The sequence below is a fragment of the Rhinatrema bivittatum genome, chromosome 2 (genome assembly GCF_901001135.1).
Source record: "Rhinatrema bivittatum chromosome 2, aRhiBiv1.1, whole genome shotgun sequence".
Taxonomy (NCBI): Eukaryota; Metazoa; Chordata; class Amphibia; order Gymnophiona; family Rhinatrematidae; genus Rhinatrema; species Rhinatrema bivittatum.
The window spans coordinates 58,423,846-58,568,024 of NC_042616.1; the positions used below are offsets into that span (position 1 = coordinate 58,423,846).

Consider the following 144,179-nt stretch of genomic DNA (forward strand, 5'->3'; position numbering starts at 1 on the left):
TCGGAGCATAAGGCTGAGCGATTTACAAAGATTTGTACCTAATCGCATAAAAACACATATTGCAAACAGAGACTAAACTATCAGAACAAATAACGCCTGCCCGATTAAGAGTCTTTCTATAAAGAATAAACAGCATAATTACAAAAATGCTGATCTGTACAAGTAAGTTTTTTTAAACTCAGCCCTGAATTTCTTTGTGTCAGTCTCTAGCTGTAGATGGATGGGGAGAGAATTCCAAAAATTCAGGGACAACAATGAAAAAGATCTCTCCCGTGTCGCCTGCAGTTTGTGGGATGGAATTTCTAGCAGGCCCCGGGTGGGAGAACGCAAATTTCTAGTAGGAGTCCTTGCAAATTCCAACAGCCCAGGGTGGGAGGAGGATAGGCTTCCAGGGCCCAAGGTACAGTGGTTGATTCTTGGTGTAAGTGCCAAAGAAACAGACAGGACACTTTGGCTAGGTTTTCCAACTTAAAGTTTACTGCAGATTGTCCAAAAGTAATTAATTGGCACCATACATACTTAATTCTAGTCACATCCGTGTCCCAAAGCTATTCTCAATTTTCTCTGTGACTCTGTCTGTGAATGTGTCGCTCAGAAATGGGGTTCTGATTTGATCTCACTCTCCAGAGTACGGAGCAGTAACACTTTCAGGTGGGCCAGGGGGTCTCGTATTACTTCGGGGTCCCTGTGTCCCACAATACCTGAGGTCCAGGTGTACTTCAGATTCTCTAAACACCAGTTCTTCAGTCTTTTTCCAGGGATGAAGACCCCTGGTGGGGGCTTTATAGGAGACCAACAACTCTTACTCACAGTTCACCTCTTCAGACAGTAAACAGGTTCTTTCAGAGTGAAAGGTTCAGGCAGCAGGGAAAAAAAAAAATAACTTTTCTCTTTTTTTCCCCACTCTTAGGCAGGAAGGGTTTCAGCAAACCTCCTTCCGAAACAAAAACAAACAAACAAAAAAAAAATCTCCACAAAAATACTCAATGAGGTGTGAGAGGGAGTGGCAAATCTCCTTCCATCCTCGTCCTTCTCAAAGGCGGAGGGCATTTTCCCTCCTCAAGACGAGACAAGACCAGGGGATCCAAGGGAAAAAAAAATTACCTGAAAGTAAAATCCAGAATTTCTCTATCAAGCTGCAAAGACACTGAGGCTACTGCTCCAGCCAGGTTGTGTATGGAGAAGGTATACTGCCGCCTCCATATCCTGGGAACACTAGGTCATGAGGCCTGGCCTAGCAGAGATAAGGGACCAAAGAAAATGACAATGTTTCTCCTAATAAAAAAATGCCACATCGAATTCCCACTGTGCCTGTCTTTGAGCAGACAGAATGTTCTGTCTCCACGGAGTGTGTGTGTAGTATATGTTTCTTTATTACACTGTCATCCTGTGTCATCCTGTGAAATTGCATAGCTCAGATTTTCTGCAGGGTTTTTATGCCCTTGCCTGATTGGTTATTGTTAGTCGCTGTTCGAATGTTTTAAACTTCCTAACTGGACCCTGTCCTCTTCCTTTGCCCTTTCTCTCCCTGTTATGTTCTTCTTCCTTCCTATTGGTCCCTTGACCCACAGCAGACTGGGACTGAGTTTTTCCTGGAGGTTTTTTTTATGCCAGCTGGGGAAAAGGATCATCCTGAATCCTCCTACAAGCATCGCTTTTTACCACTAGTATCCACAGCTTCTAGGACAGTTGCGGTCGCCTCCCTCTGGCTACTGGGGAATCTAGAGATTCTGAACAGCTGTATCAGGCTCTGCTATCTATACGGCTATTCTTGTATTCTTGGTGCCTTGCCTTTCTCAGTGAGCGTTGAACTGTTCATCAATCTAAGAAATGTTGTTTGGCATTCAAGAACTTAGTTTTCTCTGGTATCTAAAGCTGGAGAAAAGGTTTAATTGACTGCCTAGGAACACAAGCTAAGAAATCATATTCTGAAGCCAGTACACGGGAGCTCACTACTCCTGCAGACCTCCTGCAGACTCCTGCAGGCATACTGATTTTTTTCCCAAGATCAGCAAAGCCATCAAGTGGATGTCACCAGAGTTCTGCAGAGACTATGGGATAACCGTCTCTACGCTAAGCTTGAAAAATGTGCCTTCCATCAAGAGTCTGTTCCTTTTTTGGGTTATGTGGTGTCCAGCAGAGGGTTCCAGATGGAGCCACAAAAAACCAAAAGCATACAGGACTGGCCTCAACCCACTGGCCTAAAAGCACTCTGTCGCTTCCTCAGCTTCACCAACTATTATCGCACATTCATCCCGCACTACTCCACCTTAACGGCACCACTCACTGTCATGACTAAGAAAGGAGCCAACCCTTCACAGTGGTCACCTGAAGCAGTTGCTGCCTTTCAGACCCTCAAAGAAGCTTTCCTCAAAAAACCTTGCCTTCGCCACCCGGACCCTCGACGGCTAAAGAAATATAAAAAATACTTGAGCAGGAAGTCAAACCGGTTAAAAAACAAGGACCATTGAGCTTGTCGATGATTCAGTCGAGGTTGATGCCTCCGATGTCAGAGTAGGAGCCGTGCTCAGCCAGAACAGTGATACTCAGACACTGCACCCTTGTTCTTTTTTTTCCCGGCGTTTTACTCCAGCCGAGAGGAATTATGGTATAGGAGATAAAGAGTTGTTGTCTATTAAGCTAGCATTTGATGAGTGGCGTCTGTGGCTTGAGGGGGCACAACATCAGATAACTGTATACATGGACCACAAAAATTTGGAATATCTGTGTCATGCGCAGCAACTGAATCATCGACAAGCTCGATGGTCCTTGTTTTTTAACCGGTTTGACTTCCTGCTCAAGTACCATCCTGCTGACAAGAATGCCAGCGCAGATGCCCTCTCGCGCTCTTTCACTCCAGAGGATGTTCCTGACGAACCTCGCCGTATCATCAGCCCTGAGAAGGTGATGCTGGCTGCTACTCATTCTGTTCCAGCTGGGAAGACAGTGGTGCCCCAAAGCCTGAGAAAGAAACTTCGGAAATGGGCTCATGATTCCTGCTTAGCCGATCACCCTGGGCAATTCCGTATGCTATCCACATTACAGCGGTATTATTGGTGGCCTTCAATGAAGGAGGATGTATGCATGTACATGGAATCTTGTGCCACTTGCGCAAGACAGAAGCCTCCGGCTGGTCGCCCTTGGGGTCTCCTCCAGTCTTTACCAGTGCCAGAAGAACCTTGGACACACATTGCGACGGATTTTGTCGTTGACCTGCCCATCTCAAGTGGAAACAACACCATATGGGTCACAGTTGATCGTTTCTTGAAAATGGCGCACTTCGTGGCCTTACCGGGGTTGCCATCTGCCCCAGAATTAGCCAAGCTGTTTATATAACATATATTCTGCCTGCACGGCATGTCAAAGCATATCCTATCGGTTCATGGCTAAATTCTAGAGGGCCCTGTGTAAGAAATTTGATATTTCTTTAGACCTAACGTCAGCATACCATCCTCAGTCAAATGGTCAAACCGAAAGAACAAATCGCACACTTAAGCAGTTCCTTCGCTCCTACGTCAACTCCTGACAAAGCGACTGGGCAGAATTACTTCCCTGGGCAGAGTTCACTTTGAATTTGCATCCCTCAGCTGCTACTGGATCTACACCTTGCCAAATTGTGTATGGTCGGCAGCCATTACCTCCTTTACCAATACCTCTGTCGGTTTCATCACCTGCAGCCCAGGCTTTGGCTGAAGAACTCCATCAACTCTGGAACCAGACCAAGGGCCTCCTTCAAAAAACGGGTTAACGGGTCAAGAAATGTTATGATTCTCATCACAGAGCAGCACCTCAATTTCAACCAGGAGACAAAGTATGGCTCAGCACCAAGTATCTCCGTCTCAAGCTGCCATCTATTCAATTCGCTCCATGCTATATTGGGCCTGTCTCCATATTACATCGTCTGGGACCAGTAACTTACAGCCTGCAGTTATTCACTTCCATGAAAATACATAATGCCTTCCACATATCTCTCTTGAAGACGCTCATCCTCTCTGAGTTTTCTACCATGACTCCGGATCCTCAACCTCTTGATGCCGAAGAAGACATCACATACCAAGTGGCAGGGCCACCATCAGGGCAGTATTCTTGGGCCTGCAGTATGGGGCCCCAGGATCTACTGCCACATATGGGGGCCCGCAGCCGACAGGCGGCAGGTGCGCTTGGGGGATGTATTAGTTCATGGCAAAGAGGCCCACTGAGGCTCTCTCCGACAGTCTGTCGCCCAGGGGCCTACTGAAACCTGGAGCCGGCCCTGGGTGCGGGCCCCAGAGAAGGGAGAGAATCAATGCTATGCGTGTCTTTTAGACACACATAGCATTGATTTACAGAGCACCGCAGACAGAGACTCGTCCGCGCGCTCTGTCCTGCCAGCGTTCACTGTCTGACGCGGCTGTGACGTCACCGCCGCGTCAGACAGTATGCGCCGGCAAAGCGCGCGGGCCGTCGCTGTCTGCTTGCTAGCTGGAGGCCGAGGAGCCGCGGAGTCCCCGGAGCGCAAAGGGTAAGTAACAAGTTTGTTTTGCCGGTGCATTATCTATTTATTACTGGGGGGACGTCTGGTGCATTATCTATTTATTACTGGGGGGAGCTGGTGCATTATCTATTTATTACTGGGGGGACGTCTGGTGTATTATCTATTTATTACTGGGGGGCTGGTGCATTATCTATTTATTAGTGTGAACTAGGCCTAACAAGTCAACCGCTGAATGAATGGCCACATGAGGGAGGGTTTACATTGAATTTTCGGCTTCCGTAATCAAGCACATAATGTGTATGATCGGGAAGGCCCAAAGCATAGTAAGACAGTTTTTTATGTGCGAGAAGCACTTTTTTTCTCTTTTCTTGATTAAATGCATTTTTTTATTATAAGCAGCAGCTACTAAAATGATTTTGCAACAGACTTTCTTTGTTATATAGAACACAGTTGGAACACGGCCTTATACATAGTAAGCAGTTTATCATAGACCTTGATTACTAGCAAATGTTCATTATTTGTCTCTAGTAAATTCTGATAACCCCAAAGAATGTACCATCACAAATCTGGCTCTTAAAAACGGAAGCAGAAAAGAGAGCGTAAAGAAGAAGAGGAAAAGTTGAAGAAAAAAAAACTCATACAACAGTACTTTCAAAAGCCACAAAGTGACAGGGGAGATGAAGTTCAGGAAATGCAAACAGAAGCTTCTCATGAAACAGTTGAGCCGACTACTTCATCCTGTCAGGTAGCTGCACCTGTGAGCATTTCTTCAGTGATAGAAGAAGAGGCTGAAACATTGTGTAGTATGCCACCATGTGCAGTATCAGAAGACGATGCAGACACACGGTCCTGCACCTCGTCACCGAAAAGACCTGTCATTATAGATGAAGATTCGTCTTCAGACCAAATTGTGACATCCCGTGTTTGTACAGAGGTGGAAGAAGAAACACCTTCCTGCACAAATGCAAGTTCCTACCCTGAGAATGACGATGTTGCCCTAAACACAACTTCAATAGAACAGTCACACGAGGAAGAAATTGACTGGAAAGACCCAGCACTATGGCCAGATGTCCTCAAAGACAAAGAAAGAGAGAAGATTGTCCTTTCTGGACTTTTCAATGTCGAGCAATTAAAGAATATGGCACAATCACTACCTAAAGATGCTGACACTCGTTCTTTCAGTGATTTTCTTCTATATGCCAAGTCATCAAATGGACGTGAGAAGATTTTAAGAGATTGGCTGAGATGGAGTCCAAGCAATAAAGTACTGTATTGTGTAACTTGCATGGCATTTACTAATGACTCTATATGTAAAACAGGAAGCATGCTTAGTAGGAAGGATGGTTTTGATCCATCGAAGCACAAGTGGCATCGGTTGTACATAAAGTTGCCAGAGCATGAACACTCTTCACAGCACAGAAGGAACTACTGGAGGTGGAGAACACTTCAAAATTCTATAGGTGGTCATGGTGTTGACTATGAGATTCAAAGAAATTTGTCGAAGGAAGCCGATAAGTTTATAGCTCTTTTAGAAAGACTTCTGGATGTCACATTGCATCTGGCTTCAAGAAACATGGCGTTCAGAGGAAGTTCTCAAAGAATTGGAGAAATCCATAATGGCAATTTTTTGGGAACTTTGGAAATCTTGGCAAGATATGATAATTTACTGAGAGAGCATTTGGAAAAAGTCAAAGCTAGTCAGGAAAAGGGAAAGAAACTTTCAGCTCATTATCTGTCTTGGGCCACACAAAACGAATTCATTAATATTTGTGGAAAACATGTCCTGAATTCTATATTGTCAGAAAGGAAAGAAGCAATATACTTTTCAATAATATGTGATTCTACACCTGATTCTTCACATACGGAACAGAATGCAATCGTTTTACGATACGTTTACAGAAAGCCCCAAGACGGAAAATGGAACATTCGGGAAAGATTCATTGAATTTTTTGATTTTTTTCAGAAGACTGGAAAAGAAATTGCAGACATGATCATGTTTAGGTTGAATGAACATGCCATTGACCTTAAAGACTGCAGAGGACAGGGATATGACAATGGTGCCAACATGTCTGGCAGAATTAAAGGTGTAAGAGCCAAAATCCAGGAGACATACCCAACAGCTATTTTTTGTCCCTGTGCTGCACATTCTTTAAACTTTGTGGGAGTGCATGCAGCCGCAAGCTGCCCTGAAATGAAGACCTTTTTTGGAAGTGTTAACAGGTTATATGTTCTGTTCAGTAGCAGCCCTGCAAGATGGAACACATTGATTGAAGAAGTTGGAAGGTCCCTGCATGGTTTAAGTGACACTCGGTGGAGTTCAAGAATAGAGGCTGTACGTCCAATTGCGCAGAATCTGCCAAGCATTTTAAAGGCTCTGGAAAAAGTTCTTGCATCCAGAAAACTCACAAATGATGCGCATTCAGATGCCCAAGGTCTATATGACTATTTTTTATCCTTTCGGGCAGTGGTTTTAGCAACATTCTGGGTAAAAGTGCTTACCAGCTTCGAGGAGGGAAACAAAATACTTCAATCAAGGTCTATTTCTATGGAAATTGGTGTCGCTAACATTAAAGCTCTCTCTGAAGAGATGAAACTGCTTCGAGAAAAGTGGCCTGTTTTACTTTCTGAAGCTAAAGCTGTGGCAGATTGCATGGAGATTCCCAAGGAACTACTGAACCCTCAACAATTGCGGCAAATAAATTCAAGGCATCATGATGCAATAGATCCTGAAGATCATTTTAAAGCTAATGTCTTCCTTGTGGCAATGGACACAATAATTTCTGACCTTCATCAACGCTTCCAGTCTATGGAGGAAGTCTGCAAGCTATTTTCTCCAATCTTAAAAGTGAGAACAATGAGTGAAGAAGATCTGATGGCATCGACTGAGGAATTGATCTCAGCATACCCTGAAGATTTTACATCATCTTTACTCAGTGAGCTGCAACATCTTCGGAAAGTGTACGAAGCGACATTTCCAGAAGACATGGGTCCCTTAGATTTGCTTAACTCAATCTACAAACTAGAGCTTCAAGGAATATTCGGAGAGGTGTGTATTGTTCTTCGGATTTTCACCACCCTCCCACTTTCAGTGGCGGAAGGAGAGAGGGCATTTAGCAAACTTTCATCAATCAAGAACTATCTGCGTTCTACAATGAGTGAACAACGTCTAAACGGCCTGGCAATTCTCTCTATTGAGCATGAGCTTGCCAGACAACTCAGTTACAAAGACTTAATTAAAGATTTTGCAAATCAGAAAGTAAGAAGACTGATTGCTTCATAAACCTGAATTTGCTGTTATTTCCACTATGAGTCAAGATGGACACAATTCAGTACTCACACTGAACTGCTTTATTGGATAGAACCCACTGGATTTCTCAGATACTGTGCATTTATCTAAGTGATTTGAGTTTGTTGACTTGTTTTTATTTTTTTACACCTATGGTGGAGTTTACACATAGGTATAAACATTGTTGCATATACTTTATCCACTGAATGCTTGTGGCCCAGACATTTTGGCTGTATGGGGCCTCAAAATTCCTGATGGCGGCCCTGCCAAGTGGAGGACATTCTCGATATTCACAAACGTGGGAAGCATTGGGAGTACCTCATATCCTGAGAAGGATATGGGCCAGAGGAAAATACCTGGGGGTCTGCTAAAAATATCTTTGACAAGGATTTGATTCATCAATTTCATCTAACTCATCCAAGGAAGCTGAAACCCCCTGGGAAGGGCCCTAAGAAGGGGGGTACTGTTTCGCCCATTGGTCGCAAATGGCTGCGACCTCTGTTGTTCACCTCCTTTTTTCCTGCAACAGTAATTCTCAGACAATTGGCGACCTCTGCCTCTGCATGCCGCTCTCCCCAACATTCCTGGGACAGCGTGGGCAATCCCGTCCGCCATCTTGAATCGGGGATTACCTAGGGCACGCGCTTGTGCCAGGCCACATCTTATAAACGTCATGGAGGGAACCTCGAGGGCGTCCCCTCAGCATGACGTCATCTGCCTGTGTGTATTTGAGCCAGCCAGTCTGAGCTACCTACGAGTTAGCAAGTGTTATAAATCAGCTCTCGAGGAGGGAGGAGTTATCAATCTTGTTGTGGAACTCCAGGAGGAGTTAGTATTCTGTTATACTCCATAGGCGGAGTTAGCAATCTTGTTGTAGCTCTGTAGAGAATCTGCTAGGGAGTTAGCAATCTGTTAGGAACTGAGGTAGGAGGAGTTAACAATCTGTGAGGATCCTCCGTGAGGAGTAGCAATCTGTATGAATGGCTCCTGTAGAGGGAGGAGTTAACAAACTGTTAAGGTATAGACTGCGGAGTAGCAATCTGTTATGAATCTGTAGCTGAAGACTTCTGATGAGGAGTAGCAATCTGTTACCAACGGAGTGCTTGGAGAGAGCACCGTGCTGCAGAGGAATGTAGATAGGTGGATCCTTGGGCCAATGGCAGATGACTGCGCCCCCAGGAAGATATCCTGAGAGGGACCACCGGCTAGGCTGGGTATGGAGACAGACACAGATAGTTCTTTTATTAGACAGGTTAGTAGAACCACCAGAGGTGGCAGTAGTGAGCTGATATGCCTGGCAGGGCTGAAGTCCCTCAGGTACTGGAACAGCGATCCCAGGGTTGCTGAACTGTAGAAAGACTGTAAATAGTGAGTAGACAGGGTATGCTGTGTTCATAGCCAGAACTAGATGACAAAACTCACATAGGTCTTAAAGATGCTCAGTAGCTGGAAAGGGTTAGGCCCTCGAGGAGCGAGTACCCGGTTCCAGGGAAAGCTCTGAGAGAGCAAAGGTAACTCACAAATGTCTGTATCTGTGATAGCTTTCAGGCAGTAGAGAATCTTCAGAGTATCCAGGAACATGGGCCCTCAAGGAGTGAGTACCGGTTCCTATCTGCAATCTAAAATAAAGAAAAGAGAGTGGGGCCCCCGAGGAGCGGGTACCCCTGGTAAGTCCGAGGAGGCAGAGTAGCTTGGACGAATCCGTAACGAGTCCGTATTCTTGTCCGTGTCCGAGTCCGTGTCCTTGCCAACTCAATCTGTTAGCGTTTACTGAGACCTTTTATATTGGAAGCGGATGACGTCAATTCAGGGGGACACCCCCGAGATTCGTGCCCTAGCTGGTACATCAATCGGACACGTGCGCGCCCTATATCATCAGGCAACATGATGGATCCACAGCGTCGTGCTGGTCCGGGGATGTCGGAGGGAGATGGCAGGAAGACGCCGCGGCTGCTAACCATCCATCAGACCCGGAGGGAGTCACCACAGAGGTAAAGAGGGCGAAGTGAGGGCGTTGAGCAGCGATGGTCGCAACAGTACCCCCCTTCAAAGGGCGATCTCCTCTTCGGGTACCAGACTTAGGTTTCAAAGGATGCGCGAGGTGAAACTGATGAAGCATCTCTTTATCCAAGATATTGGTCTGAGGCTCCCAAGATCAAATCGGGGCTGAAGCCTTCCCAAATCAGAAGGTATTCAAAAGTCTTGCCTCTGTTACGAACATCCAGAATCTCTTTGATCTTGATTTCTAATTCGTCTTCTGCAATAGTGACAGATTGATCTTGAGATTCAGAAGAATCTTTCAGAGTGTTATTGATGATATCAGCAGCAATGGGTAGAGCTGCTGTGGATGTCACTGAGGAATTCAGTGGAAGTGGTGATGTAGAAGAATGTCCAAAATCCACTTCTAAAGATGACTCTCCAGTAGATGATGCTGGATGAGAAATGGTAGTATTTAGCAGCAATAGCTAACTGCTATAGATGCCACTGAGACTTGAACGTAAGTGGCGATGTTGGGGTACGTCCAATTCCATTTCTAAAGGTAACTCTTCCTTGAGAAACTGGATGAGATGAATTCAGCAGCAATAGCTCAGCTGCTAAGACATCACTGAACTTTCAGTGGAAGTGGCGATGTTGGGGTACATCCAACCCCACTTCTAAGGGTAACTTCTTCAGTAATGTAACTGGAGGAGGTGTTGAATTCAGCAGCAAGGCTCATCTGCTAAGATGTCACTGAACCTTCAGTGGAAGTGGCGATGTTGGGGTGCGTCCAACCCCACTTCTAAGGGTACTTCTTCAGTAATGAAACTGAATGAGTTGTTGAATTCAGCAGCAATGGCTTAGCTGCTGTGGACGTCACAGAATCTTCAGTGGAAGTGGCGATGTTGGTGTGCATCCAACCCCACTTCTAAGGGTACTTCTTCAGAAATGAAACTGGAGGAGATGTTGAATTCAGCAGCAATGGCTTAGCTGCTACGGACAACACAGAACCTTCAACAGATGTGGCAATGTTGGGGTACATCTGAAACCCACTTCTGCATAACTCTTCCACAGATGAAGCTGGAAGAGAGATGGTGGCAGCACCAACAATCAAACAGGCTGGTAGCTAGAGATATCTTCTTCGGAACTAATAGGGCTGTAGTCCTTCAGGCACGACTTCTGAGTTAACCAATCGTAGCAGATATCTCTCAGTAATAGTCCGTGAAGACGGTTAAGATGTAGAGCGCCATCTAGCCATGGCAATCATAGCAACCGCTATGAATATCAGCAGCCAGAGTAGAACTGCGGTGGACGTCATTAAGATCCTCAAGAGAAGTGGCGATGTAAAGGAACGTCCAAAGCCCACTTCAAGTTGATGCAATAATGGATCTTCTAATTTGATGAAGGGATTCCTCAGGTCCTCCACAAGACATCTGAGAATAAGGTAAAGATGTAGAGCGCCATCTAGCCATGGCGAACATAGCAACCGCTATGAATATCAGCAGCCAGAGTAGAACTGCGGTGGACGTCATTAAGATCCTCAAGAGAAGTGGCGATGTAAAGGAACGTCCAAAGCCCACTTCAAGTTGTGATGCAATAATGGATCTTCTAATTTGACAAAGGGACTCCTCAGGTCTTCCACAAGACGACTGAGAATAAAGTTGCCTCCTGCCCCTGAGTCCAACAGGGCAGGGGTCCGAACCATTGCTGGTTCCGAGGTCACAGAAACTAGGAGAGAGAGCGGAGGAGATAACGTCGTATGGCCCAAGAACAGTCCTCCCGCGGGACTTAGGCCCGTCTGTTTCCCGGACGAATTGGGGATGTAGAGACATCATGGCCGGGCTGACCACAGTACATGCACAGGCCGCGTTTCTTCCAAAATCTTCTCTCCTTAGAGGTCAAGTGACCATGACCAAGTTGCATCGGTTCATCTTTATCAACAGCAGGAATTGCTGGACACATTCGAGGTGCAGGGGTACTGGCCTGTTTCAACCCAGTTAATACCTTAGGCCGGAGTTCCTTCACCTTGTCTTGGAGCCGACAATCCATCCGAATGGCTAAGGCTATCAATTCTTCCAGCGAGTCAGGTGTCTGGCGAGCGGCCAGCTCGTCTTTCAAGCGGGTATCCAGGCCTCTGCAGAAGAGAGTCTTGAGACAACTGGGGTCCCAGCGAAGTTCTGCTGCAAGACTTGAATTCTATGGAAAATTCAGCCAATGATCTGTTGCCTTGCTTCAAGTCCACTAAAGCAAACCCGGCAACAGACATACGAGCAGGGACATAAAAAATAAATTTAAACAAGTCCATAAATCCTTCTATGTCCTGCAAAATAGGGTCCTTGCGTTCCCACAAGGTAGATGCCCACGACAAGGCTCTCCCATCCAAATATGACAGGATGTAGGTGGTCTTAGAGAGATCCGTGGGAAACAATGAAGGCTGTAAGGTGAAATGCATGCTGCACTGGTTCAAAAAGCCCCGCGTCTTCTGGAGTTCTCCGGAGAAGCGAATAGGAGCAGCCAGTGCAACAGCAGTCTTTAAAGTTACCTCCTGTAACTGACCTTCTTGGGTAGAAGCTGTGCCTTGTATCTTCTGTGTGTGAAGCTGATGGAATGCTGCAGTAAGTTTCTCCAAGGTTTCTTGCTGTTCAGAGATGCGTTGAGCCAGGCCCGGTATAGCCTCAGAAACATTCTTTTGGTTCCAACAAGATGGTCTCTTTTGTCAGGAGACTCTTCAGATGATGAACATTTGGACAATGATATTTTTAGGATCAGTAGACAAAAGTCAATTATGGTCATTAATAAAAACCATGAGACAAGAAACAACAATACATGAAACCAAGAGACAAACCCAACATCAGATTTTGCTGTTGAAAGAACATTTGGTTTTTAATTTATAATCAAGAGTTCTTTCAGAAGAAGAGTTGGGGGTGTTAAACTATGGTCTTTCATTTGTCCCTACTATGAAGTAAAATATATTTGATATTTGGGTCAAATTTACATTTTTTCGATGTTTAAAAATGGCTCTGTTTTTTATTAATCAACCAATAATTTCGTCCAATTCTGTTTGTACAAAACATATTAATGGATGCCTCCCAGACTGCCTGATCCATTGATTGCAGCATATGACCATATGAGTCTTCAGGAGATACCAAGAATGGAGCCTGTGAATAGATACCAACGTCATAATCTTTCTAGGTTAGAAAGACAAGTTATAAGGGGGTCATTTAACAAAATTCGTTAGGACCCTAACACTTGTGATAATGCCGTAATGCATACGATAAACACCACATCATGAAATGCATATGCAAATTTGAAAATTTTATTTAAGTTGGAGGAGTAAATGGAAATGAGGGCTGGTTAATATTGTGTATGATAACATAATGCACACTATCACAGGATTTAACGCTGGAAATAACTAAACCTTTTTTCTGGGCGTTATGCCTGCAACAGTTGTGCGTTACGGCTGAAACAGGATTTATCACAAATCCCATTTTGGAAGGGGTGAGAGAGAGGGGAGAAGGATGAGGGAGAGGGAGAGGAGAAATAGAGAGAGCCTCTGCAATCAAGCTAGGTAGAGAGAACATGTTACAAATCTTCTCTTCTTTCACCTTTCATCTTTCCAAATCACATAAAATCTTCCCTGATGGTAACTGTGCTGTTTGTTCCTATGACTGTGCATGTTAAACTGACTCCACAAACTTCACCCTGAGTTACTAGTGCCCCCTCTTACAGTCATATAAATAATTAACTTTTTTGCGACACTCTCACTCTCTCTCTCTCTCTCACTTTCTCTCCCCCCCCCCCCCCCCCCCCCCACACACACACAATGTGATAAAAACCTGTCCGTTTTTTTATCATGGGTGCTATGTCTGCTATATTTATAGCAAAATAATGAATCTAGGCCTAAGATTTTAAAGCAAGACTCAAATTTGATTATCAAACCTGCAGATAAGGGAGGAAGTGTGGTTGTAATGAATAAAGACCAACATGTAACAGAGGCATTACACCCATTATATGATACAACTTTTATAGACAGATAGTGGAAGAGCCAACTCCAGTTTTACAAGTGAAAATTAAAAGGATAATTGATGAAGGCTTAACAGAAAAAAACATAAATCATAAAGAAGATTGTTTTTTACTAGAAAAAGATTTGATTGTACAAGTATTTATTCACTAACATACACAAATCTTTGAGTGCCTGTTCGTCCTATAGTTGTAGGGACTGGATCAGTGTTAGAACCATTATCTATTTATGTAGACCAATTGTTGCATCCATTGATTTCTCAGGCCTTGTTGAACATGCGAGATTCGGCATATTTTATTTCTTTGCTACAAGAACATCAGAAGATTCATGAGAGTTGGTTATTGTTTTCAAAAGATATTACAGCTTTATATACCAATATATCACAAAGATCTGCAATGCATGTAATGGAAAGGACTTTACAGTAAATGGACCCTGGTGATGGTTTGAGACAATTTACTTGCAAATTAGCTATGATACCATTAATGGAAAATTTCTTTAAGTTTGGGGACTTCTACTATCAACAAATTTGGGCAGTGGGGGCCAGAATGACCCCTTTGGTAGCCTGTCTTTGTGTTACTTCATTTGAGAGCACTTTTATTTACACCTCACCATTTTGGACTAGATTAAAATGTTGAAAGTGTTTCATAGATGATGTTTTTTTCTTATGGATACATACTAAAGAGACTTTGTTGGAATTTACCCAATGGATTAATACCAGAAACCAAATTCTTCAGTTTACTCTTCAAAGTAGCTCTGAACAAGTTCTTTCTTAAGTATTTTGGTTAGTAAAACTTCTTTAGGTACAATATAATAGTCATCATCCCAAGAAACTGAAAGATAATATTCCAACAGGATAACTTCTACATTTACGATGTCTGTGCTCCATGAAACAGGATTACAAGATTCGGGCTGTAGATATGTGCTAATGTATTGTCCGGTGAGGGTATCCAAAGCCTGTTATAAATAGAGCATTTAAGTAGGCTCTGTTTGCACATTGGGCCGGATTTTAAAAGCCCTATGCGTGCAAATGAAAGCAATAAAGTGTGCTTAGACCTCTTAACTGATGGAGAGCATACCTGGCTTTTATGCCTCACTTCTACCTTGGGCTTCATTTCGTTGGGCTGACCAGGGCCAAATGCTCTGCAAGCAACACTTAAAGGGAAGGGTGATGCTAACCAGCTACTGCTCTTTCTCTACCCCCTAACAGCCAGTCAAGTAGCAGATGCTGAAGTAGATCTGGATAGCACTGCATCCTTTACACAGAAGTACTCTGCAGCATCTATTGGCGTGTCTATGGAAGCAGATGCAAGAGTAGATGTTTGAGGTCATGAATGAAACATTTTAGCTCTTCCAGTCTATAGGAGTTTTAAAAACATTTGTATAATCATTTATTAGATATAAGGATGATTTTAATTTGTAGTTTTCTTGTTTTACTTATCGTGACTCATGAAACTGGAAGGCCTGCCTGAAGACTGGTGCCTGAAGGAATGAAGGGGGCAAGGGAAGTGGGAAGAGAGGAGGTGAGAAAGGTAGAATGAATGAATTTATAATCACAGTATACCACATCGGTCACAGCACAAGAGGCAGAGGGGAGAGGGTCCCTTCTGCAGAGGACTTTGCTAGCAATGGGAAGAGCCAGCATCAGGTAGGTATAAAAAGAAACATTTTATTTGGGGGGGGGGGGGGGGAGATTATTATTTATTCTCTACCTATTCGTTCAGGGTGTGCAGGTGTGTGGGATAAGACTTGGAAATGAAGTTAAACCTGGAGTATGGAAAGGCCTGCCGACCATGCAGAGTAAAATAGAAGGATCAGCCCTAGGGAGGGCAAACGCCAAACACTGACAGTCTTGGAAAGAAGAATCAGCAAGTTTCTATTGGTGAGACTCTCACGAAGTCTATGTACAGCACTGCACAGAGATCCAGCACAGACACAGCTTGGCTCATAGCTAATATGTTGTCTTTTATTCCATATACTGTGATTACTCTTTCTTTTTTTTCAAAGTCGACGATTATTTCAAAATAAATGTCTTTTATTCCATTCCACCCAGGACACGGTGATTTTATAGCTTGCGCACCAATATGCGCACACATGCTAGCCTGAGCACATGCACGTGTGCGCCTCATTTTAAGGTGGCCCTTCCTAGACGCATAAATCCCATTTCTTCCATGTAAGTCAGGGTATTTTAAAACCGGTGGGCGTCCACACCATGACCAGTTTCACCAGTTCGTCTACCAGTTCACCCAGTGTTCAGTTAGGCCCTCCAAACTCCCCTGCTTTAACAGCCTGCACTCCCCCCATTACCCCATGTCCTTTAAACCTCTCCAAAATGGCTAATTTGGGGGGGGGGGGGGGTTACAACTTACATCTCTTCCATAGCAGAAGAAAATTTACAGGGCAGTGTACCTGGGTGTGCGACAGGGCGTATAAGTATTTACATGCCCTTCTCTTGACCACACCTCTACATGCCCATGCCCCGCCCAGACCATGCCCAAACCACACCCCTTTTTGAAATCAAGTGAGATTTATCTCAGCAACCCTCCTTATAGTAATCCCAATTTTCTTCATGCTAGGGATAACCAACTGCTCTCATTTTATCAGGACACACAAATTCAGTCCATGCACAGACTTGTAATTCTACTTTTTATTTTTAAGGAGAAGTCAGAACAACTAATTCCAGCATGCAGGCCTGAGTCAGCCTGTCCTGATGAAATGGAGGCAGCTTGTAACCTAGGGGTTGTTAACTGATTTCTCCCCCCCCCCCCCACACCCTCTCCAAATCCACTGAGCAGGCTGATCCATTGCATGCACGGATTTGTAATTCTGATTTTCCCGTTGATTTCCCCAAGAAAATCAGAATGACAAGTCCGCTCAAGCAAGGGGACAAAACCAGGACTGGATCAGTCTGTTCAGTTGACCTGGGGTCAATTGGCAATCCCTGTTGTAACCCTGTCTTCACTTTGTCAATGCCCAGCGACCTGCCCTCTCGGAGGCTAAAGTTTATCTAAATACTCCACCTGTTTACAAAGTCCATTCTGTTTCATGGAGGGCTTGGTCAAGGACTTCTCTACCCATCTACAAAGTCACTGCCTGTTGATTTGTTTTTGGTTTTTTATTTGTTTGATTATACAAATTTTAGATGGGATGAGTGTTCTTTTAACATGCATTCCACAAAGTAGCAGTTACCCCTGCACAGACATTGCTTTATATGTTTACCAAGTCAAAGCAGTGACTTTGAAGGATTGTGTGTTCCTTATGTGAAGGGAGCGCCTTAGGGAATTGTCCCTGCCCCCTTAGGAGCATGCAAGATGTGCCTTCAGCTGGTCTGAGTGCCCTCACTATGCCTGGGGCTCTCAACAGATTCTGCCCTTTATGATGTCAGAGAGAGTCATTGTTAAGGAGGAGCACCTCTCCCCATTGGGGAGTGAGTAGTCGTGGAGGGCAGATTGATGGGAGTGGTTGAAGGAGTAGGATTCTAAGGCCTCGAGTCCTAAGCGGTGTCTACAGCCCTCTCTCAATGAGGGACTCCATAGGGCCTATCTCCCACTCAAGCCGGACCCAGTGTGAGTGGAAGAGAATTCCAGGATGAAAGTACCTGGAAGAGCTAGAGGAGAGAAAATAAGTTCCTGCAGAGTTTAGTGGACCTGGGTATTGAGAAGTGCCAAGGGAAAAAGGCATCCTGATTAGGAAGTGTTCACCAGAGTCAGAGGATGTTTTCAGCTAAAATTAGCCCGAGTGTCACAGGAGACTGAAAGGAAGCGACCAGGACATTGGCGACAGGTACTGGGAGGGCCTGGGGTGGTAGAGGGTACATTCCCCAAAGAGCAGGCCTGTTTGAGGGAGCGTTGGAAAGAGACTGCTTTTTTTTGCGGTATTGGTGCACTGCTCTAAGCGTACTATATTGGATTTTGTGTTTTTGCCACCAGTTTATTTGAGGAAAGACTTTATTTTGAAGAGCAAGGTGCGAGAGAAGGGTGATTTTTTAGTGTGACTAATTGGTGTGCAGAAGAGCCCCTCCAGAGACAAAACCCTAAGGGGCCTTGAAAACTGTGCCTTTCCCCGCTTTGCGGGAGCCCCAGCACATTCATAGGGCCTTGAGTGGTCTGTTTTCCTCCCCATGTGCCCCACTGCCCAAAAGCTGACCAAGACGGGGGGGGGGGGGGGGTAAGCTAAACTTAAACGGAAGCAAGTTAATCCTCAAGACCCTCGACCTCTCTTCATCAACAGAGAACCAAAACGTCTCGCCACCAGCACGTCACCTCCCTCCCCTCAGAGGAAGGGCAAACTCTGCATAGGATCTTGGCTGGTTAATATCTCGGGCATATGTTTTCCATCTGGGGATCTGGGTGTCGGGCTGCACAGAGACAAAATGATGCTGAAAGCCTCGTCCTGCACCCTCTGTGCTACTTCATGCTGGCCATGGCCCCGGGGATCATCTGCATCTCTCTCAGCCTTCGTTTTTCACCACAGGGTGGAGTTGGGGAAGGGGGGCAGCTTTCAACATGAGAAGACAGAATAAAATGAGAGCTGGCGTTCGGTTAAATACATCAGGCATGTTTTTATTTAGCAGCAGGAATATTTGCAGTTCTACAGAGTATTTAATGAGGTGTACTTTAGTGTATATGAATAACTGTGCATCTATACAGAGAGAGAAAGAGACTGACCAAGCAATCAACTATCCAACCTTCTGGGGCTACATAGTTAATTCCTGTATAAAACAAAAAGCACAGAGAGATTATTAATTACAATATTGAAAAATGAAAGAAAAAATGTTTGAATAATACATTGCATTTATAAATTTGGGTTTGAATACTAGGGTTCCTGTTGCGGGATACATATCCCATATCCTTGGCTGCCGGTGGCCTGGTGAAGTGGTCGGAAAAAAGAGCCCTGAAGCTGGAGAAGTTTAATTTCCTTATATACCACTTATCAGAGGGAAAGTTTCTAGGGGACAAGGACCTTATGACCATCTGGATGATCTTGTACAGTTCTGTGTGCACCGATGGCACAATGATGATAATAACTACGATGATTATTATTACAAAAAGAGCCGGTTGGGAGGACAGAAAAAAAAGGTTCTGCCTTTGCTCCCCACTGAAGGGCCACTAGCATAGAGGAAAAAAAATGTTAAATTGGTCTATTTGACCAAGCACAATGACGTCTCCTTCCGAAAGAGATACATTTAGTAATCTGGAAGGCCTGAAATGTATCTAACTACGAATAATCATTGGATCTATGCCGTGCTCTCCTCTACTGAGTATGACCTCCCCCCTCTCACCCGCCCATCCAGGTCTTGGACCCCTCCACCGCATACTTGGCTCTTACCATGATGGCGTTGACGATATCATTGTTGTTGTGTCTGAGCGCCCGCACAGCCTTGGCACGTGACACATTGGCCTGGGCCATCACAAGTTCGATATCTCTCACCTCCAGCCCTGTCTCGTCAATCTGAAGTGAGAAGATAGTGATCAGGGACAAACCACGAAGAGAAAACAGCCACGACTCTACTTCTTAACCAAGTCACCCCAGCACCAGGGTTTGACCATATTTCTGCTTCCCAAACCATATCAAACCCAACCCTTGTGCGCTGCCTGATGCCTGCTTTAGATTCAGGGCACTTCTCCCTCAGTTTTCCAAACATCTCTCAGGCATTCCTGTTCGGTAGACGGAAAGATTATAACCTTTCTTTGGGCTTATTCGCTGATTCCAAGAGTTGCCCTCTGTATTCTTTTCACTGTTTATCCCCGTTTCCTCTCCGGCAGAGACTAGCATGACAGCACCCAGTGCTCACTTCCAGCACATGGAACAGGGTCTGCAGCTTTCTAACAGGCCAAAGCAACAATCTGTGCGCTGCTTTTTTTTCGGTGCACAGTTTTAATGCACGGATTAGAATTGCTTAAAACTCACAATGCAGCAAGCTAATGCATTGGGAGTTAAAACATGCATATACCAAGTTTAAATCTGGGGGAGGAGGAGAGGATGGGAAACCGGGGAAGAAAGAGACTGTGCTGAGAGTTAAAAAAAAAAAAAAAGATAGCTGGATAAATTGTACTTATCTAACTATCTGGCCACTGCTAACCGCCATCACTTAGTCGGATAATTATGAACCTATCTGGCTATCTAACCATGGTTAGCCACCACCACTTAACCAGGTAAGTCAACACTTATCCAGCTAAGTGATGGTGATTAACCGCGGCCTGACAGCCAGAGAAGTCTGTACTTATCTGACTACTTGGCAGCAGAGTGGGAAAGACTTGGTTTTTTGAGATTTTTATGTACCTATACACAGCAGCGCCGGAAACTTAACTCCATCTCTAATCAGGAATTAAGTTTCCAGCACCAAAAAATATAGGGTTAGGCTAGCACACCCCTCTGCATCAGGCAATACTTCTTAATATCCCAATATGCATGGGGTTTGCATGCGAGGGCACCGAGCAGCACTCACATTTTTCAACGCACATTTTGTGAGCGTGAAACTCCTTGCTGCGTCGGCAGTAAGGTTTATGCTCACACAATGTGTGTTTACACAAGGGTTAAGCTGTGTGTTCGGCTGAATGCGCCTTTCTGCATCGGCCTGTATGAGAGCACATCGCCTGCATGGACTGGTCATGCAAGGGCTGATCTAGGGCAGTGTTTCTCAAGCCGGCTCCAGAACAGCAGCTAGCCAGTCTGGTTTTCAGGATATGCACAATGAATATGCAGGAGGTAGATTTGCAAGCACCGCCCCCATTATATGCAAATCTGTCTCATCCATATTCCTTGTGGAGATCCTGAAAAGCAGACTGGCTAGGGAATACGCCAGGACTGGCTTGAGAAGCATTGCTTTAGGAGCACTACAAAGCTCCTAAAACCGACTGGCCTGTCTTGACGCCCCACTCCTTACCTCCTCCTCTTCCTCACTTTCCTCTTTGATTGTCAGCGTGGGTGTGGTCTCTGTGATCAGAGGTGAGTGCTCCATTGGGACCTTGAACTTCTCAGCTGCAGCTTTGTGGACCTGCTGTGATAGATCTTCAATCTGCATGAGGCCAAAAGGATAGAAGGAGAGACTGTCTTAACCAAAGAGAACGATCCAACCTCTTCATCCCCCGAAAGCATATCTAGATAGCCCAGGTAATGAAAGATACCCTAGATTTTCAGACATTAAACAAAACATTTACATCACAGATCGCAGCCAGGGGGCAATTTTCTTGTGGGCTTGGTGAATAAATCCCCGCCTGTGGATCTGAGGCCTGCCTGGAAGAGTGCTTCTGTGCTGTGGATCCCGGAACATGCAGTACAGAACGAGGCTGCATCTTTCTCCCTCACAGATGTGCACCCAGCATCTAATTAATAAGGACACGTGTTGTCGGCAGAGCCGTGGCGGCGTGCGATAACGTGGCACACTCTTTCTGCTCGTGCCCTCTGGTGCTTGCTTTCTGGCAAAAGAGCTTGTGAACCACTTAACAATATGTTTTAAAATCAAAACACCTCCCGCGCCAGGCTGGCGCCTAAACGTGGAGGAGGAATCCACGGAATGAAATCGGAAAGAAAGATTAAGATGCTCCTGCACGGTTTTGTAGTTTGCAGCGGCAGGGGTGGCGGGAGTCTCCAGGATGGAGCAGCTGCCCCTCCTCCAGCGGCGGATCGGTGGCAGATTAATGCTTTAGCCACTAACAATACCAAATTCTGTGCATAACGTGCCAAGCTAGAAGTTAAGGGCAATGAGATGCAGAATCCCTTTTTGATCCAGGAAGCCCAGGCTAACCTGCCTGTGTCTTTTTCAGCTCCTCACTTATTTCCCGCCAGTTTGGGCTTTTTTTTCCCCTAATGATTCGCTTTTTTTTTTTTTTTTCGCAGGTTGCTTCTTATCTGGTGTTTTTTTTTTTGCCAATCGTGTTTTTTGGGCTCGGTGCTGTGATTGGCTGATGCTGCCGATGAGGCCTGTCCCATAGCAGGCCCACCCAAAACTTTTGCCGCAGTATAGCCAGCCAGAGCTGCAAAGCTCACAGGAGCACGAGGACAGACCCCGCACGGCAAGCAACAGCGTTGGGTGACCAAGGAAGCTTTTAAGAAGGGAGTGTAGCACTCAGCTGGCTACAGTACAAGAGAAGAGGTATCAGGAGGTGAGGAATGAGTGTGCTGGGAGGGGAGAATGAGTGTGAGGGGACCGGAGACGTGCTTGGAGGGGGTGGGGGAAATGAGTGTGTGGGACCAGAGATGTGCATGGAGGGGATGGGGAGGGGGGAATGAGTGTGAGGGGCTGGTGTTTTTTTTTAGTTGTTCTACACCATTTTTTATTTCATCTAATTATGTTTTTTTTATTTCTTCTCCCTGCAGCAGATCACCTATGTAAGAAAGCCTGTCCATACCTGCTGACTACAGGTAAAAATTAATGTAACATGGAAACCTGTAATGGTGTTTTTTTATTTGTTCTACACCACTTTTGATTTCATCTAATTATGTTTTTATTATTTCTTCTCCCTGCAGAAGATCACCTACAATTGTAAGAAAGCCTGTCCATACCTGCTGACTACAGGTACAAAATAATGTTACATGGAAACCTGTAATGGTGTTTTTTTATTTGTTCTACACCATTTTTTATTTCATCTAATTATGTTTTTTTTATTTCTTCTCCCTGCAGAAGATCTCCTTTGTAAGAAAGCCTGTCCATACCTGCTGTTCCTGTCATTGGCTGCTGCTCTACTAAATGGTTTTGATCTACTATGGCAAAAGTAAGGAACCGGACTAAGAACGGTAAAAGGTACTGCAAAGCATGGGAAGAGGAATGTGAGCTAAAAGCGTGGATTCAGCCTGTGGTCGGCAATGAGAGTAGGGCAATGTGCAAATCTTGTAAACGTGAAATTCGTTTTGGGCTTGTTTTTTTTTTTTCAGAAAATAGCACTTGTTCTTTCATGATAACCCGGCAGCCCTGGGGCAGATGGAGTCTGCTTTCAGAAGGGAAGGATGTGGATCATGTGTGCTCTCTGAGTTAGGCCCTCAGTCTGTCACAGGAGAAGAGAGGCACATGCCTGGAAGGAAGAGGGATACTAAGCAGCTTTTACAGTTTTTCTGCTTTCTACCTTTTTGACCTGTGCCATCCCTGGCAGGCTGTATCCTCTGCTCAGGGTGGTCAGGAGAGACTGGACACCTTTTCGGCCAGCATTGGAGGAGGATGCAGCACCCAGTGTGAGAAGATATCCCGGTTCAAGTTTTTTCAAGTTTTGTATTTTTCCATCTCTGGGGTAAGGGAGAATTTTTCCTTCCCCCTTTTTTCCCCCAGAACTGGAGACTTTGGGTAGCTGTTGCCGGTACAGGCCTTTCCTCCTGGAAGGCCAACTTCTTTCTCTTCAAGAGTAATCATCAAGGGAGAAAAACATCTGGAGACCCCCCAACCGGAGTTTCCACCCCAGGACACAGGGCTCTGCCAGATGAGGTTCAGGATTCAGCATGGACCTCAGGTCCCTTAGGGATAGTTATCTTTCCCTACCATGGAGGATAAGAGGGTTCTAAGCCCCTGCCTGGAGGGACATTTCCACAGAGTTAGAGAGTATCCACATCCTGGCTTCATGTAAATCTTGGAACACGGGAAGTTTCTGGACACTTTATGTTTTGCATCTATTGATTCTTTTAAGAAGAAAGACAGTGAACTTTAAGCTGAACACCCATCCAGTGAGTCCTGCCTGGTTTGTGAATGTGCCTGTCCAAAAGCGCTATGCTAGCACATACACGGGGACTACCATTACTGCCTGGGCCAAGAAGGATAGTCTTCACCCCCCTCAGAAAGGACCCATACCTTGGGGATTATAGGAAAGGGGAATGAGAGGTGAGAAGACAGCCCCACTTATAAATTCTTTTCCTCCTCCAAAGAAAAGGGTTACATACATATCTCATAAGGTTATATAGTTTAGAAGGCAGAATTTTAAGTGTGAGTTAAACAATTGTTTTTCCTTTTTCTCCTTGCTGCCGTTTGATGTTTCTCTGACACATAGTAACATCATAATGACGGCAGAAAAGGACCAGATGGTCCATCCAGTCTGCCCAGCATAGCAACTATCACTCTCTGCAGGTTACCCCCATGATTCTCTCAAGGGTTACAAGGGCTGACTAGCCAAGATCAGGAGACCGCAGGGTAAGCTGATCCATCTGCTGGAGACAGACAAATACTGAAGGGCTGCAGGGTAGGCTCTGTCCTGATATAGGATATCCTTTCAGTTTTGGTCTGTCTTCATCTGCTGGACAGGAGGCTCAACCCACGGTCTGGACTGATCCGGGTACATACAAGGAACTGTCGCTCTGTGCAGGTTACCCCCATGATTCTCGCAAGGATAGTAACTGTTGCTCCGTGAAGGTTACCCCCATGATTCTCTCAAGGGCAGTAACTGCCGCTCCTTGCAGGTTACCCCCATGATTCTCTCAAGGGTAGTAACTGCCGCTCCTTGCAGGTTACCCCCATGATTCTCTCAAGGGTAGTAACTGCCGCTCCATGCAGGTTACCCCCCTGATTCTCTCTAGGGTAGTAAATGCCTCTCTCAGGTTACCCCCATGATTCTCTCAAGGGTAGTAACTGCCGCTCCGTGCAGGTTACACCCATGATTCTCTCAAGGGTAGTAACTGCTGCTCCATGCAGGTTACCCCCCTGATTCCCTCTAGGGTAGTAAATGCCTCTCTCAGGTTACCCCCATGATTCTCTCAAGGGTAGTAACTGCCGCTCCGTGCAGGTTACACCCATGATTCTCTCAAAGATAGTAACTGCCGCTCCATGCAGGATACCCCCAAGCCTTATGATAAGGGTAGTAATCTTTACAATCCAAACCAAGCAACTGTCAAACCCATAGTAAAATTACTGCTAGCTAGCAACACTTTTACAGGGAGAAGAGCCTTCTTGATAATTCAGACAATGCTGCTTGTCGTTCTTTGCTTTGGGTCAAAGGGGACTTCCTGTGCTTTTTCCCTTATGTCTGTGTGTCAGTTATCCCAGACCGTAAAAAGTCAAGGCCCAAGTTGGTTGTCCTCTGTACCCAATTCCCCTTTCTCCCCCGCTGTTTCCTTTCCCCTGTGCATAGCAAGACAAGCTCATGTACAGTTCAAGCAAGAGAGCAGAGGAAAGAAAAGTAGACAGTTCAGGATGCAGATGCAAGTTGAACCATAAAATGTCTAACGTCGGGAAGTCGCCACAGGGCCACACAGCCAATCAGCCGGAACTTTCCAGACAATTGGAAACTGTGACGTTTGCAAAGCTGAAGAAGGCCACCTGCGGCCTCTCAGAAACAGGTGATGAGCTTGTGATAAACTCATGGTTTGGGGGTTGCCAAGAAGTGATTCTTGAAGCTCCCCCATTCTTCAGAAGTCAGTGGGCATTCCCCAGCTGAACAGCAGCAGCCAATGGTGTGCCTGGCATCACCTGATATGTCATGGCAAGATCGCTCCGAGAAAACCTTAGAGCATCACCGCAGCAAGAGACTTTTATATAACCGGAGCTGAACTTGCATCAGTAACTGAGCTGCACAAAGGAGACGTTCGTGATGCTCCCTACACTGAGGTCACAGAGTGCCCATGAGAAAGGGTCCCTGCCAAACTCCGGTACCTGTGCTGGGAGAACTTTGATTGGCCAACGGAGACAGTCCCACTGGAAACAGCCTGGGTGAGAGCTACTCATGTTGGGGTGGGGGGGGGGGGGGGTGATGTCAATTCTTTTCGTTTCTTTTCATGTCTTTTTGTTCTTTAGGTTCACAGGCTTATGCAAAGGAGAGAGAAACTGTCTTGCTGAATACATCTTGGCATAAATTCTTATTGTGTCCTAATGAGTTGTGACTTACAGTAAGTGTCCTCAGTTTGTAAGATACTACTCCCTAGGGATAAGTCCAACATTTTTGGTGGCGGCTTCTTCCCCAAACTCAAACCTGACCACTCTGAAGAAGGGGGAATAATAAGGTGTTGCAGGGCGAGCAGCACCATCAAGAAGTAAACCTTATAGTACAGTGACGGGTCCAACCTGGATGGAATTCTAGAAAGACTGCCAGAACAAGCAAGGTGGGGTGACAAGTCCTGTCTGTTGTTAGGGAATATATCTTGTTTGTTGTCTCCAACTGAAACATAGGTGCCCCCTTTTCTGGTTCCACTGAATAACCTGCTGAGTCCCAATGTGGGAGGTCCATTGTGGTCAGCTTTAATCCCAGGTGGTAGCTCAGAGCTGGATGGGTGGGGGTCACTTAGGGGGTTATTTTCCAAGCTGTGATAGGCCCTTATCATAAGATTTAAATTAGGGGGAGGGGAGGAGTCGGGGTGGAGTTAGGGAAGGAATTATGGTACTGGCGGCGGCACCGCCGGCGGCGATAATGTTTCGAACATTATCGCCGGCGTAGGCCGGCTGTAGGCTATCGCCCGACTGCCCCCTGCTTCGCCCCCCTGTAGCGCAGGGTTCATCATTCCGCACGGAATGATGAACCCTGGCCTTAAGTTTGCAAAACTAAATTCAGCTCCTTAAATTTGGTATCAAAATCTCAATTCCAAGGCTATGAAGCCACACTGACACTGACCCTTAAACTCTGGCGAATATATTTAGCTTCAATCCAACAACTGCTTGCTCACATGAAACTAGTATTAAACAATCAAAAAACTGAAATAGTGTATTTAAGCAACAAACTTATGCCCAATGTAATTACTACTTATGATGTTAACGCACTTAACTTGAGCTTAGTGGATTCAGCTCGAGACTTGGGTGTGATTTTGGACAGTGAATTGAACATGAAAATGCATATTAGTAATATGATCAGAGATGGTTTTAATAAGTTACATATTTAAAAAAAATTGAAACCAGTTTAAAATTTTAATGATCTTAGAACCGTTTTACAAGTCCTGTTGTTTTAAAAAATTGATTACTGTAACGCTTTCCTTTTAGGCCTCCCAGAGAATTGATTGAGACCTTTGTAATTATATTTGAATGCTGCCGCAAAGGTCGTGACTGGCACAAAAAATATGATCCTATTACCCCTAATTTGAAAGAGTTACATTGGTTACCTATAAAATATAGAATTGATTACAAAGTTTGCTGCTTTTACACAAATCCATCAATAATGTGAACACTGAATGGTTGAATGCTTCTTTAAGGATTTATACCCCGCAATGAAACTTATGGTCAGCAAATAAGTATTTATTAGCACTACCATCAGTTAAATTGGCTCATCTGACTAAAGTTAGAGAGAGAGCAGTGTCTATAGCTGGACCCAGATTATGGAACTCTCTTCCCATCGAGCTGAGATTACAATCGAAGTATCAGACTTTTAAGAAAGAATTAAAAACATGATTATTTATAAAGGCCTTTGGAGAAGACACAAACTGAGGGTTTTACGCTTTACTGAAAGCTGAACTTTTGACATATTGAGAGGCTAATGTTTTGTTTTACTGATGTTTAATGTTTATTGTTTTTAAAATTATCAATTTATAGTTGTTGTACATGATTTTTTTTTCCTTTTAATTTTATTGGTTTTTTTAATTGATTTTATTTTCTTCATTTTATTTGTTTTTTCTGTTATATTGTATAGTTCTTTTGGTATTTTGTATTGAAATTGTGAACTGGCATGATTGATTTACAGAATATTGGTATATAAAATAATATAAATAAATATTTGTCCCAGCAGTGCCAACTTTTCAGTCCAAGCATAAGCCAAGGAGTCAAGTGGAATCTCTCTCCTGCTACCTAAGCTAAGACAATGGCCCTGATCACTGAAGCAAGGAGCTGAAGAGAGTCAATACTGAGTCTGGAGGTGAGGGAATATCCCAGCCATTGGACAAAGTCTCTCAGTGGTGCTCCCACTGGTGGTCACTGAGAGAATGGCTGTGCAGCAGAAGAGTACAGCCAGGGAAAGAGCATGTGATGGCCATGATGTCATTAACATCTGCCATGTACCCTTTGGGGGTAATTTTCAAAGGAGTTACGCGCATAAATGTAACTACTATTGTAGCAATTTTCAAAAGCCATTTACTCACGTAAAGTGCACTTATGCGAATAAATCCTATGGACGATTCAATGGCATATATTGTAGCAATTTTCAAAAGCCCACTTACTAGAGTAAAGTGCATTTACATGCGTAAAACCCAGATTTACGCATGTAAATGCTTTTTAAAATCTGCCCCTTTATGTGCTCTACTGCATGGATTATCAATCTATTTATTTATTTATTTAACGTTTTTATATACCGACATTCGTTTACACATCACATCGGTTTACAGAGAACAGTGGAAATATGAAGGGAAATTACATATTAAAAGATTTAGTAACTGTATCTTAACAATTAGGACAGCTAAGTAGTTTGATAGGTGAACAAGAGGTAGTAACAAAAGAGAGCAAATTCAACAAGGAACAAGAGGCTATCTAGCCCTTGGATGCACCTTACGAGTCAGCTTTTTAGCATCTCCACGATGAATATACATGAGATAGATCTGCATGCACTACCTTTACTGTGTGCAAATCTGTCTCACGCATATTCATTGCGAAGATCCTGAAAACCTGACTGGCAAGGTGTGTCCCAAGGACTGGGTTGAAAGCCCCTGCTCTACTGTAACACATTTAAAATGTATTTTTACTTTTAAATTTGCAAAATGTATTTGTTTTTAATTTTCTCCAGTTACTTTTATCTCTTGTCTACTTCTAATGCTTAAAATACTGAATCTAATATAATACCAGTGCTCAATATAAAACTTAATCGTGTGCTGAATAGCTCAATCACTGAAGAAAGCCTCAATCCTGCGTGAATGATCAGATGATTCCACAGAACAGGTCATATTGTTTGATTTCTCCTTCTCATTGTGAGGGAAATTTTTAAATTGTAAAGGTTGCACACTAAAAGGGCCCATGCACTTTGCATCTGGTGTTTTTGTGTGGGCAGTGGAAGGGGAAGAAGGATGAATGTTAAATAGCATGCATTCTTTCGGAAATCCCCGTGTATACACGCTTTCTTCCTCTCCAAGCCTGAACCCTCCCATGCCCCCTGGCGAGCGCCTCTTTTTAACCCAGTTAAAAGTATGTGCTCTGTGGAAGTTCGGGTGTACTTTTAGCCAGGCTCATGGCTCTGAAAGTTGCCCCTTTGTATAAATAACACATCGCTCCCCCATCCCCCATCATCTCTAGATTTCTAAAAAATCTCACCTTGGCCTCTCCAAATACAATATAGATATCGGAGGCAGGGCTCTTGAAAACATCGGGCTTCGTTATCACAAACAAAATGTTCTTGGATTTGCGGATCGTGATGCGGGTCACTCCGTGGATCTGGCGCAGACCCAGCTTTGACATGGCCTGGAAGAAGGACAACAGGTGGGTTACTGGTTGGACGAAGCTGCATTTTAAGCCACTTCCAGACTTTGGCTGAAAGGAAAACTAAAGTGGTCGAGATCCATGCCTACATCTGGGCAAAAAGAAAGCCTTGCAGTACCTCAAGTACAGTATGGGGGCAGATTTCAAAAGGCCCGGCGGCGCGGGTAAAGCCCCAGGATGCGTGTAAGTCCCGGGGCTTCAAAAAAATGGGCAAGGTGGGGGGGCGGGGTGGTCCGGGGGCGGGGCAGGGCATGGCCAGAGGCCTCCGTACGGCCGCTGGGCCAGGGGGATCGCACGCCGGCACTCGGCCTGTGCGCATAACTTCCACAACAAAGGTAAGGGGGGGGTTCGGGTTGAGGGGCGGGACAGGGGAGGTTGGGTGGGGGGAAAGGAAAGTTCCCTCCGAGGCCGCTCCGAAATCGGAGCGGCCTCGGAGGGAACGGGGAAAGCCAGCTGGTCTCCCCGAGGTCTCGGCGCGAGCCAGGTGCACTAGTGTGCACCCCCTTGCGTGTGCCGACTCCTGATTTTATAACATGCGCGCACAACTGTGCGCGCATGTTATAAAATGGGGTGTACGGTTTAAAATCTGCCCCTATGTTTCTAAAAAAAACCCCCCTTCCTCACCCCCAATAAGCTGATTAAAGCAAATCCCTGGCTAAGCACTTGACTATCTTGCCAGATTTCAATGCCCGGTGCTGGTGCTAATCTCTAGGGATTGGACTTTTATTGTAGTTCTAGTCACTTCATTACTTAACTCTTTATGCTCCAAAAAGAAAGAATAACTGTAAAACATAAATAACGAAAGGAATAATAGAATAAAGGATATTATAACAACCCTTTCTTCTTAGTGAGCTTAGACCTTTCTTCTTGCCTTAGTGGCCGAGCCCTTATCCTATGATCCATATAGCTTTAGGTGTGAAAGGTTTCCTGAGAGGTAAGGTCTTCTGGTAACCAGGAAAAAGGGCGAGTTGGTTCATCCCTTCTGGAGAGTAGAGATGTGAGGGAAGATTTACAGATTAGCTGCCATCATATCTCTCCTTCTCTTCTTCATTATCATCCTCCTCATCATCACCATCCCCATGATCACCAGGCCTGGATTTACGCCTAGGCGATGGAGGCAGTTACCTCAGTCACCATGTTTTGAAGGCGCTATCCAATCCCCGTACCTGGTAACTCACTGCTTATTGCTCCTGCCTGTCCCCCTTCAAGCAGCGTTCAGGTAACAAGAGGGGGAGAGGGCTGGGGAAAAGCACTGAGCAGTTGTTTTCCACTCTGTAGTGTCAGCGCTAGCTTCACTCCTTTCCCTCTTGTCCCTGCAGAAGGGGAATGGGTGAAACTGGAGCAGACCCTGAAGGCAGCATGTGAGGTGTAATAGGAGGGGGAGCGGGCAGGAGCAGACGCAGCTCAGGCTACAGCGGTCTGTGCCCCAGGAACTGTGACTCAGCTGAGGGCAGAGTGGGAGAAGAAGGAAGGAAGAAATCCCAGAGCACAAGTCAGGGCGCTGTGAGCGATTCACAGAGGTGGGCAGAAGGAGAGTGCTGGGGTCAGGCGGGAGGGAAAAAGAGAGAGTGCCGAAGTCATCCTTGGAGTGGAGAAGGGGAAGGGGGAGAGAGAATGGACTATCAGGGAGAGGTGAGGAGGGGGGTGGGAAAGAAAGTTCAAACACATTCTCCTCCTGCCTTCCCCCCAATCGCCCCCTGCTAATCAACAGCAATCTCAGGCTGACCACAGCTCGAAAGGTCTCAGGTGTGACAATCCCACCTCCAGTGCCAGCTCAGAGCTTGAGGTAGGCCAGCAGGGGAGCCGTTGTCATTCGCTTCCCTGCCCTCCTCTTCTCTACCCTGGCCTGGCTCATGGCAACAATGGAAAGAAGTTGGCATGGGGCCTACGAACACCTGCACGCTCTCAGGCCCTATGGTGGTCCCATTTTACAAAGGTTTCCTTAGTAACAGGAAGGCCTCGTGGAGGAGTAATATTTTGAGATATAATGGGGAGGAGTGCAGTGGTTAGAGATTTGATGGGTGGCTCCGATTCAATGTTGTTTGTATGATTATATGGTGTTTTTTAAAAATATATTTTATGTTGTCTTATGTATGCATTCATATGTATTTTTATGTTCACACTGATTTGGTTTACCACAAGAAAGTCGGTCTAACAAATAATAAATTGAAATTGGCAGGGCCTCTGCAAGGTTTGTGAGTTTGCACTTGCGCAGCTTCTCTCCATTGCTGCCTTGGATTGCGTGGAGGGCAAGGAGGTGAGGGGAGAGGTGAAGAGTACTGGGGGATGTGCCCCATGGGAGCGGCCTTGCACAGGGGCACCCCTGGGGCCTGCCCGCTCCCCATTCTCCAGTGCCAGGGCATCCCATCCCCTGCCGTGAGGGCCTATAGGCACCGTAGTCCCAAAGTCAGCCCTGATTATCATCCCCATCCTCCTCATCTCCATCATCATTCCCTCCATCCCCATCCCCATTATCACCATTGTTATTATCATAATATTCATCTTTATCCTCATCCATGCCCTCATCACCATCCTCATCATCATTCTCATCCGCATCATATCCTCCTCCTCTGCCTCATTATTATCATCCTCCTCCTCCTCCTTATCATCATCTCCCTCATCATCCCCCACCATCCTCATCAGTTTCATCCCCAGCATCTTCCTCCTCCTCGTAATCTCCATCATCGTTATCTTCAACCCCATCCTCCTCCCTATCATCATCATTACCATCCTCAGCAGCATCCATATCATCCGCGTCACCATCATCCACGTCATCAATATTGAGTGGCTTTGTCCAAGGAAATAGCTGTACACACTCCCATCCCCCCCCTCCCTAGTACACATAGATATGTATAACTGCATAAGAGATACTACATTTTCAGTAATGTTATACAAGTCTAGAACCCGAGAAGCAGCAGGGTAGCATTTCAGGTTTCCGAAACCCAAGAGTGTTGAATTATGCCAAAATGTCTGTTAAGTTTACAAATGGAAGCAAAACAGCCAATCGCATCTTGTTAAAAGAAACCCGCGCTGGCTGAGCACTGAGCTGTTCTTCCCATAATGCGCAGGGTAGGGACAAATTCTCGACCTGTACTGATTAAAATCCATCTGAGACTCATACATTTTTTTTTTGCCAATTTTTCTAACTTCACAATTTTTTTTGTAGGGGTGGAGGATTTGATGACACATTCATGAAAATCCCAGAACATAGCTAGGATTGTGATTTTCAGACCCTTTCTAATGAAACCCTGGTAGGAAGGGACACAGATCACATAATGTGGATGAGCCTCTCTATATCTGAAGCTCTGGTTGGAAAGGCCATAGGTCACATACTGTAGCTGGCCTCCCTCTCTCTCACTGAAGATCTGGATGGGGTCCCGGATAACATAGCAACATTGTAGATGATGACAGATAAAGACCAATTGACCCATCCAGTCTGCCCAAATATTTTCCCTCTTATCTACACTTCTAAGGATATGTCCCAGTTACAAGCCATTGACCACTTGTAGGATGCTGCTAAGTCATTTTTTGTCATCTTCTTTGGGTTTCTACCATACTGGATAAATGAGCAATTAAATATACAAGTTCCCATTACTTACTCCAACACTCACAACTTACCACTCAGTTTTGTAATAGACTAAACTGTTACCAAAACTAGGAAAGCTGTTGGCTAACATTCAGCTCCTTATGTCCCCTTGGCCTTGCTGGATGGCCACTAGTTCGTGCTGCCTTTATCTATGCCACCCATTTTCTTCTCATCATCTCTCTTTCTCTCTCTCTCTCTTTCTTTGCACCTGCTTTTGTAGAAGCGAAGAGTGGGTTGTTTGCAGTACCACCACCTCCTAACCTTGTTCCTACCACTCTCTGTCCCAGTCAGGCTTGAATTCTGCCATGGTTTCATTGTTAGAGTATTTCGAGCATCCACCACACTCTCTGTAATGAAGTATTTTCTCGAGTTTTTTCTCAACTTTCTTGTCTGCAAGTTCAGATCATGACCCCCCTTGTCCTTGAATTTCCCGTTCTATGGCAGATGTCACCTTCCCATACTTTATTGAAGTCTGTCAAGTACTCAAACATTTCTATCATATCCCACCATCTCTTTTTTTAAATCCAGGAGGGACATTTTGAACGATTTAAGCCTTTCTTGGTAGGACTGTACCATTTTAGTAGCCCTTCTCTGAACCACTTCCATCCTCTCGTTTTCCTTTCGCCAGTATGGCCTCTGGAACCAAATGCCTACTACGGTTGGGCCTTCTCGCTCTGTAGCAGTGGTCGGGTGAATCACAGGTCACATGTTATTGTTGTTAGCTTTTCTCTTCACGTCATACTGACCTTCCTTGCCTTCTTTTCGCTTCTGCTCTGCTTGGCTTTGCTAATGGCTTCATCACCAGTGCCCCCAGAGTGCACAAACTGGGCCTGGAAAAGAAAAGGCTTTTTTGATTCAAAACCATTTCCATTGCCCCTGAACCCAGATTTCATTTTTACCTCTACTCATTGACAGCATTTTTCCTGTAGGTCTAAACTTTCCAAAGTTTACATAAGTTGGATGATTAAAATGTACTCTTAAATGGCTATTGGCATTAGTTACACATCTAACGCATATTCAGACACCCTCAATTGTGTGTCTAAGTATCTTAGACATCTAACTTCATGAAGCTGCATAAGTAGGCAGTTCGGAGGTATATGTTTCCCTTAGATGGGCAAATATAATTTTCAAAGCATTGGATGCTTAAATGTAATATCATTTATGGATAGTCTTGCCACCTGACCTCCGGTCAACCACGAGAGGCTGAGTCAGTTTTGGTTTAACCCCACCCAACTCTACCCCCCCCCCCTGTATCTGTGCACTTGTATTTCTGCCTCTCCTTGAGAAGCTAGAGACACAAATCCAGCTGCACAACATTTGGATCTGAATGCAAAAGTGCACATCTTTGAAACTTGGATCTCCCAGCATCTTTCATCCTCTCCCACCATTTGCAAGAAACAAGTACTCCTTTGTCCCAGTATCATCTTATTCTTCAGCATCCTGTAGGCTCTCCCCATAGTAGATTAGTTCCTTTGAAAGGTGAGGTCATTGACAATTAGTGCAGAAGCATTAAAGGTCTTCACTGTTATGTGCACTTAGCACTCTTGCGTGCATGCACTACACACGAAAACATAGACTGTGATGGCAGGTAAAGACTACGGCCTGTCTAGTCTGTCCAGATTACTTCTTGTTGCATACTGTACACCACAGTGGAACACAGGCTCTCCTTCACTTTTTAGTCGCTAGGGACCTTCTCTGCTTGTCCCATCCTTTCTCCAATTCTGCTACTGTTACTATCAGGGATCCGAATTTATCATGTTTCGTTTTATTTTCTGGAATTTTGTCAGAAAAAAAGGCGCATTTTTTTTTCACATTTTGTTTGTTTACATTTTTTTTTTTTATTACTGCAGATACCAGAAAACAGACAGTGTACGGTGTACACAATTTCAGGATTAGAAATCCTTTCTATTTTTTTTATTTTTTAGAGCATTATAAATTGGAAATTAATTTTAAGGTGACATTATCATCTTCTCATATACTAAGTATAGTGGAGTGACTGACAAAACTTCTAACTTCCTCACAGAGACCAGAAGAGCATTTTCTAATGCTGGCACGGCAGAGAGATCCCCACTGGCAGTGACACAGATGGGCTGAGAGTGGTTGCCTCAGACTGGTTGTAGAACATTTGTGTACCTCCAGCCATCTTTCTGTCTGTGTGAGAGAGACAGAGACCAGTCAGCGAGGTGACTGGTGTGTGAGTGTGTGAGAGACAGAGACTGGTCAGCGAGGTGAATGGTGTGTGTGTGTGTGTGTGTGAGAGTGTATGAGAGACAGAGACTAGTCAGGGAGGTGACAGGTGTGTGTGTGGGAGAGACAGAGACTGGACAGGAAGGTGACTGGTGTGTGTGTGTGGGAGAGACAGACTGGACAGGGAGGTGACTGGTTGTGTGTAAGAGAGACAGATACTGGCCAGGGAGGTGACTGGTGTGTGTGTGAGAGACAGAGACTGGTCAGGGAGGTGACTGGTGTGTGTGTGGGGGAGAGACAGGCTGGACAGGGAGGCGATTGGTGTGTCTGTGAGAGACAAACTGGACAGGGAGGTGACTGGTGTGTGTGTGTGAGAGAGAGAGACAGAGACTTGACAGGGAGGTGACTGGTGTGTGTGTGTGTGTGAGAGAGAGACAGAGACTGGACAGGGAGGTGACGTGTGTGTGTGTGTGTGAGAGAGAGAGACAGAGACTGGACAGGGAGGTGACTGGTGTGTGTGTGTGTGTGTGTGTGTGAGAGACAGAGACTGGACAGGGAGGTGACTGGTGTGTGTGTGTGTGTGTGTGTGAGGAAGAGAAACTAGTTAGGAAGGTTACTGGTCTGTGTGAGACAGAGACTGTGTGTGAGTGACTGGTTGTGGCCCCTAAGAAAGAGGACAGAGCTTCAGCAGCCACTGCTACTTCTGGTGTGTGCTATTGGCTTGCAAGGGAAAGGAGTAGGAGAGTTGCTGGAGAGGGTAAGTAAAGGTGGCTTTTTAAGTTTATTTTTCTTGATTGACTGCCATTTTAATTATTGGGTATTATGTGATGTCTACTATTTTGAAATATTTTATTGATATTTGGACAATTTTTAATCATTTTTATGAGTTTTTAATTGTTGGATGTTATTCTGTTCATCAGCTGTTTTGTAACATTTATTAGAATAGTTTTACAATTATTTCTAAGTGGGGATCTATAGCAGCTTGGCTTGCTCTTTTTTCCTAATAAGAGGTGTATTAGTGTTTAGGGCCTGGTTAAATATTTGTAGTGTTGCCTTTTCATAGATAAGGTTATTACTGTTTGAGTGTGTTCCATAATACAGGTTTAACTTTGTGCGGATTAGTTTGTGTGCGTTATTATGTTAAGTGCTATATTTCTCTTTCCATTTTGCACTGAATACAGAGTGGCTTTTTTGGTTTTCCATTCCAGTTTGTCTCCATATTTATAATTTGTGGTGTTTCTGTACAGTGGGTTCAACCTTCCCTCTACTCCAGAATCCCCCAGTATCTTTCCTAATTCCTGAATGCACTGTCCTATCCCTTTGCAGCGTCTCCATCAGTTTTCCCCATCACTGAGGTCAGATTAAGTGGCCTGTAGTTATAAACTCCTCTCTGTTACCACTTTTATGAAGAGGGATGACCTTTGCCCTTCTTCAGTCCTCCAGAAACCCCCTAGAACCTCTTCCAACTCCAAAGATCAATTGACCAGAACCATTAGTGGATTCAGCAGAACCTCTCTGAGCTCCCTTAATATCCTGCGATGCATCTCATCCAGTCCCCATTTCTTTATCCGCTTCAGTTTTTACCAGCTCCGTACCTAGCCCCTCCTTCTGTAAGTGAAGTCATATCCCCTGCACTATCATATACAGTGGACCCTTGAGTTATGACCGGCTTGAGTTATGACCAACTTTCCCGGACTTGAGTTACGACCAAATTTCAAGTTACGAACAAAATTCTGGTTTTCAGTTACGAACAGATTTTGAGTTACAACCAAAATATATGTATATGAGAGAGAGAGAGACTAGACATAATGCCCACATACTAGGTAGGTATTTATATCCCTATATGAGGCCCACCTAGTTACTCGAGGTGAGGTGTAGGGGTTAGGGGCCACTTTAACATGCAGAGTGTGGTGTACAAACAGAACAGTGCACTCTTGTGAAGATTTGATGACCTTCGGAGTGAGGAAACTCACCCAAAGATGAGGTTTGTGCAATGTTCTCTCAACCTAGCTTGATGTTACCCAGGTAGAGAGTCCATATACAGATATCGTAAAGGAACTGGTGGAGGAGGTGAAATTGTTTCTGGTAGGCTAAGCACATTTTATAAAGAAAAGGAAATTATTGGTGTTTCTGGTAATTACAGACATTATACAACCATTTTTTATTATAGAAATGGTTAGGTAAGGGGTGCTTTTGGGAGGTTTGGAACGCATTATGGGTATTTCCATTATTTCCTATGGAAAAAATAGTCTTGACTTACAACCAACTTGAGTTATAACCAGTAGGGATGTGAATCGTTTTAGGACGATTAAAATTATCGTCCGATAATTTTAATATCGTCTTAAACCGTTATGGAACACAGTACAATAGAGATTCTAACGATTTATCGTTATAAATCGTTAGAATCGTGAGCCGGCACACTAAAACCCCCTAAAACCCACCCCCGACCCTTTAAATTAAATCCCCCACCCTCCCGAACCCCCCCCAAATGAGTTAAATAACCTGCGGGTCCAGCGGCGGTCCGGAACGGCAGCGGTCCGGAACGGGCTCCTGCTCCTGAATCTTGTTGTCTTCAGCCGGCGCCATTTTCCAAAATGGCGCCGAAAAATGGCGGCGGCCATAGACGAACACGATTGGACGGCAGGAGGTCCTTCCGGACCCCCGCTGGACTTTTGGCAAGTCTCGTGGGGGTCAGGAGGCCCCCCACAAGCTGGCCAAAAGTTCCTGGAGGTCCAGCGGGGGTCAGGGAGCGATTTCCCGCCGCGAATCTTTTTCGTACGGAAAATGGCGCCGGCAGGAGATCGACTGCAGGAGGTTGTTCAGCGAGGCGCCGGAACCCTCGCTGAACGACCTCCTGCAGTCGATCTCCTGCCGGCGCCATTTTCCGTACGAAAAAGATTCGCGGCGGGAAATCGCTCCCTGACCCCCGCTGGACCTCCAGGAACTTTTGGCCAGCTTGTGGGGGGCCTCCTGACCCCCACGAGACTTGCCAAAAGTCCAGCGGGGGTCCGGAAGGACCTCCTGCCGTCCAATCGTGTTCGTCTATGGCCGCCGCCATTTTTCGGCGCCATTTTGGAAAATGGCGCCGGCTGAAGACAACAAGATTCAGGAGCAGGAGCCCGTTCCGGACCGCTGCCGTTCCGGACCGCCGCTGGACCCGCAGGTTATTTAACTCATTTGGGGGGGTTCGGGAGGGTGGGGGATTTAATTTAAAGGGTTGGGGTGGGTTTTAGGGGGTTTTAATGTGCCGGTTTTGTGATTTTTAGATTTTTAGATTTTTCACGATTTTTCACGATTTTTCACGATATTTTACCCCCCCAAACGGCAACAATACGATTCCCTCCCCCTCCCAGCCGAAATCGATCGTTAAGACGATCGAGGACACGATTCACATCCCTAATAACCAGCCCTGTGGAACGAATTGAGTTTGTAAGTCAAGGGACCACTGTATAATCCTGCCAGCTGTCCAGTCCCTTCCTTGGTGAACACTGAATAAAAGGGTTTGCTTTTCCGTGTCGCCCTCCGCACTTTCTCCTTTTTCAGCGCTGCCCTCTAATCCCACCTCAGCACCTCCTTCTTTCACTGACGCACCTGAGAAAGATTTGGCCACCTTGATTTACAGCCTTTGCTCTTTTTTTTCTCTCCTCGAGCCTCTGCGGTCCTGAGAGTCTCCTCTGCTTCCCACAGCTTTTCTTGATATTCTTTCCTACCCTCTACTTTCTGAGATCCTTTTTCTTACCTTCTGTATGCTTTTTTTTTTGCCTTTACTTTTTCAGCAACCTCTTTTGACAATCATACTGCTCTCTTTTTCCTCTTACTTTTTATTTACTTTCCTAACAAAAAAAAAAAAAAAAAAACGAGTCCTGTTGTCCTTACTATAGCACCTAATCTGTGGTGAGCACATCTCAAGGTCTTTAGCAGAGTTACAGCCCTGCTAGTAAAACTTTCCTCCCAATGCGTTTACAGTCTGTGTTGCCTTGATTACTGTAACCTCCTCCTCACCAGCCTCCCTTCTCCTCCTCTCTCCTCTCTTCTCATCAGTCGGAAGGCTGGAGCCCCGAGTCAGCTTCCAGCCCCAGTGCTCTGACCCCCCCACGTATCACCGCTTCTTGTGTTTCTCCACAGACTTCCCTCCCCTTTCCCTCATCAGTTCCCACATCTCCTACTCTCCCTCACATTCCGTCACCCCTACCTTCTAAGCTCAAGCAATTTCTCCCTCAGCCGCCTCTCAGGCCCTCTTCTCCACCTGGGCCTCACTCCTCGGTTCTCTATCCCCCCCACACCTACAACCCCCCCCCCCCCCAACGATGTTTCCGGCAGTAGGACCCAGCTCACAGTGGGAACTGATGCGTCAAGCACAGATTTAAGAAACCTCCGACTCTCTCGCCCACACAACGCTGGCTGCTAAGGCAGGGCAGGGATTTCTCATCAGTGTGGCTGCCTATGCCCATACATACCACTGACAGGTGGTGCGTACTGGACACACACACTTTCCCTGGCTTGTATGCATTCATAGTTCTGTTAAATATACATGATAAGCAGCCTCTAAAGCTCTGCAAAGACACTGCAGTGTCAGATATTTATTTCAGCTTCTAAATGTCATAGTGACAGGTACAAATTTGAATCAGCAACTCTTTTTTTTTTTTTCCAACCAGTTTGGCAAAATGATGAACAGCGCTGTTTTCTAGGTCTAAATTTAAAACCCAACATTCTTATGTCACCCGTTGGCTAGTGTGTTCAATAAAGGAGGCCACCGGCCATAAGATTCATGCTTACTTTTAGCTGGCCCAGGTGTAGCTGCTGAATGACTTTTAGCTCTTGTCTGTTCGTCCAGTGATTAAAAATCATCACTTCTTCCCACAATGAATGACTGCATAGCGAAGTGCAGCTTAAAACTCAGGCTGACTCTTCCTATTGGTTTTCTGCACTTTGCATTCAAGTTCAAGGCCATTTATGATCAGAGCACCATCTTAAAGTAAAACAAAGTGTAAAAGGGTCACTGCAGTGGGAGCGTAGAGTTGAGGCTGATATCAGAAAGTGGAAAGGCGTCCTCTAATGATGTCAGCTTCTGAGATGGAATGCCCTGAGCTTCCCAATGCGTTTTACTGTGCAGTAACCGATTGGGTGAAGAAATTCCCAGCAATAACTTGTTTTTACGAGAGATTATTAATCACTGGACTGAGCTGATATGGCTTGCCATCTTCTGGATACCTGCTGCCAAGTTCACTGATGTATCTTTTCACTGATTGATTCATGTCTGATTGAAGCTTACCAACACAGAAGTTTAACGCTGGGGCTCTGCCAACTCTACCTGAGTCTGAGCTGTCCGTGGTTCTGAAATATCAGGTTCTTCCAGCTCTGGGATTGATTCCTCATTACTCTCGGAGTCGTTACAGGAGCCTAGAAACAGAACATAGGGTACCTTTTTACCACCGATCTAGATTTTGAAGGAGAGCTGTCTGTTGCTCAAGCTGCAGTCAGCTGCATTGCAGAGGCTATGATGATATAAATGCACAATCCAAATAAAAAAAAACCCCACAACATTTTCTATTTTTCAAGATTCTATGTTAAACTGTTAACTATCCAGCTGATAAGGCGTGAACTGGGTGGAAGATCAGTTTCCTTCCGAGCTACCAGCACCGCTGACAGAATAATTCTCTGACAGCAAAGCTGGACGTCATCAAAGAGCTAAGATTGTTTTGCGCTTCCGTTGGCTGTGGGGATTCTGTGGGGTGGAATAGTTTGGGTGGAGTTGTGGGAAAGATGGAGTCCAAATTTATTAGCAATATTTTTTTTTGGGGGGGGGGGGGGGGAGGCTCTTTGGGCTGATAGGCCTTCAACTTAAAAAAAAAATCTTTTGTGGGGCTTGGTGAAAGCAGAGAGGATTCAGGTACTTTAGTGGGAGATCAGGCTTTACAGGCCCACAAGGATTGTTTTTCAAATTTTGTTATCCAGCACTTAACTGGCTACATAATTTGAGTATAGCTGGTTAAGACTAAGTTATCCAAGTACATGTACTCTGATAACTTTAAACCTAACTGGCTATATTCAAACAACGGCAATTAAGTTTGAAAGTTATCCAGGTATATTTGAGTATATTCAGTGGGACATTTATCCCACTGAATATCCCTGACAACTTATCTGGCAAACTTTAGCCAGATAAATGATCTGTTCACCACATTTCTTAATTGGCTTCTATGTGTTTTATCATTTTTGATTATTAATAATTTCTTTTTTTTTTTAGTGATAACACACATGGGGGACTGCCCAGTAATATATGTAGGCAAGTTGTTGTTGTTTTTATCTGCTTTAAGTAGATGATTGTTCCTTTATTTTTACATGGCTTGCCTTTGATTTGCTTTGTTGTTTTATGCCCTTCTTTCCAGTAAAAATAAATAGTCAAGGCAGATTGCAGCCATAAAACCAAATACATCAGATATAATAAAATAAATCATATAATCTATAGTTATTATTTTTGTTAACTGGAATTGACTATGGAAACTCACTTTTAATCGGCCTGCCTAAATGCCATTTAAGGTCCATTCCAATTACTTCGGAAGGCTGCTGCGCACTTAATTATGCCTGTGGAGTGAAAAGAGCATAGCTCGCCTTTTTGAGCCAAACTGAACTGGTTGCCTGTCGAGCAGCGTATTAACTTTAAGGTACCGATTTTAGTTTTTAGAGTTGTTACAGGGGTTGGCCGGTCTTATTTAATGGATTTGTTAGCTGTTTATCAGCCTTTTCTATTTCTGCAATCTGGTAATTAATGATGGTTTGCTGATTGTGCCTCCACTGAAACAAGGTCACCTAGTGAAAACCCATACTCCAGGCCTTTTCCATCAATGGCCCAGTATTATGGAACTCCTTGCCGAGGTCATTGCACTATATTATGGATATTAAGTTATTTGATAAACAATTAAAAGCATATATGTTTCAAGAAGCATTCTTTAATGTTGGTGTAACATGTTATATCGGGGCTGTACAAATATCCCGATGAGTCCAAAGTATAGCAGCCAAACTCGTCTATGGAGCAAAAGGCAGGGATCTTGCAACATCAGTACTAGTGCAACACCCTTGGCTGCCCGCAGAATATAGAGCTGTTTATGGTGGGTATCCACAACATTTGGCCAAATTACTGACACCTTATCAGTCTCAAAGAACTTTGCACCCGCTTCATCAAGAGCTGCTGGTGATTCCATCCTTTTATCACTTTTGTTTGCTTTCTCGAAAAACCATACTTTAAATTGGAGATCAGTCACCTCTGTTTGCTTTCCCGTAAAACCATACTTTAAATTGGAGAACAGGCATGAAAATGCACTTCAAAACTTGTCCCTCCTCTAAAAAAAAAACAAAACCAAACAAACTGGTTACAAAACTGTCCAAGAGCTGATAACATTCCTCCTTGTTTATATAGAGAAAAGAATATGACAGCAGATAACACACTCAGGGCTCATCTAGTCTGTCCAATTTCATCCCATGTGCAATGCCAAGGAACTCAGTTGATTTCCGACTTTCCCATCACTTCTTTGCCCACTAAAGATCCTCTGTACTTATTCCATGCCTTCTTCAGTTCTGTTACTGTTTTTTACCCTCCACCATCTCTTCTGGGAAGCTCTTTCATGCATGCACCATCCTTTCCATTAAGATTTTTTTTTTTTTATCCAACAGGTGTCCTCCCACTCCTATGTACTTCCATAGGAAGTACATAGGAGGAAATCCGGGGCTGGGATGCTGGTGCCAAGAGCCTTCATTTGCAACTACTTAGGGATTTTTCTCCTATTTTTGCATCTTCTCCAAAATTGTGTTCAGTTCAGTCATTGCAGCAGCATTCCTGGGCTGGAGTTCACCAGGCTCCTTTCCTACAATTACAAGCCCTGAATTGGGCCACTAGGTGTCACTCTTAGACTATGATTAGGACTCCCTCCTGTTAAAGCAGCTCGCTGAGGGCCTCACATACCAAGCTTTTTCCCACAGGCACAGAATGTGAAAAAACGCCTTAGTAAGTTGTGCCCTAAAAGACAAAGGCTATGTAGAATTCTATGAAAACGATAAAAACCAATGCAGAATAGAAGAATGTGCGGTTCAAAGTTCATGGTACCACCAGGCCAAGCTAGTTCGAGGTAAGATGTTATCCTCTTGCTGGCCTGCATGGTGCGGATCAGGGGGGTGCGGGGGAGGAAGTAAGGGGATTTTGGTCTGTGAGGGCAAAGAGGAGCGCTTATACTGAAGGGGGAGCAGAGAAGGGTCTTATGTTGGAGGGGGAAGGTTTGAGGTCTCATGTGGGGAGGAAAGGGTTTCTAATGATTGGGCGTGGTGGACCTGGATCCCTAAATTGCGTTTTGCATGGGGTTCCTCTGGGCTAATCAGCCCTTTATTGTTGGGTAAGCCCAGCACAGGGGAATCAAAAGAATGTGCAGTGCAGGTGCTATAAGATCTCTGCTTCCTTCAGCGTGGCTCTTTCTGCACGTATACATTCTGCATATAACGTTTTTGGTACATTGGTGTTAAAACCCCAATGTACTGCATGCCGTAAAAAACCCCCCAAAAACAAAACATATTATCATCTTGGACGATTTTAGTGTACTCAGTAGCACATAAGACTCTTTTATCTCCTTCTTTTACAGTTCTAATCTTTGCCAGACCGCTGACCTTCTGTATGATCCCTGGCAAATCCCTCTGGAGCCTAAGAATAATTAGCAAATTCCTGTGAGCAGGCTACTCCAGTTTTCACATGGTAGGTATTAACCATTGGGTTTGTCATGCAGCTAAGTGTACGCGCCTAACTTTACACCTTGCAGAACGGTGGCGCGAAGCTGACGCACACAAATGGCAGGCCGGTTCTGCCCGGGACACTGGAAAATGAAAGCTCTGTCGTTCAGGTTCATCGACGCCTTCCCCAGGAATGCCTCTATTTTTTTCGTCTGGCCAAAGTTAGGCCATGCTGGGAACCTGCGTGCAGAGTTTTAGGTGGCTGGAAATCCACTTGCGTGTGTCCAGCCAACCTGCGCGCCGGAAGCCTCACTTTCATGCTCGTGAGTTGTGCATTTATCCCTTCCCATCCTTTATAATGGAATGGCGCCCAGAACGGAACCCCAGTACTCAAGCGAGCTACCCCTAATGCATGGCTAGTGTTACAGTGCCACATGGTCTTGTTAGCTGCTTGATACGCTTGGTGTTGAACTCATTTAATGACAGCCATTAATGCTGCATTTAAAGAACTTAAGAATATGCCATATTGGGTCAGACCAAGGGTCCACCAAGCCCAGCATCCTGTCTCCAACAGTGGCCAACCAAGTCACAAGTACCTGGCAAGTACCCAAACATAAATAAATAGATCCCAAGCTACTAATCCTTATTGATTAACAGCAGTTTATGGACTTCTGCTCTAGGAGCTTATCCAAAACTTGTTTAAACCCAGCTACACTAACTGCTCTAACCACATCCTCTGGCAATGAATTCCAGACATATAAAGACATATAAAGAACTAGTGGGTTGAATTTTAGGTCATTCAGGTGCCAAGAAAACTATGGATCTGTATTTCCACAGAGTTTTGCCATAGATACAGATAGGGAGAAATCCTTTTGTTTGCAGAACTGTTATGGTGTCGTAACTGTATTTCTGGATCTTTTTCTTTTGTGTTTACTTCAAAGCTATATGGAAAAGAAAGAAAAAGAAACAAAAACAAAACACCAGCATTGATTCTTCCTCCTGTTTACAATCAGGTTCCCACTAGGGACAGGATCTTCTAGAATAAAAAAAAATATTTTTTTTTACTGTCATAGGGCTCTCGAAATTGGTTCCATCCTGAAAGTTTTGGCATTAAGAGACAGCATAAGAGCTTTGGCAGCAGAAAAGCAAACTGTCAAAAAAAAAAAAAAAAAGAGCCCGTGGAAGGATGCCCAGTGTCCTCGTTGGGGGAAGAGTCCATCAGACACTGAGCCTCAGACAGCTCTTTGGCGAGAGTTACCGGAGCCTGCCTGCTTTGGGCTGGAAGCAGGACGTCTAAGGTGATTCAGCACCCCGTATCAACCTTGCACTGGGGACCCTGGCGGTTTTTTCCCCACCACTTTAAATGCTTCTTATTGTCTCTCTAACACCTTAATCTGAGATACCCTACCCGTGTGAAAAGGTCCTGGATTAAAGGGCAGGATTTAGATTCACTGGTCCTTGGATTAAGGGCAAGGTTTAAAAATCGCAATCTGATAAACCCCAGCCCAGGAAAAATGTTCAGGGTTTAGAGCGGCAAATTTTGTGCCCAGGTAACCTAATGATCTCCTTGATGGTCCTCCCCAAATGTATTCCATAGGAGCTCTTCAGATCTTACAGATATGCCAGCGGAAGGAAACATCGCACTCCATATGATACCAAGAGTCACAATGGGTGAAGTTTGTTGGGGGGGGGGGGGGGGGGGGGGAGGGGTGTTCCACAATGAAAACCAAAATACAAGCTTTCACTGCTTTAATCCTGGTATTGACTAGGGTGCCTGGGTCTCCTGCAGCAGCACGGGGCGAAGTCTGCAGCAAAGGATAGAAAATTCTGTGGCACAATTTTTGTAATTCTCTATCACATATGCATACACCTGTTCATGTCTTTAAAAAAGCAGCATTTGTTATTGAAAATCAATGCAATTTAGAAAATGTTGCTTTATGATATGACGTATTCAATCACATGCGCGCATATGTTATTTACTTTTATTTTTTATTTGCATTGCACATGGCCTTAATTGTATGCAGATCTATGTCATGCATATTCATTAGGGATAGCCTGCAAGCACAACCTGTTTGTGGCCCTCAAGAACCGGAAAAGAATACCAGCAGGCTAGTGAGGAGATCTGCATCAGTCCAGCTTGTTCTGTTTTCTCAATACAAGTTGTATTGTTAATAATTAGATTTTAACAAAATACATTTGGATTTTTAGCCTGCTTTTCCAAATAACGCTCAAGGTCGGGCATGGGCAACTCCAGTCTTGGAGAGCCCCAAACGGATTGTGGGGTTTTTTTTCAGGATATCCTAATTAAAATGCACGAGAGAGATTTGCAGGCACACTGCCTCGACTGAATACAATCCTGCTTTCTGCATGGTCATTAGGGTTATTCTGAACTTTGACTGCCCCAGGGCTCTCCAGAACCAGAAATGCCCACCTCTGCTCGAGGCCTGCAGCATTATTAGAATTCACATACCATAAGCCTTTGCCCCAAACAGCTTGCAAAAGAGGGTGCTCGAAGCAATGAGAGAGAAAGCAGTTTGTCAAAGGTGACAAGGACGGTTGGTGGGGAAAAGGGAAGCCAAACCCTGGTGTGGATGGGCAGACTAGATAGGTTTTTTTTTTTTTTTTTTTCTGTTGTCACGTTTCTGCGCTTCTCATGCCATCGCTCTAACCACCAGGCTACGCCTCCCTGTTGGGAAGAACAGTAATGCTGTATTAGGGCCCGGTGTAATAGGCAGGATTGTTGCTGTTTGATTTCTGGGAGTTAGTGCTGTTTTGGCATGGAAGGTTTGCTCTATAGGTTCTGAGTGAATTTTTATTGGGTTTTATGTTACTTCACAAAATACCTGGTAATGGAAGGAGTTTGTGTCGCTGTTACTGAGGTGACAAAGAGTTAGAATTTTAATATCTTTTTTTTTTTGTATGATGGATAGTAACTTCCTACTCCTGCAAAGCCAGCAGTTTCAGAGACTACCTTCTGCCAATGCAGCATGGGTTTCTTGTCATTTATATATGTATCTAGGGCTTGATTTTTTTTTTTTTTTTTTTTGGGGCAGTCTACCCCCAAAGCTCACAGGTGACGCATTCTTCAGACACTGTGGCCTGATTTCTGAAACCGATTTGTATTATACATATGCATATAAAACTGTTTAATATTAAAAAAAAGAACGATACGGGGTTAATTTTCAAACCTGTGTGTTTTGGCACAAAGCCCGTGGGCGCTTTAACCTACACCACTTCTAGAAAGGGGAACCTCCGAGCACATTCTCCCCTTGGAAAACTGCCCCTGCAAAAGAAGACACACGCCCCCCCCCCCCCCCCACCCCCAAGAGAGCTGCACCTGCACATCCCCCGCTCTGTGCACCGGAAAGCGCAAGCATCATGGGACAGCACCACGGACCGTCGGGCACGTTTTGGGCAGACACTGTCCAGAAATCGCTTTTAACGAGATGAATCGTTTTTCACCAGCCCATAACTGATTTTCCGCTCTATGTCCAATTTTGTGGGTTTTTTACAGGATTGTTCTGGGGGTGGGGGAGGGGGAGGCATCACGATTGCTGAGTTTAATTATCAAACTCTCAGGGTGGGGGCTGGCCTTCGGGTGTGAAAGATAATTGGGTGTGGGGGGGGGGGGGAGAGGCAAGGCTGAAGGTTCGCCCGGGGTGTCGATCGCCCTGGCGCCGGCTTTACCTTTGTGATTGGTGATCTCGCAGGTCCTCTGACCCATGGCTGACTTTGTGTCCCGCAGCAGCGTCAGGCTCGACGCCTCTCTTAAGCTGTTCAGCTCTGGGTAGTGGTAAGGGGTGTCGCTCTCGCTGGAGGAGCTGGATTCGGACTGGGCGGAGCTGTGGTTGGTTCTCTTTTCCTTTTCTCCGTTGGCGGGCGGCTCGCCTTCCCCTCTCGGCTTCCTCCCGCTTGCCGGCTCTTCCACGGAGCTTTCACGGGCTGCAAAAGGAAAAACAAACCTCGTGGGCTCTGTTTGGGTCCCAGCGGCACCCATTCTGCTCGCTGAAACGAAAAGGAGCTCATTCCCTCCCTGCTCACTGCCTTTGGGCCGCAAGCTGGACCGTGAAGAGCCAGAACCAAGTCTCAGGCCTAGAGGTTTCCAGGCGTGGATCCTGTAGGTTTCTTTTCTCAGATACTAACTTTCTCTGTGTATTTGATGAGCTTTTTTCTGCCTTTGCATTTCGTGCAACCTATAGGACTGCTCTTACGTCAATGAGCTTTTCATGCCTCTATGTACGCTTGGTCTAGTTTTCTTATAGTTATTGTTTTTTTGTTTTATTTAACTAATTATGACACAGAGTACGTTTTCATGGTAATTCGTTAAAACATGAACTTATTGCTCAGTCTCTTGATCTTGTTTTCTCTGATAAATATAATGATTAATGTGCTCGATTCCTTAGACCCTCTGTTGCTATCAGGTTCTGAAACTAAAACCCTCCCCCTTGCATGACTGTTCCGACCTCTCAGACTTGGAATATGAGAAGTCACTTTGGTTTTCATGGGGGACTGGGCGCACCTGTACTTCTTGCACAGGTGTAGCCAAAGGTTTCTTATGTGTTCAGGTGAAAAAACAATGATCATAGTACAGTAGCAATGCCTCAGAATGCTATGCTAGGAGCATCTTGTTACTAACTCAGCAAATTATAGAAATATAAGGCTGGAAGGGACCTCAACAGGTGCTCGCATCCTTTCATCTTCCCCCCCCCCCCCCCCCCCCCCCAGGCAAGACCCACTAAGGACAATATTCAAAGGTAACTCCAAAACTTACCTGGACATAATCGTGAATTCAAAACTCCCTTCCCGCTCCCTAGCAAGGTTTGTCTGGGTAACTCATTATCTGCACAAAGTTAGCAGGGTAAAAGGTGATGCTGCTGGGGGAGTTCTGAGATAGGGCTAAACTTTAGCCAGTGAGCAGTGATACTCAGTGCTACTTGGGTAAGGCTGGTTGGAAAATTAGCTGTACTGAAGCTACCCAAGCAAATTTATCCGGGTGACTTTAACCGGGTATATTCAGCGAAACATGTAGGCCCCTAAATATAGACCTGCTATTCATTTGCTGTTGCGATTCTGCCCTGTTTGGGCAGTATCTCACCTTTTTTCTTTTTTTTGTTTCTGTGCATTGCCGTTTCTTCAGTGCGGCTGGAGCCACGCTGCTTCGGCCCTTCCTGTAGCCCGGGCTGCCGACGTCTTCCTCATGCGGCTGCAGCCGCTTACCAGCAGCCTAACATGGCCGGAGCCGGCCCCGTATAGCCCTTGCGGCCCAGAGGCCGCCGACTGTCTTCCCTACTGACCCGTGGCAGGGAACCACCACCGCCGCTGTTTCTTTGCGGCAGGAGCTGCGCTGGGGCATTCCCTGCGCACAGGGGATCGCTGATGGCGTTCCCTGCAGCCCGGAGACCACTGATGATTTCTTTTACCTGCCTGTTGGCAGGGGACCCTCTGGGTGAAGTCTTGTGGCTAGGGAGCTGCCAACAGCCCTCCTATGCGGTCAGGGGAAAGCCGAAGACATTCCCATGTGGCCTGGAGGCTACTAACTTACCTCTGGTCCCTCCGTGGGGAGAAGGTCATCATCCTCGGCCTTGCCTGCACTTTGAAGCCGCCTCCGGTCCACCTTCTGTGGCAGGGAGCTGCCCTCCATCCCAGGGCCTGCTCTGAGGCCTGGTTCCTGTTCCTGCAGTCTTCAATGGCAGGGACGCCGCTCTCCAAGGTTATGTCCATCTTCTCCTAAGGGGCGAAGCCGCACCTTCTCTCCTGTCTTAAAGGTACAGCCAGGGAGTGGTGCCCCTTTGATGTCATCAAGGGGGTCTCCTCTTCAGCCCTATGAAAAGGGTCTGGCTTCACTTCCACCTTGTCTTCGCAAGGAGCCAGTCCTCCTTAGGACTTCTCTTCATTTCCAGCTTCTAGTTGGCACTCTGTTCTTCATGGGATCCCGTGTCTTCGTCCTGATGTTTCTCATCCAGATGTCTTCATCATGGTCTCTTGTCTCGTCTTGTCAGTTCCAGTTGTCCTGATGTCTCCTTCGTCCATCTCAATGGATCTGCTGATGTGTTGTTCATCAGATCTCCTGGACTTCTCTTCATCTCTTCATCCTGGCCGCTGCAAAACGCAGTGGCCAGGATCCTTACAAACACACGGCGCAAGGACCATATCACTCCAATCCTAAAAATCTTACACTGGCTTCCCATTCAATATAGAATACTTTTCAAAGCTCTCACTATCATCCACAAATCTGTCTACCAACAATCCACTCTCCAACTCACCTTCCCTCTTGAACTACATACTTCCGCAAGGCCAATAAGAACTGCCTACAAAAGTTCGCTCAAGGCCCCTCCCAACAAATCATCAGTCCACAACTCTATTCACAAGCGTGCACTTTCGACAGCAGGTCCGTTACATTGGAATTCGCTTCCTCAAGACTTACGCCAGGAACAATGCCATCTAACATTCAGAAAAAAACTTAAAACCTGGCTGTTCGCACAAGCCTACCGTTGAAGGAACCCCTTTCGACCAACACTGTCTCTCACCCTTCAACCTCTCCCTTATCCCTCCCCCCTACTCACCTCCCCCCCACTCCTCCCACCGGACATACCATGTTAATAACCGCTGAGGATAAATCTCTGTTTATGTATTACTAATTTATTGTTTTTTGTTGATTATATTTATCACTCCTTATTGTTATAGTTTAATTCTGCCCTATCTTCCATCTTCCATGTTTTACGCTCCCTGTTTTAATGTAACTTTTCACTTCTACCTAGATGTTAATTGGTTTCCCCCTGTTCTATTGTAAACCGGTACGATAAGACCTGGTCTTGAGTATCGGTATAGTAAAAGAAGTTAAATAAAATAAATAAAATCTCCTATTGTCCTCGTCTCCAGATATCTTCATCTTGTTCTTCTCAACTCTGGATCCTGGACTCTCACTAATCCTTGTTCTGTTGTCGTCTCCAATGCCTGGCCTTGATTGGCTGTGCATGGTGTGTCTCGGTGCAGGCCTCGTCTGAGTCTTCGTTGGATTCTTCTATCAACCTGTGTGGGGGAACCATGGCATGGTCCGCGACCAGCCCTCATTGGCTGTGTAGGGCGCGTGATGTGGCAGTACCTATTCAGTATGGTGGTTTGTGACTCTGTTGGAGTCCTTCTCTTTTAGTGACTCTGAGTTCGTCTCAGTTCTTCTTTATTAACTTTGTGTATTGATTCAGTTTCTTCAATCGACTTGCATTCGTCACCGTCTCCATGAAGTCCTCACGTATCCTGTGTCTTCGTTTGATGTCTTCATCCTTCCACCACTGTCTGTCCTGTTGCAGTTGCTGCTCCCGTGCGGCAGGGAGTGGTCAGAGGACTACTCCAGAGACCACATTGTGTTGTGGGCCTCTCTTCTGCGTACAGGTTCGGCAGTGGCCAGGGCGCTACTTCCAGCAACACCAGCCTATACTTGGACACTCTTCACCTGCCTCAGCGCTTGCCGGAGCTCCTCTGCGGGTGCGTCGTGGCCCAGGGGCACACAGTCCCTCAGAAATGGAACAGCCCCCAGCGTTTCCACAACATTTGCCTAGATTTAGGATCCTAAGGGGCTCCTTCACAAAGCCACGTTAGGATGTTTACTGCGTGGTAAAAGACCCAATGGAGGGATAACGCCAGGCATTTCAAATACCTTACGTTATTTAGTTCCTGGCACTGTGCATATTAAAATGAGCTAATTAGCATTCCAATGCATGCTAATCAGATCATCCATACCTTAGACCAGTGATGGAGAACCTATGACACGTGTCAAAGGTGAAACCACGTTATAGGTGACACGCCAGCATCCAACAACACCTGACAAAATTATAGGACCACTGTAAGCTGCTGCAATGAACACTAGGCCCCGCAGCAGCTGTGGTAGGGCGGGGACTCCCTCGAGGCTCTCTGTTCATTTCTCTTGCTTTTCCTGCAGCTTCATAGGCTTCTGCTTCTCTTCAGTCCACCCCGCCCCCCCCCCCCCCCCCACGGCTGCAATTGTGGCTGCATTTTTTTTCTTTTCCCCGTGGCATCACTGGTAGCTGTGGGACTGTTCCGTCCTCCCCTCACCACCGCAGTGGTGGGAAACACTCCCGCGGCCTTCCCTCACACCAGCCCCGTCTCTCTCTCTCTCTCTCTCTCTCTGCTGCAGGAGGCAACAGCAGACCTCCCAGTGCTACCTCACCGCAGCTGAAGGCTCCTCACTGATTTTTGCGGATGGCCCCCCTTATCTTGGTACCGTGGCAAAAAATAAGTCTCTCTCATCCATCCTGCCTTTCTGCCCACTTTGTTCCATACCAGCTGGTAGTTCTGCCTTGACCCCTTCTGACTACTAATGTAAATACATGGGGGTTTTTTTATATTTAGAGGCTACATAAGAGAGAGAGGGGGAGTGTGCAAGGAGCATGTGTGCATATGTGTGTATTTGTCATTGGGTGCGGGAGACCATGTGTGTATTTTAGCAGGTGCAAGGGAGCATGTGTCTGTGTATGTAAGCGGATACAAGGGAGTGTGTGTGTGTGTGTGTGTGTGTATATAAGCAGGTAAAAGGGAGCATGTGTGTGTGTGTGTTAGCGGGTACAAGGGAGCGTGTGTGTGTGTGTATATAAGCAGGTAAAAGGGAGCATGTGTGTGTGTGTTAGCGGGTACAAGGGAGCGTGTGTGTGTGTATGTAAGCGGGTACAAGGGAGAGTGTGTGTGTACATAAGCAGGTAAAAGGGAGCATGTGTGTGTGTGTTAGCGGGTACAAGGGAGCGAGTGTGTGTGTATGTAAGCGGGTACAAGGGAGAGTGTGTGTGTGTGTATATAAGCAGGTAAAAGGGAGCATGTGTGTGTGTGTTAGCGGGTACAAGGGAGCATGTGTCTGTGTATGTAAGCGGATACAAGGGAGAGTGTGTGTGTGTGTATATAAGCAGGTAAAAGGGAGCATGTGTGTGTGTGTGTGTATATAAGCAGGTAAAAGGGAGCATGTGTGTGTGTTAGCGGGTACAAGGGAGCGTGTGTGTGTGTGTATGTAAGCGGGTACAAGGGAGAGTGTGTGTGTGTAAGCAGGTAAAAGGGAGCATGTGTGTGTGTGTTAGCGGGTACAAGGGAGCATATGTCTGTGTATGTAAGCGGATACAAGGGAGAGTGTGTGTGTGTGTATATAAGCAGGTAAAAGGGAGCATGTGTGTGTGTGTGTGTTAGCGGGTACAAGGGAGCGTGTGTGTGTGTGTATGTAAGCGGGTACAAGGGAGTGTGTGTGTGTGTGTGTGTGTATATAAACAGGTACAAGGGATCATGTTTGTGTGGATGTTAGCGGGTACAAGGGAGCGTGTGTGTGTGTCTATGTAAGCGGATACAAGGGAGAGTGTGTGTGTGTGTATATAAACAGGTACAAGGGATCATGTGTGTGTGGATGTTGGGTACAAGGGAGCGTGTGTGTGTGTGTGTATGTAAGCGGATACAAGGGAGCATATGTGAGGATGTCAATGAGTATAAGGGAGCGTGTGTCTGTATGTCTGCATAATTGCTGTTTTCATCCTGTTTGATTAATGTGCTGTATGAAACTGTTTAATAAGGAATATGTTTTTTGTATTAGTTTGTTTACTCGTTTTCATTTTTTGTAATTGTTTGACAGTTGTTTATATAATACATGGTACCAGACATGAAGGGACTGTATTTTTTTGTAAATAAATCAAAATAGATATTCACTTTGTAAATAAAGAATTGTGTCTGTTTTGTGTGGGGGAGGGGGTGATACACCAGCAGAGTCAAGTTAGGTATTTTCCGAATTTTTGAAATGCTTAGCCCTAAAGTTCACCATCACTGCCTTAGACCATGCAAATCAAATAACTTGTCTTGCCCGAAAAATCTTAAGCCACGTTATTTGAATGGAATTTGGCTACAACTCAAGAGTTGTAGCTAACTTTCCCCAGAAGCCCCTTAGTGTTGGCCTTAGTTAAAAAAATAAAAATATTTTATTGTTAATACTCTGGCTCAGTCCAGGCCCTGCCCCCAGTCCCCCAACTCTTCCCCTTTCAGTAAAATTTAAGGCCAGCAGAGATCCAACCCTCCCTGATGCCCTACCATAGCCCATTCTCCAGACCCCCAAAGTACTTAAAAATCACACCCTGGTGGTCTAGTGTGGGCCGAAGCGCCCCGTAACTGCCAGACCTGGCAGCAGCCATTCTTCAAAATGGCACCCACCAGCCTCTATCAAGTGGGACCCATCACAGGGTCACCATCATATGAGTTTTGGGGGCCATGTAACACTGTGGTATTTTTCCTTTTGGTATTTTATCACGAGAAAGACTACCTCAGGAGCCACAAAGTGACAGGGCCAGTTACTGCAGTTTTGTGACTCCCGCAGTATTCTTACCCAAGCTTAGTGAATGAGCCCTTAAGTTAGGTGTCTAGTGTGGAAAGTTGATGCTAAGCACCTAACTTTTTTTCTCCTTGCCCTAACTCCAACCCTGTAGCCACTCGCTTTTTAAACTTCTAAATTTAAGAGCCTGGTAAAACTAGGACCCTAAATTTAGTCACTCAGCCTGCACAAATTCTCAAAAGGGCCAAAGTTAGACACCTATACCCTTTGCAAATAGACCTCTCATTGTCTACATCCACATCATGTTGTAATTCTAATTTTGGGGTGCTGGGTCAGGAGTCCTACATTCTGCTTGGCAAGAAAAGACCAGTTCAGCTGATACGTACTGCTTACAAAAGGTGCATTTTCTCCAGTGGCCTATTTTTTTCTTCTTCATTTAAAAAAGATACAAATACTTGTGTTTCAAACTTTGTTTTTGGCATCCTACTAATGATGACCTTTTTGTGTAATATGTCATGAAGTGAAGAGTCCTTGGTTTTATCTCAAGAAATCCCACCTGTCTCCCAGAGCATCACATGCTAGGAACTGCTCAAACAAGACTTCTTGCACCTGAAAAAGATGATGCTTAACACTGTGTATAATGCTTCAGGGTCCAGAGAATGTCCCTCATCAGCACTTGTCGTCTTCACTCAATCTATTATAATAGTTCTAAAACAGAAATCATTATTTTAGCACGTTATCCTGTCGATAACACACCCAACAATTTCTCTTTTGAATCCCATTCCATCACCATCTCCCAAAGTGTACGCAATCTGGGTGTCACAATTGACCCCTCTCTCTCTATGTGCAACCACATCAGAACTATTACCAACCCCTCCTTCTACAAACTATGTTTACTCCGTCACCTTAAACCCTTTCTTGAACACTCTCTGATTTCCGGTCTGTCCTTCAATCTCTGCTATTCTCCGGTTTAGTCTACTGCAACTCCCTCTTAGCAGGTCTACCTTTATACGTGACCAATCCACTGCAGATTATACAAAACTCAGCAGCAAGACTCCTAACTGACACTCCCATGTGTGAACATATTTCTCCTGTACTCGGATCACTACACTGGCTCCCAATCTCTTACCATATGGGGTACAAGCTCACTATCATCATACACTCCTCAGTTCACAATTTACACTCCCAATGGATTTCCTCAATTATAAAAATCCACACTCCCTCCCAACCCCTCAGATCGAGAAACCTAATGCTAATAGATGTCCCATCTCCAAAGCTTATACCTCTTGAGGAGACCAGAAAATGCGCCTTCTTCTCTGCAGGACCACTCCTTTGGAACAGCCTACCAAAGGAAGTAAGATGTCTCCGAGAGAGAATATTTTTTTTTAAAAAAGCCCTAAAAGCTTTCCTCTTCAAAAAAGCATTCCCGAACCTAAACAATAATGAATTACCCCCAACATGTCCCTCCTCGGAGTGTGCTACTTAGCCGACCACTGACCACGCTACTAGCCCCCCTCTCTCGATTGCCTGAACTCCCTTGTGCTTATATGTTGCTTCCCTCTTACTGAAGAACTATGTAACATCCTGTTCATTTGATTGTGTATGTTCATATTGTACCCCGCTCTGAACGAAGGAAGGGCAGGTAATAAATGTTTCTAAATAAATAAATAAATAAATAAAGCTGCAAATACTGGATTATATTAATCAAAGCATCTGGGAGAGAGTCCAATCAGACCAAGTCCCTGTGGGAACACTGTAATTCACCCACAAGGATTGATTTTCATGAAAAACGACAATATTTCCATCCTTCTTCAGTCAAATGTATGTGACAAACCCCCTTGTGCTTCTGGCACTAGAATCGCACTAGTGAAAGAGTTTGGGGAAGTTCACCTAACTCCTTGGGGAATTGTAAATGGGGAATTGTAAATGGTTTTACAATATTTGAGTGTTGTGAAGAAATTTCTGATGTGGGTGATTTCATTAAACTGCCACTAGATGGTGCCATGTCTGGTAAAATTACCCGAAACTTGTAACTTAGGAGTGGAGGTTGAATTTAGGTGAGGTGTCACCTTTAACAGGACTGGGGAGGAAGATCCCCTAGAGGGAGAAGTCTCAAAGAATGTAATCCCAAGGTTGAAGTTTGGTGGGAGGTGTAGGAGTTGTGGAAATGTCAAAGGCTCACCTGCGGAGGAGGTGCCGGAGTCCCTCTCCCCAAGGAGAGGGCTCTGCAGGGGCTTTCCTCCTCAAGGATAAAGGCTTGAGACTGGAGAGGTGTTTCTCCCCTTGCAGAGATAACCAGGGGACTCGTTTAGAGCGCACAAGGAAGGAGGAATGATACTGGGTCTCATCATTCGTGGAAGACCAGAAAATAAAGAAGGTGCAATAAACTTGAGTTAGGGAAAACAGAGGACAGCAGAGTTGCTTACCTGTAACAGGTGTTCTCCGAGGACAACAGGATGTTAGTCTTCACACATGGATGACATCATCCGATGGAGCCCCGATGCGAAAAACTTGTCAAAGTTTCTAGAACTTTGACTAGGCACACTGAGCATGCCCAGCATGCCATAAACCACGGATCCACGCGGGGTCCTTCTCCAGTCTTATAACCTAGAATTAAGATTAAAATAAAAAAAATAGGAGAAACCTAACTCTGTGGGGTGACAGGTGGGTTTCGTGAGGACTAACATCCTACTATCCTCGGGGAACACCTGTTACAGGTAAGCAACTCTGCTTTCTCTGAGGAAAATCAGGATGGTAGTCCTCATACATGGGTGAATCCCTAGCTACAGGCTGCTCCCCAATACAAAAAGGGACCAACAGACACCCAACCAGGTGCCAACGGTCACAACAACAACAACAGTGCTGTTGTTAACAGAAGGGGAGACAGCCTGAACCCAAACAATTGGCCTAGGTGGGAGAGTTGGGTTCTACATCTCAAATAGGTTCCGAAGGACAAACTGCCGAACCTACTGTTGTGTCGCCCATCCCTATCCAGACAGTAATGTGATGTGAATGTGTGGAGAGAACTCTATGTCGCAGTCTTGCAGATCTCCTCCACGGGAACTGCTCGCAAGTAGGCCAACGATGCTGCCAAGGCTCTGACAGAATGAGCCTTGAACGTGACCCCCAAGATGCAGATCGCCTGGGCATAACAGAAGGAGATGCAATCTGCTAGCCAATTGGATAGTGTCTGTTTGGCAACAGCAACGTCCAACCTATTCTTATCAAAAGAAATAAAAAGTTAAGTGGACTGTCTATGAGCTTCTGTCTACTCCAGAAAGAAGGCTGAGGCTTGCTTGCAGTCCAAAATGTGCAGTGCTCATGTATAGCTAGAAATAATTGTATTCAGACTTACTCCTCATCTACTGCAGCCATAAACTTGCTCTGAAATATACCTGGACGTGCACCCTTGCACGTAGCTACATGTATGCTTATCTCTTGGCCCCACTCTGGAATGTGGCAGGTGGAATGTGGGCGGGGCATGGGTGTTTCAGAGTGGGGCCAAGAGATATGCATGCATGTAGCTACGTGCAAGGGTGCACATCCAGGTATATTTCAGCGCAAGTTTACTTCTGCAGTAGATGAGGAGTAAGTCTGAATACAATTATTTCTAGCCATATATGAACTGCTTGAGGGGTCCGGGTTAACTGGGGGGGGATTGAAGTCTAAAGAACCAGGATGTCTTGAGGACATAGCTATACACGGGGCAAACTGGTTAAACTGGTCATTTCCTGGAAGAGCGCATGTTATAAATGTGCATGTAAATGCTGACATTTCTCTGCTGTTTGCGTACACACTTAAAATTAGGAACACACATACATACGCCAGGCCTATTTTATAATATAAAATTCCAGCATATATAGCTGTGCACCCATATACACATTTATATGGGCATGCACGTGCACGTTTTAAAGTTACCTCCCTTTAATAGTATAACTACTTCTTTCAGTTCAGCAGAGCATACATATTTCCCAGGAACTCTTACCACACCGTATCACACTCACCTTGACTTCCCGCTGTTCCCAAAATACCAGTGTTAAGTTAGATCATAAATTCTTCTTACCACCTTTAAATTTTCTTCTTATCTTCCCAAACTAGCACCTTCAGACCTGAGCAGGGATTCTCCGAGGACAAGCAGGATGGTAATCAGAAACCTTATGTTAAAGTTTCTAGACCTTTGACTAGGCACACTGAGGATGTCCAGCATGCCCTATACCATGCATCCACGCAGAGTCCCTCTCCAGTCTCTGCTTTTCCACGGAGCTGTAAGCATCATGGTGTGAGTGAGTTTGCTTTGGCTGATTTTTGGCTTTGTGGAAAACTTTGTTTTTCTCACGTTTTTTTGCAGGTTTTTTCTCATTGTTCCATTGCTGGGTCCCTCTCGGTGCCTTCCCTTAATGTTTCCTACTCAGGGTTTTTGGCGATTTGGGTAAGTTTCTTTTCACGGTTGATTCCCCTGTGGTGGCGGTGCATCGGTGCCTGCTGGCCATTGACACCCTCCTGGCATCATCTCCGTTAGTCCCATTTTGTTTCATCTGTCACAGCCGCGACTGATTTTCGGTGATGCTCCTGGTACCCAAGGACCATGTCCATTACAGATTTGCACGAGACATGTGTCTTTACTTGTGCGTGTATGTGGCAGGTTTATAAAACTGGGCAGACATGCGCATGTTAGCCATCTCGAGATGGCTACATCATAATAGACGACGTGCCCTCAATATTAAAAAAAAATGGAAATCATCTATTTTGAGATATCCCCAAACTGAGGTTTTTCCAACTTTTTACTTTGAAAACCAGGAAATCATAGTCCAAACTGTTGCAAGTGATCTGGCCGTCATGCTAGATACCAGTGAAGCCTCATGTTAAAAACTTAGTTAAGTCTGGCTATTACAAACTTAGAATGTTGAGGAGACTCTAACCTTTTTTAGAAGCGGATGATTTCAGTTTAGTGCTTCAATGCATGACCTTTGCAGGACTGGACTACTGCAATTCATTCCTTTTCGGGGTTCTCTATAACACCATTAAGCCTCTTCAGCTCTTACGGTATTCTGCAGCTAGGATTCTTTCCAGAGCATGTAGATATGATCACAAAACTCCGGTATTGAACAAACTACAACGGTTACCAGTACAGTATAGGATTCGATATAAGGTGCTCTCTCTACTTCATTGTGTAGTTTTGTTGCGTTCGTGCCTGTTCTCGCCCTCGCTCCACCCTCTCTACCTTTGTGGCGACTCCCTTCGGGTCTGACGGACAGATGCTGCCGCGGCTTCTCCTCGCCACTTCTCCCCGGAAACCCCGGGCTGGCTTGATGCTGCGGATCCGCCATGTTCCTGATGACGTAGTGCACGTGCACGCGCTCCAGAGTTTGTACCGGCAAGGGCGCAAACCTCGGGGGCGTCCCCTGTAGTGACGTCATCCGCTTCCAACTTAAAAGGTCTTTGCTTGCAACTACGAATCGAGTTAGCAAGGGGGTTTGATTGCGGGGATCATTCCGACCCGCTCCATCCTCCGCTGCTCTGCCTCCTCAACTTACCAAGGGGTACCCGCTCCTCGGGGGCTCCGCTTTCTCTTCTTGATTTCAGATTGCTAAGAAGGGATCCGGTACTTGCTCCTCGAGGGCCTACATCCCTGAATGCTCAGAAGACTCCTTACTGCCTGGAAGCGATCGCAGACGTGAACACTGTGAGTTCTATTACAGATAGGAACCGGTACTCGCTCCTCGAGGGCCCATGTTCCTAATCTCCGAAGACTCCCTTCTGTCTAAGACTTTATCGCAGGTACGGAGATCGTGAGTTATTATTGCAGATTGCAGATAGGAATCAGTACTCCCTCCACGAGGGCCCATGTTCCTAAAACCCTTCAAAAACTCTCTTCTATCTCAGAAGCTATCGCATACCTATATCTGGTACATTACTATTTCATATTGCAGATAGGAACCGGTACTCGCTCCACGAGGGCCTATGTTCCTAAAACCCTCCAAAGACTCTCTTCTATTCCAGAAGCCATCTCATACACAGATATTGTGAGTTCTCATTTCAGACTGCATATAGGAACCAGTACTCACCTACAGCTCCTGTTCCTGAATATACTGAAGACTCTGTTGCATAGAAGCCATTACTGATATCTACAATTGTGAGTGTATCATCTGCTACTGGTTATGTATCCTGCATACGCTGTCTACTCACTACCTATAGTTTCTCTCTACAGCTCAGCAACCCAGAGACCGCAATTCCAGTATCTGAGGGACTTCAGCCCTGCCGGGCACATCAGCTCACTACTGCCACCTCTGGTGGTTCTACTTCCTGTATAATAAAGAACTATCTGTGTCTGTCTCCATACTCCAGCCTCGCCGGTGGTCCCTCTCAGGATATCCTTCTGGGGGCGCTGTCATCTGCCATCGGCCCAGAGATTCACCAGTTTCCATTAAGTGTTTATTCCTTACACTACTAGAGCGGTATCATACAGATTGCCACTCTGTGGAAGCCAACCCACAATAGATCATTAACTCCGCCTACGGAGTATTACAAATTGCTAGCTCCTCCCCTTTGGGGAGCAGCATTGAACAAGTTTACAATAGTGATATTTCCTGGCTAGGCACCTGACAGCACCTATATACACCATCTAGGAACCTTTGCTTAGCAAATAAAGGATTATTACCTGTTTCCACCATTCAACAGGCACACTTGAGAGAAGTAAGGGAAAGAGCTATCTCTGTAGCAGGACCCAGCCTGTGGAACAAAATGCCTGAAGCCTTGAGATTAAAGGCTGATAAAAAAAACAATTTAAAAAAGGGCTTAAAACCTGATTATTCCAGCTGACTTTTAACAAATGGTAATATGGTTTTAAGAATCTATTGGCTTCTGTCATCATCTTATTTATCTGTATGGCAAATAGGTACAAAGGCAGTTAAATGTCTTAATGAAGTGATTAACAATGTGCTTCATGTTATTTTATGGATGATGTACTTGTGTTGGTTTGTTGGTTTTAATCATTTGAATGTTTTATTGTGAACCGCTGCGGTTTAAAGCGGTCTAGAAGGAATTTAAATTAAATAAATAAATAAACGTGCATCTCCCGGTTTTGGTGTGTGTATCGCTTTGAAAATTCACTTTTAAGTTGTTAGTGAAATTGATGCTGCTGTAGCCTGGCAGTGGAAGCCTATGAATTCCTGATTCAATGTCTTTTAAATCCTTTTGTAAGCTTAGACTACCGATAACTACAGAAAATAGGGAGGATTCCTTTCAAAACTGCTTGCATCTGCCCTTTTATGTGTGTATATGGGTGCACACAAAGTTGCTACTGTATTTTATCACCAGCATGGAAAAGATATGCACAGGTTATAAAATACGAGTACATATGTGCGCACAAATGCTTGCATATGTAAAAACCACGAGACGCACAAGTTCGGACTTATCCGGACTAATGTTTATTTATCTGCCTAAGTAGCGGACAAGTTGTGCTTTTCAGACTTATCCAGCTTTGCACGCTTGCTGCTACTTTGCTGGATAAATTGGAATATAGCCAGAAAAGTGTGCGCAAATCATATACCCGCATATTTGTACTTCCAATTTTAAAAGGATATGCATGTAGATTTTAATCATGTTAATTTGATGCCTTTACACCCTGTAATTCAACTTTTACATGTGCAAGTTAGAATATTTCATAACATGCGCACAGCAATGAAATAACCAGTTTTACCAATTAGACTACCAGTTTGCCCAGTCTGTCCTCAGCTCATGAAGACCCTCCTGGCACTTCAGCCTGAAGTCATCCCCTTTGCACACAGACCCCTCCATCCAATCATTTTTTCACTTTAACAATTGTTTATGATCACTTACACCAGATATTGAGCAGAAGCAAATATACACAAGTAAAAGACGTACGTGTGTCGTTTTGGCAGGTTTTAAAATAGCGACTTATTTGCGTAAATGTTGGCTCTGCTCCTGGCATGCCCCTTCCTTACAGGTGCAAAGTTACTGTACTCGTGGATCCCAATTTATATGCATAAGTCACAGTTTTGAAAACAGCATATATTCGCGTAAGTGCTAACTTTTACACGCGCAACGTTTGAGAATTCACCTGAAAACTTGTTGGTTTGGATGTACGTGGAAGTGTCTCCTTACTTTATCTAAGGGTGTGAGATTTTGTGGACAAAGTGGGGAGAGGCACAGTAAAAGGGGGTTCATAGAGGTGGGGGAACTAGATGGTGTGTTTCTGGGCCTGGGTCCACTACACCACCTGCTTGACCCAACCTGGTCTGAACCCATCCGAGAGACCGGTGCTGCGCTCTCAGAGCAGCACCGGATCTTCTCGCACCTCATGTGCCCTGTCCGGCGGTTGAGAGGGATGGGGGGGAGGGGGGGGGGAGGAAGAGGCTACATGTATAATTGTAATCACGGGGCAGACTGTTCTAACAACACAATGGTGCAGAGCACTGTCCTATTACTCTGAGAAGCTAAAAGCCTCGGAGTCATTCTCGAATCTGTCCTGACCATGGAGAGCCAAGTGATAGCAATAACAAAGCAAACGGTCTACTGCCTCCGCAAGATGAAGCAGTTGTGATCCTTTCTGCGGGCAATAGATGTCAAAACAGTGGTGCAATAGCTGGTCCTCGCTCACTTAGACATCTGCTAGGGCCTGTCCCAAAAGGCAAGTAACGAGCTATGGCGACTCCAAAATGCTGCTGCTGCTAGAAGAGTCACTGGCAGCAGAAAAAAAAGGAATGGGTTTCTCTCCTTTTAATCTTCATTCACATTCAGGACACTGACTGAAGGGCATTGGCCTCTCTTAACTTCCAAAGTATTTTAATGTGTTGTTAACTGTTTTGACTCTTTATTTTTTTTTTTGGAAAGGCAGTATATAAATCATGATTAAAATAAAAAAAAACCAAAAGAAGGTGAGTGGGTATTCTTCCCCGCCCCTCCCCCTCCCCCACCTGGCCACCCCCATTTCTGACAACACTACAATTAAAGAAAACATGAGCCAGAGCATTCGGAGAAATGGCACCAGATTTCTGAAACCAATTGCCCCGTGTCTGCAGGGCACTAATGATGACTTGGATTTCTGGCACCAAACTGGCAGCGTGGCCCTTTGGCCAGCAGACTGGCACAGACTGAAAAATGCAGCTTACCAGCCTGTAGATCCCCAGATCAAACGCACCCAATCTATTACCAACTCTGATATAAACTGAGTAAAGCAGGGCTTCCCAGATCTGTCCTGGGGGATCCCCCAGCCAGTCAGGATATCCCCAATGCAAATACATGAGATAAATCTGCATATATATATATATATATCGGAGACTCACTATATGCAAGTTTATCTCATGCATATGCATTAGGGATATCCTGAAAACCCAGGGTAGGTTTGGGAAGCCCTGTGATAAGTGATGTGACCTTCAGCCCTGATGTAAATAAAATTATATAATTAACACTGCTGTTTATAAGTAATTCCTAAGCTTATCCTCATTGTAATCCACATTGCAGAAGCATGCAACCTATGAAAGATTAAATGAAATGAAATGGCAATTTAAACCTCTGGTGCCTCTAACAACTGATAAATCTGCTGTAGGTATTATACATAGGAATTTATGGGACTTTATTCAGCTGGCAAAAAGTTAACTTACCCCTAAAGCTGGGGGGATGACGACAGGATAGCATCCCTGAAACCACACACATAAACCCAAGTTCTACTCAAAAGAATCTCCTGTTTCCTGCCTGAAGCCCCTTTTTGTTTTTTCAAATCCTCCCCCACATTTGAAAACTGGGTATGATGAGAACAGCGGTGGTGTCCACCTGCCACCAGGAGCCATATCTGCTCGAGGGAGCTCTCTCGTTTTGTATTTTTAGGACAATGCTTAGTGTATCTCTCCCAGGCTGTAAACCTTCGGCGAACACTGTTCACCAAAGAAATTCTCCAGAAATTCACATTAATTTGGGTCTACAGAGTGTTTACATTGGGGGGGAGGGGCAAAATCTCTGGCTAAAACCCTCACCTTGGAAATTTAAAATGCACCAATATGTTTTTATCAGGAATGGTCTTCCCCCCTCCTAGTATACTGGAAACATAATTCAGATGTTTTACTATGAGCAACAATGGCAGAGGGGAGCCTAGATCTTGTGGCTATCATAGAAACATGATTCAATAAATGCCATGAATGGGACATGGCCAGAATCCATTCAGGAAAGGAGAGAAATAGTTCATGATGTAAAAGATAACGTCAAATGTACTGACATGAAGGGGTTGTGGGAAAGGAGGATGCACTGTGGGCCATTTTGGAAAGGGTCAATGGTACTTCCATTTAAACTGGTTCAGCATTGTCTACAAACCTCCGACACAGGTAGAAGATATGGACAGAAATCTGTTTGGCCACAGGAAAAAAGGGAGAATAAGGGGGAAGCTGGTGATGGTGGGAGATTTTAACTAGTGAAAGGAGAGGTAAAAAAGAAAATTAGTAGTAAAAAATATAATTCTAACAATGCTCTAACATGGCTATTGTTTCAGCAAATTGTCTACATCAGGGGGAAAAACCTCGCAGAAATATATTTTTAAACAGTAAACATAAAACTTTTTATTTGTGTACATACTGGGAGATCGCTCATACATGGGCACTTCTTAAAATCCGCGGTTTTTAGACTAGAAACCAAGTTGTGCCATTATTTTTCTCAGGTTTTTCCCCTGAGGCAGTCAATTTGCCAAAACACAGCCATGTTGGGACATGTTTAGAATTCTATTTTTTATTTATATTTTGTTGTGCAGTTAATACATTGTTTCATGTTATTTTTTTTGGATGACTTTTTAACTATTCATTTTTTGACATCACTTCTTTCATTGCATTTTTCACACCCTTGTGGCTGATATCTTGCCTCTCCTGCTATCTACTTGGTGGGAGATGGCGAAGCAATGTGACAAGGTGATAGCTAAAGCCAGAAGAATGTTGGCTGCATAGAGAGAGGCATAACCAGTAAGAAAAAGGAGGTGATAATCCCCCTGTACAGGTCCTTGGTGAGGCCTCACCTGGAGTACTGCATTCAGTACTGGTGCCCGTATCTCAAAAAGGATAAAGTCAGGATAGAAGCGGTCCAAAGAAGAATGACCAAAATGGTGAGGGTTGGAAGACTTATGAAGAGAGGCTGAAGAATCTGAATATGTACATCCTGGGAAAAAAGGAGGTGCAGGGGAGATAGGATACAGACCTTCAGATACCTGAAAGGTTTTAATGATGCACAATCGTCAAACCTTTTCTGATGGAAAGAAATCAATAGAACTAGGGGTCACGAAATGAAACTCCAGGGAGGAAGACTCAGAACCAATGAAAGGAAATATTTCTTCACGGAGAGGGTGGTGAATGCCTGGAACGCCCTTCCAGAAGAGGTGGGGAAGATAAAAACAGTCAAGGACTTCAAAGGGGCATGGGATAAACACTGTGGATCCCTAGGACTAGAGGATGGAAATAAAGAAAAGAGTGCATGGGGGTAACTGGGGGTAACTTGCTGGTGTGGCAGTTGCTACCCTTAACAAATAAGCCTTGATACTGTTAATGCAACTCCATCATTGCTCTCTGCTTCAACAGAAGTGAGAAAAGGGGAATTTAATTCAGTCAGCAACCAACAAGGGGCCCGATTTTACGGTCTAGGGAACAAATAAACATGGGGGTAACATAGCTGATGCAGTGCTTGCTACCCTTAATCACTAAACCTGATCCTTTGATGCAACTCCAACATTGCTCTCTGCTTTCACGACAACGGTTAAGGGAAATTGGATTCAAACAGCATCCGAGGGTCCTGACCTTTACGGTTTAGTAAACTGATAACTATGGGGGTAACCTGCACAGTGCAGAAGATACTGACATAAGCTTGCTGGGCGGACTGGGTGGATCATTTGGTCCTTCTCTGTTTCTATGTTAATCTGCCATATGTTATTTGGAGTATTAGAAGCAGAGCAGAACCTGGATTTCCCTCCTCAGGCAAAAGGTAGTGGATACCCCCAAAGGAAGGGACGACACTGGACCTGATACTTTCAAATGGGGAGCGCCCATTATCATCGGATGGCATGGTTCAAAATCACGGCTAAGGCAGAGACGAGCTACACGAACGTCTTAGTCTTTGAATTTGAAAATACCTGCTTTGGTAAAATGAGAAATTTCTTCACAGAAGTGCTCATTACGCGGAAAGATGTAGGTGAAGTGGAAGCGCAGCAGGCCAAAAAAAGAGTTGGTAAAAGAGCAAGGAATATTTATGTTAATAAAGTGATCTAAAGGAAGAAGCAACCAATATGGTTTTCAAAACAAATGGCCAAAATAGGTAAGGGCAAGAAAAATCAGTATTCAAGAGATATTGATGTTATTACCTGAAAGGTATTAATAATGCACAAGAATCAAACCTTTTCCGGCAATAAGGAAGCTTTAGGAACTAGGGATCATGATATGAAGCTCCAAGGGTATAGACTCAGGAACAATGTCAGGGAATATTTTTTCAAGAAAAAGGTAGGAAATGCCTGGCATGCTCTCCTGGAGGAGGAGGTGAAGACAAGACCAGTGATGGGATTCTAAAGGGACTGAGATAAATGCAAATGTCCCCAGGATGAAAGAAGTAAAAACGTTCAAAGAGTTCCGTGTGTTTCACTTCATAAAGCAGCTGTCTGCTCAGAACCAGGGCTAACAAGTTGAGAGAAGGACCCCTGCCCAGAAAAAAAACAAACAGGCAAGAAGCACTGACCAGCCAATGGAGGCTATCTATACCCAGGCCGAGGATGTTAGAGTGAACACGGTGGAAAAAGGAAGGCTTCTGTGCTCTGTGTTTCCCAGGCTCTTCTGGAGAACCGAGCTAGAGGGAGCAGAGAGAGCAACGTTTGGGGACAGCTGAAGGGACACAGAAGGGACACAGAAAGGACAGACAGACAGAACTGTGCTCTGGAAAGAGGTCAAGCTGCAGCGTGAGATCCACACACACATAGAACGTAGAAACAGAGAAACATGATGGCAGAAAAAGACCGTATGGCCCATCCAGTCTGTCCATCCATACAATTGATTTAGCTTTATAATTCCCATCACTTCTTTAGAGATCCTCTGTATTTATCCCATGCTTTCTTGAATTCAGATGCTGTTTTATCTCCACCACCTCCACTGGGAGGCCCGTTCCATGCATCCACCACCCTCTCTGTAAAGAAATATTTCCTAAGATTGCTCCTGAATCTACCCCCTTTCACCCTCATCTCATGACCCCTCGTTCTAGAACAGGGCTTCTCAAACTTGTCCTCGGATTTTCACCATATCCACAATGAATATGCATGTGATAAATTTGCATATACCGAGTCTTCATGATATGCAAATTTATCTCATACATTTTCTTTGTGGATATCCTGAAAACCCAACCGGGTGTGAGAGTTCCTAGGACATGGTTTAGGAAGCCCTGCTCTAGAGCCTCCTTTCCATTGAAAACGGCTCATCTCCTGTGCATGGAAAACCTTTGAGATATTTGAATGCCTCTCACATATCTCCTCTATCTCACCTTTCCTCTAGGGTGTACATGTCTAGATCTTTAAGTCTATTTCCATATGACCATTTTAGTAGCCACTCTCTGGACCAACTGCATCCTGTTTATATCCTTTTGGAGGTGCGGTCTCCAGAAATGTGCACAGTATTCCTATACAGGGGCAATATCACCTCCCTTTTTCTGCCGACCATTCCTCTCCCTATGCAGCCAAGCGTCTTTCTGGCTTCTACCGTCGCTTTATCCACCTGTTTGGCCACCTTAAGATCATCAGATACAATTACCCCCAGATCCTGCTCTTCCTTTGTGCTTAGAAGAATTTCACCTCCAATACTGTACTTTTCCCTTGGGTTTTTGCTTGCTGAATGTATTACTCTGCATTTTCTAGCATTAAATCTTAGCTGCCAGACCCTCAACCATTCTTTGAGCTTGCCTAGATCCCTCCTCATGTTTTCCACTCCTTCCTGGCTGTCCACCCTGTTATATATTTTGGTATCATTAGCAAAAAGACAAACCTTTCCCGACAACCCTTCTATTATGTTGCTCATAAAAATGTTGAAAAGTACCGGTCTAAGGACTGATCCCTGAAGCACACCACTAGTAACATCCCCGTCCTCAGAGAAAATTCTATTTACCACTACCTTTTGTCGCCTCTAACCCAGTCAGATACTCCAGGATCCATACCAAGGGCACACAATTTATTTATAAGTCTTTTGTGCGGAAGCGTGTCTAAGGCCTTGCTGAAATCCAAGTACAGTGCGTCTAGCGCTCTCCCTTGATCCAACTCTCTGGTCACCCAGCCAAAGAAATTGATCAGGTTTGTCTGACAAGATTCCCCTCTGGTAAACCATGCTGCCTCGAATCTTGCAATCCATTGGATTCCAAAAAATTGCACTATCCTCTGTTTTAGCAGCGATTTCCTTAGTATGCTCGCCACAGAGGTCAGCCTAAGTGGCCTGTAGTTTCCTAGCCTCCTCCTTACTTCCACATTTATGAATAGGAACCACATCTGCCCTTTTCCAGTCCTCTGGAACTACTCTTCCTTCCCTCCTTTTGTAATATTGTATTTATTCCTAATGAAGAAACTCCAAGTAACTCTAATACATCCTTTATTTATTCAGATTAGCCCCCAGTTTTGTGCTGTAAATATTACCTAATATATTATGTTAACACTGTTATAATCTTTTACCACTGTTATTAATTAATACCAAATATATTATGTTTAACACTATTACCAAGTTGAACTGTTACCATTTACTGTCAATCCTTCTGTTTATATAATTCATTGTAAAGCTTGTTGCTGCATTATGTTCCACTGTAAACCGAGGTGATGTTACTAACGTGCCGCGGTATATAAAAAAACCTCAAATAAATAAATAATAAATAATACTCCAGACTATAAAGAAGCATTGAAAAGCTGAGCTGCCAGGACATCTCCAAGTTCTCTTAGAAACCTTGAATGCATCCCATCCGGCCCCAATACTTTATCTACTTTAAGTTTAGTTAGCTTCTCACAAACACACTGTTCTGAAAATCGATTGAGGTTTATTTACCTCACTTCCAATCTTATTTGTGTTTGTTTTATGTGGTCCTGCTCCAGGCATTTCCACAATGAACACTGAACAGAAATTTGTTAAGCAATTTTGCTTTATTCTCATCAGCCTCTACATATTCCTTCCCTTCACCTCAGAGTCTCACAATGCTACTTTTGTACTTTCTTCTATCACTAACATATCTAAAAAAAAAAGTCTTGTCCTCCTGTTTTACAGTATTTGCAATTTTTTCTATTTGAATTTTCACATTCCTGACTACTTTCTCAGATTCTCTTAATTTTTCCAGATATTGTGGCCTGTCTTCCTCTTTCTGCGATCTCTTGTAGTCTATGAATGCTAACCTTTTCTCCCTTACATTTTCAGCCACTTCTTTAGAAAACCATAACAGACTCTTTTTCTTCTTCCGGCTAACTTTAGGACAGGTGTATGGGCTGAACAGAATTAGCCAGATAACCCTGGTCAGTCCATACACCTATTCTAAGGCTATCTGGCTAACTCAGCTCTATCCCTGTTATGCCCATTATCCTTCCACTATTTAGCCGATTAAATACTTAGATTTGCCTAAGTATTTATCTGACTGAGTGACACTGAATATTGGCCTCATAGTTTTGTACACTCCTAAGTCAGAGTAACTGGTATATAACTTTTTAAAATAAAAAAACAGTCTGTGATGGTGGAATCGACAAGCAGCTGGGTCTGAATGACAGGCTGCACATTTTGTAATAACTAGATCCATATTCAGTAAGCTGGAGAGAAAGAAAGATATCCGGCTAAAGATATCTTAGCGAAATAGTTAGTGGAACTTATCTTCTACTGAATATACTCAGCTAACGTTTCCCCGATAACTTTTCTAACTCACTGACTAAATGAATATAAGCTAAAAAAAAAGTTAGCAGCAGAACCCCTCCCCATTCCCCCAATCAGTTAAAATAACTTGCACTGTTAGAGGGCCAATCCCCTCTGTCCCCACCAATCATCTGAAAAAAACAATAGCACGGCAAGTGGGCCAACCCTACGCTCCTCTGTTAACTCAAACAAAATATTTGTGAATATCCGCACCCTGGAGCCTCCCGCTCACCAAATTCATAATCAACACTATGATGAGGCAAGAAGACTGGGGAGATTCACTAATATATGGAAAGTATTGGCAAAATGTGAATTCTAAGTTGTTTGGGAATCAACTATGGCAGGGGTGGCCAACTCCGATCCTCAAGAGCCATAAACAGGTCTGGTATATCAGGATATCCATAATGAATAGATATGAGATATATATGCATTCAAGGGAGACAGTGCATGCAAATCTATCTCATGTATAATCGTTCTGGATATCCTGATATACCAGACCTGTTTGTGGCTCTTGAGAACCAGAGTTGGTCATCCCTGAACTATGGCACCCGTGTTGCTGCTCATTGAACCAATCAACAAAAAGAGCACGCAATCAAACTACCATATACAGCACAACCACAAACACTCTTGTTTCCAAATGTTAGAACAAAATAGTGACGTAACAGCTGGTTCAATGCACAAAGACAGTGCCATTTTCTGCTCTGTGAAATATCTGGGTATAATTCCCAACTTGGGCTCCTACAACTCATGTACTCTAGGACCAAGGGTGTTGCAAAGGTTTGGGGGAGTGGGAGAAAGAGAAGGAAGTGAAACCTGTTTCCGACTTCTAGACCAGCACTGGGCATGCTCTGGAAAGAGGAGCAACACTGCCTTGTCTGCTTTATAATGGGATGATTGTAAGGGGGGAAAGGTCCTTGGATAATACATAATGCTCCAGTGCCATGACCTATGGATTCCCACCCACCACTCCCCCCATCAACACACACACACACACACAGTCTTTGGGAAGTGCATGGAGCAAATGAGGGACCTATTTAGGAATAGAAGATAATCAATTAACAAGTAAGAGAACACCAACAATTTACCTGCTAAATATTTTTTGGACTCCAGCAGTACTGATGACTGGTGTTCAGCATGAATGTCCTCTATGTTTGAGCTTGCTTCAGATACAGGAAGTTCTGAGGTGTCCCCTTGGTCTTGAACACTGTCATCTGGATGACGGGATGGGGAGGATAAACATGGCAGAGGTAGTTCAATGGCACCAGTGCATGGAGGAGTGGGGGATGCATCACGGAGAGGAGAATGAGTTGAGGACATCTCTAGTGGAACATGAAAGAAAGATGGGACTGTGGAAGACTCCTGCAATGGAGACTGAAGCTGTGAATCACCAACCTGAAAAGGTTTAGATGTCTGACAATGTGCGAAATCAGCTTGCTGCTCATGCACTAGATCAGATGGCCTGGTCACATTAGGTGATTCATGAGGTTTTTTGTACTCTTTACTGCCTCTACCATCCTCTAATGCACTTGAAATTTGGATTTCCTGGTTATCATTTGCTTTTGGATGCTGCAGGTCTTGTGATTTTACCTCGGTTTTCTCAAGTGTCTCGCTACTCTCTGGACTAGTTGCCTCTACATTGTTATCCCAGTAATCTTCTTCTCTAAAGATGATGGTATCTTGCTCTCTCAGACTATCTGCCACCGTAGGCTCACTGAGCTTATTCAGAAGCCCATCTTCCTTCCTGTTTTTGGAATGCATTTCATCATTCTCCTGAGTGGATGCCGCCTCTGAAGTTTCTTCCATGAAATGATATGATTCTTCCCCCCATGCTACTTGAGGCTGCACCTTAAGACCACAGGGGAATGAAGTTTTTGTTTGGTTGGTCTGCAGCGCAGCTGGCAAAATCTCTTTAGGTTCCATTAAGCCACTGTCTTTCAAGACGGAAAAATCAATTGGGAGCTCCACTGATAATGGACTACTTTCAAGACAAGAAGGCCGCATTCCCAGTTCTAAGGCCTCCAACTTACCAAAGGAGCCCTGCAACATGCTGGTTATTTCTTGCAGGCTGCCCAACCTTTCTTGTTCAGATGTTTGCAATGAAAAGGCACCAGAGGAGTCCGAGCAGCTAGAATGGTTTGCTGACCTACTTTCGGTGACTTTGAGGTCAGCTTTACCTATGAATGTCTTCGTGCTTGTTGCCCAAGGATACTCTTCAGCAACACTGATTTTCATCCCTAAATTTTGATTTATGTGGCAGGGAGCGTCTGTTAGCAGGCTGCGTGGACCAGCGGATTCACCTGTGCATTGATCTTGCTCTGAAGATACGGAAGGCCTTTCTAACACCTCAGAATGTGACTTGGCACACACTGGATATGTAGAACGAGTCTCCTGAGCTTTTATGGGTGCTTGACTCCCTTTTATGTTTTCCGGGTTACTTTTCTCCTCTTGCTTGGAAAATGCAGGTTTCTGGATGTCCACTGCATTGATAGGCTCTGTCAATTTGCTGCCTTTAGAAGGTGACGTGCTCCTTTCTTTGGGGGTCTGGCATGAGCTTGAATCTGACAGTAAAGGAGACTTCTTTGTTGTATCATATCCTAATTCAGGACCTGCATCCTTTGGCACCCCAGATGACAATGAAGTGCAATATGTGTCCATGGGTGACTCTTGTATGCAGGACATATGTAAAGACAGCTTAGGAGAAGATGAGTCCTGCTTCTCCACAAGTGGCTCTTCACTTATCAGATTGTCACTGATACCTGCACATATTCTTTTTTCTGGGTCTGTATCTTTACTGTCTTTCAGGCCCAGATCACCAGACAGCTGTTCTAAAATGCATGTGGATAGATGAGTTTCTGAAACTGATCCTTTAGTCATAGTCTTATTCTTGGATATATGTTGATCTATTAAATCTGAACTTTGTTCTGAAGTAAGATTAGATTTCATCTCTTCTGTAACTGTTATGCCGTTATTTTTATCCTGAAAAATAGGACACGTGCATTCCTTGAGTTCTTTCAGCACATTCTTTATATTTTCGGGATCTAGAGCTGATAGGTTACTCATGCCTTCCTCCTTCTTCTCATAATGATGACATGTATTCTCTCTATCGGGTGGTTCTTTGGAGGGGGATTGGTCTCCAGCCTCCACGTTTGGTATGTGTCCTGTTCTACTGCTATTTTCAGGCAGCTCACTGACTCTTGGAACTTGCGTTTCTAATTCTGGTGATTGTGGCATTGAGGCTTTTTGCATATATAACTCCAGTTCCTTTGTGCCTTCTTTGCCTCTGAGATCCAAATCAGATCCTACAGGAGAGATTTCTCTTTTGCTGTACTGTACACTCTCTGGCACCAAACTCTTGGAGGCCTTTTCACCTGTTTTTGTGCATGAATTGCTGTCTCTTTCCTGATCTCTCAGTTCATGTTCCCTGACTGTGACACACTCGCTCAAGCTTTCTTGTATCTCAGTAACATCCTTTGGATGGACCTCTGCAGCAGATGGCTCATCCAAAGCTAACTTTGACTGTAAGTTAACTTTATCAGAAAATCCTACCCCTTCTATGATATCTTCTCTCACTTTATCTTGTTTTTGACACATTTGTATTTTTGTGCTCATTTCTGGGCATAACACGTTTTCAGAAAACATGTCTCTAGTAGAAAATATGATGCCTTTTACTTCTACTGTAGTTTCTCTTAGACTGGAATTGCTGGTCTCTGCTACCTCTGACTGTAGTGGGCATTGTTCAGAAGGGCTTTCGGTATATACTTGCTGCTCAGCTGCAGTTGCTTGGACCTCTCTTGAGTCATTTCTGTTTGTAGCCAGGGCTAGTGATGCTGAGAAATCCCTTTCATCCTGCACATTTATCTTGGACACAGTACTCATTTGCAGTGCTCTTGCAGTGACTTCTTGCTCACAAGCTTCCATAGGTGTTTTTGAAAATGCTAACACTGGTTGCAAATCTGTACTTGCTGTCATTTTCTCCATTTGTTCATTTTTGTCTCTAGTTTCTTCTTTTTGTCTTGTTAGTGACTGTGTTGCAGGATAACCCTCCACGTGTTCATCGTTGTTATTGACTTGATCAAGGGAAGAGAGGTCCTCCAGCTCTTCGTCAGAGTCAAAACAGGCAATCAGGCATTCTTCTGCTGGCATAATTTCAAACCTGGTCTCCTCTGGCTGCTGTGAAAACAGTTCACAAGTCATTTCTGTCTCAATTTCTGATGTTTCCTCTCTCTTTTTCAGTTCTGAAATTTGCAAAACTCTTTCTAATTCAGTTTTTTCAACAATGGCCACGTTTGCTGGTAATTCTACCTTTATGGTACTATCCATTTCTACAGATTTTAATAATTGTTCTTCAGACTCAACCAAAGCCTCTTCTACTTGAAGAGCACTTGACTCAACTTCAAAATAGCTTTTGTTTTCTAATTCAGCAACACCGAGAGGAAATGGTTTTAGCTTGGTCAATGCTGCCATAGTTGACTCTCTTTCATTCTGATCCTGCCTTACTTCTGCATTGTCAGTTTCTAAATGTACATCTGCAGCCTTGCCTAATAGCACTGCATGATTTGGGGGCTCATAGAATGCTGTAAATGTCTCAAGTTCTTCATCAGTGTCAAAGCAAGCAATTAAACACTCTCCATCAGTTAGAACATCTGTTTCCAGAGCTTCTTCCATCTCTGACAAGGACGTCTGTTGCTCTGCAGAATTTTCGGATACAGATCCAATTTCCTCCTGGTTGTTTTCTGCTTGCGCTGATGCAGTCATGTACAAGACTAGATCAGATTCTAAAAATGTAGTGCAGGGTTTAGCAGGACTTGATTCATTTTGCAGTTCACAACCTGGCCCTAAAGAGTTGTTTTTATCTGTTTGTGAAGCGCTACTGCTGCTGCTGTCAATGGGATCCATGGATGGATTCCATGAACTATTTTCAGGCTCAGTTGCACTCTCTTGAATGACAGTGAGGTCTTCTAATCTTGGATCTATTGATTGGGGTGGTATCCCAGCATCCTCTGTTTTTTCTGGCAGCTCAGCTTGGGCTAAAGAGCATGTTTCATGTCCTTCTTTTTCTTCACTTTCACTGATTACTTCTTCTACCTTCTGCTGTTGAAATGCGTGATGAGGAGGATCAGCCAATAAGTGCAATTCTGATGCAATTTGTTCTTCTGCTGTAGTAAGGCTGTTTGGATCTATATCAAGAGCTGTAAACACGGCACATTCTTCATCTGCATCAGATGAGTCAGAAGAAGTCTCCATTTCACTCTCACTTCCAAAGTCTGGGGACTCCTTCTCTTCATCCCCAGGAGCTGCTGTGCATCCTTGAATGGCATCTGATACCACAGCATACTGTTCAGTACTATAAAGTTTCTCATCTTCTTCTCCATCATATGATGCTGAATCAAAGGACTCTGAGGTGTCATCTTGATAAGCAAAGGATTCATCCACTCCTTCATTAATGGAAGACTCTGACAAAGAATGTAAGAAAGAAGCAGAGGTGCTATCATCATCTTCAGCATCACAGATCACATCATTCTCAACAGATTCTCCTTGGGGAAACAAAGTGATTTCCATTGATTCTGCCTCAAAGATCAAACTTCCACAAAAGGGCAGCAAATCGGCAGGGATCATCTGATCATTCTCTGTACCCTCTGGATTAATTCCAATGAAATCAAATGGCAGCTCAGTGGAGGAAGTCATGTCAGGGTCTCCACTTGTGGCTGCTTCCGTTTCTGGATAACAGCTTGCACCAGGTGTACTGTTAGGCTCATTTAATGAGTGAAGTTCTGGGATGATATTGGAAAATTGATGTGAAGAATGGAGGGTTTCCAGTTGCTTTGGATTGGTGAGGTTTATGGCGGTCACAGATTCACTAGGATCTTCAGCTTCATCCTTTTGAGGAACAGTTGCCAAAGAAGAGGAAAACCTGGAGTCCCACTCTTTTTCTTCTATCTCTGAACTATGTTGTCCATAGTCTGTGTCCTCATCTTTCATCTTCTCACTAACTGACAGTGAGAACTGACCTTGGTTACTTCCAGAGGAATCTGTTCTAGGTATGGTGCAGGTCTCCTTCTCATTTAGTTGAAACGAAATATAAGAAGTGCTTGGGACATCAGAAAAATCTTCAACAAGTCCATAAAGCAATTCCACACCAGCAGTCGGGGCATCCATGGCTTCTGATTCAGCCATCAAATTCGGGGAACATGAAGGAGATGCACTGGATGTGCCTGATGAGGCCCAGCTGCTTCCATCTGCAGTGATGTAGGATCCTGATGGAGATGTAGGAGGGGAGCATAAGCCTTCATTTTCCATATCATTCTGGTCCTCGTTCAGACTGTCTCTTAAGTACGAATGATGTTTAAGGTGAGGGTATGTGGTCTTAGTAGGAGTTGAAGGAGCTGTAAAATAGAGGTCTGAATCCATGCTCCAGGCCTGCACGTTTTGTAAGGGCTGGGGCTTCGTGGTGGGAGAATCAGTGTGGGGATCTTTGGTGGGTTCAGAAGAGAATGAAGGCACATCAGTCATGGTTTCACCCTGAGAAAGCAACTGCTCTGTTAGAGTAGTTTCTCTTCTTGATTCTTCATGTTCCAAGTGCAACTGGTTGAAAGGCTGAGAACTGCAGGCATTTGTTGCCGGACAAGGATATTTTATGGACATCCCCTTGGTGCTAAGTTTTTCTGCAGTCAGGTCACTCTCCAGACTGTACTCCAGAATTGTGTCTTCTGTATCACTTCTTTCTTCTTCAGAAACAGTCTCTGAAGTTCCTGATTTTAGTGTTGTGCCTGATGTGTTCACAATGGACAATTTACTGTCTAAGAGCAAGCCATGCAGTACATCACCTGCACCTGTTTCGTTGTTGCTGCACTGTGTTTCTTGACCCATCACTATTCTGGTATCCAGAGTATCCATATTCAGGGGCTCATTGTGAGTCTTGGTGTCGGCACATTCTTTGAGCGTTGCCAAAGCATCTTGATCAACAGAGGGGCTGCATTCTTTTAATTCAGCTGATGTCAGTGGCAAACCAGTAGGCGGGCCTCCTATGGCCATGTCATAACTTGCCCCTTCTGGTTGAGGCCTATCTCCTGTCTTAGCTTTCAGGAACTCAGATGTGCTTTCAGTGCGGAACAAAGAATCCACAGCCAGCTCAGCTTCACATTCAGGGGTGCTTATTGGGAAAGCCTGTAGTGGTAGGAGGGTCTTGGGAGTTGAAGCATCACAACTAGGTGTTGAAGCAGTGGAAATGTTTGAGGAGAGGCCTGAAAAAGAATGAAAAACAGAAAATATCCATAAGAAGAAGGGCATGAACATCAGCAATTCCTAGAAATCATTCAACAACAATAGTAAAATAAAAGGCAACATTTTCATCAGGGATTTCTGGTGACATCTTAGAGTTCACTCTTTTGTTTCCTGAAGAGTCACCAAATACCTTGATGAAATTAATGCTATGCAAATACAAAGTTTCAGCTACAGTGGAGCCCTCTTATAGGACACAAATACTTTTCTTAGTGTTTGGGTAATTGCCAGGTTCTTGTGGCCTGGTTTGGCCTCTGTTGGAAACAGGATGCTGGGCTTGATGGACCCTTGGTCTGACCCAGCATGGCATGTTCTTATGTTCTTACGTTCTTAAGAAACTAACTGTATTGGAAAATTCTCTAGATTGAAAGGGTGTCAGTCCTATGGATGAAAGATTGGAAAAATACAAGAAAACAAGAATGTGCACAAGTATTATACAGTTATAGGAATAAATATAAATATAAAAATATAAAAAACTGGATTGTATTATTAATTTAAATATATTTCCTGGGAAAGTTTAACAGTTCATTTCTATTTTTGTTGCGCGCCCTGTCCACTTTTGGCCCGCGCACGGGCCTGCTCACCTTGCTAGTTCCTCTGCAGGTCACGGGTTGGCCTCCCCAGCGGCAGCTGCAAGCGCCTCCAGGCCTAGGCGTCCCGCGGCGGTGGTCGCTGGGCCTTCCACTGCACATCAGGCCTCACTCTGGAGTTTGGCGTCCTCCGTGGCGTTGGCCACGCCCCTACACGCGCGCGTGCGGACTGCCCAGTCTCTTGTAGGGCCAGGGGCGGGTCCTAGCTCCGCGGCATGTCCTGATTGAACGTACTACTTAAGGAAGTTCCTGCCTGCACTTCCTTGCCTTGGCAATTGGGTCGGCACTGTATGTGTACTAGTTTGCCTCCACGTTCACAGTCTTGTTCCATCCTTGTTCCAGCATCCTACTGTTCCAGCCTTCTACTGTTCCAGCCTTGTTCCAGTATCCTCCTGTTCCAGTGTCCTTCTGTTCCAGCATCTGTCTGTCCTGTCTCCCCAGGTAGAAACTTCAGACTGTCTCTCTGGTACTGACCTCTGCCTGCTCCATTGACCATTCTGCTCGCTGCCTGGATCTTGACCCCTGCCTGCCTTTGTGACCTCGTCTGACCTCTGGAACTTGACCCCTGCTTGTTGACTACTCTCGGACTGATTCCTGGTATCTGACCCCTGCTTTGGCTGACACTCCTCGGACTGATCCTCGGAACCTGACCCCGGCTGTCATTGACCACATCTCTTGATTCTGGCTTTGTCCCTTGCCTTGTCATCGCCTACGCTGTATTGGCCTTCCCTGATTCTCCAGGCCTACAGCCTAGTGACCAACCACACTCTCTTGCTGCTCATGGGCACACCTCTCTACTACCTCTCCGGGAGACCCTGTGAGGCCCACCTAAGTCCAAGCGGCCTGGGTCCCTACGGGCTCCACCCGGGGGGACCACGGGCTTCCAGTGGTGAAGCACTTCCTAGCCTCTGTCTCCTCCTGTGCTCTGCCCCCTGGGGGCAGGTGCTTCCTGGTCCCTACCAGGGAGCCGTTCTACACTGCTCCAGGGCAAGGGTCCACCTGCAAGTGCAACAGGTTGCCAAGACCATGGACTTGGCGGAGTATCCCACCTCCAGGGCCCTACAGGGTTTGGCTGCCACAGTCCAAGAACATCGCAGAGCTTTGGAATCGTTAGCCTCTTCGGTGGAAGAGCTCCGTTCCCAGCTGCGAGATACAGCTCTGGCCAATCCCGTGGGCCTATCGGCCTCTATACAACCCAAAGCATCGTTGGCACTCCCTACACCTCCACGACACAATGGGGACCCACACTTCTGTTCCTTGTTCCTGAAGGAAACAACTAAAGTGTCCTTTCCCTCCTAGAGGGGAAGGTTCTTGCATGGGCTCTCCATTGTGGAAACGCTCTCCATTGTGGAAACGCTCTTGCATGGGCCTCTCCATTGTGGAAACGCTCCGATCCCCTGCTTTCCAAGTCATCCGAGTTTGTTGCTCTCTTCAAGCAGACCTTCAGAGACCCAGGCCACCAAGCTGTAGCCAGCCATAATCTACTCCACCTCCATCAAGGTTCTCAGACCCTCTCAGAGTATACGGTGGAATTCAGGACCCTGGCTACTGAGCTCAGGTGGCAGGAAGATTGTCTGCAAGCCATCTTCCTAGATGGTCTCTCCAGTGCTCTCAAAGTTGAACTCTCCGTCCGTGAGACTCCCAAGTCTCTAGAGGACCTGATTTCGCTTTCCTACTCCATGCCCCACGTGTGTCCAGAGTCCTCCAGCCAAGACTCCATCACCAGTGGTGAAGCTCTTCCTAGCCTCTGTCTCCTCCTGTGCTCCACCCCCTGTGGGCAGGTGCTTCCTGGTCCCTACCGGGGAGCCGTTCTACACTGCTCCAGGACAAGGGTACACCTCCAAGTGCAACAATTTTTTAATGGGAGAAAATTGGTAGGAAAAATGCATGGCATTGTGCAATGTGGGTATCTGAGGTACAGCAGACAAATGAAAGGAAAATTATGGCTGTTGTGTTCCAGAACAAATGGGCCTTCAATCAACAGAGAAGGATGTGTAAATGATAGAAATGCAGGTATCTATTTGCGTTATTTGATCCAAAGTACTTCAATGAGCATTTCCTCGTCAAAAGCAATGAATAGGAGCTCCCTCTAGAGCCAGGTGCCAGCCAGAGCATATCACTACTGAACACCTCTGCAGCACTCCCAGTTCTAGGTTGGCGCAAACAGCAGGATCCAGGCTTGGGAACCTCTGAATGCCAATGCTGCTGCTGCTACAGGGTCATTGGGTAAGAGGAGATTCTGTGATGTCATTAACATAACAACATAAGAAATGCTATACTGGGTCACACCAAAGGTCCATCAAGTCCAGCATCCTGTCTCTGACAGTGTCCATTCTGGGTCACAAGTACCTGGCAGGTTCCCAAAGAATAGATCCAGTCCTTCTTGCTCATAACCAGGGATAATGTTAACCCCACAATCAATGAGAACCAAAATATCATCACATCCCACAAACTTATATATAAACATAAAAAAATGTTTATTAAGAATAATACATCCTGACTAGACACATGATACTAACTAACCAATGATGTTTATATATAAGTTTGTGGGATGTGATGATATTCTGGTTCGCATTGATTGTGGGGTTAACATTATTGAATATTAGAGAACCTATTTCTATTATTGCCCTCTGTGTTTGCATAACCAGGGATAAGCAGTGGCTTTCCCCAAGTCTACATGGCTAATAATAGTTTATGGACTTTTCTCGTGGAACTTGTCTAAGCCCTTTTTTTGAACCCAGCTATGCTAATTTCTTTCACCACATCCTCTGGCAACAAATTCTACAGTTTAATTGTGCACTGAGTGAAAAAATACTTTCTCTGATTTGTTTTAAATGTGCTACTTATTAGTTTCAAGGATTGTCCCCTAGTTCTATTTGAAAGGGTAAATATTTATTTTAGATTTTTATATTCTGCTTTTCAGCACTTCATGGCAGATTACATTCAGGTACTGAGGTATTTCCCCTATCTCCAGAGGGCTTACAATCTAATTTTGTTACTGAGGCAATGGAGAGGGTGAAGTGACTTGCACAAGGTTACTAGGAGTGACAGTGAAATTTGAATGCTGCTTTCCCCGGTTTGCAGCCCACTGCTCTAACCACTAGGCTCCTCCTCCACACCCTGCATGCCTGTTCTACCACATTCTTCTATCATATTTCCTCTCAGCTATCTCTTTTCTGGGCTGAAGAGCCCTAACCTGTTTAGCTTTTCTTTCAAGGAGCCATTCCATCCCCTTTATGTTGGATGGTTGCCCTTATAACATACTTGACATGATTCCCAAGTGATGAAAAGCTGCTCAGCCCCGTGGCCTCATGCCTCATGCTGCAGCTGGGGCTCGAATCAAAATCCTTGAATGGAAACCTTGTTGTGTGTTATTTTCTACCTACTGTATTTTTGTATAGAATTTTAAGACCTTTTCTTTCCTAGAGTTGGAATGAGGTGATGTAACAGAACAGGTCTGGCCAATCAGTTGTGACTTTAGTGTATCTGTCCCCTCTCAATAAAGGGTTTGGCATGCGTGCTGGATACTATGGTGCACAAAGAAGAGTTGAATTGCATCCACTGTATGTTGTGTACAGGAGACAGAGAAGCTTCGCTTGCCTAATTAGGATTTAAAAAGCTGACTTGTAGAATCCAACTGAAACTCTACCATCATCATTGTAGGGAGAGAAGAAGTATTCTCTATTGGTTGAACAGCTCCCCTATGTGGGCTGCTGCACTGGCAATGTCCTAGCTCTGTAAAAACCAGAGGCACCAGCATAGGGTTAATCTGTGCTTGCTCCTGTTTTCTTTTCTTTTTAGGAAAAGGGAGACTTTTGGGCCTTATGGATTAAGGTCTGGATTTTGTAAGGCAGAAGAGAGTTCTCCATTTTCCTGTTACTCATGGATCAGTTTTTCCCTTTTTTGTGAAGTTTGGCTGAAGGAAGTTCCCTCAGTCCTTCCTTTTTTTTTTTTTGTTGAAGGTTTGGAATCTGGCTTTATTATGGTTGCTACCTAAATTCCCCTTTCCAGAAGAACTTAGCCTCCATCATCAAGACAGTCGTTCCTCCAGAGGAGTCTCTCGGCCAGAGAGATCCAGTGGCCTTTTGAAAGGGGTATAAAGGAGGTGATCTTCATTCATTCCTGGGAGGAGGGACGAAGTAGAAAGTAAGGAGAAGCGTGGCACCCATTCGGTGTTTACCACTAACTTATCATCAGGGTCTTCTGGGAGGAGGGAGGAGAAGGTGTAAAAAGCCTATTCAAATCACAGCAAAGAGAACCAGAAAAGGCAACTGCCCAAAGATCAATGACAAAGCAAAAAAAGTGGAGGGACAGGAGAAAACTGATGACAAGGACAGAAGTGGCATCAGAACATGTGCTTTAGTTTTTGTTAAAAAATGAACAATCCTGTATAAGAGCATAAGACTTGCCATGCTGGGTCAAACTAAAGGTCCATCAAGCCCAGTATCCTGTTTCCATCAGTGGCCAATCCAGGTCACAAGTGGCTGGCAGGATCCCAAGAGCTAGATAGATTCCAAGCTGCTTATCCCAAGGATAAGCAGTGGATTTCTGCAACTCTACCTTAATAATGGTTAATGGACTTTTCCTCCAGGAACTTGTCCAAACCTTTTTTAAATGCAGCTGTATTAATAGCTTTCACCACATCCTCTGGCAATGAATTCCAGAGCTTGTTTTCTCTCATTAGTTTTAAATGTGTTACCTAGTAACTTCCTTGTGTGTCCCCTGGTCTTTGTACTCTTTGAAAGAGTAAACAACTAACATTTACTCTTTCCATTCCACTCATTATTCTAGAGACCTCTATCTTATCTCCCCTCAATCATCTCTTTGCCTTTCCTCATAGGGAAATCATTCCATCCCCTTTATCATCCTGATTGCTCTGCTTTGTACCTTTTCTAATTCTGCTATATATTTTTTGAGATGTGGTGACCAGAACTGCACACAATCGTCAAGATGAGGTCGCACCATGAAGCGATACAGAGGCATTATGATATTCTCTGTTTTATTCTCCATATCCTTCCTAATAATCCTGAGCATTCTATTTGCTTTCTTGGCTGCTGCTGCTCACTGAGCAGAAGATTTCAATGTATTATCAACAATGACGCCTAGATCCTTTTCCTTGAATGGAGATTCCTAATATGGAACCTGCATTGTGTAGATTTAATTTGAGTTACTCTTCTCAAGGGCATCACCTTACACTTGAGTGCATCACTTTGTACAAGGAAACAATCATAGTGACCTATTCATGCAGTAACTCAATCATTTACCACATTTGTCAAAAAGGATGCTTCTTTTTAAAAAAAAATTTTCACTTTTTATTTATACATTTTAATCAAATATATTGAATATTTGACAATAAAATAGGCAATAAACATGGTTAAATATAACATAATAGGAAAATGGTTAAGAAGAAAACAAAATTCCAAGACATACACCAACTAGACCCCAAATTAAGGGGGGGACGGGACAGCAAATACCCATGGGGAATGGCTGAGAACACAGAGGCAAATTATAAACAAAAATGAAGGATGAAAGTTTCAGAGCAGAACACTACCCAATCAAAAGGATCCCTCACTAGCAGAGGGAGTGTGTAGTACAGTACCACGTTTAGCATCTATAAATTTCCTCATCTGTACTGGGTCAAAAAACATAAATCGTGAAGCATCCAAAATTATTACACATTAACAAGGATAACGTATAATACAAGTAGCCCCTGAGGAAAGTACTTCAGGTTTCATAACCAGGAACTTCTTTCTACGCTCCTTTGTGACTCTGGCTAAGTCTGGGAACATCCAAATTTTCTGACCTTTGAACAATACATCTTTATTACAAAAATACAAACAGAAAATATTATTATGATCCTGCATAAAAACAAAAGTCACCAATAGAGTAGCATGGCCCACTACATTTCCCTCTCCTGAATTCTCTAGAAAGTTAGTTAAATTAGCGGGGACATCCACCAAGGTGTTGTCGACAGTTCTCTTAGATGCAGGCAAAAAGAAAATCTTCTCCATAGGAGGTAATGCAGTCTCGGGAATTAACAAACTTCCATCATATAAGAAGCAAAAAGGTCAGCACTTGGACTTAAAGGAATATGAGGAAAATTAAGAATTCTCAGGTTCAAAGACCTGAGAGAGTTCTCAATATTTTCAGTTCTTCGAGAGGTTAAAGATAGATCTTTAATTATGTTAACCTGCATATCTTGAACCTTCACTAAAGATCACTCCACTTCAGACACCTTCCTTTCCACAGTACATAATCACAGTTCAAGGGTTTGAAATTTATTATGCAAGTCTGTAGTTAGCAAAACTAAAGTTGAGAGAGACCTTGGGGTGATAGTGTCTAACGATCTGAAGTTGGAGAAACAATGTGACAAGGCGATAGCTAAAGCCAGAAGAATGCTGGGCTGCATAGAGAGAGGAATATCTAGTAAGAGAAAGGAAGTGATGATCCCCTTGTACAGGGCCTTGATGAAACCTCAACCTGGAGTACTGTGTTCAGTTCTGGAGACCGTATCTCCAAAGGGAAAGAGACAGGATGGAGATGGTCCAGGGAAGGGCGACCAAAAAGGTGGATGGTCTACATAAAATGACTTATGAGTAGAGGTTGAAGAACCTAAATATGTACACCCTGGAGGAGAGGAGGAACAGGGGTGATATGATACAGATACTTGAAAGGTTTTAATGATCCATAGTCAACAACAAACCTTTTATGTTGGAAAAAAATCAGTAGAACTAGCGACCATGATTTGAAGCTCCAGGGAGGAAGACTCAGAACTAATGTAAGGAAGTATTTCTTCACGGAAAGAGTGGTGGATGCCTGGAATGCCCTTCCGGAGGAAGTGGTGAAGACTAAAACTGTGAAGGATTTCAAAGGGGCATGAGATAAACACTGTGGATCCATAAAGGCTAGTGGATGGGAACGAAGAGAAGAGCCATGGGGGTGGATTATTTTACCTGGTGATACTACCCTTACTCAATAAGCTTTCACACGATTAATGCATTTCTAACATTGCTCTCTGCTTCAATGGCAAGGGGAAATGTGGAAAAGAGGATTTGCATTCAGATAACAACCAACAAGGACTGAACTTCACAATCTGGGTAGATTTTATCATTCGAAAACTTGTAAACCGTTATGAGAGCAATGTTAATGCCTCTACTAACCTCTTAACATTGTATTCGTCGAAACTTGTAAACCGTTATGATGGCAAAACCAAATGACGGTATATAAAACTCGATAAATAAATAAATAAACAAATTAGAGTGGGGGTAGCTTGCTTATTACGGCGGTTACTACCTTAAACCAATTAAGCCTGATACATCACTTTGAATGCATATACAGCATTGCTCTCTGCTTCAACGGCAGGGGGAAATGTGGAAAAGAGGATTTGCATTCAGACAAGGACAGAACTTCACAATCTGGGTAAACAAGCGTGAGGGTAGCTTGCTTATTAAGGCAGTTACTACCCTAAACCAATTAAACCTGATGCATCACTTTGAATGCATATACAGCATTGCTCTCTGCTTCAATGGCAGGGGGAAATGTGAAAAACAGGATTTACATTCAGACAACATCCAACAAGGTATTGATCTGTGCAGTCAGGGTAAACAAGCATTGGGGTAACTTGCTTGATGTGGTGGTTACTATCCTTAACCATTAAGCCTTATGCTCACCTTTGATGCAACGCCAACATTACTCTCTGCATCAATAACAGGGGATGGCAGGAAATTTGAATCAAACAGTTACTAACAAGGGCCCTGAACTTGGTGGTTGATGATACAGATAATTATGGGAAAACAAGTGTGGAAGCTTGCTGGGCAGACTGGATGGGCCGATTGGTCTTTTTCTGTTGTCATGTCTATATTTCTATGTTTCTTCTATGACACAGACTTATTTATGGACATCTTAACAGTCCACAGTCTCTCCAGAGTTTTCACAGTAGGTTTCTCAAAAGAAGCTAAATTTTGAGAACCCAGAGGAGAGGCCAAAGAAAGTGGCAATAAGGCCAATGAACTTACTTCATATGACCCAGTCAGCATAGTAGACTGTGCATCCATCCCCTCTACAGCAGCTAGCATTTCCCGGGGCTCTCACAGCTCTCCAGCCGAGCTCTGTCTCAGAATTTGCGTCAACTGGGCAGAAGGAACATGGCCAAATGACACAGCAGAGTTGTCCAGAGATTTAACAACATTGGAAGAAACATCTGTGAAAATGGTGGCACTACTGGGCAAAGGCGGAGTGGATTGGCAGTTGGAGCTGAGAGAAACTTCAGCCACCAACAGACTAGCATTCCCTGTTCCAGTCAAGCCGGTCTCAGCCGCCGGCCTCAACCACCATGGAGGTAAGTGCATGTTCCGGCATCATTGTCTGATGAAGGGCAGCCGACGTTTCCAATGGCTTACCCTTCTTATCAACTGCATTTTGTTTCCCCATCGACAAATATTTTTATGCGAAAAGAGGAAAACCTTGGGAGCGGCTTAAGAACACTTCTGCTCAGGAATGGCCATTTTAGGTCCCCCCCCCCCCGCTAAGTGTTTTAACTGCATACAAAACATGATATATATATCCAAAAAACATTTTTTTCTTAAGAAACAAAGAATACATAGCTTATAGTTCAATGTCCCATAAGTGGATATCCAAACAAACAATCAAAAGATGTCATCAATGATGCAAGTCTGAAGACAGCAAGTTTCACTTGTATAAACTCACCAACACTGGCCAGTTTTAGTGAATGTTGCCTGCTTCAGGGGTTACTTTGCAATTGAAGCCACCATAATGAACTGCACGTCTCACATAGATTCAAGCAAACATTGAATTCAAGCATATATTGAAATCTATGTGAGACGTGCAGTTCATTATGGTGGCTTCAATTGCAAAGTAACCCTTGAAGCAGGCAATAAGTGGGGAAGAAAAAGGGATCTTTAGTGCCTTACATCTTCAAATGATGCCAGTAATCCTACAGGCTAGAAGCCATTTGCTGGCCAATAGTGATACACTGTGGATACTACTGGAAGGGTGGGGGGGGGGGGAATTGTAATTAACCTCCTTTGTGAGCCTATCCGACAATTATAAACGATATTGTTAAGCTTCTTATTATATTCATAAGTTGTGAATCGTTCAATGTTACCCTATCTGTATTCTCTCATGTTCTTTGTTGCACTGTAAAGCACTTGTTGCTGATTTCGTTTGAATGTGAACTGATGAGATGTTCCCAATGTTCATCGGTATATAAAAACTGCTAAATAATGAAATAATGAAATTTAAACTGGTAAAGTCCTGATTTTTTCCTAAAACCTTAGTTAAGTGATACATTACCTAAAGGGCAAGGGACAGAGTATTAATGAGACTTCTTAACCAATTACAGCTGTCTCTTTGAAATCTGGAAATTTAAAAAATCGGTTTTGTTTTTGTTTCAAGGCAAACAGGCAGAGAGAGATAAAAGAGAAAATGGGAAAAGAAGTTGCTTGTAGCTGGGAGTTTTTTTAGTTACTTATCCAGTACTGAAACAGATAGTCTTCTGTTATTTTGCAGATAAAGTAAATAAGGTGAATGTTAGATAATTCTTATTTTGGTTTTATTTCAGGCTAGGTGAAAAGTATTAAGATAGTGCCTACATGAGGGGCGCTCTCGCGCGACGCACAAGATGGCCGCCTGAGTCTTCGGCTCTGAGAGTCCCCGCTCCGTTTTTCTTCTTTGTTGTGGACCCAAGTTCTTTTTCTGGCTATTTTTAGTTTTTTTTGTATATCTCTACCATGGCTACCTCGAAATCAGGAAAAATCGAAGCGGCGTTCGCGGCCTCTGCTGGCACGAAACGTTCTAAGCCGGATCCCCCCACGCCAGAGAAAATGGGCGCTACGAAAACCATGGCCTCCGCGGAGTTAGTTTTGGCCGAATTGAAACAACTTAAAGACCTGATCCAGGTGAATATTGATACTACTACAGCGATTCGCACGGATTTGCAAATAATGACCACGCGTATGGACGGTTTTCAGAATCGACTTGATGATACTGAATCGCAGGTTGCCGCCCTTCTTATCACAACTGCGCCACTGGCTGGCTTAACGAAAGAGATGGCGCAACTCAAGTCCGATTTTGAAGATCTTTCTAACCGGAATCGACGAAATAACATTCGTATATTAGGGATCCCGGAGGGTGTGGAGGGGACGGACTGCTTACAATTTTTAGGGAAATTTATTCCTACCCTGTTACAAATCTCTTTTGATCATCCGCTGGAGATTGAGAGGGCTCATCGGATTCCGTCCCGGCCCCCCAACTCCTTGAAGTATCCGAGACCTATGATTCTGAAAGTTCTCCGTTATCCTCAAGTTCTTCAGATTTTTGCGGTGGCTCGCAGCAAGGCACCTCTCCATTATCAGGGTAATGTTATACTTTTTGTCCCGGATTTAGCAAAATCTACTGCGCTCAAACGCAAATCTATGTTGGCGCTGCGCCCCCGATTACAAGCTTTGGGGGCTAAATATGGCTTAATGTACCCTGCACAAATGAGAGTAACTTACAACAATCATACTAAGATGTTCCATACTTCTCAAGATTTGGAAGATTTTCTCCTTTCGTCAGAATCAGGGGCCGCCATGGTAACTTGAGTTCCCAGCTGATTTTGTTTGGGTTTCATTATATTTCCCTCCTAGGTTTTTCTCTCGGCTACCTTATGGGAGGTTATTGTTCGCACCGTATCAGCCGGCTTATGATTTCATAAAGTATAGACTTGGTGGCTGAAAATAAGCCTTCTATAATTTTTTCTTTCAGTTTTTGTTACATTGGGTCTACTTTTTGGCACATGTTTCATACTGGAGCGGGAGGCTTGGGGACCATCTCGCTCGCCCCGAGGCTCTTTATTTTCTTGAAGTTAGACGGCTTTGCGCTGTCCTGGCAAGGTTTGCCTCTGTGTTTTGGCTCATTGTTTTTTTTTTTCTCTTCTCCTTTTTTGTTTTTTCGTTCTTTTTCTTTCTCAGTTTCAAAAGCTATTGGATGTCACTACTAACTCAGGTCGAGTTATACATTTTTATTTTTTTTCAACTTTTCTATTCAACTTTGGAGATGATGGAAGGGCATATTAAGTCCCTAAATTTTTGTTCATTTTTCTCATGGCGTCCAAGATTTCTTCTTTTATACTGACATCGCTTAACGTCAATGGCTTCTCCCATCCAATTAAACGGAAAAAAGTGCTCGCTTACCTTAAGACTCTTCACACTGATATCGCATTCCTACAGGAGACTCACCTCTCAGCTGTGGAATCTCTTAAGCTCAAACAGGATTGGGTGGGCCAGGTGTTTTTCAGCCCTGCCGTACATAAGAAGCGAGGGTACTGCTATCTTGATTAATAAACATCTTCCTGTGACGCTCCTGCGGCAATTAGCGGATGTTGATGGTCGATGGAACCTTATTCAATTCTCCTTACAGGATGAAACTTTTCTTCTTCTTAATCTCTATGCACCAAACATGGATAATCCGTCTTTTTTTCAGGATACTTTTAAACACCTGCTTCATTCGGATACGACTCAATGCCTTGTGGGAGGTGATTTTAATCAGGTATTAGATCCCGTATTGGATAAGAAATCATCAGCACGGTTTACCATCTCTAATTCTACTAAAACGCTTCGACATCTCACTGATACTTATGGCTTTGCTGATCCTTGGCGTTTACTTCATCCAACAGATAAGGACTACACCTTTTACTCCTCTCCGCATTCTTCTCACTCTCGCATTGATTTTTTTTTGGTCTCTACTTCACTAATGCCTCGAATTGATGCTGCACATATTGCACCTATATTAATCTCGGATCATGCTGCAGTGACCATTTCTTGCTCCCTACGATCCCCTATCATGTCTCATCAGCAATGGCGTTTTAATGCGACCTTACTTGAGGAAGCTGGGTTCAAGTCGCTCCTTGAGCAAAAAATCGCTGAGTATTTTTCTTTCAATGATACAGAGGATATTTCATCTTCATCTTTATGGGAAGCGTTTAAGGTTACAATCCGTGGTGAAATCCTCAGTTACACAGCTCGTCGTAATAAAGTACAGAAGGAGGAATTGGCGACTCTTCACCATCGGGTTGAGGTTCTTGAACAAATGCATTGCCATCGCCCAACTTCAGTTTCCCTCACGAACTTACTCAAAGCCAAATACCAATACAATCTACTCCTCAGCTCCCGTGTACATCTTGGAATCTTCTCCTCCAAAGCTAAATATTATGCTGGGAACAATAAGTGTGGTCACCTCTTGGCTTCTTACTTAGCAAAGAAAAAGGATAAACAACGTATTACTACTATTTTGTCATCCACTAAAAAACCCTTAACTGATGCGACAGCTATTTTGCAGGAGTTTTGTTCGTTTTACTCCTCTTTATACCAATCGGAAATTTCCCCTACGCCTGCCTTATTTACTGACTTTTTCTCTTCACTGGATCACCCGGTGCTTTCGCCTGAACAGATGACGCACCTTGATGCACCTTTCACTTTGACGGAAATTGAGCAGGCCATTGCTTCCTTAACACCGAACAAGGCTCCCGGACCTGATGGCTTTAATGTTAATTTTTATTCAGCTTTTCGGCCCTTATTGGCACCTAGATTGCTTGCCTATTTTTCCTCCTTTTCTTCCTCTCAAGATGTATCTCTTTCTTTCTCACAAGCATGTATGGTGGTAATTCCAAAGCCAGGTACCGATAGTACCAACCCTGCTAATTACAGGCCTATTTCTTTATTGAATACAGATTATAAAATTTTTACAAAACTTCTTGCTACCCGACTGTCTCGTATTATACACCTATTGATCAATCCTGATCAGTCAGGTTTCATACGGAATCGCCTTATTAATAATAATACTCGTTTATTTTTTCATATCCATCAAGAGGCTTTTTCTGATCCTGATCCGATGGTGGCGGTGTCTTTAGACGCGGAAAAAGCTTTTGATCGTGTTGAGTGGCCTTTCTTATTTTATGTTCTCCAATGGTTTGGTTTGGGACCCAATTTTATACACTGGATACGTTCCTTATATACAGCTCCCACTGCATTTTTGTATATTAATCAGCAACGTTCTTCCCCCTTTTCTCTCCACCGTGGTACCCGCCAAGGTTGCCCCCTTTCGCCTTTTTTATTTAACCTGGCTTTGGAACCCTTACTCTCTGCTATTCGTCAGTCTGCTCAAATATCAGGTATTTGTATTGGTCATGATATGTTCAAACTTTCTGCATATGCTGATGACGTTCTATTATTTTTACAAAATCCTATGTCTACTCTTCCGCATTTATTTTCTCTCATTTCTCATTATTCTTCTCTTTCTGGATACAAGATTAATTGGCACAAAACTGAGCTTCTTCCCCTGAACTATGCTGCTTCCTCGTTGGATTTTGCTCAATTTTCTATTCATAAAGTTACTACTAGTTTGAAGTACCTTGGGGTACGGTTCTTTGTCGACCCCCTAGATACGATACGACATGGGGAAACCCAAATTTTGCAAACAGTGCAAGACTTAACATTACGTTGGTCTCCTTTATATTTGACTTGGTGGGGACGATTGGATACAATTAAAATGGTTATTGCTCCTAAAATAATTTACACCCTCTCTATGCTTCCTATTTTTTTTTCTGCAGAGTTTTACAAAAAAATTGACAGATTGTTAATGTCCTTTCTGTGGAAAAACAAACCACCTCGTATTGCGCTTGCTAAACTTAAATGTCCCAAGTTACAAGGGGGAGTAAATTTTCCTGATTTTTATATATATCATCAAGCGTTTATTTTACAACAAGGTTTTCATTTTTTTGATGTTGACTCCCCATCTTCAGAACCGCCTAGATGGGTCTCCATTGAACGCCATCGGTTGGCTCCCTACCCTTTGTTTTGTTTTCCTGGTATGGATCTTATTCCTGATGCGGCTCATGACCCTATTTTACGCTCTTTACATAGAGCTTTTTCTGAATTTGATTCCTTATTGCCTGATACTTCCCTTCGATGGAATAACTCGGGCTTGGCTCCTATTTGGAAGAATAAAATGTTGCTGGTAGGAGGGAAGCCGCTCAGTTGGCCAATTTGGCAGCAGTGTAATATCTGGCTTTTAACATCTTTGTTGGACTCTGGGAAACTTCTGTCTTTCCATCAACTTCGCACCAGATACCGTATTCCACCGACTCAATTTTTTGCTTGGTTGCAGTTGCGTTCCTTGCTTTCTGACAGCAAGTTACGCCAATTCACCCTGACTAAAACTTCCCCGTTGTTGGAATTTTATTATTTACAAGGTCCTAGAGGTCATTTGGCTTCTGGAATCTATAAACTTATTAAAAATTTTTCTTGTCGCTCTGGTATCCGAGCTTTGTCCCTGTCCTGGTCCTCCGATTTGGGGATCGCGATTACTCCGGCTATGTGGAAACACATTTGGTCCTCTGCTATTCGGATTTCCTTGTCCGCTAGCTTAACTCAGACTTCATTTTTTATTATTCACAGAGCAGTTTGGACTCCGTGGAAGCTACATCGGGCTGGTGTGATTTCTTCCCATGATTGTTGGTCCTGCTCGGCGCCCAAAGCTACGTTTAGTCACATGCTTTTTTATTGTCCCCTGGTACACGCCTTTTGGACTCACGTTTGGCATACGGTATCTGGTATTCTGTTGCTCACTACTCCTCTTTCCTACTCCTTAATAATTCTAAAGGGCGCTGATCCGTCTCTACAGCTTCGGCAAGCTCATTGTAAGTTATTGGATTTTCTCTTAACCATAGCTCAATATAATATTATGTCTAATTGGAAACATAGCGAATTCCTATCAGAACCACTATGGTGGAATACTGTTTGTTTGTTTTCCAAATATGAAAAAGCTATGGCACGCTCCTGTGGTCGTTTAGGCAAATGGTCTCAAGTATGGAAGCCATTGGACGATTACTTGGCTTCATTATAATTTCTTCTGAGTAATGGATGCTTTTCCTTTGTCTCCTTTTAGTTCCTAGTATCTGGTATATTCTTTTTCGTTTAAGCTGCTTTGCTCCTCTGATGTCATAATTGTGGTGGATACTTTGCTATTTTGGTTTCTTTGTTAATATTTTTTCTTTCCTTTTTGTGTTGTGCTGTTTTATTTGATTATTGCTGTATTTGATGTCTTTGTTTGTGATACATCAATAAAAATTATTTCAACAAAAAAAAAAAAAAAAAAAGATAGTGCCTACATTTTATGAGTATTAGGCAAATTTAGTTTTACGGAATAATCTGAAGATTTGTCGCAATTTTATTCAGAACAGAGAGGGAATTTTTTAATTTTATTTTGATGGGGTTTTAGTGAAATACAAGTTAATTGCCTGGTCCACATGGAGGCATCCTGCAGCTGCATTACCATCCAACCGGAGCAAGAAGACTGCAGAGAAAGTCATCTGAATTATTCAGCAATCACATAAGGTTAAACTGAGAACTCATATGCTAATATTCTGGCCAGAATTTAGATGGGGATTTTAGGAACTCATTTTTAATTTGCTTGAATTCAGGACTAAGATGAAAAGGTGTGGTTTAGGGGGCGCTCTTTCGCCGGCAAGGAAGATGGCCGCCTAGGGGAATCGCTCCGCTCCCGAGTCAGCAATAAGAGCCACGATAAACCCTCTAAAGTAAGGAAACCTCTTTAGAAACCGGCGATCCAGCTGCCGCTAGTACCTGGGCACATATGGGCATGGCGGCTAAAAGGAAAACAGTGGATTTAAAGCAGTTTCACTTTAGTAAACTGCCGCCCGATGTAGGGAGCGACCACGAGGTCTGGGCCCGTGCAGGCCGCGGACAATGAGAGCGAGACGCCGCTGCAGGGAGCCGATCCTCTAGCCGGGAGAAGCCCGGAATGGGCGGAGGCTTCTGCTCAACTTAAAAATGACATCCAAGGCTGGTTTATAGAGTTCTGGGATGATTTAAAAGCACACAAGCAGGAACTCTTGGCCTCGATGTCTGACATTCGCGATGATATCGCCAGCCTGGGCCACAGAGTTGATGAGCTCGAGGTGAGGGTGGATGCGAATGGGACTTGCTTTAAATAAAGTGGTCACGCAGCAAGGCACGATGGATGGAGAGCTTATGACTATACAGGAAAAGCTGGAGGATCTGGAAAACCGCTCCAGGCGGTGCAACATTAGCATTTGGGGGGTGCCAGAGGTCCCAGAATACAGCAATGCCATGGAAGTGGCAGACTCAATCTGCCAATTTATTCTTCAGTCCAGCCACGAGCCAGGTGATTCAGCTGAGAGCAGCCCCCCCACGAGCACATCAAATTAGAGAGGGCTCATAAGGCTCTTGATCCCAGAACAGACTCTAGGCCTAGAGACCTTGTTTTGTGCTGCCATAGCTTTCTTCAAAAATCCAAGATAATGGATGCAGCCAGTAAAAGGAATTCCTGGTCGTGGGAGGGTCATACCCTGACTATTTACCAGGATCTGGCCCCATCCACGCTACGCAAACGATTTGATCTGAAAGAAATCACTGCCTATTTACGTGCAGAAAACATCCGGTACCGCTGGACTTTTCCGTTTGGACTCCATTTTGCGATTATCATGTCAAAACTCTAGCAGACGCTATTGGAGCCCTTAACAAGGCTGGCCACCAGCCCAATATTGCAGCACCGAAGAAACCCTCCAAGCATCTGAAGATGGACGACCACCCAAAATGGCGCAGGGTAGGAAAAGGCGGGAGCCGGCTGCGCCGTCACTCTGAGGACTCCCGATCGGCGCTGTCAGATCAAGGCTGATTTCATTAATTTGGGACACTGTTGGTTCGGATAATGACTGTACTCCCAGGCAGTTTCACTGGAACTGACTTCTGCGTCCATTAGCTTGCCTGATGCAGAAGATCTTCGGTGGCGGTTCCATTGCTTGAAGGGCTGATGCCAGCACCGCCTGTGTAGTGAGCAAGCTTATTGTTGTATGTTCGAAGGTTATAAAAGATGGGTTTAACATTTTTTACAAGTTTCGGGAGGGGGCGGGAGGGGATGAACCATGCCGGCAGAGGGTGACTCCCAGGTACGGAGTTTTATCACCCACAAGTTATGGAGGAGTGATGCCAGACTATGGGGTATTTTTGGGTTATCCTTTCCAGGGATCGCTGTTTATTATTACTGTATTCTTTGTTCTGGTAGCTGTCGTTTAGGTAAGAAACTTTCAACATGTGCAGATTAACTGCACTTGCCAAGGGGCTGTACCCAGGGGAGTGTATTATGTCTCTTAATGTGAAGGGCCTTAACCACTACCGTAAAAGGTTCCTACTTAATCAAGAGCTCCAAACACATCATATCTCTATAGCAATGATACAAGAGACACGCTTACAGAAGTGACATGAAAGGGTCCTTTCGCTTCACCAATACCCACATATATATCTCGCTGTTAGTACAAAGGTCTCCAAATATGCAGGTGTGGGTATACTGATTACTCGGGATTTCATACATGAGGTACTAGAGCAGGGGTGGGCAAGTCCGGTCCTCAAGGGCTGCAAACCAGTCGGGTTTTCAGGATACCCCTAATGAATATGCATGAAATAGATTTGCATACAACTGAGGCAGTGTGTATGCAGGTCTCTCTCATGCATATTCATTAAGGATATCCTGAAAACCCGACTGGTTTGCAGCCCTCGAGGACCGGAATTGCCCACCCCTGTACTAGAGATTTTATGGGACCTGCTGGGGCGTTATATCCTATTAAAAATTAGGTTGGGGAAACAGGTAGTCACTTTGGTCAGCCTTTATGCCCCTAATACCGGACAAGATGTCTTTTTTAACACGCTGGATGAGGTGTTACTTAAGTATGCTGAAGGCGCAATAATCATGGGTGGGGACTTTAATGTGACTCATAGCCCCACTATGGATAACTCGGCACAGACATCCATCACCCCGAGGATAGTCCAGCAGCGATTGTCTACCTTGATTTCGCACTGGCAATTGGGGGATGTATGGCGGCAGAGAAATATGCACTCCAGAAGTTATACTTACTTTTCCCATGCCCACCAATTATATTCTCGGTTGGACTATTTTTTAGTGGACAAAGAAATGCAAAATTGGGTGACTGATGCTGGAATTGAACCCATTGTATGGTCCGATCACTCTCCGGTCTGGATTCGGGTGAATCTTAACAATCAGGATCGAGGCCAAAAGTTCTGGCGGTTAAATGAAGGACTTCTCAAAGACCTTGTATTTGTTCAGTCCTTGAGTACAAAGTTGACAGTGTACTTCCACAATCATCTCAATGATCTCACTACTAGGCCGACTATATGGGAATGCTCAAAAGCAGTCGCTCGGGGCATACTTATTATCCTTTCGCAAACGCGAGAGGGAGAAACAGCGGAAAGCACTTACAACGGACCTTACTCAGTTGACACAGCAGCACTTGCAAACACAGGGCCCTACGATACTCCAGAAAATAAATAGAATAAGGGATGCCCTTAAGGCACTCGATGCGGAGGCACTCGCTTTTCAAATGGACATAACTAAACAGCAATATTTTGAAGGGGGAAACAAGGCGGGATGCTTGTTAGCTAGACGTTTAAAAGAGGTTCTTGCCCAAAACAATATCACTAAAGTAAAGGACAGTGGGGGACATCTTATTACATCATCAGAGGGGATCAGGAAATGCTTCACTGACTTTTATGGTCAGTTATATAGCAGAGATACCGACATTGTTGGTACTGACATAGATCACTACTTAAAGGACTTACCATTGCACATTATTACGGTCGAACAGCAGCGGTATTTAGATGGTCCTATTCTACTAGCTGAGGTGCAAAGGGCGATTAAAGCTTTAAAACCAGGAAAATCCCCAGGCTTAGACGACTTAACTGGAAGCTATTACAAAAGGCTTTCTCACACAGTGGCAGAACCTCTAACTGAGATGCTTAATTCCTTAAGGGGCACAGATTCCTTAGCGAATCATGCGAATGTAACGGGAATTACCGTTCTCGCTAAACCAGGATGGGACCCAATTCATTGTGGGTCATATCGTCTGATATCGCTCATCAATTTGGATCTTAAGATATTAGCCCGGATTCTAGCAGAACAGTTAAAGGGCATTATTCCCTCATTAGTGCACAATGATCAAGTAGGATTCATCCCTTCCCGTATGGCCAGCGATAATATTAGAAAAGTGGTAGACCTGATAGATTGGGTCCATCACCATAAGACACCTGCTGCACTCTAGCTATAGACACTGAAAAGGCCTTTGACCTTGTACACTGGCCTTTCCTGTTCAAAGTCCTTGATAAAATGAATTTTGGTGAACTCTTCCAAACTTGGATTAAAAAACTGTATGAGCTGCCCCAGACTAGAGTGAAAATAAATGGGGGTTATGGCCTGTTACTTGACACACAAAGGGGAACGCAGCAGGGTTGCCTCCTCTCGCCCATGCTTTTTTTCCCTCTTTCTAGAACTTTTTGCCTTGACAATCCGGAGGACGGAGACCATTACTGGGGTCCAGCTTGATCATTTGCACTTTAAACTGTCATTATTCGTGGATGACTTCCTTTTCACATTAACTGACCCTGAGGTCTCCCTACAAGGTGTTATGGCTGCTTTGGAGGAATTCCATCGGGTGTCTGGCTTCACAGTGAACCTGGAAAAGTCGGAACTATTGAACCTTAATTTGCCCAGTCAGGTGGTTCTGAACATCACAAAGACATTCCTGTTTCGATGGGCACGTACTTCTGTTAAATATTTGGGGGTGCAAATTGGTTCGCACAATTCTCAGTTATTCTCACTTAACTATAACCCACTTTGGAAAAAAATAGATAAAGATCTGCTGAAATGGTATAGGGAATATTATTCATGGCTGGGGAGGCTAGCAATTATTAAAATGGTCATCTTAACCCGCTTATTATATTTTTTCTCTACTATTCCTATTTTCATTCCAACAGCCCTACTAAATCAATGGCAAACCAAAATTTATGGTTTCATATGGCGGAAGAAGCCACCTAGGGTAGCTAGAACGACTTTATTTCTACCCAAGCAGGCAGGGGGTTTGGGAGCACCGAATATAATCTGGTACTATGCCGCAGCCCAATTACGGTATTTGGTGGACTTATAAAATAGGGTTGATACTAAACAATGGGTTCAATTGGAGCAAGTACAAGTCGGGCCTATGCCTTTACAAGCCCTACCGTGGCAACCCAAATCTACCTGGAGGCCATTGACATATGTGCCACCAGCCTTGAGCAATACTTTGCATTTATGGAAGATTTTGAAGACTAAGCTAGTGGGGCCCTCTGACTATCACCAGATGTCCTGTCTGTTTCATAACACTCTCTTTAGAGGGGGCATGGATAACCCCCACTTTATGGCTTGGGAAAGACAAGGGATTGCTTCCTTTGGATATATTCTTACGGGTACCACTATACATGCCTATGATGCACTGCCCATTCCGGGCCCTCCTGGACTTGGACAGGTGCTTGAATTTGCTCAGGTACGACACATCTTATTTACGCTGATACATGCTAATAAGGTCCACCCGACCAAAACACTTTTTGAGAACTATTGCGAGCACTCAGGCAGAATGAAGGGTATTCTTTCCAAAGTTTAAATATTACTGAATAATCATTCTCCATACTCAGCAGCTCACATAAAGGCATGTCATAGGGACTTGGGGGAAGAAATCGAACAGGAAGTTTGGAACATAGTATTCTTTCAATTATCCAAAGTGTCGAGTGCTGCCACCATACAGGAACAATGTTATAAAGTTCTCTATAGATGGCACTTGACTCCGGAGAAACTCCATAGAATGATTCCTGCGATTCCCAATGTCTGCTGTAGAGGGTGCGGACAACTGGCCACTTGTTTTGGATCTTGTTTTGGAAAGGGATCTTGTTTTGGAAAGGGGTTAATGATTGGTTAGTAAGTGTGGTGCCTGGAATCAGAGTTTTGAATCCTAAGTGTGTCCTACTCAATATACCTTTGGAAGGCCTTCCAACACATGCCAATAAGTTTTTCACCCAAGTCTTTATAGCAGCTAGAGCTGAACTGGCTAAGGCTTGGAAGTCATCAGATACTCCATCTTTGATAGTGGTCTGTCATAGATTACACAGTCAATACCATATGTCCCATCTCATTGCTGTGAAACACGATACCATGAAGGCATTTACGGCCATATGGCATCCTATGACCACCTGGCTACATACTCAGGGAAAGCCCTCCTTTGAGACTGTAATTAGACCTTGGACTCAGAGTATATATTCCTTGACACAATGACATGCTATTTCCTTACCAGCAGCAAACAAAGAATACAGAGCCGGATAATGCAGTTCAAGGTCTTTTATTTCATCAATATTTTATTACTTTTTATTCTACGGTACTTCTCTTAAAATGTTTTGTATCTAGCGCGGATATCTGGAAAGGAGGGAAGGGGGAATGGGGAGTTATGTTTATCATTATATAGAAAAAATATGTACATATGTTTGCTTTGAAACCACTATTAGGCATACTACTGCACACAAGAATTATAGTACTACCAGAGGAGGAGCACTTGTGTATTAGCTACATATTTCATTTATCTGTTATCAATGACAAGTACTCTATCATCTGTGAAACTTCAATTTATTTATTTAGATTTATATTCCACTTTTTGCAGCACTTCAAAGTGGGAAATTTGCAGTTTTCAAGGGGTGTTTTCTCTAACATGAATATTATTTTATTCAATGAGAGAATATTAGAGATTATGCATGATTTACTAGTGGATCAGCTGATTGATCTGCTTTGTTTCATAGAAACTTGGCTGAATGAAGCAGATGAGTCACTGTAGGTCCATTCATGCCCCCGCTCGATATTTGCTTCTCCCACCAAGCACGTTTTTGGAAAAGAGGTGGTGGTGCAGCTGTGATTTTTTTAAGCATTAATTCTATTTCTAAGGTGTGTATTTCAACAGGCCAAGGGAATGGAATGCTTGCCTCTTAAGATAGGGGAAACAGAGAAAATTTGATCTGTGTGTAGTTTATTTGGCCCCTGAGGATATTGGTTCAACTTTGTTAGAATTAAGTGAGTTAGTTTCCTATTGGACTGCCCCAGGATGGTTTTTCTGGTGGGTTTCACTATGCATGCAGATATTCCAGATAGGGGTACGGCTCGGGTTCTGCTGTCTGCTTTTACAGCTCTTGGAATAGTTCTAGTTGTCTTGATCGGATACGTTTGGTACATTTGGTGGATCCTGTCGTTCATGACTTCACTACTGACTTGAAGTAAATTTATGGACATGTCTCTCTTTTTTTTTAACTGATGGTCAGAAAATTTACTGACAGTTGGCAACCCTGCAACCCTATTCCAAGCTGTGATATTCTTTATTGGACCATAAAAAAAAAAGATCAAAGGTCATAGTGACCATGAGCTATGGAAATCAAGTCTGTTCTTCAGACGTGCAATATCATGACATGCAAAAAGTCCAGGTTCCTCCAGAATCAGCATGGGCTACTAAAACTCTGAGCTGTAGAAATAAATAAAGGATGTTGATTGTTTAAAAAAAAATTAATCCAAGATTATTAATATGTAATACCAAATTTCTCTTGCTCTTTATGGCTCTGTAACACAAAGGCAGGGACCCAAGGCCAGAGCCGTAGCATGCCTATGGCCAATATGGCCACGGCCATAGGCGCCTCTACCAAAAGGCGCCATGACGCTGCTGCCGTGAGGAGCCTCAGTAAGTGGAAAAAAAGCATGGCCCGCCAGCCACGCTGATGATTCTGGCGGAGCTGCGCTGCTTTCTGACTCATAGGCATCGGCCAACAACGGAAGAAGCCTAATTGGTAGCAGTGGGACATCGCATGATTTCCTGAATGCTGCTCACCCCCGCGGGGTGCTGCCGCGATCCCCTCATTCACCTCCCTGCTCCTGTAGAATGGAAGGATCACGGCCTTGCAGCGCGGGCTTCTTCCTCCACCTGATGACATCATTCAGACACTGGCAGCCGGGAGGGTGAATGAGGGGATCGTGGTAGCACCCTGCGGGGGTGAGCAGCATTAAAGAGATCATTCACCTGCCACCTGCAGTGAGTGGAGGGTGGAAGGAGTACAAGATTGTTGGGGACTAGGGACCAAGATTTCTGGGGACTAGGGAACAAGATTTCTGGGGAGTAGGGGGGCCTGAGAGGGGAAAGGAGGCTGGGGAGCAAAGACTGCTGGGAAGTGGAGGTTTGGAAGGGGAGAGCCTGTTGAGCAAGACTGCTGGGGAGTAGGGTTTCTGGAATGGGAGAGGCATCTGGAAAGCAAAACTGCTGGGGAGTGGGGGAGGGGCTGAGTGGGGAGTGAGTTGTCTTGGAGAGGAGAGGGGACCAAGAGTGCTGGGGAGTGGAGTGAAGGGGAGCAAGACTGTGTGGTGCATGTGTGTGGGAGAGTGAAAGAGAGAGCATGTGTGTATGTCTGTGGGGGAGAGCGAGATCATGTGTGTGGGAGAAGGAGAGTGAGAGAAAGCACGCATGTGTGTATTCATGTGGGAGAGAGAGAGACAGCGAGCATGTGTGTGGGAGATTGACCCCTCTTCCTCTCTGCCTGCTAATCCATGATAATTGGATTTTTGGAAATTAAAAGTTTTTGGAAATTGGATTTTTGGAAATTGGATTTTTGGAAATTAAAAGTTCCCAGATAACGGGTGCATTTTTTAAATCCTTATTAGTTCTAATTATTGGTATTATTTGTTGTATTTGAAATATTTTATTTATGTTTGAAAAATGTTTATATGAGTTTTTAATTATTGAATGCTATTCTATTCATTAGTTTTGCATTATTCTTTTTATTGATATGGTTTTACTAATTTTGTTTTAAGAGAAATGGTAATGCTTCTGTTTATTTCATTGTTGCAGTTCATATAGAATTTGGATTGTTGCAGTTTCCAGTTTTTGCCTGTACATTTCTATTTCTATTTTATGGTCTCTTTATTCTGTATTTGAGGTTCTACCTGTGTTTTACATGTGTGACTGAGAAAGGTATTCTAATAGTGTGTAGTTTGTATGTAGAGATCTATAGCAGCTTGGCTTGTTCTGTTGTCCCAATAGGGTGTGTATTGGAGTTTTAGGCCTGGTGTAATATTTGCAATGCTAACTTTCGTAGGTAGCTGTTGCTGTTTGAGTGCTGGCAGTTAGTGGGGGTTTTTTTTATACAGAATGTTTATTGCATTGTAATTCTGTTTTCTCGTGGTTCTCTGAGGGTCATGCACATGCCCAAGATGCATTTACAGTAGGTCTAATACCATATGAATTCCAAGTGTCTCTTGCTTTTTTGCAGGATTTTCTGGTGGCACCACAGCAGTGCATGTAAATATAATATACATATTGTAAGTGATATTTTTATCTCAGATGACTAAGTTTTGAATGTCCTTTTTCATGTAAAATGTGTTATTATAAATGCATAATTTTTAATTGTGTGATGGGGTAGGGGGTACAAGGCTGTAAGGTTTTCCTAGGGTGTCTAATACCCTTGCACTGGCCATGGGCATTACTGAACAAACATTTAACATAGTTTCCCAACTCATGGTGTTATGTGTTGTGTAATGGGCAAGGGTGCAGTTTTTCACTTGGCTATAGGCACCACATTGCCTGGCTATGATTCTGCCCAAGGCTCACGGCGACTCGCAGTAAGTAAGGTGACGAGAGTACGTCATATCATCAGTTCTGCTTTTACCCACACACTGCACCTATGGACATGCTCCAATTTCCTCAAGAAAATCAAAACTACAAGATCCACCTCCCCTCACCCCAGCAACAGGTAAAATCAGGACGGGATGAGCCTGCTCCTGAGGACCTGGAGCCATCTCACAATCCTACAAACTGGCCAATGTTGCAACAATGTCTTAGGCTCTGGCCAGCAGATGTGTAACACATACAGTGGCTATACAGCAGGAGTGGTTAACTGTGGTCCTGAAGAGCCACAAACAGATCTGGTTTTCAGGATTTTAATAATGAATATGCATAAGATAGATTTGCGTGCACCTCCTCCATTGTATGCAAATATCTCATGCATATTCATCATGGATATCCTGAACATCAGACCTGTTTGTGGCTCTTGAGGACCAGAATTGGGATCCCCTGGTACACAGGGTTGATAGTCACCCAGGTCAGTCAGAGTGGCTGATCCAGTCCTGGTTTACCCCATTACATGCAAGGAAATGTGGCCCTACTGTTCTTGGGGAAATCAGAACTATCTCTCCATGCATGCAATGGGTAAAAACCAGGACTGGATCAGCCTTTCCAGGCTGATCTGCTTTAAGTGACAATACTAAGGAGGTCCTTTTGTAGTTTTCCCACCTCCATATGGCACCTTCTCAGTTTGGGGATGGAAAGGAAGGAGAAAGTTGTTGTGGTACAGGTTAGGTTAGGTACTAGCACTTCTATACATGTCTTGGACAATGACTGAAACTCCTATAGAACTAAACTAAAATTAAAATTGATATCAGGGATGGCCAACTCTGGTCCTCAAAAGCCACAAACAGGCCAGGTTTTAAGGATATCCAGAATGAATATGAATGAATAGATTTGCATGCACTACCTCCACTGTATGCAATCTATCTCATGCATATTCATTGTGGATAACTTGAAAACCTGGCCTGTTTGTGGCCCTCGAGAATCAGAGTTGACCACTCATGATCTATAGCAAAGTTTAAATGGCTGCCTCCACCCTTTATGTCAAAAAATAATCTGGCTATAATCAAAATCACCTCCCCAAAAGAATTTTTAATACAAAAAAACAGGGATAAGTCTGTTAGTATACTCCAATAAATAATAACCTCAAATATATTACAATTTTTTATTACAAATCTATATATATTTCAAACATATTTTCACTTGCTTTATCAAAATATTGTATCAAATACATAATCTATACACTACTGAATTCCTATTCCCTAAAAAGTAAAATCCATCTTAATCAAACTCGTACTCTAAGCCAGTCCTCGAGTGCCACAAACAGGCCAGGTTTTCAGGATATCCACAATGGATATGCAAATGTTTGTGGCACTAGAGGACTGGAGTTCATCATTACTTCTCTAAGCACTTCTCCATGTATCAAACACACATCGCATAAACCCCATCCACATCACCATCAAAAACCCAACATTTGTAATGCAACATTCAAAAATATAATTCAAGCTAGAATATCATAAATCTGTTGCTTTCTAGCTGACTTCCAACCCACGTAGGGTCTCTTCTCCAGAGCGGACGTCTAACTTTAAACAATGTCCCTCGAGTATTCTCCCAGTGTTCCTCGAATATTCTCCCAACAAGAGGCTGCTTCAGGGGATATTCCTTTTAGTCTGAATCTGGAACCACCTTCCGTTATTGCCTGCACCGGCATGATCAAAAAACCCCACAGTACTGCGTTCAAAGAGATACTGTCCAATATTTACCAGCACACTCAGAAAAACAGACTTAAAAAAACCTGCTCTCCGATGTCTTCCAAACACCGCTTATCAGACTACCATAACTTGGTCCTCAACACCCTTTGGCATGTTTGCATGCATCACCTATTACCTAGTAGTGAAGAAGTGAGGGGGAAGCTAGAGATCAACCAGAGTCTAGGACATTGCACCAGGAATGAAATTGGACAGACTTAGTTGGCCTAATGGTCTTTATCTCCCATTATATTCCATGTTTCTAGGTTTATACTCTCCCCCCCACCCAACCAAAATCCCCCTCAGTTTCCGGCTCAATATCTGAGAACTGAATTTTCCATCCTCAGTGGCCAATTTGGGCTTTCTGTTAAAACAGGACTTCTCACACCCGTCCTGGAGACCCCACAGACATTCGAGTTTCCAGGATATCCACAATGACTATGCACGACTTAAATCTGCACATACTGGAGACCTGATATATGTACATTTATGTCATGCATAGTCATTGTGAATATCCTGGAAACCTGCTGGGCCGGAGGGTCACTAGGATGGATGTGGGGAGCCCTAGGCTAACGTTACTTTGTGAGTGACGTATCCAGTCTCTTGCTTGATATATATATATATAGATATATCTATCTAATACTGTAAGTTTATCAGCTTGATACTGATTTCTGATTTTGAATTTCTTTCTCATCAGCTTTATGAGCTGTCTTACCTTTAAACACAAAAGAGAGGCACCGGCCTTTCCCTTCCATGTCCTCTGCAGACCAGATACAAGGCTGCAGGGAGGACATCTTTGCTCATCTCTATTGTGGCCTCATCTTTTTTCTTTTCTGCTCCTATTCCCCTGGGATAATGTCCCACCAGCTCAGATTCAGCATCGGCGGTCACAACTAGCCTGATTGTTGGAAGTTAGACCGCGGTGACTGAGTGCCCCACGTGGTCCCTTTGCCCTCATTCTCCCAACCTCGTAGGCTGGGATACCTCTTAAAGGGCCAGCAAAAATGATATTGTAACACAAGAGCTTTTGCGAGCACACAGGCCTCTTCTTCTATATATGATATGTAGAAGGGTTAAACAGGACTGGCTCATATTAAATCTTTTTTGTTTGGGGGGGGGGGGCAATAGATGCCCACTTCCTCAGGCTCCTTTGGGCTTCCAGCTCAATTGGAACAGGCCTCTGCAGGGCTACGGCATCAGGAGCCTTCATTTGCAATTTTGTAATAGTCCACACCCCTTTCCCCAACACAAACACATACACTAGGGTCACCAGCTGGCTCCAGATTGGCCCAACAGGGTTGATTCAGTCCTTGTAGTCTTACTTTTCTTAGGGCATGCAATAGGGCAATCAGAACCACAAGTCCCTGTGTGCAATGGGGTAAACCCTGGACTGGATCATATCTGTCAGGTGAATCTGGAGCCAGCTGACAGCCCTTACACACATTCCTAGCCCAGCCATTGCAGCGATTTTTCTCTGGTCTGTGGTTCAGAGCCTGGTAAATGTACACTCTAAGTTCAGCCTCCAAGTGTCACCATCATGAGATAACTATAACTCCTGCCCCACCCAGATCTGGTCAGCCCCAGGGAGAAGAAACCGGGATTGGACATCAGATGCAGGTTCTCCATATGGTGGTGCTTGCAGCTCAGCCACTGGCTGCAGTGCAGCTCAGCCACTGCAAGCTGATGCCTTGATCAGCTCCAAGAAACCTCTAAAAGATCCATCTGAACTGAAACAACAGCATGCAATGATGTATTTTTTTTTTTTTAATTATAAATATGAAATAAAATGACAGAAACCAAAGAAACAGCTGTAGCAGAAGCCTTGCAAAAATGTCTTGGAGAGCTGGATTACATAGCAATAATCTACTCAAAATATCCAGGTACATTCAAAGCATCTGATTATATTAAGCACTTCTTTATCTGAGAGAAGAAACTGTGCTTTTGAGCCCAAAGTATTCCAAAGAGGAAGCTGGAGCTCTGAATGCAGAGAGCACTTGCGGGGATCATCAGAGCCAGAGACTACATTAAAGGCATGTCTCTCTCTCTCTCTCTCTCTCCTCTGCTCCTACATTAGTAATCAAAGCTTTTAATGTCAAGGGGTCCTGAGCAGCCAGGATAAGCGGATATTGCTTTCTCGGGAAGGAACCTAAAAGCAATTGACCACAGATAATGTAACGTAGAGGTAGACTTGTTTGTCAGTATTTAATGCTACGTAAAGAGAGAGACACAAAGATGGAGAGGAGCGAGAGAAAGAGAGAGAGAGAGAGAGAAACCTGAGGAAACAGATGTACAATGAGAGAGCACGAGAAAGCGTGAGAGAAGAGCATCAAGAAACAGAGAAAGCCTCTGGAAAAGCAAAAGAATTAGTGAGAGTCAGCGGGAAGCATGAAGCAGGAGGAGATGTGAGAAGAGCAGGAGAAAAAGGAACAAAAAGAATTTAAGACAATTAGAGAGAGAAACTGAGGCGGCGGGAAAAGGAAAGGACGAGAGGGAGAGAAATGGAGAGAGCGAGAGACAGCTTTCAACCCGTTGCCCTACTCGGGAGTGCAAATCCGGGCTCTGTCATTAAACCCAAAACTGCAAAGAATGAGACAGAACCCCCGAGGGAAATTCTGCACCTCCGGTTCTGCGAGCAGACACTCCGCATCCACAGAAACTTCGCCGACAACGGGTGCAGCACAGGACTAGGGCGCATCATCTAGAGAATCTTTTGCTCCCTTAGGATCAGCCACTTTCATCCTCTTTGTGGACCTCCTGTTTGTGATGGAAGTGCCTCTCTTTGCTTGGGGAGTAGAAACACCTGCACTGGTATTAGTGCCAGATAATGTGGGAGATGGTTAACAGGTACATATTATTACTGTAATAATACGTGACTGGGGCACACCATCGCATTTTATACGTCTGTAACCCCTGCCCTGACTCTTGGCTGGGCACAGAGGCTCACTGGGAAGGTCACACTGGCAAGCGTAGGCCCCACGCCTCCCAGGAGTTTTTTCCCAACACAGTGGGGGGGAAAGGATCACACTTTCAAGTGATTTTCTTGGCGATTTTCTTATCTCTGGACTGGTGAGCACTTCTGCACAGCAGTCCAGCACGAATAAAACAGCACACCTCATATATTAGATGATGTCCAAAAATAAAGTTCATTACTGGTCACTGACTGCAGGAAAACAAAATCCACTGCTTGGCCAGTAGAGTAGAGTGCGGTTTATTTGTTAAAATGCGGAATTTTCCAGCTCGAAGGGTTCAGTAAAGGGTCAGAGGCGTTTTGAAGTACCCTCCTATCTTTTTTATAATGGGGAATCTTCCGGTGCTAAGAAGACTGAAAGGGAGTTCAGTGGGTACATGTGAAAGCTATCTGAGTGGCAGAGTGGTTCTTCCCCTAGAGGGAATGCAGATTCTGGGGGCATAATAACGCTGCCTCCCCCGACTGGTCTTGGTGAAGTGTTGAGGAGGTTTTGTGGAGCCATTTTGAAGGAGTTGGAACCTGAAGAAAGGTGGAATTGAAGCCAGCGAGTGGGAGCAAGGCTGAGGGCCAGAAGGACAGCATGAGGCTAGTTCCTGTCTTGGAGCCTCAGTGCAGGGACTGGGAAACTTCAACTGTCTGAAGCAAGGGGGAAAACGTTGTCTTGGGCCATCTCTGCCAAGTTTTGAGTAAACTGAGACATTTCAAGGGAGGCTGGGCCTGCAGAAGGCCTGAGACAAAGGAGCAGAGGGTTAACATTGGTACTGTACAAGATGTGAATTTTGGAGAATAAGTGAAGGAGTTTTGGACTGTGAATTTTTGCACCTACATTTTTCTGCTGTTTTACTGTGGATTCTATGTTGTTGTTTTTGTGGTTTGTTTTTTACTGGCTGAAGTTGGGTGTTTTATTTTTCCAAGTAAACTGCTTTTTCTGTTTAGAGGACCAATTTTTATGTGGACATTGAGTTATTGGGAGATAATCTCTGCCCAGCTGGCTGTACAGGAGAGAGCCTGCCCCTAATCCACAGGACCCCTGGTTGAGTGAATCTAGTGCTCTCCAGGGTGTGGTAAGGTGACCCCCTAGTCAAGGGGGATGGCACTTAGTGCATCAGTGGTACAGGAAGTAAAGTCCAAACAGCACAAAAAAATGAATTCAGTCTCTCACAGTAGCAAATGCTGCGCTCCCTAACAAGTAAGCGCTGTGGGTCAGGAATCCCCACCTTCCGGGATCTTCCCCTGGTACTTGCGGTTTTGGGGGCAGAGCTCTCCTTTTACTCCAATAGCTTGCTGGAACGTCCTCTGAATAAGTCGGGAACCCCTGGAGCTGATGCTTCATTTCAGGCGGCAGCTCTGAAACAGATCTCCAAGTCTGGCAGTCTTCACTGGACGTCCACTCGAAATTCCCCTCTTGTTCCAAACCTAAAGGTAATTTCCTTGGACAGGTAAGGAGTAGGGACTTGCACCTCTCTTCCTTGAGATCCCCTCTGGGTCTTCTCTAAAGGGCTCGGTAATTTGCTCTCTTTCCATCTGAAGAAATCCTCCTTACCTGGATCTTCATAGGATACTTAGGCATCCTCATTGGACCCTACTCAGCAGAAAACCCCTCTCTAATTCTAGAGGCCTGAGGACCCCGAGCATGGGACCCAAGCCACCCACCTAGGACAGGATATGCCTTCAGTTCCTCTCTCTTGTTGCAGGTAGAGACCCCAAATACTAGCACTGCTCCAATGGGAAAGGCACTCCGAACAACTCTGTACCACGGGGACGCAGGAGTTTTGTTAAACTACTGACGTCTCCCGTTGGGAAGTGCCAACTACCTACCACTCCTACTCTGATAGCATGCCATGTAGGATCTATTAAGACCACTGATTCAACCTTTAATAAGGGGCAAACTTAGGACTTCCCCTTACAGGTCAAACTAATTAAAATGCTGTTTCTGCATTGGAATGTGTGGTTGTAGGAACAGAATCAAAATCAAAGGTGAATGTGCACAGTTCACCTTGGTGCACAGTTCACCAGCTATTGAGCTCAGTGGAGCTACAAAGTCATCCCAGTCCTAAGATGATTGCCTGAAGAGGATGGAACTACTGGTTACTTTCCTCTGGCATCATTTGAGGAGGAAAGTGTTCACAGGCTGTTGTTTCATACCTATTCATGACTTGTTCTCTTCTCTCCTCTTGGTTTCCAAGCTGAGGCCGTATTTCTTTTTACTTTTTATTTATTCCTTTTTGTATACAAGACAAAATTACTTGAACAACAGAAATATCAAGGTCTCATATAAAATAAAGAAAAATTAACATGAAAATTAAGAAATATACACTTATGTAAGTACCTCACCTTGCTACATCAACAAACCATGAGGAGGACCAAATACAAAGGAGAAATAATTTTAGAAAAAGAACAATAAAGAAAATGGCTTAACATATGAAACTACCAATCAAAATTACAGTGGATAGATATTATCGAGTGTCAAAAGGCAATTTCATGGCTTCTAGAAAGGCTCTCAATTGACTGGGAACAAAAAATAAAAAACAATCATTTTGGATTTTAACAATGCATTTGTAAGGGTGGCATAAAATAAAGGATGCACCGATGGCTACAGTTTTTTGCCTTAAAGAAAGAAAACCATGACTTTTGTCTTGTGCAGAATGTGAAATATCAGGGAAAATTCTGACCGCCTGACCATACAACAAAGAATCTAAATTACGGAAATATAACTTCTTAATTTTCCCTATATTTTGCTCAATAACAAATGAAGCAAGGAAAGTGTATACCGCTCAATCACTTCAGGTCTGGAGTTTTCCAGAAAGGCTGTCAAATTAAATGCATCTGCACCAGCCCGGAGACTGACCAGGCCTTGACACAGTTCAACGAGTTGCAGTAGGCAGGAAAAAAGGCCTTGTTAATAGAAGGAATTTGATCTCCAGGAATAAACAGCACTTCAAGGAAATATTTCCTCAAGGTAATAAAGGGAACCCCCCCAATATGGGGGAAATTAACCAGTCTTAAATTAAAACGTCTAATCCAATTTTCAATAGCTTCGATTTTGCGAGAAAGAAAAAGCCTGTCTTTGGAAACCGAAGCATCAAAAGAACAAATATCTTTAATGCCTGGCTCCAAAGACTGGATTTTAGTCTGAATGTCCCTCATGTCTTTTCACACCTGGATAAAGAATTGACCTAAGCACTGCATTCCTTCATAGAAAGACCAAGACTCACTGGTAACTCCCACAATTCTTCCAACGTCACGACAGCCGGCTCAACTGGGGATGGCTGTAACTCACCCAGAGGAGAGGGCTGGCTCGGTTGGAGAGATGGCACAGGAGGATTCCACAGGGTAACGCCACTTGCAAGATGGCAGTCCAGCAGAGGGTGACGGTAAAACCGCATTCTCCACCTGCCCCGTCTCCGGCAGCGCAGTAGGGCCCTCTCGATTTCCATCGTGGCTGCGAGGTCACCCAACAAGTGACGGGAATGACTCACGGATCTGCCCCTTCTCTCTCAGCAGGTGGTGGATGCACATCCAAGGGGCCGAGGGAAACCTCCTCCCCTGGCAGACATGACGCTCCTTCGATGCTGCTCACAATGGGGAGAAAAGGTAGCTCTGGAGAACGTGAAGGAGGTAATCAGGTGCTGATTGTCCAGGTGAGAGGGTGTAGAGGAAAAAAAAACCCCCCACCCCACCTTTCCCTTTCTTTTTGGCGACACTGTGAAGGAAAATAGCAAGGAAACAAAGGAAGGACAAGGAGCTGCCTTCCATGCCCTATCTGGATGCTGCCATCTTGCCTCCCCGGGGCTACAGCATATTTCTGTATTTTGTAATGTTTTTTATTACATGCGGGGTAAGGAGCGAAGATATATTTTTTATTTGCGGCTTTAGCTTGTGAGATAGTCTTCCCAGCTCCTTAGTGGGACTGGCGGGGGCAGTGCCCGGCTGTGGTGAAGATTTTTACAGCTGTGTTTTTCTGACGATGTACTTTGATGTATCTTGTTGCTCTGTCTGTGTTCTTGGGCCCTACTGCAAGGCGCACTGAGCGTAGGCTTTGTCTATAAAAAGGAATGAGTACGCTGACATTATATTACATTCATAAATAAGAAAGAAAAGAGGTGAACCTTAACGCTCATTAATTAAACAAACATGACATCAAAAGGGTTTTGTGCAAAGCGATCTTATTGCCTCTTGCCTCGCAATAAGCTGCAAGCATCTTCAGCGTGCAGACATTTAGATCATATCAGTTTGTTTTTATATATGAATCTATCTACTTTTGCTTACTTATATGATGTGTGTGAAATTGTATTTATTTACTTGTTTGTTTGTTTTTATAATACCGACATTCAACACATTTTATCACCTCGGTTTACATGGAACGAGTTGAGTTGGTTACGTTGTAACAGGGTGTGGTAACTGGGAGAACATAACAGGGGGATAATAATTTAGCAAACAAATAAAGAATAACTTCGGGAGGGGGGTTTCTCTTATGAACATTTAGGTACATAGAAGCTTAACATTCTGCATTAACTGTGGTTTCAGATAATATGGCTTGAATCAGTGGGATGTTCCTGGGGGGCGGTGGGGGGGAGGTTTCATATTTTGAGTTAATAGCTGTTTCAGTGTAGTAAGGCACATCAAAAAACACGCTTATCTTTACTGAATGCTGCAATCAGCTCCAAGACTTCTGAAGCCCTCCCTCTTGGCTGCCGGTGCCTGAATGATGTCATCAGGTGCCGACAGCCGAGGACGAAGCAGCCTGTGCTGCAAGGCCATGATCCTTCGATTCTTCAGGAGCAGGGAGGGGAAGTGAGGGGATTGCTGCAACACCGCGGAGGGTGAGCAGCGTTAAGAAAATCATGCGCTGTCCCACTGCCACCAATGAGGCTGTGCAACAGAAAGAGGCCAAGAGGGGCTATTAGTATTTTTACCTTCCCACCGAAGGTGCAGTAGAAAGAAACCTGGGGAGGGCGGCCGTTGACATCTCCTCCCTCCCATCCGCGGCGCAATAGAAAGAAGCTAGGCAGGGCCATTGGGTTCTCCTCCCTCCTCCTGCGGCAGAATATAAAGAGACCTAGGGGGTGTGGGGCATTGGCATCTCCCCACCTGTCTTCAATGCAACAGCAATAGACTTAACCAGGCCTTCAACATCTTTGGTTGCTGAAACAGAGGCCTGGAGAGTGTGAACGTGTAATAGACAATAAGGAATAAGGGTGAGAGAGCCTGTGTGTGGAGGAAAGCCAGGGAGCATGAGAGAGCCTGTGTGTGTGTGTGTGTGTGTCATAAACAGAGAGAGCCAATGAGAATGAGAGCCTATATGTATGTGTAGAGGGAGAGAAAGCCAGTGAGTGTGAGAGAGCCTATGTGTGTGAAGGGGAGAGAACTAGATAGTGTGAGGGAGCGTGAGAAAGCCAGTGAATGTGAGAAAGCGTGTGTGTGTTTGTTAGGGAGAGACAGCCACTGAATGTCAACAGCCAGTGAATGTGAGTCAGCCCGTGTACGTGTATTTATGTGTGTGTGTAAGGGGAAGAGAGCCAGTGCCCAATGAGCATAAGAGCCTGCGTATATGTATGTAAGGGGGAGAGCGCCAATGAGTGAGAGAGAGCCTGTATATGTGTGTGACGGGGGAGAGGCAATGAGAATGAGACAGCCTTTGTGTATCTGTGTGTGAGAGAGGGAGAGAGAGCCAATGAGGGTGAGAGAGCCTGTTTGTCTGTATGTGAGAGAGAGAGAGAGAGAACCAATGAATGCAAGAGAGCCAGTGAATGTGAGAGGGTCTATGTGTGTGAGTTAGAGAGCAAGCCAATGAAAGTGAGAGAGCCTATGTGTGCATGACAGAGAAAGGGAGAGAAAGCCAGTGAGTGAGTGAGATCCTGTGTGTGTGTGTGTGTGTGTGTGTGTGTGTGTGTGTGTGTGTGTGTGTGAGAGAGAGAGAGAGGAGAGAATGTGAGCCAGTGATTGAGAAAGCTCCTGTATGTGTGTGTGTGAGGGAGGGAGGAAGGGAGTGAGTGAGAACTTGCGAGTGAGAAAGCCAGTAAGTGTGAGAGAGTATTTGTGTGTGTGAGAGAGAATGAGTATGTATGTGTTAGGGAGTTTGTGTATATCAGAGTGAGAGAAAGAATAAAGTGTGCACCTTCACTCTCCCTCACTAATCCATGCCCATCTCAGAGTGACTGGAAATTGAAAGTTCCCAGGTATGGTAAGCGTGGGATATTTTTTGTCCCTCTGTTTTAATTATTGGACTTTATTTGATGCATCTGTTATTTTGAAACATTTTCTTGGTGTTTGGTAATTTTTAAAAAAAATTTAGAGAGGAAGCGGGGCAAGATGGCCGTGTGAACATAGACACCGAAAGCTGCTCCTCGTCCCTCAATTGCTTCGGATTTCTTTCTATCATTTATGGAGCCTAAACAGAAGGGAAAGGTCAGTGTTTATCCTTCCGAAACCCTTTACTTCAAGGGGCAGAAATTGATCACCTCATTCGCGTCTCCATCCCTTGATGTTGCCAGCGACTTGGTCCCCATTGAGAGTGCCGGCGGAGGAGTGCTGGTCTCTCCAGGGGGAGAGGTTTCTTTCAGCCCCTGGCCTCAAGTCTCTCTGCCAGCAATTGGACGCGACGTTTCCTCGTCGATCGCCATGGCGCAGAGTAATGACTCACATGCTGCACGGGAGGGGCTCATCTGCAGTCGGCATCCTTTACATCTTTATCGGAGGGACTGCCTTCATCTTCCCTGAAGTTTGCCTTCCATTATATTCTTATATATTATATTGCCTGTTCCTGTTGAGGATTCTATCGTTGGATTGGTTTCTTCTCCTTCTGTACCAGGTTTGGAAAATTAATCTGCAGCTGGGATGACTTTGAAGCCTCCCCCGAAACCGGCAGAGGTAACACTAAATTCTTTGTGGGACTTAATTTCTCATAAATTGGATACCTTTTCATCTAAGTTGGACCTATTGGTTACCACTCATGACCTTAAGATTACAGTACATGATAATAACATTGTTTCTTTACAACAGGATATTAATAATTTGGTTGCTGCTCATTCTAGTTTGGTCCAGGAGCATGGTAATTTTTCCAGAAGGCTTGAATTTCTGGAAAAACCATCTAGACACCTAAATCTACATTTCCTGAATTTTCCTAAGATCATGGGTGAACTTCCTATTATGACATTAAGGAGATACTTTTTGGATGTTTTGAAATTTTCTGTTGATGTTTTACCATCTATCAAAAAGGCAATTTTTCTTCCCATTTCTTCAGGTTCTAATCTGACTTCTTTAAATGTATCTCAACTTTTAGTAACATCTGGATATGAAATAATTGAGCATGCTACATTGCTTGTTTCTTTTGTATTGGATAGAAATATAAGTAAGATCATGTCTTCTTATTTTCATAATTTAGATTCTCAGGTTCAGGGTCAGAAAGTCTATTTTTTTCCATATTTATCTAGATTTACTCAGGAGTGGAGGAGAGGGTTTCTTATGTTAAGACAAGAGGTGCTAGCATTTGGGGCTTCCTTTATGCTATGATATCCTTCTAAATGTCACATGACAAACTTATCAGATAATTATACTTCATCTCTCCTGAGCAACTTAGATCTTTTATTGATTCAAAGAGAAATTTAACATAATCTCCTGTCCCCTCTGAGCAGCAATAGACTTGATTTTAAATTACAGGGTGATTATCAACGCTATGGCTCTTTCATAAATAATTTCTTAATTTTCCTCTTCTTTTTTCTTTGCCTCCCTCTTAATTCCTTTGTTAGAGTGTTAAATATCATTATTTATGATGCCTTTTGTTATTTCATGCATATTTATGTTTGATTCATTTCCACTTCATATTATGTTACAAAGTAATGAATATGTGCTTTGTATTAATAAAAAGTTGATAAATAAATAAAATAATATGAGTTATTAATTATAGGATGTTATTCTAGTCATCAAATATTCTGACATATTCTTTTTATTAGTATGGTTTCACTATTATGATTTATAGTTCTTGGTTTTATTGTTTGATGTTTTGTGAGGAATGATGATGTTTCTGTTTTCCATTTTTGCATCATATGCAGAATTTGGCTTGATGCAGTTTCCATTCATTTTTTGTCTATATTCTATTACCCTTGGTACTATTACCCTTGGAACTGTTCCAAACTCACTTAAACAAGCCATAGTTAAACCAATACTGAAGAAACCTAAACTCAACCCTGCCAAACTTGCTAACTATCGCCCCCATATCCAACCTACCCTTTATAGCAAAAATCCTCGAAAAAAAACAGTCAATCTGCAACTTACAGACTACCTAGAAAAGAATCACATACTCTTCCCATCCCAATACGGATTTCGTAAATATCATAACTGAGACCCTCCTCATCTCCTTAACAGATCACCTCCTCAAAGGCCTGGACAAAGGTCATCCATACATCCTGGCTTTACTAGATATCTCCGCAGCCTTTGATACTATCAGCCACAAGATTATAATTGAAAGACTCACAGGAATTGGCATTACCGGAATTCCCCTACTCTGGTTCAAATCCTACCTACACAACAGACAATACAAAATCCAAATAGGCAACAGTGAATCAAAGGCCATTGACCTATCACGAGGTGTTCCCCAAGGCTCCTCCTTATCTTCAACTCTATTCAACATATACATAATCCCACTCTGCCACCTCCTTTCCGAGCTTGGTCTTCCCCATTTCATATATGCAGATGACGTACAAATCCTCATACCTGTTACAGATACCCTTCCCAAAGCCATTAGTTCATGGAAATCAGCCCTAACAGCAATCAACAACCTCCTCACAAACCTTAACCTTGCCCTCAATGCAACCAAAACTGAACTCATGTAATATCACTGTAACACATTACAAACAACCCCTCCACCCTCCACATGCCTCAATCTAGCATATCCTTCTCTCAACATGTAAGAGACCTTGGTGACACTGTGGACAACCAAATTAACTTAAAAAATTTATTAACACAACACTCAAAGAATGCTACTTCAAACTCCATACTCTAAAAAAACTAAAACCCCTTCTACATCTCAACGATTTCCGTACTGTACTCCAGTCTACCATTTTTTTTTAAATAGACTACTGCAATACTATCCTTCTTGGCCTCCCCAAAAACACGACCTACCCCCTCCAGATGCTTCAAAATGCTGCTGCCAGGATCCTCACAAGCACCCGCAAAAGCGACCTCATTACTCCAATTCTCAAAGAACTTCATTGGCTCCCACTATCACACCGGATACAATATAAAGCCCTTACTATCATACACAAATCCCTAATCAACCAAAACATGCAATGGTTCAATGACGCATTCATATTTTGCAACAATATAAGACCCACAAGAACGCAATATCTGGCAACACTATGTATACAATCTCCCAAAAGCACACACCCCACGACCACGAAGCAACGTGCATTATCTATTGCTGGGCCTGCGCTCTGGAACACCATGCCAACAGACCTGCGACAAGAACTCTGCCCTAAAACGTTTAAACAAAAACTTAAGACTTGGTTATTTAAACAGGGCTACACCTGAAATCCTGTTATTGACTCACTTCTCTCACCCTCTTAAACCTTTACTGTCTCTTTATTTCACCCCTCCTTTTCTCCCTGGATCATAATCTTCAATTTACCTCTACCTATTTAATCTCCTTCTCATATATCTAATCAAACTATAATTTCATTCTGCACACTGCACACCTTTGCTACTTCGTCATCTTAAACTTAGGCAACTTCTTTCTAATTTTCATTATCTAACATCTCTGATACATTGTTAATGTATAACCAGGACTATTGTAATTATTATAGCCTCTTTATTCTATATTTCATGAGGATTCGTCTGTGTTCTGCATGTGTGACTGTGGTAAGATATTCTGCTGACATGTAGTTTCTATGTAGGGATCTATAGCAGCCTGGCTTGTTTTGTTTTTCTAATAGGGCTTGGTGTAATATTTGCAGTGTTGTCGTTTCTTAGGTAGGGTTGTTACTGTTTGAGTGCTGGCAGTTAGTGCTATTTTGGTATGGGAGATTTACTATATTGTAATTGTAATTCAGTTTACTCATGGCTTTCTGGCGGCCAAGCTCATATCAAACGCACTTTACAATAGGCCTGATATCATATAGGTTCCTAGTGTCTTTTTTGCAGGGTTTTCTGGCTGGTACCACTGCAGTGCATACAAATATAATATACATATTGTTGTAAGTGATATTTATACTGTTCTTTGAATGTCCTTTTCCATATAAAATTTGTTACAATAACTGCATATTTTTTACATGTGTGTGTTGGGGGAGAACATTGCACAATGCTGTAAGCTTTATCTAGGGCACCTAAAACCCTTGCACCAGTTTTGGGATGGCAGTGGAGGGTAAAAGGGTGTTTCAGGTAAAAAAGACAAGTTTTCCTAATGGTAGGATGGCAAGTGTTAAGTAGTTGCAGTTTTTCTGACTATTCTAATGGAATGTTGTTGCTATTTTTATATTTGGGATCATTTGGTGCACAATGTTCTAGTAATCATGCAAGTAATAAAAGTTTTCATGTGGACGGACATATAGGAAATACTCCATAAACCCAAGTGTTCGGAATTTTCTCAGTTGAATTTTGGTGACCCTAAGTACAACACTAGAGAAATAGAAACAAAAATGTATTTTCTCCTGTACTGTGCAAAATACAAAGGACCTCATTTTAATAAGCATTTATACGCATAAAATTATGTTTCACATGTATAAATGCACTTTACCCATGTAAGTGGGCTTTTGAAAATTGCTACAATACATGCCATTGAATTGTCCATAGGATATTCGTATGTAAGTGCACTTTACGTGCGTAAATGGCTTTCTAAAATTGCCATGATAGTATGTTACATTTGCCCATGAAATTCCTTTTAAAATGTCTTCCTTAGCTAGCAGGGATGCACAATTCCCAAAGCTGACAGAACAACTCAAAGACTTCCAACAAAAGAATGTGCTAGAAAAACTCTATATAATCCTGGGGAAAGAGGAGAAACAACAGTCTATGTGATATCCTGCCACCAGGCCAGAAAAGTAATATGACCAGAGACAATACGTACCAATGTAGCCTATTGTTACTATAGCCCCTTTGGTATGATCCAGGCATCCCCAGGCAGAAGACAAATTTGGTCCGGTCTGAGGGAAGTGGGCATGTTCCTACAGAGAATGTTGATCAGATGGTGAATAGGAATGGAAGAGCCTGTGGCCAGATTCTTGGTAGAGGCCAAAACATTGGACCACATAAAGCCCATTCTACACAAACTGCACTGACAATTAAATACCCTCTGCTTCGTCTTTAAATGTGTGAGTAAACAAGTCCCTGAGTATCTCTCCCAACCTCTTGCCTCCTACACCTCCACTAAAGAACTCCAATCCTCCCGCAAGGCCCTTCTGTCCTCCCCCTCCCTACCTTGACTTCCACGAAACTGACCTGACTAATGGCCTACAGCAGCTATGCTCCCAAAATCTGGAATGAAGTACCCCTACCTATTCACTTTGAGCTGTGCTACCTCATGTTTCTGAAAAAAGCAAAGGCATGGCTGTTCAATCAGGTCTTCCCCCAGCCAGACCATTAGAAATGAATTAAGTTCCTTTATGCCTGCACACAATATTATGACTAATGTAACTGCTAAAATACTTACTATTTATTTATTTATTTAGTTACCCCTAGATTCATCAAAATGCATTATTAACGCATTGATAATGTCTGTGTTATGAAAAAGGAGTGTATTTAGGGAAATTTTAGACTTATTGCACCATGTGTTAACTTACTGCTTTCCATTGGTAGTGTGGTAAACATAGCACACCCTGTAATAATCCCTATTTTTCAAGCTAGGGTGAGAGAACAAGGTACAAATTTCATCTTTGTGAGACATTCCTCACTACAAATGATGTCAAATCTTCACCAAGGCGTACTGTGCTGTTCGTACGTCTCACTCTACATGCGAAACTGACCCCTAAACCACCACCAACACCTCACCTCGATCTATTAGATAGAGATATAAATTGTTGCACACTGTGAAGCCCTCCCCAGAGGTTCTCTCTCTCTTTCTCTCTCTCTCTCTCTTTCTCTCTCTCCAGTGCGATATTGCCCCTCATTTTATTAAATCCCATCCAAACTGATTCCGCCCCTCCATAAAATTTGCATTTGCACTGTGCATTATTGTTTTTAACACATGCATTATGGCATTAACGTGATATCGCATGCATTAACGCCATAACACATTTTGATGAATGACCCTATTAGTTAGTTAGTTTATATACCATCGTTCCAAGTGAAGATCACAATGGTTTACAAAAGTAACAAGCGTCTTTATGTCATTATGTTATATGAAGTAACACATACTGGTAAAATACAAATTTTTGTAAGATACATTTTGGGGTTTCATATACTTTAAGATACATATTTTGGTATGATATATACCTTGGAGGAACTTAAGTGGGTCATATAACTCTAGGGTGATGTTCTTATACGTCTCAACTGAGGGTGGGGACAATAGATTAGTAGGATAGGGATTCTGTTTAGTAAATTTACATGGTTGTAGGGGGTTGTCATGAGCTACTTTGTTCTCTCGTTACTTGTTATTGTTTTTTGTTCTTGTTATTAACTCTGCATATAGATAGAGTTTAAGTTAAGATATAAGTTCTTGTTGAATTAGGATTCTGAAAGAATTTAAGTTAGATTATAAGGAGGAGATGTGAGTGATCATATAATCAAAGGAGCTACATACCCCTGATGAAGAAACGCTCTTGTAACACGGCCGGTGTTGGGTTTAAGTATGCTGGTTCAGTTTGATCTTTACATGTCAATTACCACACAGATTTCACTTTAAAGTGGATGTCACATACGATGAAAATATGTTGAGCACTTGCAAAGAAAGAGAAATGTTTAAAAATATTTAATGGAAACATTTATTGATTTATTTATTGATTTATTTATTTATTTTGTTCAGCGTCGCCGTAACAACAGGCATAGCCTTTACAAGGAACAAAAAACTGTAGCAAAAGGCTAAATACAGATTAACTAGGTACAATATTTTGAAGTACAGATTAACTAGGTACAATGTTTTAGAAGGGATATCTCGGAAAAGGAGATAAGAGTATTTAAAGGGAGAAGCTCAGTTATTAAGTTAAAAAAGCTAGAGGATAAGGTCAGGAAAAACTGAAAATACAGGCAAATATTTACAAAAATTCAAAAGTATCAGGTATCAATATCGTGTAGAACAACCCTCAGCAATTATTCATATTGGTGGGAGGTTCAATAGTGAGGGGTATTTGAGGGAAACATAGAAACATAGATGTGTTTTTAATTGCAAAAATGTTTCAAAAAACAAAAAATAGATCTTGGGCAAAGAGGGGGGACATGGTGATGAGATTTTCTGGGGAGTCTGTCATGGGGGACTTTGTCAAATGCCTTCTGAAAATCCAAATACTTTGTATCAGGGGTAGGCAACCTGAAGCTGGAGCTGTTACATATCGGTGTGTTTTAGTGTGCCCTTGGACCTCAGCTGACCCCAGACGGATCCAGGACCGAACCGAGGGTTGACGGCATGTTCCAGCATGGCGGGACTACGGTCTTACCCTCTGCCGGGCCTGCAAGCTCCCAGCGCCAACAACAAGATGATGTTGGTAGGGGAACGGTCCTCCGACTGTTCCGAGCCCTTTCAGACCTGCCGCTTGGATTGGCATGGAGCAGCAGGCCGGCCTGAGGATGAGGGCAGACGGAGGCCTTGACACATAGACAGGACACCAAGGTTGATGTGAGTTGAAGACAGGACACCAGGACTGATGCAACGGCATCAGGGACGAGGGTTAACGCGAAGACATGACACCAAGGCTATTGAAGACATGACACCAAGGCTGTTGAAGACATGACACCAAGGCTGATGCAATGGCATCAGAGACGAGGAACTTTGACAAAGTCCAGACGAGACGAGAAGCTGGGCAGGAGGACATTGGCGCTGTCTCTCAGGGCGCCCTACTCAGCCCACCTTCATGGGCGGACTCAATGGGTTGGTCGCGGACCACCCTGTCCCACTGCGTGCCCTACACAGCCCGAGGAGGCTGGTCACGGACCACGCGGAGAGTGGGACAAGTGCAGAGAAGAATCGACAGAGCTATATGTCATCCGGAGCTCCACAAAGGCTGGCAGAACAAGACGGCTCAGGAGCACAGGAACGAATTCCACCTGCAGGCCACTCCACGCTCGGGAAGGACGTCATCCGAGGGACCAAAGGCCTGACAGGAACAGAAGGCTCAGGAGCGCTAAAGACACAGGAGCAAGACACCAAGGAACCCGGGACATTAGGAAGCGGAAGATCAAAGACGAGACACCAGGACACCTGGATGGGGACCTCAGGCAATCAAGACATGACATGACAAGAAGACGAGACGATGAGGAGCTCCACGAAGAAGACCTGATGGAGCTCTGGCAGGCAGGAGCCTCCAGAGTGAAGTAACTCCAATGCAAGGCAAGGAACAATGGCAAGACCAGCCCTTTTATAGGGCTGTAGCAGGAAATAGTTCATAGGTGGGGCCCAGGGCATATCCGGCCGTGGGCCCTTTAAATTCAGCAGAGAGGCGCGGCCGCCTGCCTAAAGGCAGGAAGGAAGCTGTGCAGGACCGTGGACAGCGGCCTGCACTGACGTCGACGTCACGGATGCAGCAGGGCTGGGCCTGGACGCAGGTCCCGAAGACGGCAGTGGCTCCAGCCGCTGCAGGAGGCCCCGGGGGCGGCTCCAGCCACCTATCCAGGCCGGGGCTTGCGGCCTCGATGCCGCGAAAAAGAAGCTGACGTCGATGACACAAAGAAGTCCGCTGCTCCTGCCGCAGAGAAGCGGGGTGCCAGGGGCAGCCTCCAGGCCGCGAGAGCAGGAAAGTCCGCGGCTCCGGCCGCACCGGAAGGCCCGACTTCGGCGGCTCCGTGCCGCGTCAGGCAACAAGGATAAAGAAAGCGGTGAGTGCCTGCTCGCGGGGAAACCCGAGGGCAGAGTTCATAACAGGAGCGTCACAAACGGGTCTGGTTTTCAGGATATCCACAATGAATATGCACTAAATATATCTGCAAACAATGGAGGCAGTGCATACAAATATACCTCATACATATTCATTGTGATTGTCCTGAAAACTGTACCCTTGGTCTACAGTGCAGGGATAGTCATCTACATTTTATTTACACCGTATAGAAAATCTAATAGATTTGTAAAGCAAGACTTCCCTTTCTAAAACCATGTTGACTCTTCTTCATTCAGCCATGTCAGTCTACATGACCAGAAATTTTGTTTTTAAGAATAGCTTCTACCATTTTGCCTAGCACTGACATCAGGTTCACCAGTCTCTAATTTTCTGGAGCCCTTTCTAAAAATATGTATTACATTGGCCACCTTCCAATCTTTGTGTTAGGATTCGTAGGTTTCGTGAAAACTTGGCCCGAGGTGAGGGTTGACACCACCTGTGGGCTGGAGCCCCACAGGTCCTCACTGTCGGGAGGCGAGGCCAGCTGTAGCAGGAGTCAGTGAGTAGTGGCAGAGAGATAGGGCGTACTGCGTCAGAGCCACGTGATCACAGGAGCTAGTAGAGAGGATACTGTGGGGTGCTCCGAGGAGCGGGGTAGAGACACAGTTCAGAGGGAACCCACGGTACTCAGGCAGGACTGGAGATGAGAGTGCCAGAGCAAGAGCCTCTGACAGAGGAGTGCTAGGCATACCCCGAGGAGCGGGGAGCGTGGGATAGGCACTGTAGGTGAAGTACAGCAGAGACTGTCCCAAGTAGCGGGGCAGCATAGAGAGTGAGGCTCTGGTGTGATGACGTAGGCTGACCCGAGGAGCGGGGAAGCCCAAGTTGAATCTCTGAAGCAGTGACGTAAGCCACCCTGATGAGCAGGGCTGCTCACAGAGGTATCTCAGATAGAGAATCAAGGGCGGCCTCGAGGAGCGGGAAAGCCCGAAGTACAGTCTTAATGTAGAACATGGGCACTACCCCGAGGAGCGGGGAAGCACGGAGTGCAGTCTCTATGTAGAACATAGGCACTACCCTGAAGAACGGCTAAGCAAAGAGTGCAGTCTCTTGTAGAAAGTAGGGTCTGCCCCAAGGAGTGGGGACGCACGAAGAGTAGTCTTTATGTAGAATGTACGCACTGCCCCAAGGGACGGGGAAGCACGGAATACAGACTCCCAGGCAGAAAGGTGGTCTGAGAGGCAACTCTGAGGAGCAGGGAAGCCGGCAGGCAGGCTCTCTAGAGGCGCAGAAGCTAACCCAAGGAGTGGGGAAGCCTGGAGACAGAGTCCCCAACTAGAGTGTAAGTAGGACCCCGAGGAGCGGGTACCCAAGCTAGAATCCAGAGCCAAAGGCAGGTCCGATGCAGGAACCACGATCCGAGGAGACAGGAGCAAGCACTAGGCAAAGGAACTCGTTGCCAAGTCAGTTAGCAAGGGACAAAGGAGGTCCTTAAGAATCCCAATCTTGTGATGTCATCAGTCGAGGATGCCCCCGAATTTCACGCCATTGGGCCTTTAAAGAGAGGCCTGGTGATGCGCACGCGCGCCTAGGAAGGCCCAGAGTCGGTGTGGGTGGTGGCAGCGACCCGGCCACCATGAGGAGCCTTGTAAAGCCAGAGATGTGTGGCAGTGGTGGCTAGCTCCGGCCGCAAGCTGACCCGGAGAGGAGAGCAGACCAACACATGTTGTCAGTCGAATCGGTTGCAGCTGTCTGTGACCAACGGTCATAACACTTTGTTTACTGCAGCTGTTTTAAATTAAATGATAGGCTATAGATTACCAGTAACAGATTTGCAATTCATGTTTGAGTTCTTTCAAGACTATGGGGTGGATACCATCCAATCCTGGTGATTTGTTACTCCTTAGTTTGTCAGTTTAATCTATTACGTCTTCCATTATGACAGATATTTGTTTTAGTTGTTCAGAATCATCACCACCAAAGAATGTTTCCAGTACAGGTGAGCCTCTTTCAATGGAAAGGAAGCCCTAGAACAAGGAGTCTTGTGATGAGGTTGAAAGGGGGTAGACTCAGGAGTAATCTTAGGAAATATTTCTTTACAGAGAGAGTTGTGGATGCATGGAACAGCCTCCCAGTGGAGGTGGTGGAGACAAAAACAGTATGTGAATTCAAGAAATCTTGAGATAAATACAGGGAATCTCTGAGGAAGTGATGGGAATTATAATGCTAAACTAATTGGATGGATGGGCAGACTAGATGGGCCATGCAGTCTTTTTCTGCCATCATGTTTCCTCCTCAGTAAAGATTGAGGCAAATAGTTTTTCTGCTATTTTCTTGTCCTCCCTGAGCACATCTTTTATCCTTTGATCATCTAGTAGCCCAATGGACTCCCTCACAGGCTTTTTGCTTTGAATGTACTTGAAAAAATTTTATTATTAGTTTTTGTCTCCATGGCAGATGGTCCCCATCAACCATAGGAGCCACTGCAGCCCTACATCCCACAGGGACTGATGAAGGGAGCATAGCTCTCCAAAGCTATTCATAGATGTACAGTAAAAAGGGATCTCCTACAACTTTTTTGTTGACCCTTATTTCTACAACTGAGAATTGGAAACAGAAGGAGAAAGAGTCATCTGAAAGGCAAAGGAGAATGTTCTTGATATCAAGGCAGAGGAGGAAAAAGCCTCTTCTGTCAGTAAGGGCAGTGTTGTTGTTAAAGGGAGCAGCAAGGAGGCAGGAGACTGAGAACAGAGAGCATGGTGGTAGCCTAGCAAGAGATGGGCTAGAAAAAGTATGCAGGGGCAGTCTCATGGGGGAATTTGAAGACCAGTGGGGCAATACGTAGGTACTACATAGAAACAAACAGCAGAATGCATCAGACAGACATGGTGTACATTAGCTGACTGCATATCTTTCACAGCTTAAGTATATGAAAAAAAACCCATATGACTAGACTCCAGCCAGTAAAAAGGATTTGGATCACACACACACACACACACACACACACACCACATTCACAATCTGCTGTGAAGCTCCATTTACAGCAACTGCGCCCAACGGAAAAGAAAAATTGCAGTCTTTGGGATTCTATAGCTTTATATCAGCAGGTACGAGAGGTAGCAACAACCACAAGGAAACTGGAGTGGAGAACTTTACACAGAAAAACTGAGTTTCAGTCTTAGAATGTGGGCACTAGCAATGGCTATGAACTTATGCTACAATCCAACAAGCTTTTGTTGTCATGAAATCTCCTTCTCCCTCCTCCTTGTTCCATTGTCCACTGATTGGCTTCAAGCAAACAGAGCACACTTGAGAAGGCAAATTACAATAAGGCACTGTCAGGTTTATTTTTACTTTTTTAGAGGGCGTTTTTATACTTTTGCTTTAGCAGTGGTTGTTACATCATACTGTGGATCACTAAATACTAAATGCTGGACATGAAAAAAAGGGTAGCATGGAGGGGTAACCTGTACAGAGCTGCAATTACTACCTTTAACAGAAGACATAGGGATAATCTGCATGGAGGTGAGCTACTACCCTTAACAGAAGGCATGGAGGTAACCTGCATGGAGCAGCAGTTACTACCTTTAACAGAAGACATAGGGATAATCTGCATGGAGGTGAGCTACTACCCTTAACCGAAAGCATGGAGGTAACCTGCACAGATGGCAGTTACTACCTTGTTTCCCCGATAGTAAGACACCCCTGATAGTAAGACGTAGTGGGAATTTTAGGGGGGTCGGCTAATGTAACACATCCCCCGAAAGTAAGACGTAGTAAAAAAATTATTTTTAAATACCTGTCGGAGGGCCGCGTGGGTCCAGGCGGCTGGCGGCGGGAGCCGGGTGGTCGCGTGTTACCTAGGCCGCGGGCGGGTGGGCGCTTGTTCCAGGCGGCGGCGGGGGGGGGGGGGGGCGGGTGGACGCGCGTTAAATCTAGGCCGCGGGCGGGTGGGCGCTTGTTCCAGGCGGCGGGGGGGGGGGGGCGGGTGGACGCGCATTAGTTCGAGACGGCCGGCGGGCGGCGGGTGGTCGCGTGTTAAATCTAGGCCGGGGTCGCACAGGCGCGCATTCATTCACTGCCGGTGGGGCAGCCCCCACCGGCAGTGAATGAATGCGACCCCTGCGATTCGATGCTCAAGGCAGTCACATGCCGTGACGTCACGGCATGTGACTGCCTTGAGCATCGAATCGCAGGCAGTGAATGAATGAATGTGCGCCTGTGCGACCCCGGCCTAGATTTAACACGCGACCACCCGCCGCCCGCCAGCCGTCTCGAACTAACGCGCGTCCACCCGCCGCCTGGAACAAGCGCCCACCCGCCCGCGGCCTAGATTTACGGTAACACGCGACCACCCGGCTCCCGCCGCCTGGACCCACGCGGCCCTCCGACAGGTATTTAAAAAATTCGACTGTTTTTCCAATATAAGACATACCCTGAAAGTAAGACATAGTGGGACTTTTGGGGGTAAAAAGAAAGTAAGACGCTGTCTTATATTCGGGGAAACACGGTACCAGGAGCAGCTTGTTGAGCAGAGTGGATGGACCATTTGGTCTTTATCTGCCATCTAGACTATGTTACTATGTTATCATTATGTATTTATTTATTTTAAAATATTTATTACCCACCCTTCCTATGTTCAGGGCAAGGTACAAGAAAACACAAATAATAAAATTACATAAAATTTAAAAAAGAATCAATCAACAATGACATAAAGCAAACAAAATCACAGACATTGACAGCGCTGATAGACTCAACTATTGACAATATATTATGACATTGCAGTGCTCAGATGGAATATGCCTTTTGAAATAAATGAGTTTTTAAGAGTTTTCTAGAAAAGCTTTGGTTCTGCTATTGTTCTTATCTCTTTCCAGAGGGTATTCCATAAAAAAATGCCGGCAATGGAGAAAGCATGTTCCCTCCCTAGTCTCTTCAAGATGAACTGTCTGAGGAGAAGGAATATCTAGAAGGCACTGACTGGAGAAGGGTAAAGTTTTGAACTGCAATCCATGGTGAAGGAATATTATGAATCAGACTATGAATAGTAACTGCAAGCTTATATTGTATCCGAAATGAAATTGGGAGCCAATGTAACATTTACAAAACTGGGGTGATGTCTTTGTGTATATGTGTTCCTGTTAATAGCCCGGCAGCAGAATTTTGGATAATCTGTAAAGGGTGAATTGTATAAGCAGGCAAACTACTGAAAAGTGTTTTGCAATAATCCAAACCAGAGAAAAAAAGCAATTGAAGAACCATTCAAAAATCAGGAGGATCCAGAAGTGGTTTTAGATGGTGTAAGAGTCGCAGCTTTAAAAATGAAGTTTATGGGAGGAAGTGACATCACCGTCAGCAATGGCCGCTTAGCTCTGAGCTCCCAGCCCTAATCCCTACGCATCACGACCCCAAGCAGCAATTATCGCCGGATTTTTTACATCGACGAACGACCTTACTAACGCGATGACCGTCCCGAAGAAAAGAACAAACTTGCAAAAGTTCCTTTTCACCAGCACCATGGCACAGATGGCGCTGGGAGAGGCAGATTGGGCCCAGGTTGACCATGCGGCCCCGGAGGTGAGCGAGAGTGGCGAAGAAGGTGCAGGAGATAAAGTGCCGAGCCGTGCTGATTTTCAAAGCTGGTTCGGGGAAATCCGTGGCACAGTGACAGGCCTCCAGAAGGACATACAGGACCTGTGTGCAGAAATAAAAGGTGATCTGGCAGCGCTGGGGAGCTGGGTGGGGAGACTGAGGCACGCCTGGAAGACCAGGCCTCAGAACTATTAAGCTGTAAGCTGGCTCAAGATAAACTGTTACACACCAACAATGATCTACTAAATAAGTTGGAGGACCTAAAAAACAGGTCTCGCAGGGCTAACTTAAGATTTAGAGGGATCCCTGAGTCATCAGAGTTTATGGACTGCAAACAAGTGGCGCACAGATTTTTGGCTTGATACCTGAATCCCCCGAAACAGCAGGTAGTGAAGTTGGAAAGAGCCCACAGAGCACAGGGCGCACCACGAGTTAATAGGCCCAGGGACATAGTAGTGTGTTTCCACAGCTACACCCAGAAGGAAGAGATCACCATGAAGGCACGCAGAGCACGGCCAGTAATGTGGAAAGGAAATAAAATAGAGGTCTATCAAGACCTAGCTCCTTCTACCATTCGCAAGAGGAGGAAACTCAGAGATTTTGTAACTACACTCCGCAACCATAATGTCAAATATAGATGGCTCTTTCCATTCGGCCTAAGTTTCACAATAGCTGGAGTCACATCACGGATCTCTTCTCCAGAGGAAGCTGCGGATATGATACAAGCGGCAGGCATGAACATTAATATATCAACTAACACCTCAGAAGGCGAAAGATCCGGTCGACCCCGCAGCGAGATGCCCAGATGGCAATGAGTGGACAAGGGAGGCAAGAGGCTTCGCCATCACTCAAGTGGATCCATGCAAGTCAGCGATTGCCCTGGATGATTTGATCACACCTGCTCATCTTATTGAATCTACCGAATGGCAAGAACATGCATTCTATTTCGCCGGTGGACTCAACTTGGTTTTGTATATTACTATTATAATTTGGGGTCTAACTTTTTTCCCTGTCATGATTACATATTTGTGTAGTGGGATGGGGAAGGAGCCAGGTGGGAGTGGAATGGGGGGGGGGGTGTCAAAAATGGCGATGTACACACTCCTCCGAAAGGAGGCCCACTGGGGTTGGATGTGGGCTGCATTTTGGTCAGTTAAAAGGAGAGGGAAGGTGGGGGGGGGGGAGGGGATGGGGAAAGCTGTTATGAATGCCAAGGTGTATAATATAGGCTGCATGTATTTTTTCACCAAGCTGGTGCATTATGCTAGAACTCAGGGGCATATGATGAGAAAAGATCCATCTCAAACCACAATCAAAATGACTGATGGCAGGGCTACGAATAATGTCCATTAATACAAAGGGGCTTAACTCACCCTACAAGAGGAAATCATTATTTCAAGAGGCGAGGAAAGGGCGAACAAATGTTATTTTTTGTCAAGGGACGCACTTACTTAAGTGCAGAGAACGCTTGCTCTGGCACAAATTCTATCCCCAAAATATTTAGCATCAGCCTTGATTAAAAGGAAATAATGCGGGGTGGGCATCCTCTTTTCACGCTCATTGGTAATCGATGTTAAGGACAGCATGAGTGACCCGGAAGGTAGATACATTGCGCTTAAAATCATGGTTGGTACAACTCTGTTTACTCTTCTCACCCTATATGGCCCTAATACTGATCAGAGCTTGTTCTTACAAAATATATCAACCTTATTAGAGTCCTGGGCTGAAGGACAAGTGATAATAGGAGGTGACTTCAACCTTACTAGGTATCCCGTTTTAGACAACTTGGGGCTGGGGGTAGCGGACTTTGGGCACAGAGGTAGGCCTTTAAACATTTGATCTCTGAGAGAGGGCTAGAAGATATTTGGCGACTTTGGAATCCCACCCAGTGCAATTACACGTTTTTCTCCCATGCTCACCGTACTTACTCACGCATAGACATGTTCCTTATTGACAAAGAACTAGTAGATTTCACTATAGACTCGAATATTGGGCTTATCTCATGGTCAGACCACTCCCCAATCTGGTTAGAAATTAAATTACTCAATAAAACCACTGGCAAACTCTATTGGAGACTGAATGATAGCCTCTTGAATGACAAACATTTCATTGAGTCTTTGTCGGGTGATATCAAAGAATGCATAGAACTTAATAATATAGAAGGAATATCTCCCAGTACCCTATGGAACTGCTTAAAAGCAGTAGTCAGGGGGAAGTTGATCTTCCGGGCCAGCTTTCTTAAAAAAGAAAGAAACTCTAGAAGGTCTATCCTTCTTCAGTTCATTGCTCATCTATCGCTAAGTCAAAAATGCTCCCTTGACCCTAGAAAATTGGAGGACTTTTGTCTACTAAGAAGGAGCTCCAAGCTTTAGATCTAGCAAAAATAGCTTTTCAGTTGTTCTTGCAACATCAGCAACATTTTGAATTTGGTAACAAGGCTGGGCGCATCCTTGCTCAAAAATTAAAAGAAAGAGCAGCACAATCATATGTTACCAAGATAAAAGATGCATCAGGGGCTATGATATATACCGCTGAAGAATTCAGCGCTCATTTTACAAGCTTCTATACTGACCTTTATGCATCTGACACTGTTGTGGGAACCCCAACCATAGATGATTATTTAGAGGGAGTGGAGCTCCCGACTCTTTCTGAAGAGGCACAAAGGTTCCTCAATGCCAAGATCACTCATGCAAAATTGTATCAGGTGATCCAAGATCTGAAGGTGGGCAAGTCTTCAGGGCTAGATGGGTTTAAAAACCAAATTCTACAAGGTATTCCAAGCTGAGGTGATTCCCCCTATGCTCTCCATGTTTAATGCACTGAGAGCGGAGGGCTCGCTATCTCCCGAATCTAACCTGACTGGCATAACTATTTTGGCCAAGAATGGGCAGGACCCCACACAGTGTGGATCCTACCATCCCATTTCTTTAATAAACATCGACCTCAAACTTTTGGCCAAGATATTAGCAACCAGGTTAGCAAAGGTTGCCCCGTCCCTGATTCATTAAGAGCAGTCCGATTTTGTTCCAGGCCGGCTGGCCTCAGATAATGTGAGGAGAGTCCTGGAGTTAATATGGATGGCAAAACAGGTCGACATGCCTCTAGTTCTCCTAGCCAGTGATGCTGAAAAGGCTTTTGACAGGGTGCACTGGCCATACCTGTTTAAAATTCTTGCCAAATTTAATCTAGGTCCCGATTTTATTAGATGGATTATATGAGAACCCTAGGGGTAGTTTAAAGATCAATGGAGAATATGTGGTACCATTCCCTGTAAAAAGGGAATGGTACTAGACAAAGTACTAGACAAGGCTGCCCCTTATCTCTGCTTCTCTTCGTACTGTCTCTTGAACCATTCACAGCTAGGGTACATACTAAAAATGAAGTTTGTGTAAGAGCCTTGATGTGAGCATGCAAAGAGAGAGACGGATCAACAAGAATGCCAAGATTACAAATTGTTTTGGATATGGGTATATTTTGAATTTTGAAGACAAATTTTTCAGGAATAAGAAAGAAGGAACTGAGATAGCATCATAATTTTGGTTTTCAGGACATTTAAAGCTAATTTGTTTTGAAAAAGCCAAACATGAATGGTTGTAAGACATGATGAGATGAATTGCTCTGTGAGATGCCAAGTATCCTTGAGGGGGAAAACAAATTGTATGTCATCTGCATACAATTTATAGTGTACCCCAAGGCCAGCAAGCAGCTGACATAAAGGAATCAGATAGATGTTGAAAGGAGCTGCTGATAATGCCGAGTCTTGGGGTACACCAGAGGTCAAAGGGACTCAAGCTGAAATTTTTGACCCAATTGTTACTTGTTGAAGATGACAAGTTAAGTATGAAGTAACCATGAAATCACAGAACCAGCAATTCCAAGAGAGCACATCCTGGAGAGAAGGATCCAATGATCAATGGTGTCAAAGGCAGATGAACTATCTAGGAGAATGAGTGCAAAAAAATTCCACAATCAAAACCCTATCGAATGGCATCAAAACTAGAGAGAAGAAGCGTTTTAGTATTGTGAAATTGATGGAACCCAAATTGGTACTGATCCAGAGAGGGGTTGGAATCGAGAAAAGTAGTACGTTGTTGGATTGCATTCTCTACTATTTTGGCCAAATAGGACGAGATGGGACGATAATTTGAAAGCAATGTCGGGTCAGCAGAACCCTTTTTCAAGATTGAATGTACCAATGCTCTTTTCAGTGAATCTGGAAGAAAACCTGCTTTCAGTGATATATTTAAAAATTTTGAGATGAAACTGGCTGATTCAGATTGGATAAGCTTTAATAGAGCAGTAGCGCATGGATTAAGAAGGCAAGTTGATGAATTCATTCTATTAATGATGCAAATAATATCACGGTTTCAAAACATCGATTACAGCATTCACAGAAGTTTGAAATGTTTGCCTGATAATAATCAGTTTTTCATTAAAGTAAATTGCAAAAGTGTCTGCTAGATTTTGTCCAGGAGCTGAAGGGGAGTATTAGAGGGAGCTGAGATCGGGTTGATAATCTGCTTAACATGTTCCCAGTAGGGTTGGGTGGGATGTTAACCCCTCCCCCCGAGTTATCAATCTCAGCCAAAAGGCCAGCAAGGAACAATCATAAGCCCATAGGTCAGGCTTTGCACTTAGATCGTAGCCAAAAAGCCAAGAAGCAATCAAAGTTCCTTGTTTTAATGTAATGTTTTTTATGTTTTTAATGTAATGCCTTGTTTGTGCAGACTCTATGTTTCAATGTAAACCGAATTGATTTGTAAGTGGTTACAAGAATATTGGTATATAAAAGTCCTAAATAAATAAATAAAATAAATAAAGTCCATCTTGAAGAATAAATGCTTTTTAAACTGTACATCAGCAGCACCCACAAAGATGGATCCAAAGCCTTTCTACAGATCAGAAGCAGCTCACTTGAAAAACTGGAGAGCAGATACCAAACCAACAGCACTAGCAAAAAAAAAATATTTGCAGCTACAAGCAAAATCATTAAGATCCTCAATCTCATTTTATTCATTTTGATTTTGAATGTATTGAAGTGTATTCCTGAGCAAGTGTGACAGTATTTACAATTTTTTTAAATGCCTTATGCGTATTGTCTCCCATTGCTGTGAATCTCAGCATATCTGAAATTAATGTTGTCAGCAATTTGCCACCTCACCCCCAAATCAACTAAACAGCCTGGTCGAGTCCTGATATTACAGGCCTGGATTTGTAGTTCAGATTTGTTCCCCTTGATTTCTCTAAGAAAATCAGAATTACAAATCCAGGCCTGCAATGAGGCAAAACCAGGATAGGATTAGCTTGTTCATTTGACTTGGGTGAAATGGTGTTCCTATCAGAAGCTCATAGGGACATCACACTGATATATGCAATAGGGAAGTGTGCAGAAAAAAATGTTTGTTTCAGTTCATTAAATTGTTTAGTCTGCTGCAATAATTCATTTTGTTTCTTTCAAATGAAAATAATTCTTAATTTATTCATGTCTTCTGTTCATTCATTTACCATTAATGTCACTAGAAGAAGCAACATACACTACAAAGAACTATCAGGTCAGCTAACAAAGGTTTACTAAATATTCCATCAATTCAAAGTGCTCATTTAAGCAAAGTTAGGGAGAAAGCTATATCGGTAGCTGGGCCTAAATTATGAAATACCATACCAGAAAAGCTCTGATTGTAAACAAATATCAAAAGTGTTAAAAAAGAGCTGAAAACATGGCTGTTTAAAATGGCATTTGATATTACCTGAAGAACGAATTATAACTGGTTGCCAAGTACGGTCTGGTATTAGGAGAAGAACATGTTTATATCTCAAATTATGGCTCGAGTTTATTTTCATTATTTTTTGCAAGTGGAGACTTAGAGAATATGTTAATTGTTATTTTGTTTTATGATGATCATGTGTTGTATGTTTTTATCATTTTATGAATGCTTTATCATGTAAACTGCCGTGATTTGAATCTGGAACGACGGTATACAAATTAAATAAATAAATAGACATATCCGATTTTGGGCTCCAAAACTGAGGTTTTTCTATTAAGTTCTAATGAAACTTGCAGGTAGACATCATCAGAAGAGGGACCAGCATGCCAAGACACAAAGACTGTGTCAAAGTGACACCACAAATGGCATGAAGAGCAAAAAGCATCAATGCAAGGCAAAGTAACCCCAACAAAGGCATCAACACCCCAAGGCAGCATGAGAGGAGCAAAGTAGCACCAAGAGTGGCAAAATTATCCCATCGCTCCAAAAGAGGGTTAAAAGGTACCAACAACAGTAGCATGAAGAACCCAATGCACACAAAGAGGAGCAAAGCAGCACGAACAACAGCCCTAGTCACCATAAGACGGGAAAAGTAGTCAACCACAGTTGCAAGAACAGCCCAAGGTATTGTGAGTGGGGCAAGACATCCTGAGCAATGATCAGAAGTCAGAGGAAAATCTGGAGGAAGTCTGTAATGGTCCTTTTGTAAATAGACTCCTTATAGAATCAGTGATGAGATGACGAGAATGCTGGGGTTGAGCTGGGGTAAGAGAGTACAGGAAGAGTACTGGGGGGGGGGGGGAAACAGGACTGTTTTTGGCCGTCTTTTTTGAGGGGTAATTTGAGTTTTCATGGTCTCTGCAAACTCATGGAATTTGTCATAGTCAGCTTGAGAAAGAATTATGCTCTGGTTTTTATTGCCTGTTCTGTACTACTAATGTAGAACTTCAACAGCATACTTGTCATTTTGTTTGTTCGACTGTTGCTGGGTTTTTTTAAATTAGGCGATCAATAAATATAAATAACTAACTAAGCAACCATAAAAACATAAGATTAGAGATATAACATGCTGGGTCAGGCCAAGGTCCATTGAGGCTAGCATCCAGTCTTTGAGAATGGTCAGTCTGGGTCACAAGTACTTGTCATTATGGCAGATGCCATAAAAGAAAATTCTGGGGTTGGGTTTGGGTGGGAGGGCTAAGGTTGGGGTTAGGGAGTGCTAAGATTGGACTGGAGGAGTACAGCCTAAGTGCTGGGGTGAAAAGAATGCTGGGGTTGTGCTGGCGGGTGAGGCAATGAACATATAGGGGTAGATTTTAAAAATGCCTTCACGCGTAAATTGGGTTACGCGTACCAGGTCTATTTTAGAAAGGCCCGGCAACGCGCATAAAGCCCCAGAACATGTGTGTCTCGGGGCTTCGAAAAAGGGGTAGGGAGTGGGCGGGGTGGTCCAGGGGAGCAGAGTGGGGTCAGAGGCTCCCGGCACAGCAGACATTTGCCGCTGTGCTGGGGAATCGCATGCCGGCAGGCTACTGGCGTGCGCAACAGGTAAGACAAAGGTCTGAGGGGATTCTAGATAAGGGCTAGGGGGCAGGAGGGTTAGAAGAAGGGGAAGGGAGGTTAGAATAGGGGTTTGAGAAGTTCCCTCCCAGGCCGTTCCGATTTCGGAGAGACCTGGGAGGGAATGAGGGAAGGCCGCAGGCGTCAGTGCACGCAAGTTGCACAATTGTGCACCTCCTTGCACGCGCCGACCCCCAATTTTATAACATGCACACGCCCGTGCACACATGTTATAAAATCGGGCATCCATGTGCACGCACACGCACTAGTTTTGAAAATCTACCCCATATTGCGTACACCTCTTCTTCACTTCTACTTTGGATGTCATGCATGGAGTAATAATGGAATGGTCTAAGGTCTGGCAGCTAAGATTTAATGCGAAAAAATGCAGAGGAATGCATTTAGGATACAAAAACCCAAGGAAAGGATTCAGCATTGGTGATAAAATTCTTCTATGCCAGTGGTTCCCAACCCTGTCCTAGGGAACCCCAGCCCGTCGGGGTTTCAGGATATCCACAATGAATATGCATGAGAGAAAATGTACAAGTTATGGAGGCAGTGCATGCATATTTTCTCTCATGTATATTCATTGTGGATATCCTGAAAACCTGACGGGCTGGGGGGTCCCCAGGACAGAGTTGGGAACCACTGATCTATGCACAAAGGAAGAGCGGGATCTGGGGGTAATTGTATCTGATAACCTTAAGGTGGCCAAACAGGTGGATAAAGTGAAGTGATGAATAAACCAGAAAGATGATTGGCTGCATAGGGAGAGGAATGGTCAGCAGAAAAAGGGAGGTGATATTTCCTCTGTATAGTTCCTTGGTGAGACCTCACTTGGAATACTGTGTACAATTCTGGAGAGTGCACCTTCAAAGGAATTTAAACAGGATGGATTCAGTTCAGAGGGTGGCTACTAACTTGGTCAGTGGTCTTCGTTCTAAAGAATATGGTGATAGACTTAAAAATCTAAACATATACACCCTGGAGGAAAGGCAAGATTGGAGAGATATGATAGAAATATATCTCAAATATCTCAAAAGTTTCCATGTACAGGAGGTGAGCCTCTTTCAATGGAAAGGAGGCTCTAGAATGAGAGGTCATAGATGAGGTTGAAAGGAGGCAAACTCAGGAGTAATCTTAAGAAATATTTCTTTACAGAGAAGATGGTGGATGCGTGGAACAGCTTCCCAGTGGAGGTGGTAGAGACAAAAACAGTATCTGAATTCAAGAAAGCATGGGATAAATACAGAGGATCTCTAAAGAAGTGATGGGAATTATAAAGCTAAATTGATTGGATAGATGGGCAGACTAGATGGGCCATATGGTCTTTTTCTGCTGTCATGTTTCTATGTTTCTGTGTTTCTATATGAGGAAAGTTGTAGAAATGGTACTAAAGCCTTTTCAAGGTGTACATTTCTGGCTAATCAATTTATGTTTTTGTCAAATAATGGCCAATGATTTCAAAAAGTGTAAGTAAGCACTGTATTTATCATGGTATTATTTACAGCTGTTACAGCAAACACCGTACAAGTCAAGTCTTCTTGATTTGATGAAGCACCGTCTACAAATTCCTGACAGGCTAAAACTGTTTGTTCATCTCAAAGGAAGGGATCATTGCCAGTTGGTTCAATTAAGTTGTAAAGGCTTGGAGCACAGGAGCACTGGCACTTAAAAGCACAAACCATATCTTCAGATTGCAGAGTAATGCAACAAGAATAGTGGCATTAACCCCTAAAGGCTTACAATGAGGGAAACGGTAGCAAGCTAGGGGTTTTTCATCTTCCAATATATCAAGTAATCTGGACTGGACTCATATACACACACAGCAGACAGTTAGTTTTCTTAGGGAAAAAGCACACAGTGGCATCAACATCCCCAGAAACTAGGGCTGCCAACTTTCAACTGTCAAATTTCCGAACATTTGGAGATGCTGTTTAATATTGTTGGTGATGGAGTTTATGCAAATACGAAGAAGTACAGGAGCACAGTCTGCACTAGAAATATAATAAACACACGCCAGAGAGTGCAGAGAAAACTCATATAGTCCGTTTGTAATTTTCAAAACAGAACAAATCCTTTTTTATTTATGTTGTGTTCCCCTGTCAGTACTATTATGAGTACAGTTTTCAGTGGAGCTTAGCTTGATGTTACCCAGGTAAAGAGTCCATCAAGCTAGGTTGAGAGAACATTGCCCAAATCTCATCTTTGGGTGAGTTTCCTCATTCCGAAGGTCATCAAATTTTCACAAGAGACTACTGTTCTGTTCGTACATCTCACTCTAAATGTCAAAGTGGCCCCTAACCCCTACACTAATACCTAAACCTCACCTCGAGTGGCTAGGTGGGCCCCCCATAGAGATATAAATACCAATCTAGTGTGCAGGTATTACAGCTCATCTCTCTCTCTCTCTCTCTCTCACAAATGAAAAAGGTGTAGGTAAAGCCATGCAATATGGCTTCACAAAAGTGTGAGCCCAGTCCACTTGGCCAAAATTCCCACCCCAATATTTTCTCATTTGCATTGCACCAAACATTATGGTACTTTTACATGCGTTGTCACATGCATTAAAGGTGTTTTTGGCATGCAAAAACACCTTAACACATGTGAAAATGCCATATAGCACTTTGATAAGTGACCCCCTTAGCTGGCTAAGTCTGGTCAACTAAAAGAGTTTTCCTAAAGTTAGCTGGATATACTTAGCCGGATAACTATATTCACTGTGGCTGCACTATTGAATATGCCTCGAATATGCCTCCAAAGTTAGCCAGATGAGTTTATCTGGCTAACTTTGCTATCTGGACTGTGTCTGAATGTAGAGCTCCTCAAGCCCACAATTGGAGCATCTTTTTACATTATATGAGTTGGCATTCTAAGAGATTACAGGATAACCTGCCCTTAGCACTTATGGAGGTCATGCTCCACTGTCCTTGAATTTAAGAAACAGAAATGAACATGAAGAAGAGGTTCTATGAGAGAGGTTATTCTGTACAGATCATAAATCTGGTGTACACAAGGGCAAGATAGGCGCAGCAGGAGCTTTTGCTATACCCAAAGAGTTCAATGCCAGATACACGGCTTGTTTGTGTGTTACCTTTCTCCCCCCCCAAATGTATCTTGTTCAGCAGAGTATAAGACAACATTGGTCCCTTTTACAGCTACATTTGATGTTTCAAACTTCACCTATTTTTGCACTAAGAAAGGGGCATAACCTTCGAGACAGGTGGTTCACTCTTTGTTTCAGCAACAGGTGTCTAGTGTGAGACCTGATTCTGAACAATTGGTCCATTATCCTTGTGCCTAACGTACTGTTTGTCTGCAATCAGTAATGAGTCACCTTTATCTCAATTAAGGTAATGAGTCACCTTTATCTCAATTAAGGAACACATTCTACATACTTGACATACTACATACTTGATCATGAGAATAGTTTATTTGATTTGCTGTCCATGGAAATTGATTTATGTTGGAAGGACTAAGCAGATCTTGAAACAACATATAAATAAACGTTGCAGTTGTTTGAAGTGTAGGAAGATGAATGCCCCTTTGGTGATGCGCTGCATCGATGCTGGACATAGTTTTCAGGACTTGACATTTTCAGTTTTGGACAAACCTTGACAAAATATACGAAGAGGGAACTATGACTTTTTGCTTCTATATTCTGAACAATCTTGGATTTATAGATTATATACGGTTCATCCTTGGTGATTAAATAAAGAGGTAGAGTGGTCTATATTCATTTAAGTTACTGATTGGTCTCACGTCTATGGGATAATCGGTAACTAGTCTGCTATAGAATATTTTCTCAATGGGTGAAGTGTGTTTGATGGCCAATGACAACTATAAGGAGGTATGCAATTGTTGGATTTTTGGAGTGAGAGGCTTCGAAGACATTGATTTATGGTGACAATAACTGCATGTTAAAATACTTGAGTAACACAGCATTTGTTTGAAAAGTGGTATGTTGAGTGTTTATGTAAAATTTTTTTAAGAAGGTGATTTGAATTTTTTATGAACTTTTCATGAATTTCTTTATTAATTTTGTGTTTTGATTTTTTGTAGTCATCCTGATGAAGGCAACTATGTTACCGAAACACTGCATTATCGGGTGTTTGGTGTGTAAAGTGTGTGCATGAGTTTTCAAATTCGTACAGTCCCTCAGTGGGCAGATAAGTACCACTGACTTTTGTTTTCATATACAGTAATAATTTGTGGTTAGAAATGAATGGAGTAGTAGATGATTTGACAATAAATGTTGATTTATGATTCTTCCTAAAATCCATTGCAGGCACAAGTCAGTGGATTTATTTTACAGCCCATATCATGTGCTCATTGAAACAGATTTGAAGTTTGTTTTTTTTAAAGACGATTCAGTCATTGGTTACACATTTATAGTCCTCATTCTTTTTTTTTTTTTAATTCCATTTATTGTGAAGGATTATGCTTAATCTTTTTTTTATATATTATAATTTAACACCAAAGACCATACGTGTGGAGCAACACAACAAGAAGAGTGGCATCATCGCCCCAAGATACAGAGTGAGGGCTAAGGCAGGAAGAAGAATGGCATCAAAACCCAAAGGCAGTAAAATAAGGGCAAAGTGCTAGCAAGAGGGGCATAAATACTCCAAGGGTCCATGAATGGCGCGGCAAGAGTGTCAAATATTGTACGACGCCTCGGCCCTTTTTGTGTGAAGCGGTTAATAAATTTCATTAATTGAAATGAAACATGATGTCCTGGAGATTCCTGAAAGTGTTGGTGGAGACTGTATGGGGGCTGTGGGGGAGGATGGTTTAGTGTGAAGGTTTATCAGATGATGGTCTGAGAGTGTAAGGACAGAGGTGGATAAGTCTGAGAGGCAGCAGCTGGAAGAAGGGACCAGGTCAGGGCAGCGGCCATGCCGCTGAGTAGGGGGACAGTAGAGCAGAACTGGAGGTCAAATGAAGAGGTTAAGGAAAGGGGTTATGAGGCATAAGGGTCACTGGGGTCATCGGTATGGAGGTTAAAGTCGCCTGAAGAGGTGTAGCTAACTTTCCCCAAGGGTGCCTGGCAAATGCCGCCAAGGGCCGCCATCTGAAAGAGGCTGCAAGCAACTATGGTAAATCTCCCCACCATGTTCAAGCAAGCCCTGGTAGCCCATGGTGCCACGTCCCCCATGATCCCATTCCACCCAACCAGCTGACTCACAAGTATTCATTCACCGGAACTTGAAGCCCTTCCTTCAGCCCATAACCCTGCCCCTGGCCTCCAAATCACACACTTACCCTCTTTCCAAATCCCCCCCCCCCCCTCCTGCAGCTGCTTCCCTTTCCTTCCCCCTCCCTTCCCCCACGGGACCTGGGGGGGGAGGGGGGGAGGAGCTATCCCAGTAGCACCTGACCTGCCAGCGCTGTATGACGACGTGGAGTTGTGTGACTTGAGATGCCCCCTTTGCTGGTTGTTTCAAAAGTAGCTATGTGGGCTTCTTCTGTATGGGGATGAGTGGTTTCACAGTTGGACTAAATCAAGGTTCTGCTTTTTGTCTCACCTGTCCAAAACCACAATGAATAGTGAGTGATAATGTTATAATTTTGATTCGATTGTTTCCCAGTGGTTTGATGAATCGGTGAGGTTCTGCCTGACTTGTTAATAAGGGCATTTTTTGCATGTTTTTATTTAGGTGGATTATGGATTAGTATTGGCCTTTATTTGTTTTATTATGTAGAACATTATTTAATGTTTTTTATTGCTTTCCTCTCTAGAGCAGGATTTTTTTTTCTAGGAAGACAAACAAGAAGTTATAATAAATAAATGCAGTCTTTACAAAATAAGTGTCAAGAGTGATTCAGGAAGGCCAAGGGAGGCAGCTGTTGTCCTCAGAGGATAAATATTATCATCCTGAGGGTTCTGGTAACACTGGAGACCCTCAGCTTCCAGTCTCATGGTTTGCGAAGTCATTCAAGCTGTGGGTGGGATCTTCTAAAGAGCAGTGAAAAGCTCAGGGAACCTGCCCCAATGTATATCACACTTTCCCCACCCACACACACACACACTCACACCCAGACCCAGACCCAAACCCACCCACACACACACTCATACCCAGACCCACAAACACACCCATCCACACAAAGACACACCCAGACCCACCCACACACCACATACACACACACACACTCACACCCAGACCTCCAAACACACACCCAGACCCACAAACACACCCACACACACAGACCCAGATCCACAAACACATGCACACACATACCCAGACCCTCAAACACACCCACATACACACTTACACACATCCAGACCCAGACCCACACACACACACTCATACCCAGACCCACCACACACACACACAAACACACATACACACAGACAAACACACACTACAGCAGGGCTCCCTCTTTGGGCCATATACACAGCCTGCAAATCTCTACTAGCATTTTACGGAAGAACATAAGATTTGCAATACTGGGTCAGATCAAAGATCTATTACGTCCAGTATCCTGTTTCCATCAGTTGCCAATCCAGGTCACAAGTACCTGGCAGGATCCCAAGAAGTAGATAGATTTCAAGCTGCTTATCCCAAGAATAAGCAGTGGATTTCTGCAACTCTACCTTAATAATGGTTTATGGACTTTTCCTCCAGGAACTTCTCCAAATTTTTATTAAATGCAGCTAAACTAACAGCTTTCAACACATCTTCTAGAAAAGAATTCCAGAGCTTAATTATGCATTGAGGAAAACAAGTATTTTCTCTTATTAGTTTTAAATGCACAACTTAGTAACTTTGTTGTGTTTTGCCCGGTCTTTGTATTGTTTGAAAGAGTAAAATACTGATTCATGTTTATTCATTTCACTCTACTCATTATTATCATATTTCCACTTAGCCATCTCTTCTCCAAGCTGAAGAGTCCTAACCTCTTTAGTCTTTCTTCATAGGGGAATTGTTCCATCCCCCTTATCATTTTGGTTGCCCTTCTCTGTACCTTTTCTAATTCTGCTATATCTTTTTTGAGATGTGGTGACCAGAACTGCTCACAATGCTCAAGTTGAGGTCACACCATGAAGTGATACAGAGGCATTATGATATTCTCTGTTTTATTCTCCTTTAATTTTCTAATAATCCCTAGCATTCTATTTGCTTTCTTGGCTGCTGCTTCACACTGAGCAGATTTCAACATATCTTAAATGATGACAACTAGATCCTTTTACTGAATGGAGATTCTTAATGTGGAATCTTGCAATGTATAGCTATAATTTGGGTTCCTCTTTTCTAAGTGCATTACTTTGCACTTCTCCACATTAAATTTCATTTTCCATTTGCAGGCCCAGTCTCCCAGTTTTGCAAGGTCCTCTTGCAATTTCTCACAATCCTCTGTGATGTAACAACTCTGAATAATTTTGTGTCATTTGCAAATTTGATCTACTCACTCATTCCCATTTCCAGGTCATTTATAAATATGTTAAAAAGCAGTGGTCCCAGAACAGATCCCTGGGGTACTCCACTATTCACCTTTCTCCATTGAGAAAATTTACCATTTAACCCTACTCTCTGTTTACTATCTTTTAACCAGTTCGCAATCCACATTAGGACACTGCCTCCTATCCCATGACTTTTTAATTTCCTAAGAAGTATTTCATGAGGGACGTTGCCAAATATTTTTTGGAAATCCAGATACTCTATATAAACTGGTTCACCTTTATCCACATGCTTATTTACACCCTCCAAAAAATGTAGCAGATTGATGAGGCAAGACTTCCCTTGGCTAAATCCATGTTGGCTTTGTCCCATTAAACTATGCCTATCTATACTGTATGTTAAGTAACTTTGTCTTTTATGATAGTTTCTACCATTTTGCCTGGCACAGATGTCAGATTTACCAATCTGTAGTTTCCTGGATCACCCTTGTATTCCTTTTTAAAAATTTGTGTTACATTGACAATCCTCCAGTCTTCAAGTACCATAGATGATTTTAATTATAGTTTACAAATTGCCACAATTTCATTTTTCAGTTCTTTCAGCACACAGGGATGTATACCATCTGGTCCAGGTGATATGCTACTCTTCAGTTTGTCAATTTGCCCTCTTACATCTTTCAGGTGCACTGAGATTTGTTTCAGTTCCTCTGAATCATCATCTTTGAATATCATTTCTGGCATGTGTTTCTCTCTTACATCTTCCCCAGTGAAGACCCAAGCAAAGAATTCATTTAGTCTCTCTGCTATGGCCTTATTATCCCTAAGAATGGATGGTTCTCCCTTCCTTCTCACAAAATCTTCTGCCCTGGGCTTGACAATATCCTGAAGGGGAAGCAGCCATCCAGAACTTCATGGCAGGAAAAGTGAACTCCACATCATCACCATCTCAGTTTGTAAAACTGAGTACCATATAAACAGAAAGAAGCAGCAGCACCATGGGCTGAACTAGAAGCAGTGTTCTCAGCAGCCACCTCTTGGAGGGTCATCCACTTAGGCTCTATCTGTGACACAAACAAGCAGTGAGAGTCCTTTGTGCATTATGTGTGCTTACAGCTCAGATGATGCATGATCTCTCTCCTTGGTCAATTATTCCAGGCAGGGTTTTCAACTGTCAGTAAATGTACTCACAATAAAAAAAAAGAACCAAAAAATGGCAGGTCCCTAAAAACAATATAATGTCAGTAAAAGCATCATGAGTTAGGGGGCTTGTGCCTCTGGTGCTGTGGGCTCAAGCTTTGCCAGGCTGCCCTATTTGGGAGTCAGGAACTAAATCTCACTACATAATGGAGGTGGTGGTGGTAGTGGTGGTGGTAGTGTGTGTGTGTGGGGGGTGGGGGGGTTTGCAGATCTTGGCATAGTAAATCCCACTGTGTGAAACATGGGCCATAAATTTAAAAAAAAAATGTGGTTATTAGTAAAAATGTGGCAGACTATTAGTAAAAAACATGTTCATGAGTTGGCAACTCTGTTCCATGAGATGCAGCGTCACAGAGCACGTGAGACACAGCATCACAGCACACGTGAGACACAGCATCACAGCACACGTGAGACACAGCATCACAGCGCACGTGTGTACTCGCATCCCCTGTTTATTGTTACCATTCGGGAAATCACATATAGGGGTTCCCATGGCACAGCGTGCAAGCCCTGACCAGAAGCCATGGGTTTTCTTTTGCTCTCACGTCATCCTTTCCTTGGGGCATGGCCTCTGCTGCAGGGTTCAGTGGGAAGCTGAAACCACAGCCAAGGGGGCCCATCCTGAACAGCTTCTATACTGCAGCTACCAGAAGCCAAATAATTCCAGGCTGAAATGTCAAACAAAGGGAAAGCTTTCCCTATAAATCTTATCCCCTGACATAGACAGTACACAGAGACACAGAGAGTACATACACAGTACATAAAACATATACATCTACACAATGCACTCCCATCACCCACAACACATTCGCACAGTATACAAAGACATATGTACACACATGGG

The 144,179-nt window shown here is 44.0% G+C and overlaps 2 protein-coding genes across 2 annotated transcripts; one reads left to right on the forward strand and one right to left on the reverse strand.

Annotated features, from left to right (window-relative positions):
- Nucleotides 1-6,993: 6,993 nt before the first annotated feature.
- LOC115083996 lies at nucleotides 6,994-8,008 on the forward strand. Its single transcript, XM_029588225.1, has one exon. The coding sequence runs from the start codon at nucleotides 7,020-7,022 to the stop codon at nucleotides 7,752-7,754; it is 735 nt and encodes a 244-aa protein (XP_029444085.1). The 5' UTR covers nucleotides 6,994-7,019; the 3' UTR covers nucleotides 7,755-8,008.
- A 10,307-nt stretch (nucleotides 8,009-18,315) lies between these two features.
- On the reverse strand, nucleotides 18,316-74,867 carry LOC115083997 (NAC-alpha domain-containing protein 1-like). Its single transcript, XM_029588226.1, has 8 exons — nucleotides 70,808-74,867; nucleotides 47,217-47,471; nucleotides 40,132-40,220; nucleotides 33,380-33,463; nucleotides 28,883-29,029; nucleotides 20,642-20,773; nucleotides 19,084-19,206; nucleotides 18,316-18,466 (listed from the first exon to the last, which is right to left on the reverse strand). Exons 1-8 carry the CDS (start codon nucleotides 74,616-74,618, stop codon nucleotides 18,452-18,454), a joined length of 4,656 nt encoding a protein of 1,551 aa, XP_029444086.1. The 5' UTR covers nucleotides 74,619-74,867; the 3' UTR covers nucleotides 18,316-18,451.
- Between the last annotated feature and the right edge of the window lie 69,312 nt (nucleotides 74,868-144,179).

Excerpts from the sequence above, each read along its gene's own strand:
- LOC115083996 (XM_029588225.1), top strand. The coding sequence starts at position 7,020 with ATGGAAATTGGTGTCGCTAACATTAAAGCTCTCTCTGAAGAGATGAAA.
- LOC115083997 (XM_029588226.1), bottom strand. The coding sequence starts at position 74,618 with ATGGATCCCATTGACAGCAGCAGCAGTAGCGCTTCACAAACAGATAAA. Across the intron at positions 40,221-47,216 it reads CGAGATCACCAATCACAAAG|GCTCCTGTAACGACTCCGAG; the intron begins GTAAAGCCGGCG and ends TTCTGTTTCTAG. Across the intron at positions 29,030-33,379 it reads GCGAAAAGAAGGCAAGGAAG|GCCATGTCAAAGCTGGGTCT; the intron begins GTCAGTATGACG and ends TCCTTCTTCCAG.